General features: G+C 39.7%; 22 protein-coding genes and 2 non-coding genes across 49 annotated transcripts; 10 read left to right on the top strand and 14 right to left on the bottom strand.

Moving 5' to 3' along the window:
* Positions 1–311: 311 nt before the first annotated feature.
* Positions 312–1721, bottom strand: LOC116205544. The gene is made up of 2 exons (XM_031538172.1): positions 1262–1721; positions 312–1112 (listed from the first exon to the last, which is right to left on the bottom strand). Exons 1-2 carry the CDS (start codon positions 1407–1409, stop codon positions 346–348), a joined length of 915 nt encoding a protein of 304 aa, XP_031394032.1. The 5' UTR covers positions 1410–1721; the 3' UTR covers positions 312–345.
* Positions 1722–1885: 164 nt separating this feature from the next.
* Positions 1886–4275, bottom strand: LOC116205546 (G-box-binding factor 4-like). Its single transcript, XM_031538173.1, has 4 exons — positions 3456–4275; positions 3293–3364; positions 2914–2943; positions 1886–2285 (listed from the first exon to the last, which is right to left on the bottom strand). The coding sequence occupies exons 1-4, from the start codon at positions 4107–4109 to the stop codon at positions 2205–2207; spliced, it is 837 nt and encodes a 278-aa protein (XP_031394033.1). The 5' UTR covers positions 4110–4275; the 3' UTR covers positions 1886–2204.
* Positions 4276–8334: 4059 nt separating this feature from the next.
* Positions 8335–14874, top strand: LOC116206334 (sterol 3-beta-glucosyltransferase UGT80B1). Of its 4 annotated transcripts, none has more exons than XM_031539172.1 (15): positions 8335–8715; positions 9541–9816; positions 10041–10180; positions 10271–10513; positions 10859–10970; positions 11102–11272; positions 11469–11532; positions 11908–11962; positions 12066–12243; positions 12671–12801; positions 13025–13127; positions 13284–13360; positions 13564–13611; positions 13798–13947; positions 14326–14874. In XM_031539172.1, the coding sequence occupies exons 2-15, from the start codon at positions 9573–9575 to the stop codon at positions 14527–14529; spliced, it is 1920 nt and encodes a 639-aa protein (XP_031395032.1). In that variant the 5' UTR covers positions 8335–8715; positions 9541–9572; the 3' UTR covers positions 14530–14874. The 4 variants fall into 4 exon arrangements, with proteins under 4 accessions (XP_031395032.1, XP_031395031.1, XP_031395030.1 ...); XM_031539171.1 differs by having other exon boundaries at positions 9493–9816; XM_031539170.1 differs by lacking the exon at positions 8335–8715 and having other exon boundaries at positions 8935–9816.
* Positions 14875–15034: 160 nt separating this feature from the next.
* Positions 15035–19668, top strand: LOC116206333 (protein SET DOMAIN GROUP 41). 6 transcript variants are annotated; one of them, XM_031539168.1, is made up of 9 exons: positions 15035–15750; positions 15835–16170; positions 16270–16309; positions 16442–16542; positions 16972–17070; positions 17189–18233; positions 18412–18464; positions 18831–18916; positions 19020–19668. In XM_031539168.1, the coding sequence occupies exons 1-6, from the start codon at positions 15313–15315 to the stop codon at positions 18119–18121; spliced, it is 1947 nt and encodes a 648-aa protein (XP_031395028.1). In that variant the 5' UTR covers positions 15035–15312; the 3' UTR covers positions 18122–18233; positions 18412–18464; positions 18831–18916; positions 19020–19668. The 6 variants fall into 6 exon arrangements, with proteins under 6 accessions (XP_031395028.1, XP_031395027.1, XP_031395025.1 ...); XM_031539167.1 differs by adding an exon at positions 18541–18616 and having other exon boundaries at positions 18831–19668; XM_031539165.1 differs by having other exon boundaries at positions 18412–18616.
* Positions 19471–20355, top strand: LOC116203278 (abscisic stress-ripening protein 5-like). The gene is made up of 2 exons (XM_031534952.1): positions 19471–19773; positions 20167–20355. The coding sequence occupies exons 1-2, from the start codon at positions 19471–19473 to the stop codon at positions 20353–20355; spliced, it is 492 nt and encodes a 163-aa protein (XP_031390812.1).
* Positions 20356–20906: 551 nt separating this feature from the next.
* Positions 20907–21293, bottom strand: LOC116203276 (egg cell-secreted protein 1.1-like). The gene has a single exon (XM_031534950.1). It carries the CDS (start codon positions 21291–21293, stop codon positions 20907–20909), a length of 387 nt encoding a protein of 128 aa, XP_031390810.1.
* A 260-nt stretch (positions 21294–21553) lies between these two features.
* TRNAY-GUA lies at positions 21554–21640 on the top strand. Its single transcript is given in 2 exon segments — positions 21554–21590; positions 21605–21640. It is a non-coding gene; the product is annotated as a tRNA-Tyr (tRNA).
* A 1841-nt stretch (positions 21641–23481) lies between these two features.
* Positions 23482–28703, top strand: LOC116205057 (polypyrimidine tract-binding protein homolog 3). 3 transcript variants are annotated; one of them, XM_031537502.1, is made up of 15 exons: positions 23482–23630; positions 24105–24175; positions 24592–24663; positions 24748–24824; positions 25108–25189; positions 25457–25580; positions 25828–25892; positions 25989–26038; positions 26172–26213; positions 26293–26347; positions 26457–26514; positions 26721–26734; positions 27192–27299; positions 27378–27521; positions 27780–28703. In XM_031537502.1, the coding sequence occupies exons 2-15, from the start codon at positions 24119–24121 to the stop codon at positions 28167–28169; spliced, it is 1338 nt and encodes a 445-aa protein (XP_031393362.1). In that variant the 5' UTR covers positions 23482–23630; positions 24105–24118; the 3' UTR covers positions 28170–28703. The 3 variants fall into 3 exon arrangements, with proteins under 3 accessions (XP_031393362.1, XP_031393363.1, XP_031393361.1); XM_031537501.1 differs by lacking the exon at positions 23482–23630 and adding an exon at positions 23637–23879; XM_031537503.1 differs by lacking the exon at positions 24105–24175 and having other exon boundaries at positions 23511–23630.
* A 562-nt stretch (positions 28704–29265) lies between these two features.
* On the top strand, positions 29266–32562 carry LOC116205059 (5-formyltetrahydrofolate cyclo-ligase-like protein COG0212). 2 transcript variants are annotated; one of them, XM_031537506.1, is made up of 7 exons: positions 29266–30082; positions 30506–30596; positions 30775–31001; positions 31125–31200; positions 31522–31647; positions 31745–31936; positions 32195–32562. In XM_031537506.1, exons 1-6 carry the CDS (start codon positions 29687–29689, stop codon positions 31891–31893), a joined length of 1065 nt encoding a protein of 354 aa, XP_031393366.1. In that variant the 5' UTR covers positions 29266–29686; the 3' UTR covers positions 31894–31936; positions 32195–32562. The 2 variants fall into 2 exon arrangements, with proteins under 2 accessions (XP_031393366.1, XP_031393365.1); XM_031537505.1 differs by having other exon boundaries at positions 29269–30082; positions 32141–32562.
* A 182-nt stretch (positions 32563–32744) lies between these two features.
* Positions 32745–36610, top strand: LOC116205058 (methionyl-tRNA formyltransferase). The gene is made up of 11 exons (XM_031537504.1): positions 32745–33283; positions 33395–33457; positions 33589–33723; positions 33929–34031; positions 34213–34283; positions 34384–34488; positions 34889–34922; positions 35268–35368; positions 35539–35598; positions 35657–35860; positions 36093–36610. Exons 1-11 carry the CDS (start codon positions 33008–33010, stop codon positions 36180–36182), a joined length of 1242 nt encoding a protein of 413 aa, XP_031393364.1. The 5' UTR covers positions 32745–33007; the 3' UTR covers positions 36183–36610.
* Positions 36611–36995: 385 nt separating this feature from the next.
* Positions 36996–41619, bottom strand: LOC116205060 (protein LIKE COV 2). Of its 2 annotated transcripts, XM_031537507.1 has the most exons (8): positions 41247–41619; positions 40322–40374; positions 40132–40241; positions 39858–39944; positions 39238–39405; positions 38264–38361; positions 37962–38088; positions 36996–37804 (listed from the first exon to the last, which is right to left on the bottom strand). In XM_031537507.1, the coding sequence occupies exons 1-8, from the start codon at positions 41394–41396 to the stop codon at positions 37704–37706; spliced, it is 894 nt and encodes a 297-aa protein (XP_031393367.1). In that variant the 5' UTR covers positions 41397–41619; the 3' UTR covers positions 36996–37703. The 2 variants fall into 2 exon arrangements, with proteins under 2 accessions (XP_031393367.1, XP_031393368.1); XM_031537508.1 differs by lacking the exon at positions 39858–39944 and having other exon boundaries at positions 41247–41616.
* A 10842-nt stretch (positions 41620–52461) lies between these two features.
* Positions 52462–54602, top strand: LOC116206175 (ethylene-responsive transcription factor ABR1-like). Its single transcript, XM_031538970.1, has 2 exons — positions 52462–53197; positions 53461–54602. The coding sequence occupies exons 1-2, from the start codon at positions 52660–52662 to the stop codon at positions 54312–54314; spliced, it is 1392 nt and encodes a 463-aa protein (XP_031394830.1). The 5' UTR covers positions 52462–52659; the 3' UTR covers positions 54315–54602.
* A 4647-nt stretch (positions 54603–59249) lies between these two features.
* LOC116205912 lies at positions 59250–60279 on the bottom strand. Its single transcript, XM_031538607.1, has 2 exons — positions 60149–60279; positions 59250–59945 (listed from the first exon to the last, which is right to left on the bottom strand). Exons 1-2 carry the CDS (start codon positions 60233–60235, stop codon positions 59487–59489), a joined length of 546 nt encoding a protein of 181 aa, XP_031394467.1. The 5' UTR covers positions 60236–60279; the 3' UTR covers positions 59250–59486.
* A 12508-nt stretch (positions 60280–72787) lies between these two features.
* LOC116203115 lies at positions 72788–74699 on the bottom strand. The gene is made up of 2 exons (XM_031534780.1): positions 73518–74699; positions 72788–73314 (listed from the first exon to the last, which is right to left on the bottom strand). Exons 1-2 carry the CDS (start codon positions 73620–73622, stop codon positions 72877–72879), a joined length of 543 nt encoding a protein of 180 aa, XP_031390640.1. The 5' UTR covers positions 73623–74699; the 3' UTR covers positions 72788–72876.
* An 84-nt stretch (positions 74700–74783) lies between these two features.
* On the bottom strand, positions 74784–79090 carry LOC116203114 (protein S-acyltransferase 8-like). The gene is made up of 5 exons (XM_031534779.1): positions 78678–79090; positions 77616–77801; positions 76326–76631; positions 75987–76220; positions 74784–75446 (listed from the first exon to the last, which is right to left on the bottom strand). The coding sequence occupies exons 1-5, from the start codon at positions 78714–78716 to the stop codon at positions 74955–74957; spliced, it is 1257 nt and encodes a 418-aa protein (XP_031390639.1). The 5' UTR covers positions 78717–79090; the 3' UTR covers positions 74784–74954.
* Positions 79091–79167: 77 nt separating this feature from the next.
* On the top strand, positions 79168–83180 carry LOC116203113 (histone-lysine N-methyltransferase ASHH1). Of its 3 annotated transcripts, XM_031534778.1 has the most exons (11): positions 79253–79406; positions 79486–79651; positions 79746–79810; positions 79911–80067; positions 80228–80314; positions 80768–80852; positions 80949–81042; positions 81132–81330; positions 81426–81460; positions 81682–82171; positions 82369–83180. In XM_031534778.1, the coding sequence occupies exons 3-11, from the start codon at positions 79764–79766 to the stop codon at positions 82660–82662; spliced, it is 1488 nt and encodes a 495-aa protein (XP_031390638.1). In that variant the 5' UTR covers positions 79253–79406; positions 79486–79651; positions 79746–79763; the 3' UTR covers positions 82663–83180. The 3 variants fall into 3 exon arrangements, with proteins under 3 accessions (XP_031390637.1, XP_031390636.1, XP_031390638.1); XM_031534777.1 differs by lacking the exon at positions 79486–79651 and having other exon boundaries at positions 79168–79406; positions 79752–79810; XM_031534776.1 differs by lacking the exon at positions 79486–79651 and having other exon boundaries at positions 79168–79406.
* A 4329-nt stretch (positions 83181–87509) lies between these two features.
* On the bottom strand, positions 87510–93746 carry LOC116205154 (probable inactive purple acid phosphatase 29). The gene is made up of 5 exons (XM_031537655.1): positions 93275–93746; positions 89532–89980; positions 88769–89163; positions 88187–88637; positions 87510–87857 (listed from the first exon to the last, which is right to left on the bottom strand). Exons 2-5 carry the CDS (start codon positions 89869–89871, stop codon positions 87823–87825), a joined length of 1221 nt encoding a protein of 406 aa, XP_031393515.1. The 5' UTR covers positions 89872–89980; positions 93275–93746; the 3' UTR covers positions 87510–87822.
* LOC116203269 (pentatricopeptide repeat-containing protein At2g15980) lies at positions 91022–92742 on the bottom strand. Its single transcript, XM_031534942.1, has one exon. It carries the CDS (start codon positions 92740–92742, stop codon positions 91225–91227), a length of 1518 nt encoding a protein of 505 aa, XP_031390802.1. The 3' UTR covers positions 91022–91224.
* Positions 93747–94973: 1227 nt separating the features above from the next.
* On the bottom strand, positions 94974–97224 carry LOC116205156 (light-harvesting complex-like protein OHP2, chloroplastic). Its single transcript, XM_031537657.1, has 2 exons — positions 96627–97224; positions 94974–95307 (listed from the first exon to the last, which is right to left on the bottom strand). Exons 1-2 carry the CDS (start codon positions 97070–97072, stop codon positions 95193–95195), a joined length of 561 nt encoding a protein of 186 aa, XP_031393517.1. The 5' UTR covers positions 97073–97224; the 3' UTR covers positions 94974–95192.
* A 250-nt stretch (positions 97225–97474) lies between these two features.
* Positions 97475–99968, bottom strand: LOC116205155. Its single transcript, XM_031537656.1, has 3 exons — positions 99754–99968; positions 98425–99040; positions 97475–97910 (listed from the first exon to the last, which is right to left on the bottom strand). The coding sequence occupies exons 2-3, from the start codon at positions 98973–98975 to the stop codon at positions 97841–97843; spliced, it is 621 nt and encodes a 206-aa protein (XP_031393516.1). The 5' UTR covers positions 98976–99040; positions 99754–99968; the 3' UTR covers positions 97475–97840.
* A 1328-nt stretch (positions 99969–101296) lies between these two features.
* Positions 101297–103174, bottom strand: LOC116205658 (40S ribosomal protein S18). The gene is made up of 4 exons (XM_031538291.1): positions 103018–103174; positions 102400–102560; positions 101747–101935; positions 101297–101610 (listed from the first exon to the last, which is right to left on the bottom strand). Exons 1-4 carry the CDS (start codon positions 103018–103020, stop codon positions 101505–101507), a joined length of 459 nt encoding a protein of 152 aa, XP_031394151.1. The 5' UTR covers positions 103021–103174; the 3' UTR covers positions 101297–101504.
* A 573-nt stretch (positions 103175–103747) lies between these two features.
* Positions 103748–111832, bottom strand: LOC116205657 (protein GIGANTEA). Of its 3 annotated transcripts, none has more exons than XM_031538289.1 (16): positions 111572–111832; positions 111151–111265; positions 110915–111057; positions 109890–109961; positions 109695–109749; positions 109422–109564; positions 108960–109216; positions 108681–108736; positions 108157–108397; positions 107691–107841; positions 107132–107341; positions 105446–106978; positions 105191–105259; positions 104746–104964; positions 104488–104580; positions 103748–104351 (listed from the first exon to the last, which is right to left on the bottom strand). In XM_031538289.1, the coding sequence occupies exons 3-16, from the start codon at positions 110999–111001 to the stop codon at positions 104055–104057; spliced, it is 3483 nt and encodes a 1160-aa protein (XP_031394149.1). In that variant the 5' UTR covers positions 111002–111057; positions 111151–111265; positions 111572–111832; the 3' UTR covers positions 103748–104054. The 3 variants fall into 3 exon arrangements, with proteins under 3 accessions (XP_031394149.1, XP_031394150.1, XP_031394148.1); XM_031538290.1 differs by having other exon boundaries at positions 110915–111050; XM_031538288.1 differs by having other exon boundaries at positions 110915–111303.
* A 9369-nt stretch (positions 111833–121201) lies between these two features.
* Positions 121202–121272, top strand: TRNAG-GCC. The gene has a single exon. It is a non-coding gene; the product is annotated as a tRNA-Gly (tRNA).
* A 338-nt stretch (positions 121273–121610) lies between these two features.
* LOC116204219 (type IV inositol polyphosphate 5-phosphatase 3) lies at positions 121611–132876 on the bottom strand. 10 transcript variants are annotated; one of them, XM_031536296.1, is made up of 12 exons: positions 132658–132876; positions 125855–126124; positions 125539–125704; positions 125017–125064; positions 124670–124742; positions 124452–124556; positions 123424–124258; positions 123064–123248; positions 122833–122941; positions 122492–122634; positions 122170–122407; positions 121611–122064 (listed from the first exon to the last, which is right to left on the bottom strand). In XM_031536296.1, exons 2-12 carry the CDS (start codon positions 125882–125884, stop codon positions 122035–122037), a joined length of 1962 nt encoding a protein of 653 aa, XP_031392156.1. In that variant the 5' UTR covers positions 125885–126124; positions 132658–132876; the 3' UTR covers positions 121611–122034. The 10 variants fall into 10 exon arrangements, with proteins under 10 accessions (XP_031392156.1, XP_031392155.1, XP_031392158.1 ...); XM_031536295.1 differs by having other exon boundaries at positions 125855–126105; XM_031536298.1 differs by having other exon boundaries at positions 125855–125949.
* Positions 132877–135604: the final 2728 nt, after the last annotated feature.

Below are 135604 nucleotides of genomic sequence, written 5' to 3'. Positions count from 1 at the left end.
CATATAAACCGAGCCCCTCCAATACTAAATGATATGGACAGTTGGAGTAGGGTCCTCAAACGTGGGGCCGAATTTAATTGAACTCTGTGGACGTACATACAGATCGTGGTGTTAACCCGAATCCAGATTCCACATCGATCGCGCACACTGCAATTGAACCTCGAGGACAGGTAGATGCTACTGAGCTCTACCAACAGAGCACATTCCATCGAGCTAATTTGAAACATTTTTTTTTTTTAAAAAATTTATGACCACGAATTTTGAAACATCATCTGCAAAGAATTTATTTGAAATCATAGGAAAAAAAGTACTATGGAACATAATTTATATATAAAATCACAGTGATCATCTCCGTTTGGCCTTCGTTAAGTTTATAACAAGAACTATCAGAGACACCAGTAATGCCGATCCTGCAACAACCGGAGTACAGATCTTGAACTTCTTTCTCCGACCCTCTTGTCGGGTTCCATCATCCCCGCCGGAATTTAAAGTTCTTTTCTCCTCTTTTTCTTCAGCTCCCTCTTCCCTATCGGTTTCCTCCAGTGCTGATTCTGATTGCTGAGTGAACTTATCAGGAGCAGTTGCAGCTTCTACTGACTCTGTTAATTTTTGTTGATTAGTCTTCCTCTCCTGTACGACGTCCCTCGCTTCTGTTTTGATCTTCTCGTGAGTTTGCACGCCTTTTCCCTCGGAAGTCTCTTGATCAAGCTTCTGGCGATCCTCCACTTTACTAGTACTTGTTTCTTCCCGAGTACTCTTCTCTTCGCGTTCCCGTCCCGTCATTCCATCGACTTCATCGCGGACTCCTGAGCTTTCCCAGTCGCCACCGACTGCTTCCTTTACTTCTTCAATTCCTTCTCCAGATATCCCCTTCACTCGCTTGGGCATTGAAATGGTCAAAACCGACCCAGCATCGTTGAACTTGGCCTTAATTTTATCCAATATGACCCCTCGAGGTATTTGGAAGACCTTCGTAAATCCCTTTAGTTCGACCTCTTTCTTGTACACAATCCATCCTTGGATCACCTTCTCTTGCACCGGCTTCTTCCCACTGATAGAGATTAGAGTCCCGTCCTCGTTAATCCTGATATCAATGTGCTTCCGTCTATACCCTGATTAACGAGAAACACATAAGCGATGCATCAAGTATCCGACCAAACATCGTCTCAATAAACAAAATTCGAACCCGGTCTTGCTTTCAAGATTTGCTTCAAGACAGGTGATGCCAATAAACAATCTAAGAATAGACTGCAGAAAGAACCTCTGAGATGCCCGGTGAGGACGAACTTCTCTTCGGTTTCTCTGGAAAAGAATAAGACACCACCTGCATCCTTCGAGATCCGAAGATCAGCCATGGAGCTGAGATCATCCCTTGTTTGAGAGATCTTCAGCCCCAACTCCAACTCCATTTGCTTGATCTTTCTTTGTATTTTTTAATCTTCCTCTTTTACTTGGTTTGATTGAGCAGCCACATGGGGAAGAAGGGGAGATGGGGATTGCTTAATTGAGAGGACCGAGATTCCAGATCTTGTTTCCACGAGAGTAAAGAACATATGCTTTGCTTCCAGGAGTCACTTTAGCAATTCATCAGTCAAGAATAATTTTTTTTTGGCGAAACATCATCAGCATCATCATCATCAGTCAAGAATGTTAACAGGGGTCGGACTCCTTTTTGACAATTCCAATCCCCTAATCGAAGCAACATGGATTTTGTGAAGAATAACAGAGACTACTCGAGGCCCCGACCGGACTGTTCCTGTTTTCTCCATATGGCCCACTGGACCTAGTACTTTTTCCCAGATTCTGGAATCTCTGGTCCATGCTCGAGTTACTGCAATTCCAATCCTTTCGTCACGTTTTTGTTAGCAGGAATCAAGACCCACCAAAATAGCAACTTTCTCATTGATATACACTCATCGACTCCTGAATCTTTCATATCTATACAAATTTCTCCGATCCCCGCTGTTAAATTACAAAGGAATCAATTGGTCCTGTTGGGGGAAGTAGCGGTAGTGTTGAGAGCTACATCGATAATTCCTCTGGTAGGAATATAACAAATTTCTTCGCTGGGCAATTCCCCACGTCCTTGTGGAAAATTACTTCTCTACTCTATCAACTACATACTATCTAGCCTAACCTTGTTGTAGGGATGACGCTGAGCAGATATGCTCCACTTTCCAGGCATAAGCATCCATCTTGATGATTTACCACTGCATGGACCGAACTCTTCGTAAAGCACGAGCTGATTTTGGCTTCTCAACAATGGGGACCACTCTCTCCATGAGCTGCGAAAACGAGCATCAGAGAGACAAAGCCATCTATTAGGTGTTATCACAAAGGAATTCATTCGGAGGAAAACCTTTAGATACAGCGTTTGACAGTTTGGAACTTGAGATGTCAAAATTTTGTAAAAAAAAAATTATTCCTGGATCTATCGAAAATAATCGCCTTGTAAAGAACTGTATAGTCATTGTTTAATGAAATGTACAGCAGACTCGGGCTTTATTATCTTTAGAAAAGGAAATGCAATCTTCACCTCACGTGCTAAAAAAGAACAACAGCACAGCTCAAGACCAAATATCAGTTACAGCAGCAAAGCTCAAATTCTGCAACTATAAACATATCAACTCGACATAATAAAGACTATCGCACAGTAGGCGGGAAAAAGCCGGTCATCTAAACTAGAGCTTTGTGCAAGTTTATGAAGCCTACATGTGGAAAAATGTGCACGAGCAAGACCAACTAAATCGGCAAGTGCAATTGATATAGACTGTCCAGGGTATGTGGATGCGAAGCAATCTTGAGATACTAAATTAACTGATATACTATATTAGGTCCACTTATTATAGGACAGCCAACTCGAGCCTATATCAAAGACAATCTGCAGCGGTTAATCTACAAGCTGATAATTACCTGCTTGCGCCTTTCTCTTGTCCTCTCAGCCTGCAAAAGACAGGATGTTAGGTTAGAAGCGGAACTTAAATCCTTAACGAACTTTTTACTGTTGGTGTCACATCTTCGTACTCAGCAAAGTACATGGAGATGGTCCAACGACAATGCATAAAGAAGCTTCCCAAGTGCAGACATCCGACATCCGACGATCATGATATCGAACTAAAGAAAATTAATTTCCCATCAAAAGTTACCAAACAAGATTCACTACGGCCAAACCGAAGCTCTGCATCAACTAGTACTGAGATCCCACAATCCATTAAATTGCGCCAAACCATTAGTCTTTGCAAAATCCATGTGGATAAAACAAATCGGAATTGTTCAAATGCAAAAGAAGCACCTTCTCCTTCAACAGCAGCTCATTCTCCTCTTCGAGTTTTACAGCCAATGCTTCCAATTCTATCTGGTATGCCTGAACATCTCGAACAAGAGAAACGTTAGAGCAATCGAATTCGGAGCAATAGCACAACCACTTGAGGGTTGTTCACATGCAGAGGTTTTACCTGCTTCCTCTCCCTAGACCTGGCCGCAGATTCTCTGTTCTTGATCATCCTCCGCTGCCTCTGCTGCGCCGCCCTGTCCAACGGCTCCAGCAGAGGCGGCCCTCGCTTCCCTCTCAGCCCACTACCTCCCCCTCCAATCACCTCGGCCCCATTCCCGAACCCGATCATGGAAGGTTCCACCTTCGGCTCGATCGCGAACATGCTGCCGCTCAGCTGGTGAGCAGGAGGCTGAGGTGGCAGCGGCTGCACCACCCTAACATCCTTCACCTCCACCTCCTCGTCCTCCCCGACGGACGCCCCGGCCCTCACCAGAAAATCCTCCAGCGTCATCATCTCCTCGTCCGGCACTTCCTCCTTGCACACCCTCCTCTCGCCTGACACTATCTCCCTCCACACGTCGTCGACGGTCCTCCGGGGAGCCGCCGGGGGGTCAGCGCGGGTGACCTGCGTGCCCAGGGGAGTGGACTCCGACGGCGGAGTGGAGGTACTGGCCGTCCGGATGAGGCCGTCGACGGTCATCCTGGAGCTGCTTTCGCTCTCCCGATTGCCGCTGCTTCTCGGGAAATCGGAAGCTGTGTGGCCTTTTATAGAAGAAGGAGAGGAAGCTGGAGATCGGCGAGCTGGATCCAAGCTCCACGGCTCCGGGGAAGCCATGGCCTTTCACGGCGACGCCATTTTGAATGAGACACACTTCTCTCACTCTCTCTCGTTGTCGGCGTTTGGGGGTTTGGTCCGTTGGTATTCTCTGGCAATGGTTGGGACTTGGGGGGGAATCGGGTCGGGAGGTCGCTGACAGATAGCTCCAACAACTATTAGAATTTGGCAAATGAGCCCCATACTTCGTCTTCAAGTATGTTTCCAACTACGACTAGGCATCCTTTGACATTAGACTTAGGATGTCCGACGATAATTAGAAATTTTTTTAAAAAAAAGGGAGGGCAAATTTGGATGCATATTTCCACCTATCTCGTTTCTTGCGTGCAATCAACGGCGAGAAACTCGAGGAGAAAATAGACGAAGTTATAACAATCCGTCGCTTTCTCATTTGCTCTGTTATCATGATAGATGTAAAGCTCAACTTTATATGAATCGGTGTCCAACGTATATGCCCGTTCAAACATGGCATAATATTATGTAATTAAGTCATTTAAGTTAAAAAAAAAAAACATCATCAGAAGAAAATCTAAATTTGCATTAGGAAATAACAGCCAAATACTTGAAGCGGTAGTTGGATGGACCAATTTGTGAACACCTTATATTCTTATCAAGAGAGAGAAGATAATTTAAGTATGGGTACGTAGGAATTAAGTTTTGTTTAAAATGTTCGAGATATTTTTTTAGGTGCGAGTAAGTACTAAATAAATTGCAACAAAAGAGTAAATAAGTACGAACCGCGTAAGTAATTATTATTTTTTTAGATATGAGCAATGTGATGTCTATAATTTTTCAAAAGGCGTGAACCTGTCATCTTACATTCATATCAAGAGAGAGGGAACAATATTTGGTTTTGCCTTGGGTTAGTGGGCTCTATCCAGGCCCATAGCCCAACCTCTTATTTCGGGTTGCCCCGAATTCTCACTCATTGTTTTACAAACATTATTTTCGACAATATATACTTCGAGTTAAAAAGATCACATGCTACCAACAAAAGTGTTGGTTGAATGGTAAGCAGTTCACCCCCGTAAGGAGAAGAACATAAGTTCGAATCCCGATAAGCGCACTTATTGAGATGGAGAATAACATTTAATACTTGATCTCCCGACTGGATTAGTCAGACCATGTTGGGCTTTTGGATACCAAGGTACTCACTGGAAAAAAAAAAAGATCACACGCTACACAACCTTTGGGCCATCATGGAATTTGATAAAAGATGTCTTCTCTATCGACATATAACCCGACGAATACGATATCGGAACTTATGCTGCCATAGATGATCTAAGGTTAGGTAAAATTTTCGGGCGTGGAAATATGATTATTTTGATCATCATATATATACATATATATATATATATATATTTTTCATACTTCAATTTGCAAGTACACCTGTCATGGACATACCTACCGGTACAACAAAATAAATACACATCTGCCACATGAATGGTCAGTCAAAGGAATGGGCCTCACGTCTTGTTTTCCAATTTTCATGTTAAGGTGTCATTATTATGGAAGAGCGCGACGTCCAGCCGCTTTACGCATGATATTAGACGATATATTTCGGAATCTAGTATTCACGTGGAATTAATATCATTTTATCGTAATATCAGACAATATGATGTGAAATCGAGAATTCACATGGAATTAACATCGCTTTCATTAGTTTTCTCGCTAAACCGCCGGTACTCGCCATAACTTACTGCATTAAGCAATCCAACTCAGCAGCCAACTAAGACGCCAGCTGTCCAGCCAAGTCTTCATCTCTCTCTCTCTCTCTGCAATTAAGACGAACATCTCTTCTCTATATGTGCTTTCCTCTTTTCATGTGTTTACTTGGCAAGTTAAGCCATGTATTCAACCAGGACAAGTAATCTGAGGTACAGTTCCAAATATTGCTCCGGTGATTCGGACCGACTTAAAATCAGTCACAGTTATATAGTGCGGCTCGTAAAAATTTTATACCTCGATTTCATTCTAAAGAATATATCACGTCAATCTACTAAATCAACAATCACATATTTATATCTCGTACGAATATATGATAATAAGAGGAACGGTTGACCTTGATTTTTGCTTAACTACAAGATTTCTCACCATATTTACACGAGATCGGATTATCTATGATTTATTTTCCTTTTCTCAACACAATTGAATTTAAAATGTAAAGGTCTTCATGTTTTTTCAAATTTAAGCTTATTATAAGAACTTTTCCCTTTTCATTAGCCTTTGCTCATTGCTCCTCTCTTAAAAATCCCGTCCTTTTTGGGTTAAAAATATATTTTTAAAATTTTTAATTTTTTTATTATAAAGAAAATTAATGAGTCTAGTATGAAAAAGAAATCCCAATAATTAATAAAAACATATAAATAGTCCCACCACGATAATCGATCATTGGACTTTAATGGTTGTGGAAGACATTGTTTTCTCAATTCTGAGAGATCATCAAGTATTAAAGGTTACCATCCCTTTGGAGATCGAAAATGCGTATAGGTTTCAATTTTGTTAATCACCATTAGAAAAAGGTTAATTACACTGTGGATACAAAAAGTTTACAAAATGTAACACTTTGATATAAAAAATGAATTTTCGATTAAGATTTGGTATAAAAAGTTTGAATTGGTTGCAATTAGATTCACTTCGTCAACTGTCTCTCTAACGCCGTCAGCTTTCGCTGATGTGGCCGATGACAATTGCATCTACCGTAGCGTTGAATTTAAAATAAAAATTCAGTTTAAATTTTAATTAAAATTAAATTATACAAGAAAAATAAAAAATAAATGGTGCGTTTAGTTTAAAAGTTAAAGTGATTTTGATTTTGATTATGAAAAATAACAAATAATTATATAGTGTGTTGAGTTAAAATTAAAGTCAAAACTTGAAAAATATGTATTTTTATTGAGTTAAAGTCAAATTTAAAAATTTTGTGATTTTAATTGTGAAACCAATCGGAGCAAAAATAACTCACCTTCTCTCCCTCAGCCTCTCTGTCTCCTCTCTTCATCCGTTGTAGCAACCGCCATGGCCAAGATCTAAATCCCCATCTCCTCCGCCCTCCTCAACCCCAAAATCAAGCCCTCCCAGTACCTAGGACCGTTTGGATTCAGAATTAAAGTCACTTTGATTTTGATTTTAATTTTGATTATGGAAAATGACAAATGAGATGTGATTATAAATTTGACTTGGGAAACGTGTGTTTTTGTCGTATAGTGTGTTGACTTAAAATTAAAGTTAAAATTTTTGAATTGGAAAATATGTATTTTTATTGTGTAGTGTGTTGAGTTAAAGTTAAACTCTGAATCCAAACGGGCTGAAATTGATCTACGTCATTGGGGCCATCGCTCTGTTCCTACTGACCCCGCTGTCGGTGCTGGTGGAAGAGATCGAGAAGACAACGCTCTTGGACTTCAACCTGACGCTGCCCATCGTAATGGGGGAGTTCTTGCTCCTCATGTTCGCCCTAGACAAAATCTACTGCTCCCCTCTTCGGAAGTTCATGGACAAAATCTAGTCGCTAACCAGGAGCAATACCAACAGGGACACACAGTACGATACAGGAGAAGATACGAGGGCTTTGATTTGGTCAGCGGGGGAGTCGCGATCCACTGGCGATCGTTTGCGTTGAAAGAGGAGGACTTTCTCGGCTCGAAGCCGCTCACCTCTACTCGGCCCGAAAATTGCAATTGCCTTTGTTCTGGCAGGGAGGAAGGAGAGAGATAGAGAGAGAGAGAGAGAGAGGAGAGGAGAGGAGAGAGAGGACTTCAAAGAGAGAGATAGAGGAGAGAGAGACGTGAGAGAGAGAAAATATTTTAATCTTATTTTATTATTTATTATAATAAAAATTTAAAATCAATTTTTTATTTTAAATTTAGAGCCATGTCAAATGTGCATGTGACACGTCAAATATCATGTTAGCAAGTCGTGACGGTGTTAGACGGCACATGACGGAGTGCATTCGATTGTTACAAATTCGAATATTTTGTACAAAATTGTAACCGAAAATTATTTTTGTATCCAAATGTTAGATTTTACAAATTTTTTGTATTCATAGTGTAATTAACCCTTAAAAAAATCACTTTGTTAATCTCCTTTAAAAAAAATAAAATTAATTGGTTGTGAAACCAGGCGCATTTTTTTCCCTCGTAGAATAATAGATTTCTTGCCCAGGCTGTCTGGTCAGTCACAGACAGTGAAGTTTCGTCCGCGGAGGTACCATTGTCTCTGATCATCGTATTATCTCATTTCATCCATAATAACGAACCATACTTCTAATAAGGATCGACACAGATTCTCAGCAAAATTCCGACTTTTCTGTTGCCAGTGATTCTTATCGACTCAAAAACCAAGACTTTTCTTCTCGCCGTTCCGATTGACCTCACGAGACTTGTCCAGCCCCTACACCAGACACCCCTCTCTCCGCCGTCTTTCCAGCTGCTGGGTACTAACCTCTGCCCTTAATCGCTCTCTATCACGAGGACCCATAAACCTTTTCCTCGTCATCTTTCGATTGGCCTATGATTTCCACCGTTTCCCAGCACTCCTTTTGAGCACTCTGTCTACGTTTGATATCGACTGTGGGGAGCTTTTGGTGAATTCTGAAGTTGGAATGGTAAGTGTTCAGTGCTTACCCTCCCTGTTCTTCTTTCTTCTGCTATCGGTTGAAAACACGTTCACTGCCCCGTGGCCAAGTTTTAACAGCTGGGTTTATGGTTTAAGAACACCAAACAGTTTGAGCTCACCAAATGGTCTGCTCTAACGCCAATGATTGACTGGTTGGTTTACTGTGTCGTTGTTTGTTCAATCAGCTTAATTAAGTATTACCACACCAAACCAAAGAAGGCCCTCTTGTCCTCTAGCCTCCTTTGACTCTGACGTCCGAAGTTCTTTTCTTAGTCCCATGAGTTTCCATGAGCTTCTAGGAATCTTGGATGGAATATTGTACCCTTGAACTCTCGGGAAAGAGGGTTCGAAGTAGGGGGTTTTGATTCTTGTTCGTATTGAATTCACTCAGCTGTTGGGTTGGGTGCTGAATTTGAGGATTGACGATTCAAGGGCGTCTTTGAGTGATTAGGTTCTTGTCCTGGGGCCTGTTGAATTGTCGGTTTTCAGAGCTTATTGGGCGAATTTTGAGGAGTGGTGTCCATTGAAGCGTTTGGGTCTGTTCTTTTTTATTTTGGTGATTTTGTTGTATCTGCAAATATTTTGTTCTATCACATTTGCAGATACTTCTGGCAATTTCAATGTGGGTTCGGTTCTTTAAGACTACATTGTACTGAAGTTTGGTTGTTGCATCTGAGCTGCTCCGTTTTTAGCGAACTGTGTCTTTGACCAATTATTCTGTTCCAACGGTGGTTGTGCTCATCCCATGAGAATGCTCTTCTTATAGTTATTGATAATTGGATCTTCGAGACTGCTGAATCTTGTTGGGGTTCAGTTCTTGAAGCTGGAACGGTTTCTGTTAGCGGTATGGGGAGTAATGGGGTTGGTCATTCATATGGAGAACTAGATGACGGAAATATTCCCATCAGAAAAGAAGTGGATCCATCCTACAATGAATCAAGGACAGCCCAAAACTGTTGTCCTGACGAAGGCTTAAATATGGTGTCTTCGCGGGAATCGGAAGATCGGCAGGAGGTTATGGACAAGCAGTCCTCTGTTTTAGAGATTTCTTGGGCAGAAGAGATGGATGTTGGTTCTTCACCTGGAAGAGGTGAGTATCTAACCTCTTACTATAGCTCGAATTCGACAATTCAGGGAGTTCTGGAAGAAATCTTGACGACAACCTTTTAGTATATTCTATATTCTTTGACTTGCGGTGGTGTTACTGTGTAATTTACTGCCTAACAACCAAGTTGTGTTATCTATGCTAAATACCTATTTATCTTCTTTGGATTTTATAACAATATCTGCTGATAGAGACATTTTCTCTGGTAGATTTGGAGCATTGCATCACTGCTCCTGTTGGACATCGGAGGAATGTCCTGTTTGATGACATAGCAATCTCTAGATCAATGATGGAAAGAAGAGAAAGCCCGAGGCATGATTTATTTGACAGGCTCTCAGAACGGGAGAAGGTGCGCATGATGAAACATAATTTTTCTATCTTAGTCTGCTGAAATTATGAAAGGACAATAATTATAAGTTGTTCTCGCGTCGCCTTTCAGAAAAAGCTGATCATAGAACTAGTGAAGATTCAGAAGGATGGAACCGTCGAAGTGGACTTAACCAAAAGTGCTCCTATGGCTTCTGAATTCTTAGAGCTTAAATCTATTGAAGGATCACAAGTGAATCTTGAGGATACTTTTGTGGTTTTGAATAAATCAATTCCGAAGTTGAAAATCGCTGTACTTGTGGTGGGAACGAGAGGAGATGTGCAGCCATTTCTGGCCATGGCAAAGAGACTTCAGGCATGTTCAAACAATCCTTAAAACTTGAAAAGTCTACTGTTAGAGTAGTTTCAATTAAAAAAAAGAAAAAAAGAAAACTTTGTGCATCATTATTACGAGCTCTGCTGATGCACAATAGCCTTAAATCAACACTCACAATCTGTTCAATTCTGGAAAACTGTTTCCGGCTTTCCATTGTTCAGAATAAGGAGAAAATATGTTTTCACGAGAAATGTGCTGGTAGACTCTGGTCTTCATATTCTATTGTTTGCTGAACTAGCAGAAATTTGTGTGTTTACTCATTAAGGGCGCTGTTATATACCATTCATTTTTGCTTAAGAAAAACTTTAATATGTGTGCTTTCAGGAATTTGGTCATCACGTTAGGCTCGCCACTCATGCTAACTTCAAGAACTTCGTAAGATCAGCTGGCGTAGACTTTTATCCTTTGGGTGGTGATCCTCGAGTTTTGGCAGGATGTAAGGTCCTTTCTCTTATTCTTAATTTCTTTTGTTTGGCAACTTAAACAAAACTTATTGAATTAGAGCATTGCGGAGATTTCTATAGTAAGATGCCCCATGACTGCAAAACCTGTTTTTCCGTTCTGTAGATATGGCCAGAAACAAAGGTCTTATTCCATCAGGACCAGGAGAAATTTCCATACAGAGAAAGCAGCTGAAGGCTATCATTGACTCCCTTCTTCCAGCATGTACAGAACCGGATTTAGAAACTGGCAGTCCCTTTAGAGCTCAAGCGATTATCGCAAATCCTCCTGCTTATGGTGAGTTTCTATCGACATGCAGTATTAACTAAGTAGTTTCTTAGCCTAGCACGATTCTTGCCGTATCTCTTGTTTAAACAATTTCATGACTACTTCAGCTTGTCTAAATACCATGTACTTGGAACATATTTTAGTATACTGTCTCTGACAACCCGACAGTCGGTGTTATTGAACCCTGCTGTTTTTTGTGTTACAGGACACGCTCACGTTGCTGAAGCTCTTGGTGTACCTCTTCACATATTTTTCACCATGCCATGGACGTAAGCACTTGACAAATTTCCCAATGATTCTTTTATTAACGTACCACTGAGAATTTATTATTTGCTAATTATCATACATCATACATGTTTCTCTTTCCTGAGAAAACTTGGTGGCCTTTTCAGTCTTGATCTTCGTGATGGTTTAGAAAGTAATATCTCTGTCAATATTAATACTGTAGAATTATTATTTTTCTTTTTCTTTTAAATGAATTTATATGAAGTGGTCCTGTTCCCTCTTAAGTTGCCCGAACTTGTTCAAGCTTGACCCTAAGCAAATAGTATCTCACACTTTAAAATCTTAATGAACGAATGAACACCTTGTTCTTATCGTTCTGTCTACGATGATGCTGTCTTACGCTTGCTTTGAATAGGCAGGCCAACTTATGAATTCCCTCACCCATTGGCTCGTGTTCCTCAAGCTGGTAACTGGGTAGGTCTCATAAACTGTAACTTCTGGCTTTCACACTTTGTAGTCCAAGATAACAATGAAGTGATTCAATCAATTAAAATCGTCAATTTTGATCAAATTTCAGCTTTCATATATAGTCGTTGATATGCTAATATGGTGGGGCATCAGAAGTTATATCAATGACTTTAGAAAGCGGAAGTTGAAGCTCCCTCCTATTGCTTACTTCAGCACATACCATGGATCAATCTCTCATCTGCCAACAGGATATATGTGGAGCCCTCATCTTGTGCCAAAGCCAAGTGGTGAGAATAACCTCTATTGAGTAACCTATTGGCTGTTAATGGCTTCCCGGAAATAGTAATCTAAGACATTTTTGTTGGATTCGGTACTTCCATAGCCTTGCACTTGGAGAAGTTGGGCATACTATTATCCATTCATGCACCATTTTTATCCTTTCGATAAGTTGACAGTGACCTTTAATAGAGTCGCTGACTTGCTCATACATTTCACTATTGTGAAGGACTCTAATAGCTTTCTTATGTGAAAAAGAATTGAATCACTTTTCATTTTGCAAGTTCTCATCCTCTTTGCACTATTTTATTTTTTTCTGTATATTTATGTGTATACAAGTCATGACTGATATATATGTCAAGTGTCTATGCCAATAACGTCCTGCAAATCTCCTCATAGAGACATGTTTTATAATAATACTTTCCAACTCAAATGCAGATTGGGGCCCCTTGGTCGATGTTGTTGGTTATTGTTTCTTGGACCTTGGATCGAAGTATCAACCCCAAGAAGACTTTGTTCAGTGGCTTCAAAAGGGACCAAAACCAATATATATTGGGTTTGGGAGCATGGTATGATTATCTCATTCTTGAGAGTGGATTAATTGGTAATTTATTTCTCAGCTACTTGGTCGTGGTATTTTGGGTCGTACTAGTATTTCTCACCTGTTATATTGCAGATAAGTTCCTTGGTTTATGATTAAGGAGCATACTTGTACATTCTTGCACTTTTGTTAGTTCAAAGATTTCTTTCATGTGAGATTGGTTCTGACAATATTGCCGTTTGCTTGTTAAGCCTCTTGATGATCCCAAGAAGACCATGGATATCATACTCCAGGCATTAAAGGATACGGGACAAAGGGGAATAGTTGGTCGAGGCTGGAGCGATCTCGGGACTCGTAAGTATATTCCCCCTTTTCTTTTCTTTTTTTTAGTTTCCCCCTGGTTCCAAAAAGCCTCAAATTGTACGCAACTATTTCTGCAGACGAACCAATTTTACAGCAACTAGGAAATTTGAACATGACTCTGTATTTATTTGGGTTTTTCCCTTGCAGTTCAGGAAGTCCCGGATAATGTTTTCCTGCTTGAGGATTGCCCTCACGATTGGTTGTTCCCCCAATGTTCCGCTTTGGTGAGTCTTTATCATGTTTCGGTGATAGAAACCCCGAATTCAAAGACTTATTTTAATTTAGTTGTTAACAGGAATAACTATGGCGAAACACCTCATAATCTGATCATAATAAGAACAAACCTTCGTATTAGTCTTGCATTCGATTCTTCTTTTGACCAAATAAGGAAAAAAAGGAGATGATGAATATTGCCGCTTAATTTCAGGTTCACCATGGTGGCGCTGGAACAACAGCTACGGGGCTAAAAGCTGGGGTAAATCTCTTTATCCTCTACTCCTCCATGTTCTCAATCTCATCCTGTGTTTTTGAAAACATAGGTGGCAGTGCCTTTTTGCCAATCTTTCACGAGCCACTTTAATTGAATGATCGGGTGAAAGTCTGACGGTTCCTTTGCTTTATCTTCACGGCTTATGTAAGAGTGTTTTGATTTGTTTTACAGTGTCCGACCACGATAGTGCCGTTCTTCGGGGATCAATTCTTCTGGGGTGAGAGAGTGTATCAACGAGGCCTGGGCCCTGCACCTGTACCAATTTATCAGCTCAGCGTAGAGAGCCTCTCCAATGCGATACAATTCATGCTCCAGCCCGAGGTAAAGTTCGTCTATCTCTCATTTTATGTGCTCGGAAGTGGTGACAGTATATTATCTGATTGGTAGTCGCAATATATGCCGGTGAATTTATAGCCAGTTTTCCCGAGCACCTCGTCAACTACAACTGTTTGTCCGTCGTCCATTATTCTCCTGTGCGAGTAATCGAAAATCGGGATGGTTCAATGGGATAAGATGAATGATGAGTATCTAATTAGGCCCCATATCCTGTTATGTAAATAGAGCTCATTCGCTTGCATTCCTATAGATAAATAGCTCGTTGCACTTGCACGTGTGTTATCTTTCCGGGGAATCGTTGTGTTATGCTCGAAATGGCGAATTTGGATAAGAATCTCAGTGACAATCCGACTCTTGGAGCAGGTAAAAGCTCGTGCAGTAGAAATAGCAAAACTGATTGAGAGCGAAGACGGGGTTGCAGCCGCGGTCGATGCGTTCCACCGACACCTCCCTCCCGAGCTGCCCCTCCCAACCGGTTCCTCCGATGATGAAGACAACCTGAACCCTCTGCAGTGGCTCTTCCAGCAGGTTGAGAAGTGGTGCTGCCTCCCTTGCAGCGACAGATAAATTGGTCTCATCATACCCTGCTAGTGCTGTATAGCCATGTTCCCAATTTCATTTTTTTTTAAATAATAATTAGTTCTCTTAATTTATTTTCCTTTTTTTTAAAAAAAAAAATTGATTTTGTCAATCATTGGTCGATTCATTTCATTCTTGGGCTTCTTGCATGGGGTTTTTTGGGTATTAAAAAAAGATTGGGATACCACGTAGCATGTAGTTTCTCTCATAGGTTGTATTAATTAAGTTTGGTCACATAATCGCATTTTTCTTTTTTTGTTTGGCTTTTTTGCGTTGTACAAGATCATCGAAATTATTGGGCTGTGGTACAATAAAAATGCAGGTTGTGGTTTATTATGTCTTTTTAAGGCCAATTAATCTTGTTGTCGTAGTGATCCCTCGAAAGGACCTTTTTGATGTACCGAGTAGTCTATAAGTGGAATCCGATTTAAAATTCTGATGGGATTAATATTAAGCCGATTTCGCATTTCAAAGTATCAGTTGGTATGACAATAGGTCCCTTTTATCTTTTCTACCGACCAAATGCAAGTATGAATTATTCATGTTCACATTGCGTATCTGCAATAATTGCTGGATTATGAAGAAATGCGATAACGATGGTATCGAGATATATGATAATACTTACATTCATCGAGTTTGGGAAGTTCCAACCGGTGAGAATCGAATTTTGAATCGTTCTGAGTAGGTGTTTTTTTTTATTAATCGGTCTGAGTAGTAAATTAATCATATTTAGTAGTTTTTTTTATTAGTAGTTATATATACATACTTTGAATGGAGCCAACCCACGCAAGTCGGTTGATGCCGGAGATGGAGATGAGGGCCATAGACGACGTCATAGAAATGGGCCGCCAACTCACGCCGGCGCTCCCGCCGCTCTCCCACGCGCTCCACGACTCATTCCTCCACTCTCACTGCTCCGCCTGCTTCTCCCCTCTCCATCCTCCTCCTCCGCCCTCCCGCGTCCTCTACTGCTCCCAGGCCTGCTCCGCCTCCGACTCTCCCCTCCACACCTCCAGCGCTGAGCTCCAGCTCCTCCTCCACCGCCAATCCCCTTCTAGCGCCGCGTCTGACGATGGAGACACCTCCGACGTCCGCGCGGCCCTCCGCCTCCTCGCTGCCTTGAGGGACGCTCCGAGCTGCTGCGGAAGTCAACGGATTGCTGGCTTGTTGACCAACCGCGACACGCTGCTGGCACCTGAGACAGCAACTGTAAGCAAGCCACTTTCGTCACTGATGAGTAGTAAATGTTCTGCTCCGCGGCTAACGTCTTATGTGTTTCAATGGTGAGAGCAGAGCGGGATTTTGGCGACGATTCAGAGCGGCGCGAAGGCTATGGCAGCTGCTAGGAGCTCTCAGAAGGGCTCCTCCGATGTCTCTGAAGACATGAAAGCGACTACGTTGGAGGAGGCAGCTCTTTGTGCCGTGCTGACAAACGCGGTGGAAGTGCAGGACAGCGAGGGGCGTGGCATTGGGATCGCCATATATGGTACGGATTTCTCGTGGATCAACCACAGCTGTTCTCCCAATGCTTGCTACCGATTTCAGTTCCAATCGGCATTGGACACCGGCACTCTTCAGTCTTTGAGGGCGTCGAGGATGTGGATTTCGCCTTCTGGCTGTGATGTTAAAGTAAAAAAATCCACTGAATTTACTAATTCAAGTGTTGTTGAATATCAAAGTTTAAAATTTTGGAGTAATTTACCTCCATCTGAATGATGTATTTTGCAGATGGATAATGGTGCCATTGGATTCAGTGGGCTCCGAAAAGGTAGCAACCGATATACAATTCTCACAATGTAACATTCGTTTAGGCATTTCTGGAAATACGTTTGGCGTTTGACATGATTTGCTTTGCCCCCCATTGTATTGGTAAGACAATAATTTGCTACTTCTCTCAAAGGATACGCAGAGTACGGGCCAAGGATCATGGTACGGAGCATAAAGCCAATTAAGAAAGGAATGGAAGTGACTATTGCATACACCGACTTATTGCAGCCTAAAGTATGTGATAATCACCTAAAGTTTCAACTTTTAATGGACTTTCATTGTAACTAATTTGATTTTTTTAAGTTCAAGTTGCTATTAAGTAGATGTTTGTGCTGTGAGTAATTAAATGTTTGTTGACTTTGTAAGCTGACATTCCTCTAGATCTTAACAATGGCACCACTTACGGCCATCCCAGGTTGTGTGCTGAGTGTTTATAGGTGTACAACCCGTTGGAAATTTACTTTTCCTTGATTTCGTTTGTTTCTATAAGTTCCAAGATTGCCAGTTTTGTGCAGCATTCGGTTCTGTCTTATACTTATTCCAACTACGCTTTTGTACCAGCTTGATGCACACTTTTTTTGAACTTTTCTTGACATACTGCATCTGTTTATCTTCAAATTCATTTGAGTATATTAATGTACATATTCTCAACTTTCCTTGAAGGCAGCGAGGCAATCTGAGTTACGCTCGAAGTATGAGTTTATATGTCAATGTACAAGATGTTGTGCGGAGCCTCCAATATATGTGGATCGAATTTTACAGGCAAGGACTCTAAGTAACGAGACTTATCATTTGCTTAATTGGACAACTTGAAGTTCCACTTAGACAAAATTTTCTTACCATCTTATAATATATGATATATGTAAACTTACCTTTCTAGAATTTCCACGCTGTGAGTGGTGACTTTCCCTTGGAAAGAGATGGCATCAGCTTCAATCAAGATGAGGCAATCGAAAGGTTGACTGATGGCATAAATGATGCTGTTGCTGATTATCTTTCAGCCGGTGATGCAGAGTCTTGCTGTTTGAAGCTTGAGGAATTGCTGACAGTAAGAGTCCTAGATGAGGGGTTAAAAACAGATACTAGGAAAATTGCCCTGAGAAACCATTGTCTGCAATTGCATCCGTTGCATTATCTTTCTATAGAAGCCCACACGATTCTTGCTTCTGCGTATAAAGTCCGTGGAAGCCGGCTGGCTCCTCCATCAACAGGAGTGGATAGAGTTACATGGGAAGATTATGACCTCACTCGAATAAGTGCTGCATACTCTTTGCTGCTTGCTGGGGCTGTCCATCATTTATTTTGCTCTGAATCTTCTCTAATATGTTCTGCTGCCAATTTTTGGGCAAATGCTGGGGAGTCCTTACTGAAATTAGCAAGGAGCTTAGCCTGGGATGAGAACTATAAAACCTGCATGTGCTCCTTAGTTAATCAATCAGAAGCCTATTATCATCTCAGTCATCCATCATATGCGGATTTTGAGAGAATTTCCAACCATTTTCGCAACTGTGTCACTCATCATGTGCGAGAAGTCTGGGATTTCTTAAGACACGGTTGCCCTTACCTTCGAGGTATCAGAGATCCCATTGATTTCAGCTGGCTCGGGACCAATTTGGATTCTTGTTTAGGGATTGTGAGAAATGTTTCTCGACATGAATTACTGGGACAAACTGCTGAGGGAAGACCAATGGTTTTTCAGCTTGGAGTTCATTGTGCATTGTATGGGAATTTCTTGTTGAGTATATGCTATGGTGAGGGCTCTCGTTCGACTTCCCATATTCAAGGCATTCTTCGCAGTGAGGAGACATTATAAATCCCAAGAGATTAGCTTTGGAGATTCCTAAACATGAAAAGCGAATTATCATTGCTTCTGATGTTTTATGGTAGAATGACATATCGAGATGAATGAAAATCACTTGACTCGGGTAAGTTCTCTCAGACTATTGCAAGTTCATTGGATAAGGTTCATGAAAGTGCATTTGTTGTGAAGAAGTTTCTCTCTTTTTTTCTATTTCCTCCAATGTTTTTTCCAAGTGTTCTTGGTATGTATCATTTCCTAGATGAATGTTTTCTGAAATAACAGTTTCCTGTTGCACTTTGTAGGGAAAGCATCCTTTTTGAGGGCCAACATATAACGGAAGTTGATTTAGTAGCAGGTATTATAGTTCATTCTAACATCACCTTCGGCATTTTCCGGTATGGTATATTTTCATGGAGGTTATGCATTTGTAGTAAAAGCATAGTATGGACATTCGATCATCACAGCACTACAAACGTGATCATGCATGATGATGGGGTGGAGCTGGAGGTAAGAGTTAGAGTCTGCAATGCACACAATTATATTTCTTATAATTTTCCTTCACCTGAAATTGGTGAAGATCATTGTAAGGCTGCCCTTCAGAGACTAATAGGCATGGACATGATTATGGGATCAAGTGGGCCCATGGGTCCTTCCCATTTTCACACGTGAAAACATTAAACCTTTTTCCTTTGGAAAATAATCCTGTCTTGTGCCTCTGCAGTCCCCAGTATATCTGTGACCGTCAGATCTGGATGAGCGGCGATGGCTCCGGAGATATAAGGGATCGGCTGGGGCAGGACCACAAAGGTTTTCCCTGTTGGATAATATAGCTTTACCATATAACTTTGCGTGGCCTCATTCAAAGATCTTACGTTCCATATTTCTTGCGCCATACTCATCTTTTCAACAGACGGCATATGTTCCACGGAAAGCTCCGAGCCGTCGATTAGATGTGTGGGTCCCACTATCTGTGGCAATGTGATCTCTTAGACCCCGTTTAAACGAGAGCTCTCCTGTCCTGTAGCCTCCCGAAAGATGTTCTATTGACTGGATTGCTGGGTCTCCAAGTAATTGTGTGATCTAGGATTACTGCCATTTTTAATGCCAGAAACGAGAATGGAGGGAAAAAAGAATCATTTTAGACCACAACATATATCCCAAGTCATGCATCAGATCAGACATTTGTGGGCCCTAACTCCCAGGTGGCAGTTAAGGTAGCTAATCTCGGCAGCTATTCACTTATAAGTACAACTTCCATGGGACCTCCTCTCCACCAAACGGATTAAGCAATTCATATTTAGTTTACTCTTGAAATCTTAATTCCTCCAGTCTTTTGCATCTCTTTATACCGGACTTTTACAATGGAAGGCGAGAGGAACCACCATCACCGCCACCACCAGGCCAGTGGATACGGTTCCGCTGAAGGCAGTCCTATGGGAATGGACTCCTATGGGACTGGCCGCCCTGGGGGGATGGGATCCTATGACAACAATTCTGCGGGGATGGGATCCTATGACAACAATTCCATGGGGATGGGATCTTATGACAACAGTTCCACAGAATGGGATCTTATGACAACAATTCAATGGGAACGGGATCTTATGGGAGCAGCGGACAGGACTACAGGAGGGAGGAGAAGCAGTACAAGCACCATGAGCACATGGGTGAGCTTGGTTCCGCTGCTGCTGGAGCTTTTGCCATGGTACGTAAAAATTCCAGATCGACCTACCCGAGGTTCAGTTCGGATCTGGTTGGAGAAAACTTTCTACTCTGAACTCATTATTCTACGTAACCCAATTATCGAGTCGGATAATTATGCTCCTAAAGGAAGTTTTTATTGTCATGTCCCAAAAACTTATGTTGGGCTTGGCGCGAAAGATCTAATTTTCTATTACATTTTCATTTCCGGGCATTTCCGTTCCTCCATTCCCATATCGCACCATTAGCTGGATCTATCAAAGACACTTGAGGAGATCTTGAAAAGATTTAGTGTGGAAATTAGTTCGATTATATGTTTTTCCGCTTATGGTGACTTACATGGTGTGTGAATTTTTCAGCATGAGAGGCACGAGATAGGGAAAGACCCAGAGCATGCACGCCGACACAGGGTAGAGGAGGAGCTAGGCACCGCAGCCGCTCTTGGGGCTGGTGGGTATGCATTACATGAGCACCACGACATGAAGGAGGCCAAGAAGATGGAGGAAGAGGGCCATGGAAAGCACCACCGCCACCTATTTAGATCATAACCTCGTACTTAGAATAATAATACGGTGTATCCGTACAGGGAATACGAGATCTGTACGTATAGGATACCCGGTCCGAGTGCATACACTCGGATACATATATATACATATATATCCAATAAGTATGTCTGCCGGATCACTCATTTAGGGGATCAATATGGGCGACTGTGACTAATGTTTTTAAGGGTCTTTATGAGCGTGAGGAGCATCCTCTTCTGCTGTAAGAGGTTTGATATAATAAATTATATATTCGAATTTTCTTTACGTGCGATGCCCTGCTTTAGTTGTTACATAAACGACCTCGGTCATGCTACCGAGCTACGTTGGTAAGAATTAATGTACTATGGAGAGTCAAATGATATTATTCAGTCCCATTGACAAGCAGCATAGACATCTCATCATCAGTTGTCGCATATAACTTCCTTCAGCAAGGAGTATCTGTCTATTTAAATTATTGCTACTTAATCAACCGGACACGTTTTATTAGACGCAAAGGATATATAACCGTGTCTCTATTCCAGTGGAACGACTATATATGAATGAAGTTCCTAGCATCAGCCTTCGGGTTCTATTGCACTGTTGCAGTAGCCCTCAAGGATGTCTCCTTCCTCTTCGGTGAAGCCGAGCGTCCCAATCAGGCCGGGCCAGCAATGGTGCTCTATGGTCCTAATGGCTTGGCAGCATCCCGCGCCCAAGTGAGTCTCCCCGCTCATGAAGAACGTTATGACCTCTTCGGTGCAAGCCTGTAGCTCAAACACCGAGTCCCAGCAGCTCGGCGCTTCCGGATCATCTGACAGCTTCAGTCGTGCCATAAGGTCCGAGGCCGACGGTGATCGGGACCCCACCGGGCTTATGGGTTGGGAGGCGGCAGGGCCCGTGACGAGAGCCAAGACGATGAGAGCTAGGAAGAGAGGGCTGAAGGTAGAAGCATGTGCAGCCATTTTTCGGAATATCGAATGTGAACGTACGGTGAAGGGCTGGACCGAGGACGTACCTTATATAGGCAGCATGGGAGGCTGTTGGAGTGCGGTAACTGTAACGGCGACGAGTGCTTGGTGGGGGCGAGTGAAGGGACGTAAGCTCATAATCAATTCACGGCGCGGTTTAATTACAGAGAAACTTGATGCCTTTATGGGCCCGGGAATTAAGATTATAAACTATTAATATTATTTTATTTTCGTTTAGAAAGCAGAATCACAAACCGACCTTAGCTCAGTTGGTAGAGCGGAGGACTGTAGTGGGTATCACAGCTATCCTTAGGTCGCTGGTTCGAATCCGGCAGGTCGGATTTTTCACCCCTATTTCTAAAAAGAAAAATCAATTTTTTTTTTCTCTTAAATATTTTATTTGCTTGGAAAATTTGTTCTCACCCAATTGTTCTCCACGGTGCCAACAACATTTTCCGGCCAAACCCAACCGGAGACACCAACATAAGTCATCATTCATTCGTTGGTCCGATGTTTTCATTAGCTCATGTTTTTTTAGATTCTTTGTAACATTTTGGCAATTCTTAAATAAATACGTCGGTTGAGTAGTTCTGAGTCTAGAAAATGGAAGAAGAGAAGGGTCAGAAATCTCGTGTGGAGAGTGCCGCTCATCGCATTCTCTCAATAACCATTGATCGAAGCTGCGTTTGCACGGTAAGATCTCTCATCATTCCCCTACTTCTTCTTCCAATCATATTTGCCAATTTCCATTTATCCCAAAAATAAAAATAAAAAAATTGCCGATTTGGCCCCAAAAAAAAAGGCAAAAAATCAATATGCCCATTAGTGACGCCCAATCCAATCGAAACCAGGAGAAAGGGAGAAAGATTCAGTTATAAATCAAGAAATCGGAGAGAACAGAAGAAGAAGAAGACGGCAGGTCATGTCGGCGGTGGAGGAGACGAGCGGACCGAGCATACCAGAGCTTAAAGCTGCTTCGGTTATGAACCAATTGTGTCGCCCTAGTTTCGGCTTTTATATAGCGTGTGAGGGTGGGGGGAACTGGAGAAGGCGATACGCTGCTACGCGCTAAGGGAGCCTTCTGATGCACCCTCACCCTCGCCCAAAATTAACATCGGTTCGATTCGTCGACCATAGCTTAAGCCTCGGGTGTTTCTCGGTTGAATCTCGACTGTTAGATATTTGCGCGTAGAATTGATCGTCACGACATGTTCATCGGTTACCCCCCCCCCCCCCCGTCTTGATGCCTACGGTACTTTGATTGTATATATGTAGATAAAGATTTTGTGGTGTTACTTGTTAGGCTTGGAAAGGATATATGCCACGATAGATAGTCCAGGAATGATAAATAATGTTCATGCTACACTTGTTTGAAGAAAAATCACGTGCCATTCATTGAACCAAAAGGGTACTATTATGGGCACTGAGTTATCGAAATTCAGGTCACTCGTGTGCCATAAAATGTAAGCGCCGGGGGCCATGGAAAATTTGGACTAAGGGGAGTGAGACGTCTGAGGGGCCAATAATAAAATAAATTTTCCGAATTAAATGGACGCATATAGAAAGAGAAGTTGATTAAAATTTGAAGAATTATATATGAATTCCCTTAAAATATGAACATTTTAGAGGAGGTTATTGTCTCTCAATCTCCTCTCGGTCCATATTGGTAATTATTATCGCATGCCTTATAACCATTCTTACCATGTCCTTTCTTCATTCACGCGATTTATAAACCGATTCTATAATTGTTATTTTTGCATTGTAAGACTTTTATAGTTAAGTTTCGTGTTTATGCACTGGGGAGTTTCTAATAACACGCCTTAATTAGCAAAAGACCGGTGCTCCTAATACAAAGATTAGGAGGCATAGGCGTGGTACTCATCCGGTAGAATTTTCAACGCGGGATTCATTAGGAAAAAAGAAATTTCAATGCGAAAAGAAAGAAAGAACTACTCACTCATAGGAAATTTTAAATGATCTCGCGTCACAATATCTTATAATATAAAGAATATCAACGATAATTAGTCAAGTGATTAACACTCAATTTGTGGTTATACCGCAATCGATCACCTACGAATTAATCCACGATATTGGATTTTGTGAAAATAAATAATTAATATTTTCTATCTTAGTTGGATCAAAATCCTTTTTAGGAAAATAGACAAAGACTTTCCAATTGGTAAAAAGGCTTCGCCCTCCTCTTCCTCCTCCTCGTCTCCCCTCCTTTCTGTCTCCTCCGGGTTTGGGCCGAGAACGCACTTTTAACAATCGGCATGCGAGCCTCTCATTAATCCCTCCCCCCTCTCTCTCTCTCTGCGACTGAACTCCCAGGCAAGCTTTGTCTCCCTCTCCCTCCCTCCCTCTCTCCCTCCTCTCTCTCTCTCTCTCTCTCTCTCTCTCTCTCTCTCGGTAACGTACTTTCAGTTTCAGTCTGCATTCCACTGGAATTTACAAGCCATAGATAACAGACTTACAACCCCCAAAACCTGACCTTCGAGATCCCCAACAGTCCCTCCGAGCTCCGGAGAGCCACGCGCTAGGCTTCCTCCGCTGTCCCGTCGCACCGCTATAAGCATTGCGGTATCGGTTTTTCTTTTACTCTCTGATCTCTGGTGTGTCTCCCCCTCGGCTTAGGGTTTCAGGGGAAGCTTGTTTCTTTTTCCCCTTATGCGGTGGTCTGATCATGGTTCTGTCGATCCAGCTGCTCTGTTGTTTTGCTCCTCCGTGAGGCCTCGTGGGATTTGAATTAGGGGTTGAAGGGTTGCGAGTCTGTGAATTAAACATTGGGCGATTTGTCGTTTTCAGGTTCTTGGTTCAATATGTCAGAGGCCTCCAAAGTCATTCATGTTCGCAATGTCGGGCACGAGATTTCTGAGGTATTTCTGTGTGGCTTTAAAGTCTCATACGGATGTAATTTGCAGTGGCTTTCCGAAGAAAGTAATCGTTTCGGAATGAAAACCATGCTTATATAGTGATAATGAAAATGATTTATTTTGACATTTCAATTTGCGGCTGCTCCTGGGGTAGGCCCTACTATACTATTTTGCATTTGCTCCGGAAAAAAAAAAAGGCAGTCATTTTCCTGCGATTGTCGCACCCTTTGCATTTGTTGAGCTGAAATTGCAGTGGTGGGTCGAGCATTTTCCTCTCACGCTGTATGATCCTTGTAGACATCGGTTTTTCAATAGTTCCTTCTTGCTAAAGCCGGAAATTCTTCTCTTTCTGAGAAATTGTATAGAATGAAAATAGTGGCGCTTAAGCCTCTTCTTACTTTTTATTTGTGATTTGTTAGAACGACCTGCTTCAGCTATTTCAACCATTTGGAGTAATTACGAAGCTTGTGATGCTTCGGGCAAAGAATCAGGTTTCTATTTAACTGTTTGATTAGCTTGGTACTCACGTGGTTTTGACATGAATCTGTTATTCTAATCGTTGAGCTGTCATGCAGGCCCTTATCCAAATGCAGGATGTTGCTGCTGCCATTAGTGCTCTGCAATTTTACACTAATGTTCAGCCAAGCATTAGGTACAGAATGCTGGTTCTAGTGAATTAACTCAAGGTTGCGCACGTAACTGCCCTAGTTAGTAAATCGGCAAGGCTCTTATAATCTTAATTGGAAGAGACAATTGTCGCTGCTGTGACATTATTGTAGTTAGTCTTACATTGACGACCTACTATTAGCAGCGACAGTATTGTTAGCCCTTTATAATGGTCTATGAAGAGAAGTAATAAGTGAGGACCTTGTGCTCTTTGCTTTCCCTTCTATTGAAGTATAGAGAGTGACATCTGTATGGTCTTCAAAATCCAGGGGTCGGAATGTTTATGTCCAATTCTCATCGCATCAAGAGTTGACTACAATGGATCAAAATTCTCAGGGGAGAGGAGATGAGGTTTGCTTTCTGCAGTTAATTGTTGACATTCATGGGATAGTGCTCCATAAGAATTTCAGATTCTTGTTGTTTTCTATTTGCATATTTGATGTGCATGATTCATGCTGTATGGCATTAGGACTATGTATGGGAATTAGCATTCTACTTTTGCTCCGCCAATCCTATGTTGTGATTATTTTGTGTTATCTTCTGTAGATGTAGTTTGTTCGTTCTATTTTTTCTATTCTTTTTGCCTGTGCTGATAAGCTGCTGGGTCCTTGGTGACAGCCAAATCGAATTCTGTTGGTTACTATCCATCACATGATGTATCCCATCACAGTGGAGGTACTCCATCAAGTCTTCTCTCCATATGGATTTGTCGAGAAGATTGTCACCTTCCAAAAGTCAGCTGGTAATTTCCCTCAAATACATGCTCTCACCTACTCCTGCTTTTTTCCAACAAAATGGTGCGTTTTGACACCAATTTATACTAAAGAATCTAAGTGGGATGATTCTCCTTTGACCTAAAATGGCTGATGTTATAGTGAAAATTACTTGCTTGTGTGTGTCATCACTCTCGGAAGCATTATTGTGAGCGGATGATCTTACTCTTTACAGCTAACAATTGTTTTCTCTGGTCTTATTGGCAAATTACCTAGGCTTTCAATCCCTTATCCAATTTCAGGGACGTCAGAGTGCTATTAATGCTAGAACTTCTCTTCAGGTACTATCCGATTGTCTGTACTATCATCAGCATCGTGATGGTTTCTTTTTAATAATTTATGTGATTGAATGCCTGACTTGATATCTGATGTTGTAGGGACGTAATATTTATGATGGCTGTTGCCAATTGGACATTCAATTTTCAAAGTACGTCTATTGAAGCATTGGACCCTCACTTTTCGTTTGTATTATTACTATTAGATCTTCATTCATCAGAAAGCATATCTGTTTACTCAGTGTGATTATTGGTGAAAATTTTCTGTTTGTTTAATCTGTGCAGCCTTGATGAGCTACAAGTGAACTACAATAATGATAGATCAAGGTGAGATAAATTTCAGGATTCTGGTTGCATTTCTTGATGATGTAATATTGTAAATGCTTTAATGTGCCTGCCTTTGTAGGGATTTTACGAATCCTAATCTGCCTTCTGAACAGAAAGGCGGTAGATCATCACAGGTGCACTGCATAGAGTTACTTTTACCACTTTAAATAGTTTCACAAAAAAAAGAAAAGTGCATGCAGCTTTTTCATTCTATATTTATACGCGACTGTTTTTTTTTCTCAGCCCAGCTATGGGGATGCAGGAGGCATGTATGCCCTTCAAGCCGGTGGGGGTCGTGCAGGTAATTCTGCTCTCCTCTGTTACTTGGAAAACAATTATTATGTTCTTTGTTTTTCTCTTTTGCTTCTCTCGTGATCCCTTCATATTAGCGTTGTGCCACTTCTTTCATCTTTATGCATAGCATCTCATAAGAAGAATTCTTATCCGATATTCGCACATCATCTCTACCATTTTTCTGACCTTTTCTTTCTTTTTTTTGATGAACAGTTGCATATCCACAGGTTAGTTGGATCTGTTCATCCTGCAATTTTTGGGTAAAATCATATAAATTCAACCAGGGAAGACTCTTTTGGCTATTTTAAATGTGCTTTTGGGCTGTTCATTTGAGTTCCATTTGCTCACTTCTCTTTCTGATTCATTGTCTTGTGAAATGATATCCATGGCCTCCTCTATTCTATACTAATAGGTAATATTGTGTTGTAATAGATGGTTTATGGCTAGTACTACTTCACTGAAGTTTCTCGGTGCGTAATGGGGTTTGTTGATCAATTGGAATAAGAAAGGGATGAGCAACTTGACCAAGTAGCTGAATTTTATGACAGCATGATGTTATCTAAATAAAATTTCATCTCATGGACTTCGTTAAAAATTCTATGTTGCCCATCTGCATTTTTTTTTCAGTTCTATAATGATCTCAGGTGATAATGGTGCTTTTCTTTTTTTTCTTCTTTTCCTTAGATGGCTAATGCCGCTGCCATTGCAGCTGCCTTTGGAGGAGGTTTGCCTCCTGGAATAAGTGGAACAAATGATAGGTGTACAGTCCTTGTGTCTAACCTAAATCCCGATGTAAGTGCTCTTAAAGGCCTCTTTTTATCCTTTCTTTGTCTAATGACTTCGGTCATGACTCGATTTGTCATGTTTCAGAGAGTAGATGAGGATAAACTTTTCAACCTCTTCTCTCTATATGGAAACATTGTGAGAATTAAGCTTCTCCGAAACAAACCAGACCATGCACTTGTTCAGATGGGCGATGGGTTCCAGGCTGAGCTAGCAGTGCATTTCTTGAAGGTCGAGTTCCCTTGCCTTTAACTTGTGGCTCTACTCTTTATTGTTCAGATCTGTTAGATGTTCATCTTTGTTCTTTCCATCGCCAAAGAGGCTCTCCATTGAAATTTGAATTTGGGAAGGTGATTTTCATGAAGAAACTTATCTTTGCTTTCTGATGGAAGAACTTATGAGTAAATGGGAAATTGAAGGCACTTTAGAGGCAGGCAATTGTAACAGGAAGCATCATCATCTAATACTTATTAAATTTCTGAATATTAGGGTGCCATGCTCTTCGGGAAGAGACTGGAGGTCAACTTTTCAAAGCACCCAAATATTACTCAAGGTGCTGACACGCACGAGTACGTGAACTCGAACCTCAACCGGTTCAATCGCAATGCCGCAAAGAATTACCGATACTGCTGCTCCCCAACGAAGATGATCCACCTCTCAACCCTCCCTCAGGACATCACCGAAGAGGAGATTGCGGCCCACCTCGAAGAGCATGGGAATATTGTGAACACCAAGCTCTTTGAGATGAATGGGAAGAAGCAAGCCCTGGTGCTGTTTGATACTGAGGAGCAAGCCACAGAAGCACTCGTCTGTAAGCACGCGACCTCCCTTGCCGGGTCAATAATCCGAATCTCCTTCTCCCAGGTGCAGGCTATCTAAGAAAAACATTCTCCAGTATAAAAGAGGAAAAAAATAACCCCCAAAAAAAAAAAGGACCTGGTAAATCTCTTTGTGGCTTGCGTGATGGAAGTATTATTATTTCGGTGTCGGTAACTTCTACTCGACAAAAAGGATTGTTATGTGGGTGGCTGAGTCCGTCTTTCTTTCTTACTAAGTTGACTTGTGTTGTAGATTTAACTGCTCTCTTAGCTGGGGATGATACTCTCTTTGAAACTTCCTCCTTGTCTCTCTGTCTTATGCTTGATTGGTGCTTGTAGCAGTAAATTCTTATAGGCTCTTCTGTTTTCGGGTTTCTCATTGTTTTTGAGGTTGTGTTGGTTTGCAGCTTAGGCTTCAATTTTGAAGATAAATAGGGAGGGAGAGAGGAATAGTATTTTGCCCTTTTTTCCTTATTGAAGAGCTAATTTCAGTGCCCTTTTTTGTTTGTAATATTATTGTAATTCAGTCAGTCAGGCCAATTGTTTTTTTCCTCCTCTGTAATATCAAATAAAGACTTGCCTTGTGTCTTCTTCATCCTCCTCCTCCTCCTCCTCCTCCTCCTCAAGCTCTCTTCAACTTCTCCCACAATTCGGCCTCCTTCTCCCTTCCTCCTCCAACTTCTCTTCTTCCTCCCTCCTCCCTCCATCCTCTCCTCGTCATCCTCTTGTTCTACAGTTGATGGTCTTTGATGGGTCTGAAGGTTGAGCTTTCGATCGATTTGAGACTCGGTTTCTGGTACATGTTGCCACCGGTAGAAAGTGGTTAGAAGGAGAAATATGGGTTTCCTACTGCAGGGAATGTCACATTATGTCTCCAGATTCGAACGCGGGGCCTCATGGCTTAATAGTAACCTGGGGAACTTCTACACGGTGACTCCATGTAGAGGGCAGCAATCTATCTTGAGTTGTCCATATTGCCTTCGTGTACTAGTCCGTACCAATTGCAAGGTGGTCCCGAAACATCTCGATTTTGCAGCTATGCAATGCGGCGCTGATTAAACCTCATTATGTACTAACCTTTCTAACGCAACACTGGTTCGGAATCATAATACAAGTTAATCTTGGGATGGAGTAATTGCAACGGGATTGAATCTGGCAACGAAAGAGTCCCACCCGCAGAGCATGCAAGTTAGGTTCATGAGTTTCGAAGGATGGAACATATAAGGACAGAGAGAGGGAAGAATTTTTCGATCATTCAGCTGACCTGTTCTTTAGTGTACTTGGAGCTGATCGATCAATATAAGATCCAGTACGAAGTGTTGATCTAACCGTTCGGTTCGGAGGGGTGAGACGGCCAGAACATTTCCCATTGGATATTTGGCAAGAATCAAAACCGTTCATGTCTTCGTCCTCTCCATCTCTTGCGTTCTCAGGGCTCGACAACTTGCTCCCCAGCTGAACTGAAGCTCCCCGTCTGTCTCTGCTGAACAGCTCCACCTTAACATCACCAAATTAACAGAGCCAAAAAAAAAAAAAAAAAAAAAAAAGAGAGAAGAAGAAGCACAAATTTGCCATCGAATGGATCCGTGCACGATCCGATTGTCCTCCCAATTCCCGCTATTGCCCGCCATTTCCCTTCGCCGCGTATCAACCCACACTTCCCTTCCTTCCGTCTCCCATCTCCGACACTTCCAGAGGAAGCGGTTCAATCTGGAAGCCGGCGGCGGAGTTAGAGCCCAGAAGTTCGACGAGGCCGCCTTCGAGGCAGAGCGGCTCAGCCTCGACGCCGCTGCCCGGGAGTCCATGGCCGAGAGCTCGAAGCGGGACGAGGCCGAGGACGACCCCAAGGCGTGGAAGTGGGTGATCCGGAAGAGGATTTGGGATCTCTTGGAGGCCCGCAACTTCGCCCAGAACCCCCGTCCCGTCCACCACCGCATCCCCAACTTCGTCGGAGCTGCCGCCGCTGCTCAGAAGGTGCGATTGATTGTACTGAACGGGCTTCCCGCCTTATCCGTTTCTCATTGTTTTAGACTTCAGAGTTCACCCTCAGTGGACTCGGTCTTGACCTGGCCGGGCTTGGCGGTTGTGAAAACCGAGCCTGGCCGATGCTGCTGTCGCTGCTTGAGCTCGGTAACTGTTTCTGAAAAGCTCAAACGTGGGCTGATTGAAGAACTAAGGTTGTCGCTCTATCAGAGAAGAACATGGAAGAGAAATGTCGTATGGGTTGGCTAGCCTAGCCCACGGGAATGCTGCCCAGTCGATCGAATTTCCTGGCCCGACTCTAAGTTGGGATGATGATCGTGCCTATGCGTCTCTGCTTTTTAGTTGTAATCCTTTGCTATTATGCGGAGAACCTTTAGTCGTTATGATTATAAAGATGGGTTTCGTCTCTGGCAGTTGGCCGAGTTGGATGTTTTCCGGGCTGCACGCTGTGTGAAAGTCAATCCCGACTCGCCTCAGAAGCAAGTTAGGTTCCTCACTCTCACTGGTTAGTCAGTGTGCTTACTCTCTTGCTAACATGTTGGAATTCTAGAAATTTTGGAAGTGGCATTCTCTAAGTGGAAGATGAGATATGCTTCTTGTAATCAGTTATACTAGTTTGTATCGAACTTTTATGCCAGCAGAAAGAAACTTCGAGTCAAGTTTTTATCAATTTTTCTGAGCAGGAGGGAAGAAGCTGCTAACTCCTCAACCCCGTCTAAGGACTGGATTTTTCTCTGTACTGGATTCCTCTACGTTAACTCCCAGTACCATAAATGAGGCGTGCACATCGGTAGGTGTCGCCAAGCATGGAAGGCCAATTGGACTCGATGAGAAGATCGAGGTTGATCTGATAGTAATCGGGTCAGTCGCTGTTGATCCTACGACTGGTGCTCGCCTTGGCAAGGGTGAGGTAATTAATCATAGCCATTCATATAGTTCATCGATCGCTTCAACTCAGGTGCTTTTCAGTATTTTAAGTCTAGATAAGTTATTGGACCTTCCTTCTGCGTTTTCCAACAAAATATTGGTGTAGGGATTTGCGGAGCTTGAGTATGGAATGCTACGCTACATGGGAGCCATCAATGACTCAACGCCGGTCGTTACCTCCAGTAAGTGGGGTGCTTTTGTCCCCTTTTTGCTGTCTTATACTTCCATCAGCTCAAGTTTTTGTAGCCATTCCATTTCATTTCTATATTATCTGCTGCCATGCATGTAAGAACACGTTCTTGCTTTGAGCAACATGCAGTGGCCTCGTCTTTTCTGATTTGTCATGATATTTACGATTGTGAGACCATTCCATAACTGGCTTTTCCCCTAAATCCTCCATCATAAGTTACAAGGCTTGAAACAAGTCATCAGTTGCTTCTCTTGGGTTGCACTTCCCTTGGTTTTCGCATCTATATCCGTAGCCACTGATGTGTTCTTTGCAGTACACGACTGTCAACTTGTGGATGATATTCCGGTGGAAAAACTACTGATCCACGATGTTCCGGTGGACATTATCTGTACTCCTACCCAGGTCTTCTTTACCAACACGGCTATTCCGAAGCCTCAAGGTCAGAAAGCACAGGATGCTTGTCTCCTTACTATTTAAATATGATGTTGCGGTATAGCGTGCTTAGGTGGATGTAACAATAACTTTTCACTTTGCAGGGATATACTGGGAGAAATTGTCTCCCGAGAAGCTGGGCCAGATCCGTATACTCAGAGAGCTTAAACGCCGAATTGAGCAGGAGACTGGCCAGACGCTCCCTTGCGGTCCATCTGAGAAGCTGCCTCCCACAGCCCAAAGAAGGCGATGATGTCATGAAGAACACAAACACATGGCTTTGAAGATGAGAAAAGGTAATCTTACTAGTAGGAAGTCGTGATTTGATTATCATGGAGGTAGTTAGCTGACTTTTTCATCGCAAATGTAAGGTTTACTGAAGCATAAGTTCTTGTTGATGTGAAAGCAAACATAAAAAATAATGTCATTGAATTGCAATTTTCGAGTGTTTGTCTTCCAGATGAAGCAACGGATTTAAAGCTTTCCTCTGTTCTTGACAGGATCTCTTGCTGATATAATTTTAAGGCAAACTGTCACGAATTTCTCACTGCCAGGTCCCATTTGATTCAATCTAGCACTGCAGCAGAATGCAGATTGTACAATTCAGGCAAAACCCACCCGGACTGGCTGCCCGTAGATGTGATCTCGAGATACCTCGGTCCAGTTTTTGCACGGATGGGTGAGTCTTAAGATTTCGGGTGTGTATGGATCCAATGGATTCGGTAGGCACTGTATAGGCTAGGAAAGATTTGCCAACACTGCAGCTTTATTGGCGTTGGCATTGGTATGGTCAGTTGTGTGGTTGACATCCCATTTGCATTATCCGAGCTACTTGTAAGTCATCTGGAGTCGGCTTGGTCTGCCGGTAACAAACTAATTGAGTGACTGTCCTGTTCAATGTAAACCTCCTTGCCGAGCCTAATGGAGTGTGTGAACTTTCGGGCTAACATTAATTTGAATGGCATAACATAAGATAAACTTGACGGAAGCACACTTAAGCCTGTGAACCTCTCGAGAGTAATTGATAGGCTTGCTCTTCCCAAAAAATTGACAAAACTCTTAACTCGAACTCAAAGGAGAAACATTCGACTCGATCAGTCAGGCTAGATGTGGAGTTGATTCTGAGTAGGTCACGAGTAATAGCTATACCGAGCTGATACGTCCCAGCTGAAAACGGAGGGTGGTTCAGCGACTGCTACCCGATAAACTTTTACCTAGCACCCTCAACTTAACCACAGCAACGCCATGCACTTGCATTTTTTATGTGTACCTTGAGCTTCGGACTAATCTGTTGTATTCGGCCTACTAATAGATAAAGTTGTCGGTATTGATTTTCTCTATTCACAATATTCGAATCTCGAAATTGAATGCTTGAATCAATCTTGGTCGTTGTGTGCGCAACCCTTCTACGTCGTCGTCTTCTCCTTCCACCAGAGATATACATACAGCAGATTAGACGGGGGTGGGAGTTCGGAGTCGTTCAGGTCAGCTTAGCTCTCACCGGGCGGGAAATGAGCTCGTCGATGATGCTGCGTCGTTTCTGCTGCTTCAGCGCGCCCGCCATAGCCTCTTCCTCTGCTTCTTCATCTTCGTCGCTCTCCCCTCCCAAGAAGAAGTCGCTCGTCTTCTTAGGTTCTCCTCAGGTAACTCATCTCCTACTGCTGGTGCAATGTATGCACTTCTCGCGGCATCGTCGTCTTTATTGGCCTTCATTTCAGTGATTGCTCGCTGCTAACTGCTTCTTACGCGTCCAGGTCTCTGCAGTCGTCCTCGAGGCACTCTTCAATGCTTCGACGGCGCCGGACTCCGCGTTTGAGGTAATGTATCCCCCGATCCTTTATTTTGCGTATCAGATAGCAGCGACATCGTCTGCTGGTGGTTTTGGGAGTTGCAAGGGAAGGGGACTGCCGTGGTAATTAAGCCTGTTTGCTAATGTGAACTCATTTAGGTTGCAGCAATTGTTACTCAACCACCGGCGAGAAGAGATAGAGGGAGGAAATTGATGCCTTCCCCTGTGGCACAGCATGCATTGGATAAGGGTTTCTCTCCTGAACTTATTTTCACACCTGAACGAGCTGGAGAGGTAATTTAGTCGAAGCAATTTCATTGTCTGCATTTTCGATGTGGAGACTGCACCATATGCTACTCTCTCTGGCGCCAGCATTGGACAGTAGACTCATGCAATTGATCAATCGATGCGCTATCTTGGACGTCTCAGCTTTTGAAGTTTCTTCGGGACCTTAAATCGAGCAACTAGCTTTTCGGCATTTGATTTTATATTTTTGCAGGAAGCGTTCCTGGCCAGTTTAAAAGCATTGCAGCCTGAGATTTGCATTACAGCGGCATATGGCAATATTTTACCCAGGAAGTTTCTTAATATTCCACCATTGGGTTAGTCATTTTGTAATTTTTATCGAAATTGAGATATGCCCTGTGTGACAAATTCATGATTCATATCTGGCTTGTCTTGATTGTTTTTCCAAGGCATGATTCCTATTTGCTCTTTGACTGGTATAGAAGTAGTTTTCTGGTGTTTGAGGGCTCATAAAGCATATGGCTATTCATGAATCAGGCACCGTAAATGTACACCCAAGCCTGCTGCCGCTTTACCGTGGTGCTGCTCCAGTTCAAAGAGCATTGCAGGTCTCTGTCTCTCTTTAGTGGGATATAATGTCCGAGTCAAAACTATTGCAAAGCATCTACAGTTAATGCCAGATTCTTATTTCTGACTCCTTACTCACAGGATGGTGTGAAGGAAACTGGAGTATCATTAGTATACACTGTTCGTGCTTTGGATGCTGGACCGATAATTGCCAGAGAGAGACTCCAAGTTGATGATCAAATTAAGGTGCTTTTAAGGGCTTGTTTGGAACATTAAACTCCAGGGGTTACCTAGCAGTTTTCCCATTTGATGTGTCCAGTTTCTGCCGAGGACCTAAATGGATAGTAGCTTATAGCAAATGTGCTTGGTAATAGCATTCAAGTGCACGCGTCTGCCATTAGTGTTTGCATCTAAACCGTGATATTCATAAGCTGAATGGATTTTAGATGTCGGTCGTCGTTATTACATTACTATTATTTTCGTGTGCCTTGTTATAATTAATAATGATAGATACTTCCTGTTATAATCTGTTGTAACTTTCAGCTGCCATCATAGTTTTTGAATGGGATAATATTTGTTTTGTTATGTTATTGATTTTAGTTCTTGAATAGGTCGACTCATCCTATTCAAATTATTTTTCTTGCAGGCTCCAGAATTACTTGACCTTCTGTTCTCTAAAGGCAAGGTCCTCTCTCATTTCTTTGCTACTCACTATCCAGCCAAGTGTAATACATGGGATTGAGTTGAAACCTTCTCTCTTAGCCAAAAAAAAAAAAAAGCCTTAAACATTATAACTGGAGATTCTTGTATTGATTGATGTTTAATTATTATCATCGTTGTCTTTCTCCAGTTTCTGGAAATCTTCCATGCTGTTGCATATGTGTTTCCTCTGCATTGATACACTTCATTGGCAAATTTATGCTTAGCTTAGTTGTCCATTTATCATTTCTCTTAACAATAATCTGAACATTGAATATAATTAGAGATACATGCTTTAATTAATGAGTCAACCCTGCTAATTGCAGGATCTACACTTTTAATACGTGAGCTTCCATCCATATGTGATGGATCAGCTCAAGCGAAAGCACAACCACAAGATGATTCTAAAGCTACCTTAGCTCCCAAGGTACTACTTCCTTCATATTGAGTATAGGTATAGTCAGAAATATTAGGAAGAAAATATAATGAAATAACATTGGATCTTCACAAGAACCAAAGATCTGAGCTTGCTCTCTTTCATTTTCTTTCATAAATGAAACAAGGATCTCACTCGATGTGGTCTTGTGCTTCATGCAGATTATGCCCGAGGAGTCATGGCTATCCTTTGATCAAGAAGCTTCTGTCGTGCATAACAAGGTAAGTTCTGCTTCATCTGTTAAATTAACAATTCAATCTTGATTTAACACCATTCTAGGTTCGTGCATTTGCAGGATGGCCGGGAACTAGGGCCAAGCTCTTAGTATTTGATAAAGAAAATGGCATTCAGAACGTCCTTGAGCTCAAACTCATCACAACGAGGGTATGCAACCAGATCAAATCTGATGCCGGTGGAAGTGATGAGATCAGCATCCACAATGGTGCTTTGATCGTTCCATGTGGTGGACGCACGCAACTGGAGGTTCGCTATGGTTGCGAGTCTTACTCATCATCATCATGTCATACTTGGAAACTGCAAATTGAAGCAAGTCTTTTTATTGAAATGCATTTCTTACTATCACCTGATCAAGAAAACGGGGGACCAGAATCGTACATACATTTTAACTTCATTGCATATTTGGAGAAGAATGTGTTGGTATGTGAATGTGAATCCCAGTCATATTCTCATTTTTGGTTGCTCATGGCTTTTCTAGGTACTGGAGATTCAGCTACCGGGTAAGAAGGTTGTGAGTGCTGCTGCTTTCTGGAATGGTCTCCGGGGTCAGATGCTGAAGAAATTATGACAGTTGCTGTTTCAGAAACTGAAAGCTGTTTGTGATCATTAGAGTGAACAACGCGCATTTCAAATCCTCTGATTAGTTGGGTTCTGGTCGATCTGCTCAAATTTCAAAATGTATGGTTCCTCCTGATTCGAAGTTAGAGTCTGTTAAGCAGAATAGGATTGATCATGGGCAACTCGAGTCTTGTTGATATGGCTCTGTCCGTTAGAATCTAGCCCTTGCTAGGAGCTGGCTTAGGCTTGAACCGTAGCATCCCAGCTCAGATGGATGGGCTCCATAAGAATAAGGCCCGCAAGTGGCATTGCCCTGGGCTTTTAGGTGGGCAGCTAAAAAAGATTGGCCCTAAAAGTTTCGCCTTTGTATTTGGATTAGGTCTAATGAATTTTGCCTGGATTACCAATATAATACATCATACTCATCCATAATCCGCACAACCGTTATTTCAGAAATATTATACATAAAGTGATTTTTTCATATGTCAATGCATATTTTGCTCTGCCAACCGATCAATGATTTGTATATGCATTGATGGGGAAAAGGTCAATTTTATTCCTCGATTGTAAGCTTTTTCATTTAATTGTAGTTATAAACCTATTTCTAAGTTGATGGATAACCTTATCAGAGATCTGCTGTATTTTCTCTGCTTTTCTAATATTATCTTTAACATTTTACCCTATACTCGTTTTTATTATCAATGGACAATCATTGATCGCTGAGGAAAACAAGAAAAAAAAAAAAAAAAAAAAAAAGAGTAGATGGATAACCTCAATCTTTTCTAGTTTGTTCAGTTCATTTTTCATCTTGCTATTGCTGATGGACATTTATTTAAATAAAAATTAATTTTCAATATTAAAAGTACATAAAAAAGAAGAAAAAACTCGCAAAATGAAACTGAGAAAGGGAGGGGACTCGCCCACGGCCACCCCTCTCCCTCCAAGGTCACTGGAGGCCTGTACTTTCACTGGCGACCTTGGAGGGGAAGGGGTGGCCACCAGGTAGTTCCCCTTTTCCCCTAACTAGGTGGCTGCTGCTGGCCCATGACTGCTTCGAAGCTGACATCGAGTGTATATCTCAGCTAGACATCAATGGTGCTTACCTAGATGACGCTCCACAGAGCCTCAAACTAGCGACGTAGATAATCACACCGAACGCCATGCAATAGACCTCCAGACTTGATTGGTGCTAACGTTGACCCAAGGCACATGTCTTGTATGCGAGTGTTGACGAACAAGAAAAGTGATCTGCTGTGTAATATTCATTTCTCTTGCAACTACATTTTATAGCATGTATCCCAAATCTACAAATCAAAGCTATATGAAAGATACAACAGAAGAACAAGCACTCTTGCACATTACATTTCACTAATGAGATGATTATGTAGAAGCCAAATCAATTCCCAGCAGAGATCGAGCGAAGGAGATACTTTGCTTTGCTAATGGTTGCAAGAATATAGACGATGAAATAACCTCAAATCCTGACCGAAGAGGAAGAACACAAACCTGCTATATTGCCAATTATAGGGTTTCACATCATCCTGTTCAAAGGGATCCTGCTGTTTTGATGAGGTATCCTCTCGATTGGAGAAATCACTTGTGGCATTGTCATTCCCACTGACACGATAATTTCTGCAACACAGCACACAAAGTTCGAAAAATCATCACTAGACCCTAGCGCCTAGCAAAATCACACGTCAAAATTCGAGTCACAGCTTTGATGGAAGCATCAGCTTAAGGCCAACATTAAAGGGCAGAGTATAGAGTGAAGCACAGGGAGAGAGCTAACCTATCCCTTCACGGATGGACAAGTTGGGTCTGATGATCTCATCAGAATTGACCAGAAAAACGTCACCGATGTACAAATGGTTTGTTGGGACATAAACACTGCATAGCTCCTCATCCCCATCATCTCTCTGCAAACAAACAGCTAATTGTCACCTGCATGCATGGAAAAAATGGTCTACACTGTCTAAAGGAACTGTTCTGCACACGTATATATCTCTACTTCTTCAGTTAAGTCACCCTCTGAATGATGAATTCATTGAAACAACAGAATTAGCTGCGTCACATTTCTAGATCAAGATTTACCTGAAGGATAACAGATGATGTAATGAAGCCAAAAGCATATTCACCAAGACGAGGATGACGAATAATAGCAACCTCCTTAAATGCCGTGGTATTTTGATCTGTCCAAAAATTAGAAGGCACATTATCAATTCAAATTGGTATACATCCCCCACATTAAGTAGTAACAAAATCCTATTTCCCCTCACACTACACTGTCATAGAGGATTTTCAAAATACGAAACATATATAACTCCCCTTAAATGCAATTCTAATGCTTGTGCTTTCTTTCCATGATAAACATAATTTTGTCAAAGGGCATGGAAGAGTTTGAAGTAAAATTGGAAATAGAGAAGAAATGATCTCATCTTCAGCTGTCATTATTTGAAGAAGATTGGAGAAATTTTATCCAGATTAATGGTACGAGTACACAAGGGAGGGACTGGAACTTGTGAGCTTGAATGGGCTGTCAGAAACCCTACAGGGAAGTCTCTACAAGTGACTTGCTTGACATGCTCAAGTTTATTATGTGTGGAAGGCTCTGCATTCTCATGCCAACCCATCTATTCCGAAAGAATCTCGCCAGCATAAAAAAAATATGCTGTGAGGAGCAAATTGCATGGAGTTAAGAGGCTGCAGATGAGGGCCTTTGATCGGCAGCAAAGGAAACTGCTAGAAGGATGGGGTATGACTCAGTGATGATGTAAAAGTATCCTTATCAATTCAGCTTGCTATTGGGTTTCTACGATGCCTTTGAGCTTGGTTTGTGCCTTTGTGGGCTGACGATGCCTGTCCACTTACTTTGTGTATATCAGTTTGGTTGTAAGTTAACAAAGAGCAACCCTTACATTTTCCATTTGCAGGGTAAGTGGTAATAAAGTTTTCTATCTATGGAAGAGTGGTGCTATGCATTTTACCTAAACCTATTTACAAAGAGTAGTTACTGCTCCCAATTAAATTGGGGAAAAATGAAATTCAGCTGTTTTAAGCTGGTTTACCTGGAGATATAGCAGCACTGATTTGCTTGGAAGCTGAATATATGTGCTTCATAAAAGGCATTCTCTTAATAAACCATTCCCCCACCCAAAAGACGGTTGCACCCATCCATGATGAAGCAAATATGCCAATGAAGAATATGAAAATAAGAGAGGTGACAAATCCAAGGCCTGCATCACAAACATAGATCAAGTATCAGCCCGAGTGATAGTTAAGCTAGAGAAGGAGAACAGGTCATCAGGGAAAAGACAAGAAAACCAGAAAAAGGGCAATTCAAACATGAAAGCTCGCTAAAGAGGAATAAGTATTTATCGATATACTTCTAATTCAGAGCAGCAGAAATCAGAATGAGTAAAATGAAGAGAGACAATAACATGGAAGGAAGAAGACCATCCATTATCCCAAAAACATAAATTGTGACCTTGTATGTCTATGCCAATCTTTCAGGGCAGTTTAATCGAGAGATTCATCAAAGATATGGGAAAACAATATCAACATTTTAAACAACAAAGCTGCAAACAATAAGCCTGTAGATAACTTAGCAACCAGGCATATAATCCAAAAGGACTGGCATTTTCTAACTGTAGAGTTACAAACTCAAAGGCGCAAGAAATAACCATACTCAACATGGGCATCATGCACATAATCCCATCCAGACTGGCTGTTTTCCTCCCCTCTAGTCCATTAGTGTTTAGATAGATAGGTGGCACTCAAAGAGAACAAAAAAGCATATGGTGTCAAACTGCATTGCTAAATATATATATATATTAAAAGGAACATTGAAATTACACAAGTATACTAATCGTATAAATAATAAAAATACATGTGAGCAGAAGGATTATTTATTCGCTAAAGTTCATTTCAGAGACATATCCAAGAGATCCTCTGATACTTACCGAAAATGTCAATGCCAAGTCTTTCATATATTGGACTGAAGAAACCATCTACAAACTGTATAAACCACCACGTGACAAAAAATGTGACAGCAACTGGAAAGAGAACAACACTGCAATTTCACAAGAAGACGCTATTAAACTTAGAAACCACAAAAGAGAAGTGATACAAAAAATTTCTTCAATCATTTACCATCCTGTCATGAACTTCTTAGAAACCCAACTCTGAAGGACAGCATAGCAAGCCTGTACGGTAGCGAATAACACACACAGAAACAATGTAAGTCACCCTTTCTGAATTTTTTATCAGCATAGATGCAAATCAATGTGAAACATTCAATGAGGTGGGCACTTGGATGTGTGTATGATGCATAATTATATTCAGTACCAGAAAACTATCGAATCAAAAATCTGCAGTTCGCAACAATATGACATGCATCCACTAAAGTATCACTCTCTGATGCACGGAAGATGGTGTTTAGTTGCCCAGACTGCACCCGAGATACATGGCTTCACTTACTGCCTTCTTCATAGATCCTATAACTCCATTTCCAAACACTCTCATTTTTCCGATAAACTCAAAGCTAGATTTACACTTTTGAATTTTGGCAAGTAAACATCCCGAATCATAGCATTCTTAATCCATGGGTTAAAAGAACTCCAACACAGAGGTACACCACATTGAAGTTAAGCAAAAATATGATATCTAACCGAATCATATAAACACCGTGACACCGCAATTTCCAGGGGAAAATCCTTCGACTCTGTAAATTTGGATTGCTGCAAAAATATGTACCCCTTTGATCTCATAGAACGAAAGAGCAAATCAACTGAACAACGGGAAACGCAAGGCTAAACACTACGGTCACTGGACGAGCGATCAACTAAAATTGACTGAAAAAGCATAACCAGAGTCCAGGTTTGAATCCCTAATCAAGTCTAAGCCGAGTAAACTACACAGACAGAAGCTACTAGCCAGCCAATATTCTCCAGCAAGTTGAAGAATGAAAGGAAGCTCACAGAGCAGCCTTAATTCGCATCAAACAAGAAATTGGACACTAATCAACTTCAACAGACGGCGTTTGCTCAAGCACCAGATCATGGTGGAGACTACGCACCTTGCGAGTAGACGAGTTCGGCGAGCTCGGACGAGACTTCTGAGCATCCTCCGGATCGTGCAGAGAGGTGTCGCTAGCGCTGTTGCCGCTCTTACTGAGACCCGAGTGCTCGGTCAACGGAATCGAGGTCGACTGCTTGTCGTCCGCCATTCCTGCGAGAGAGAGGAGGGGAAGTTGAGAGCTAGAGAGATCTCTCAGAAATGGCGGTCAGCTTCAAATTTCAGCTCCTCCTCCTTCTTCGTCGTCTTCAACGTCGTCTTCTCTTCTACTCTGAAGCGGAGAAGCTCTCTCTCTCTCTCTCTCTCTCTCTCTCCCCCTCCCTCCCCTCTTCGGTTTCTTCGCGTACGAGAGCGATGAATGAATGAAGGAATGAACGGAGTAAACGCGGGGTCCGGTTTGGCTACAAAGCAGGACATTGACCTGAGCCCCGAAGTGGATATCGGCCCATCAGAGAACTATTTGGATGGGCTTCTACTGGGCCAAATCTTTATGGGCCTAAATGGGCCGTCTCCTGCTGTATTTTCCCCTTTGCTAGTACAGGTTGGAAGAAGATCGCTTTTATCATTAATTCATTATGTAGTATATTTACCCAAAAACAAAATATCATTATGTGGTCTAACAATGACTCGTTCATCTGTATTATGCTTTTTCAGTCAATCAATTAATTAAAATCGTCGGACACAGGATTTAGCTCAAGGGGAGAGAGGTCCTTGGAGGGGCAATAAGAGTATAAACTTTCCGATTTAAAGGAAGGAAGCGAATAGCAGTAATTTCATGAAAATATGAGGGATGATGTACAATTTTTTTATTTATAATATTGGAATTTTAGGGGGCGACTCCCTCTCAGTCCATTATGGTATCAATTAAATCCGACCTAGTTTAGGGAGGTGGACGTTGTTTCTGAAACTGCTGTGCAGAGGAATAGGAGGGGAGAGAATGACGTTGTACCGGGCGTCCTCGGCTTTACGGGGTGATACTAATTCCCGTTCCGCTGTTGATTTACTTAATCACGAAGTACTTTCAATACATAGAGTTCAATCTCGTCAACTACAGACAGGGTTTGTCCACTGATACTAAGCGCGGTACATTTAAGTACAAATAGCTTTCTCATGGTAAGAGTCAGACCGTCAACAATATGGCCCGCAATTTAAGTTGTGGGCACAGCACGAAAATCCATTATAGCTGAGGCGAAGAAGTCAAGTTGGGAGGAAGTTTCAACTCCATGCGTCGGAAACAATATTCTATATTATCCCTTTTGATCTAAATTTTGAACAAGTTGGATTGTGTTCTATTTGCTTCTTTCTTTCTCCACACATTTGAATATAATCCTTTTGTAAGTTGCACCTCTAGGATTGGTTTCCAAACGACCACTAATCAACTAATGTGAACTTGAAGACTGGCTCCACGGGAAGGCATAAGCCATTTAACTTAATTTTCACCTCCTACCTTGCTGTGTTCAAACTTAGTTTGGGATCATTTTGATCGTTCAAGCTTATTCGTCACTTGCTCGGCTATTAGCTTATAAGGGTACATACGACTGCACCGATGACATACAGTATAAAAGTGCTTTGAGATCATTATATTGATAATTAAGAGATAACTGGTGTGACTATTATTAAGTTTTAAATCTTAATATCGCGTGGAATTATGAAATGATACAATCACCTTAATCTTATATTACTCAGTAGATTAATAGTCATATGAGAACATGAGAGAAACCAAAAGAAAAGGAAGATTAAAAAAGAAAAAAAGGATGATTCTATGCATGGTGACTGATTTATAATGTATGGGGACACGAAGAATGGCTAAAAGCAAGTTGGGGGCTGAAGTTGCTCAAGTTGTGCACTTTCATATATGATAATATTATATATATATATATATACACACACATGCGCACATCTATATAAAGCCTCAGCAACACCTCTTCTATCGGCTTTTTAATCGTTATGAGAACATTAATCTAATAATTATATATATAAGGAATCTTCTTTTTTTTTGGCTCGGATATATATATATATATATATACAATCTAAAAGTGAATATCTTAATAAACATAATAAGCAAACAGTACCAGATATTCTATGTTCTACACCCATGTATGTGGTGGGCCCCCCGCTAGTGCAAATTGCTACTCCATTCTTAGAAAGCTATATGTACATATATATATATATATATATGAGTTAATCTTTATTTATTTTTTATCGTGAACCGTGAAAATTCATTTATAATATGTAAAAATTACACGACAACAGTATAAGGTGAAAATGCTCAAGAAACGAAGATTACAATATCAGAATTAATCAAATCCTTTCAGACATACTACACAGAAGAAACCGAGACGGAAAACAAGGATAGTAGCTATCCGAGATTCTTATCAAAACACTTTATCATCACATATTGATCCCGGATAAACCAGAGAACGGTTCTCAAGTCATATATCCATGTAGAACTCAGCCATGTGTTACTTAGATTTCATAAAGATCTCGATATCAGAGCAAGGTAAGGGATCTTGAGCTGCACTCGTGTGCCAGAAATCCTTCACAAAATGGTACCAATAAGAAGAATCAGAACCAAAGGCTGGGGGAGGTCTTGTATGAGTGAATCTTAGTAAGCAATATATATATCATTGTCATATATGTGTATAATTGTTATATTACTCAAGTGAATGCATATATAGGACAAGAAATTCTCGCACCTAACCAATTAATCTCTCGACTGCATCCAGGAAAAGGGCATGCAAGGGATCCCGAGTAAAATCAGGTCAGTGTCCATTGAACCTTTCCATGAAAAGGGATTCGGGAGCCTTTTCAGTCTTCTTAACGAACGCCGGTTATGTCAAGTCTCAAATGAAATAAATTCAAAGTCAATATATACACTTGAGGACTGACAAACATCCGTTCGTTTTGCATTTTAATTGTTCATTTTTACTGAGTTAGAACCGAGGTTTGTGAGCATAAAAGAGATAATAGAAGAGGAAATGAAAATGTGAACGAAAAGTCCACATACTAGAATCAAACATATGTAGTTTCTTGTTTGTAATAAGTTGATGTGCAATAAACCCCTTGCCTCTATGATTTGACGACCATTTTAGGTCAAGTACGCTCTTTGTCGAGTTTCATGCATGGGTCCCTCGCGGCCCCGGAGCTATCCCATATCATAAGTCTAATAAAATGATGAATTTTCATCCATATACAAAGACACATTATGGTTGAGAGCACACGTGCACCTTTTGGTAAATAAAGTCGAATTATTATTCCTCAATTGGTCTATTAATAAGTTGATTCGATCATGAGACTCCCAATATAGGAATGACGATGCTCCTCTCACAATTTGTGCGTTTGCGGATTTCGACGTCTCCTGAGACAAAAATGGCTTTTCATGGGTTCCAAATTGCCCCACAAAACAGAAGACAAAGTTAATCTTGTGCATTTGTGCAGTGTTTATCGAACTTTTTGGGGGACAAATAAAGGCCCACAAAACACCCAGCTTAATGACAAATTGAGGGTGTCACTGGTTAATTGATAAAATTATTGCTTCTGCTGCTTTGTTGGTCTAACACACAGTGAATTATTATTTTATTTTTATAAGTAACACGCAGTGAATTGGGTAAAATAAAATTCGGACATGTTTCAGGTTTAAATTATTGTGAATATAAAAAATTTATACTAGGAGAGCTTTACTTCTTAGTGAGCCGATCTAGCTAGCTAGACTGAATTAGTCGGGACCCAATTGAGTTTTCGGATATCAAGGTTTACATAAAAAAAAGGTGATTTTTTTTGCGTACCATAGTATTCAAAAGTTCAAATGACTCCGATTAATCCAATTCAAGCCGAGTCGGTTCATTAAGTGATAAAATTCTTTCAATTAAGGGTTTACTTCATTTACAAAGAACTCGAGATTTTGTTTAAGAGAAATAAGTGTCAAACCGTTCGAATAAAATGGAGGAATTTGCAAAACTGGAAAAGGTTTATCATGATTTCAGCTTCTAAATTTTCTTCTATTATCTTTATACCTTATGGGTTCTGATAAACGTGGAATTTCGTTGTTTAGAAAATAGAAGAGAGATCTACTACGTAAATTGATTTAAGTGATTCAGTTCTTATTATCCTTAAATATGATTTTTAAGTTCAAGCATTGTGAAATAAGAAAAATTAAAATCTAGAGAGATTTACCCCTTAATTAATGGGTGGACGACCGGCTTGAATCTGGATTAGGTGGCGGTCACTGTACTTCTTGGAGACAAGGTAGTGCGCGCCATGCCAATCATGAGGTAGGAAAAATATTACTTACCTAGACCCGATTTACAATGTGAACTATATATGCGCCAAGACAGACAAATTTGCCACCCTTCAATCACATGGGATGTCCACATAATTCAAGTCGTAGTTACTAACTTTATCCATTTAACCATTCAAGTTATGGATGGAGCCTATATGTCAATATACCCGAATAATTAGAGAACTTTTTAACCATCCAACACACGGCATTCTAAATTACCATACAACACTTAGCAAGTGGTACTGAGAAAAAGGGCTGCCCACTAAGGCAACCCCATGAGGTGATGAGTTGAATTTGGATCCTCGGGTTCAATATTTGAACTTCAGATTATTAAAGCTAGCTAGCGGCCTCTTTTCAACCTCTTATGTTCATATCCGGACAGGCAAATTGAGAGGTTTCTGAAGCAGTTAACAAAATTCATCAACAGTTTCTTGATTTCCGTTATAAGGAAGGCCAAATTGGCTCTTACAAGAATATGGCTCTTAAAAGAATAGAAAAATCAAAATAAAAGGATACGGAAAGTCTTGTTGCCTCGTGAATTAGACATTTGTTGTGTAAGGGAGAGATTTAGCGCTCTTGAATGATGGACTCCTCGTTGCTATATATGATATTAGAGTCAACCCTAACTCACAATTCTGCGAGATCGCGGGTAGACGTTCTAAGAACCCCGCGAGGACGTTGGGGCTAAAAATGAGAGAATTTGTCACGTTTGAATTTCACGTCGATTGTGGAAGGAAGAAATCTAAAATTTGCATGTGAGGTCTAATTTACTAACAGTTAACACTTTCAATGACTAGCCCTTATTTGTTACCCTTACTGATGGGAATCATATACAAATTCTCTTATTTCCAAATCAGCAATAATTCATGTGCCACTACAAGCCTCGGTTAACATTCATGCACCAGTTTACATCCCTTTCCTGAGGAAAAGAGAAAAGGAAAAGAACTCTTTTGACTTTTGTCGCCGTCCCCTGCATGCTTTCCTATGAACCTGACCCTCAGCATCAAATTCACGATTTTTAAATTAGCTAGGCTTTTCCCTATCGGCTGATGAGATGGATATATATATATATATATATATATACACACACATGTACATGCGGATCAGTAAAATCATCATAGTACGTTATTCGATGGGCATAAGCTTTTTGTGACGTGCCCTTTGATTTTACGATATTTCCACCATTTATCCGTTTGGCGTGGCACATATATCACACAATGATAGTGTGAATGGGGACGGGAGCAACCCAAGTTGCATTGACGTATAGTACGAGGGTGTGGGGTACAAAAGTGATAACCTTGTCAAAGGATATAAGTAACGAGAGCAGACTAGCTTATATGTTTGGAGCAACTTTTTAAGTTCACATTTTACATCATCTTCATCTCCAATCACATTTTCCAAATTGGTCAAACCAATCCCAGTTCATGGGAGCTCCTTAGGTGTTAGTCATTTGTTCCTCCTACATAGATGTTATAATCAGTTACTATCTTTTCAATAAAGTTATATGTGCTCTTATAAAAAAAATAAGGGGAAAAAAAGAGAGATGAGAAGTTAACTCTGAACTATAACATACATCTTAATTATTATTTGATACAAAGAGTGATACTCTGCCACCAAAAAAAAAAAAGAAACAAAGAAAAAGCGAGAACCATATAGAGAAAAAATAAGAAGAAGAAAAAGACCACAAAAAAATATGTAATTCCCACTTTATTCACGGGAAGAGAATACTATAAAGAAAATGTCTTTAGACTCGATATTCCCAAATATATCGAGCGTCATTTTATTTTTATCACTAAAGTAATTAATACCTAGAGCTTTTTTTTTGTTTTTTGCTCGACAATTAATACCTAGAGCTTTGAACCATCAAGATAGTGCTCATTGATTAAAATATAAAGTGAATCTAGCTATCTACGTAATTAATTAATTGCGAGGTGAGAAAGAAGGACAGTAACACGCGTTTTTGTCCAAAAATCAAAATATTTTAGGTTTAGATTATCGTCTATAGAATTATTTGTATTTCTTTTATTTGAAAATATATTTTTTTATATTAAGTTGATGGGTTTTATTTATAATTGAAAAAAAGAAAATGTTAGGTACTTCATGAATAAAAATAAAAGAATATCTAAAGAGAGGTACTAGCTAGCCAGCAAGCCATCATTTGAACATACTTTCAATAACACGTGGAATGTGAGCCCAAAATCCTCTTGAAGCAGGCCGACATGCCCAATTAATGCAAATAGAGCAATTATATATGTTGCATGTTGTGGGGGTACTTCGTTAATAATAATTAGAAAACAATCCCCTATTATATTCAAAAGATTAAGATTTACCCAATTTTTACAATAATTGCGGTGGAAAGTAAGTACAACCCGAAATACAAACCTGACCGGGAAAGTTATAGTTAATTAAACCTGACTACATATGTTATAGTTTTGTAGTATATGTCAGATTTACCGATCTTTCTTTCAAATGACACATATTAACTATAAATGTCGTGCCAAAAAAAAAAGACTAAATCTGGTCAATAGAGGCTAGCTAGACGGAACCACAAAATGTTATATATTTCACCTTACAGTATTTCAACACCTGTACATTATTTTTCTATAAAGAAAATAATTCAGATTATAAAATTATTAAACGCATATATGCTTACGGTACACACAGGCATATTTATACCTTATCATGTTCGGTAAATAAGCACGTGTCGTTTATTTGGAAATACAGACATTCCTCGATTATAGAACACAATAGAAGATATTAACCCCCCCCAAAAAAAAAACGACAGAAGAAAACTTCAAACAGAACACGGACACCCGAAAAAGAAATTTTTTTTAAAAAAAAATCTATCTGTACATAATGAGTTTCTTTCTAGAAACAGTTTAGGTAGTCGTAGACGTAGACGTATTTATACATCTGCATCCTCCGTGTATTTTCTTCATCATCTACCTACTTTTGCTACTACTTGCTTCGTAAAAGGTGGTTGACCGATTAACACTTGTTGATAGAAGGCCATAACATATATATTTAAGAAAATTGCCCAAATTCCACGCAACGTTCCGAAAATCATCTAATAATGTTTTGTAAAATTGTTCAGGTCATGTGAAATCGAATAAAATTCGATTGTCGCCCCTGATCCAGCCCTACGCAATAGTGGAGAGATTCTAATACTAATAAATTGCTTGCACGAGAGTTTGCTTTTCATGAACTTTAATTCTGATACATATGACCAAAAAAGAAAGAAAGAAATAAATAAAATCTCAAATCGTTTAGTCCTGTTGAAAAGATCCAATAATGTACACTTAGTTATGGTCATATTATTCATCAGGGCAAATACTTAGATCTCAACCAATTTTGAAATATGTCACCGTCGATGAGTTGTACTGTGAGTAGACTGGTTTACATGTAATATTACTATCTAATATCCACTATTATGTATTTCATAATCAGATAAGCCGATCCTGAATGTATTTTCAAGTAAAGAAAGGGTAGATTTTTCATTAAAGAAGTAATTTATCATCATAAGTTAATTATAGTTTTTACTTTTTTATCTATAGACGCGGTTTATGGGATCTAGTCTAGTCTAGTCTAGCTGTAAAAATAATATTGTCCTGGTTGTCCCAAACTCCTCGTCACCTAGGAAGTTGACATAATTATTATTATACGCGGCCGTGTTGTCATCCGTACAAATTAGTACGACAAGTCGCACCGAATCTCGTAAGAAAGCGAACCACTTGCAAGCCCAACTTGCTCTCATTATGTGCTTGCTTAAATCATCTCATCAGTAATCACACAATGGGAAAACAATTTAAGATAATAATAATAATTTTATATTTATGGTTATGGGCCTTTATTCTGGGCCTTCTGATCAAATCAAGATCCAAATGTTATAGATCACCCGGGGAGCTCAACCCCAAAATCATATTACAATAATCCCAGTCCCACCCATTTATATTATATATATTTTTTTGGACACATACTCTAATATTGAGAAATCTAATAGGACCTGATTAATCCAATTGGATTAAGGTCAATCAACTACGAGGTAAATTTCTCATAATAATAAATTTTCTTCGTTCACGTGACTCAAGTCCCGACCTTGCCCAAAAAGAATAAACTTTGAATTATTCGAATCAATCCATATTGGCACATGTTGTATTTATATTTCACTTATGAAAGAAATCCTTAAAGCACTTATTAAGATATATTAGCATCAATAGTTATGTATCTGAAGTCATTACCGACGGTCCACCGATCACATTTTTGCAGTGTTTTGGGATCTAGTCAAACTATTTAATTCCTGCATATGCACACTAGTCATCCCTCGGGCACAATGATACTCACGAACATCTTGTTTGGATTGTGGGTCGAAGTCCCAAGTGATTATCTCGAATTTCTAGGGACATGTCCTTATTTTCTTACATCATTGTAAATTTGTACATACAATGCCTAGATATAGTATCTAGGTTGTGCATTCTCGCGAAGGATAGATATACAATATTATACACACGGGCGCACACACCCACATAAAACATGGATGTGGAGATCAAATTCATGATAAATAATAATGAGAATATAATGTCGTGCGCAAATTTCTCTAGACAGCCCAAAAGCTTTAGGAGGGCAGTGGCATAATTGATGTCGGTAAATATTAAAACTGAGAAACCCTAAAATCATCGATGCATTTCATCTGGCCTTTCTTCGGCCTTCCTCTTTTTGCCTTTTTACCAAAACCGCACCGACATATTCTCCTCCTTTTGGTAAGGTAGGCTCTTCGGATTGCCGTTGGTTGTTTCACTAGTTATAACATTAATTAACTCATCGCAAGAAAATGTTCATCCAATTGGTTACATAATGATAGCACTGAAAAACAATCAAACTTCATTTTGTTTCGTACTATTTTGTGAATGTAAATACAAATTACTCAGAATGTCGATAAGTGGGATCACGCCATAATTAACTAGATTAATATTTTAGGATAAACAGTAATAGTCGTTTCAAAATTTCACATCATATCAATGATGATGAAGTATCCGTGTGGCCTGTGGGAGAGGATCACGTATTCACGCTAGGCCTGAGTGCTGAGACTATGGCGATTTGTTTTGGGTAAATGAGACTGGTAATTTATATTTTATATCTTTCTTGTTACATTTACATGACATATATATTTCTACCTGAACAAGAGGTAACATTAAAAAAACAAAGAAAAGAGAATCCAACAAATAAAAGACTCTTCTTTTTCAGGTAAACAACAAATAAAAAGACTTGACAAATATCCATGATGGGCGATTCCTTCTTTTTTTTTTTTTCTTTTGCTTTTAAATTTTTGGTATGAACATAATAAAGAGACATGCACACCCTTTTGACAAAAAAAATCAATGACAAGTCCCAACCTTCTTGGCACAAGTTCTGAAATTTTTTTTTTTGTGTGTACCATGGTATTCAGAGTCTAATGGGATCTGACTAATCCAGTCGGGAGATCGAACATTAAAGGTTATAGTTCTGGAACTATTTTAGCACAGAGATATCTTTCGAGCGAAGAAAATATTATGTTGTTAGGTACGAGGGGCTGCAACTTTGATCGGGTACGACTTTCGGTTCAGTATGGTGTTGCCATACGTTGAAGGAGATAAATGCGAAATTGAATTCGCGAACTAGGGCGGACCATGCATGCGGACTCCAAATGTCTAGCTACATTTCCATATATTCCCGACAAATTATACTTTATTTTGCTACGAAAGCGGACAATACCTACCTCCTTTTGAGCTTCAATTCATGGCTTCAAGCAATTGTGTGAGGGGTGGGCAACCCACCGGAGCTCTTCCTAATTCTTAAATATGATAAATATCAGCCAACAACGCAGACTGAATTGTATACATTTCGCTTTGAACAATGGCAACATCTGTACTACTGAACTAGGAGGAATTTTTTTATCATACCACAAATCCCACAATTAATCATACCTCGTTGAGTATAACTCGTGAATTTATTCGTACCACTGCTGTACGTCCTCGTGAAAAATGTCTTGAGCGATCTTATCCAGCTATAATAACATGGTAGATGCTACAATAAATAAAATTTATAATATGTTAAGCATCATATATACTTATCCATTTCATTATTTTTATCTTATATGAGCACCTTTTATTCTCTCCCTCTCCCTCTCTCGGTTTTTTTTGGTTTATGGTGTAACTTTTAATACGATCCGTATGTGAACCTTTTTCTAGCATCGAAATCGAACGTGCCAATGGAACTATGATCACACATATATAACATTCTTTTCTTTTGTTAAAGCAAATGTCACGGTATGTAGTAAATGGATGACGGAAGAGACGATAAAAGAGGCACGTAAAACTTAAATTAGTGAACCGAGCAGGGGAGCCTTCTTTCAGTGTACACTGCATATCCAAGAAATTAATAGGCGCCGATTAATTTAGTTCCAATGTCGAATTAGCTTATCGGAGACTTTGTCTAAGGCGAAGAAATGTCAAACGGCATGAATGGACAAGTCTTTCGATTATGATATATAGAAACCTCTATAAAAGTCCCAATTAAACTAATTCAAATTCGAGTTGAGTGTCCACTAATCGGTAAAGCTTTCTAGTTCTGATTTTTTTCGATTAAGAAGACTCGAATTAAAAACTTTTAAGTAAAAAAAAGAGATAACGAATCATCGGAACCAGTCGACGATTAGATGGTTTAAGCGATAAAAATGTTAAATATATATATATATATATATATTTTTTTTCATACATGATGAAAAAAATTCAAAATACGGTAATATATATATTTTTTCTCATTTTGCTTCATGTATATTTATTTTATATCCGGGAAAAGTGGGGAGATCAAATAGTTTCACTGTGTCTAATGGCGGCTGCTTGACAGAAGGTTTTGATTTCCCCCCGTCATCATCCTCCCTATATAGCTGTAGCTGACCTTCTCTTCATCATCTCCAATAATAAACTCATAAGACTCCCTCTCTCTCCCTCTCTCTCTCTCTCTCTCTGCCTTCCTCTCTCGACCGTAAAAAAGACCAGACAAGAACGTCAAATACAAGGCTGACTGGAAGACCTATCACGGCCTCACCTCTCCCAAGCTTGTCCAGTCTCGGATTTGTAGTAATAGTAATACAATATATATGTGCTGCTCCATTAAGGTGGCGGGCCAGAGAAGAACCAGCTCCTCCTCCGACGACTTCCCCTTCCCCAGTTACTTCCCTCCCCACGAATCTCCCTCCGGCTCGGGGCAGGGCCCCGACTCTGCCCTCCCCGCTGCACAGCAGCAGCCGCCGCCTCAGGAGGTGGGAGCTGCGGCTGTTGCTTTCGGCAGAGAGGCGGAGATGTCAGAGATGGTGTCGGCGCTGAGACATGTTGTGTCAGCGGGGCAGAGAGGCGGCGGCGGCACTGGATGGGACTCGGCAGCCGCCAGCGACGTTTTTGGGTCAGTATTGATAGGGACGGAGAGCAATTCCACCATGTTCTCGTTTGCTTCTTCGTCGCCATCTCCTTCCACTTCGCATCCTTTCTCCGCCTATTCGAATACTGGCGTGCTCGGACGTTCGTACTCCGTTCCCGTAGTGGGGCAGAAGAGAGTCCGGGAAGATCGCGAGACGTCAAGTTCGGTTCGTTTGATCGATTTCGGAGGTTCACGAGTGGAATCACCGTCTACTGTCTCAGGTAATCATCAATCTTCCAATTTTTTTCGACATTTCGGTCGGAACACATGGCGTACTCTGTTTTTGAAACAGAAACAGAGCCTACCCATTGAGTTAGCTTCATCTCTGCGTTCTATCTGAAAATTTCTATTTTATTAATAAAATCATACTGAAATTATTAATTTGAGAAAATACTTTTTCATCACTTATCTGTAAATGGGCCCCGGCTCTAATCTGTTCGTCGCACAACATTACGTCCCTTAACCGATAGTTTATATGCAACAGCCGCTGAGGAGGCAACCGCCACCGCTCCACCGCCAGCCTCTGCCACTCCGACCGGCGCTACAACGCCATCAACCCCGTCGGGTGAATCCACATCGTTCGAAGAATCACCGGGCGGAGGAGAGCAAAAGAGGAAATACAGGGGAGTGAGGCAGAGGCCGTGGGGCAAGTGGGCGGCCGAGATAAGAGATCCGCACAAGGCCGCCCGGGTGTGGCTTGGCACCTTTGACACCGCAGAGGCCGCCGCTCGTGCCTACGACGAGGCCGCCCTCCGGTTTCGAGGAAACAGGGCCAAGCTTAATTTCCCCGAAATCGTCCGCCAGAATGTTAATGCCGTTCCCCAAAGAGCACGCCCTGAATTGACAGCTGTATCTTCGGCCAGTGTCGTCAGTGGCCCGCTGGGCCTACAGATGGCAATGCCGCAGCCTCCGGTGCCGTCCTCCGACCAGTACGGAGACTACTGGGAGTACTCTCGGCTTCTACGAGGGCAGCCCTCAGGCCTGCTGGATCAGATGCTCGGCTCTTATAACACTCCGCAGCAGGCCTCATCCATTCAATCGCCGTCATTGTACACAAGCCCACCTTCGTGGGCTCCTCCGCCGCCCCAACGGCCTCCTATTCTTCAGGAGCCGCCACCTTCATCCATGCCATCGTCGACCTCATTTACCTCATTTACGGACTCATCACTCTCCGTATCTTTTCCCCTGTTGTATTCGGGGCAGCAGCTAGGGTATTTCCCGCAGCAACCAGCCGGGAACCAGAGTCGCGTGGGCGGCAACAGCATTATCGGCGGGTCAAATTTCCCGGAGTCCTGGTCCACCTCCGGCCAGTACCCTCCTCCATCAACCAGCAGCTGAAGTTAGATTGAATCCAATACACGTCTTTTTTTTTCTTTTTCTTTTTTGGGCTATTATTTGGAAATAATTAATTAAAACAGTTTCGTGATTAGATTTTGGTGAGCCAGTGATTATTAATCTCTATATGGTGCAGTTTGTAAATTACCCTTCATGCCGACTATGGACCTTACTCGAGGATCAAACTCATGATTCCTCGTGACCAATGTCAAGCCGACGTCTACGAGTGAGCATCTTGCAGTCTCGTAATCTCGTTGGGAAAAAAAAAAGTAGTGCTGTATTGCTTATTAATCTTCAGGTACTGTTTTGTAAAGAGCAAAAATGTTTACACTGACAAGAAAACAAAAGAGCGGAAGAAGACAAAAATGGTGTCAACGTTTAGATCATGCTCATCATCATCACATCATTCATCATCATCCTCGGCTAAAGAAGGATATAGAAGGAGCCCGCAAGTTGAAGCTGAAGTTGTCTCCTCTTTGCTTTACAGCCAAAAGATATTTTTAATCTTATTAAATGAATAATTAGATGATGAAATTTGTTTTATTCACGGTGATGATGGTTATCCTTTTTCCTTCTACAACTTTAATAGTATTATATAATCTTCTGCTCTAAAGGAGCGAAAACCATCGATTTGGTTTCAAAAACATCATCCTGATAATGTCTTTACAATTACATTAGACACATATGTCGGTTCATGTGCACGTCGATATAATAAGAGAATAATCACTGTAGAGTGTACGAAAGTCGATCGAATATTACGAAGAGATGTGTACCTCGAATTGAAAAGGATAAAGGATTGTCGTTCTTGTACAATTAATAAGCGCAGTCAATATAGTTCAGCTGTATGTAGTCAAATGTTGGACAGGTTCGTTTCGCTGCATGAAGTCAATATGTTGGGTCACGAACATGTTACGGGTCTCTTTCATATACTGATGATGATTAATAATCCACCGTTTTATGCTCCTCATATTTGTTGATAATGTCTACATACATATGCATGTATTGTATTGAAAGAGAAGTATGAGGAAATAGCGTACGTATGTATATGAAAGGCTTCCAAGATATTTGGATGTATTTGGGCTACAACTTGAATTTGTTTCCTTCTGGCTTGATGGCTGAAAGTGGATTGAGAATCAACTTGAAACATTGGTGTCCATGTGATTTTCAAACACTCACATCAAGTGACATGATTTTCAGTATTTTGTGTTGAATTATCTTTTTTCTTTTTTTTAGATAATTGTGTTGAATTATCTTATCTTTTTCTTTTTTTAGATAATCGTCTTGAATTATCAATTCATCCGGAGTAGTTACTAACAAGTAATCAAAACTAGTCCTCTGTTTCCCCAATTTCAGAATTAAATTTTCTTCCCATCCCTTAAAAAGCAAAACGACACTTATATAATAGAGTCTTCAGACAAGGATGTTTGTCACGGTGTGCATGTTGATATTCGAAAATTCAATAAATTTTGATTAATCCGATTCTGGCTCAGTTGTTCTACTAAGGAGTAAAAGTTCTCATAATCATAATTTTTCTTCATTTATAAGACTCAAATTTCAAGATCTTGACAGACACCGAACCATATAAATTAACCCACTTTGATTAAAAAAACTTAATTTTTGTGTTTTAATTGTTATACAACCTACTTTCCGACTTCGATAATGTTATACTTGCTATGCAACGTGTCTATAAAAATGACAAGTTCGAGCACACTTTGTTTGAATACGATTTTAAATATTTCTTTGTTTTTTTTTAATAAGCTCGAATATTTTCATTTCTCTCCTCCTCTTTGATGTTATAATTTTCATTGAGCTTCCAAGTGGTAATCCATAATTAACCCGAAAATTCCTCTAGACAAGTTATGCGCATGCATACTTTTTGTTTTTCCTTTCCTTTTTATGTTAATGTTCTATGGCTTTATATCCCCGTGGTCGAATTCCCATGGAAGGATCCAGGTAGTGGATCAAGATCGAAGGTCATTAATCTACAATTAACTAATTAAGAAAATATTTTTTAATTTGACGAGGCAATTTTATATTAGTGATATTATTAGCAGCTAACAGATTATAATCGTCATCAGAGAAACTACTACTACAGGACCCTCTTACCATATATATATATATATATATATATATATATATATATATTCAGTTATTAAAAAGCGCTCATGGACTTTAGAATAAAAAAATAAAAAAAGCAAATCGAAAATAAATTTATAATGCCTTGTTTATTTTTTCAAATCGAAGTTAACTTAACTTAATTTATATTTTCTCTCAATTCAACAACATAATTATTACTTTTTTTTTATCTTTTTCTTCAAATTCTCTCTCTTATATTTTCTAATCTATTAATACAATAATTTTTTAATCCTAAATTCTCTTAATTATTCAATAATTTTTCCTCAATTCAACAATATAATCATTAAATTCTCTCAATAATTCAATATTATTTTTTCAATTAAATAACACAATCATTACTTTTTCTCAGTTACTTTAATCTTTATCTCCTCAAATCAAATTAAATCAAATTTAATTTCATTATCTAACACAATATAAGACTTATAGTTCTCAAACGACTGTAAAGGCTATGGATTTGATGATATGGATCAAAGAGGGTTACTTGAGAATGTGGATCACGTCTCAGAAGCAAAAATACACATATAGATTTATTTTAGATCATGATATAATTATTAAGAATTGGCCACGAATGGGTCACTTTCTCCATGTGGAATGTCGTAAGACGGGGGATGTGAGGGAGGTGGGAAGCCAAAGCTACTACCCCCTCTCCCATCCCATGAGCTCATTACCACGCGGAGGCACGTGACCTTATTTACTTATAAGGGTTTCCTTTAACACAATCTATAAATTCTTGAAAGTCAGGCGAACACTTCAGCAAATTCAAAAGATAAATAAGTCCCACCATATAAATTATATAGATAGACCAAAAGGGAACATACTCATGTATGATTCGGGGTGATACATATCATGTTTTTAGTAAAAGAGTAGCATCTTCCAACCGTTTGGCCAATTATATCGAATTCATTCATCTTCTAAATCAAACTATCTAAGGTTCAAGATTCATGGCACAATGAGCATATTGCACTAGCATAATATTCAGAAGTTCAAAGAGCATACAATACATACTTTAACTAGCTAAACAAAGGAAATCAATGTAAATCGAAGCATTTAGAGCTTATTTGGTTCGCGAAAATGAGATGATGATTCATACAAAATTTATATAATAATTCTCTAAGCACCGCGCCTTGGTAACTCTATGTTCCTATGATCTAAGCAAAAACAAAAAAATTGTAGAAAATATTAATATCATATTTGATATGCATACTTTGGTATGTAAAAGCCATGTGAGTCATAATTAGTTCAGTTCGAACGAGATAATTCTTTTAAAGTTTAAATTGTCGGGATCTATAAAACTGAAATTCGAAATTTATTAAAAAAAAGAAAAAGAGACACTGCATCACCTGAATCAATATACACTTCTACGATCGCTCAAAGAGAACGTCGAGGTTCAAATTATCCACTCCGTTGAGGCTTAGGCCGGACGCATCCGCACGGCACGTGCGATGGGAAGCATGGGAAGCGATGGGGTATTCCACGTGCGAGCAACTGACGTGCGAAAGTCTCGGTGAATTTGAGGCCCATGTTCTCCACACGTGTCAAGGCATGTTGACTTTCCCCTCCACCCAAAGAACCAAAAAGGGCAAAGACATCATCGTGGCTCCTCTCCTTTCGCTCTTCAACTACCGTTTCGGGTACGCTGCGTTCCTGTCTATTTATTTGTTTATTTTCCTCCTCCCCATCGATACAACTAATCCGCGTTAATTGCTCGCAAAGAAATTGTTCAAACAAGAAAAGTATAATCAATCATATAATTTTCAAAATTTTACCGAATATGGGTATAGCTTTATCTCCGATAAGACCGAAGACGCGTTCGAAACAACTTGAGATCATCTATGCCAGAGCAAAATTATCCTTCATCCATTGACTATAAAGAATACGATCCCGGTCATATAGGGTTTCCTCGCTCGAGCGCCTTCTAGAATATCCGATCGGCTAGATTGAGTCCAGAAATTAGGCCAGGGAAATGTGCTGTTTAATTAGGTATCAACAAACCAATTCTCATTATAAGGATCGTTAAAAATATTTTTGAGAATACTAACTAGAGGAACACAACCATTCGACGGTATCGAATATCGTGAGCCTATGCTTATAATAATTATCTCTTAGTTTAGACGTTAGGATACTGTTGTCAAATGCTTTGATTAACTTGGACATTTTGAGATGGACCAAAACCAAACAAAAGTTGTCCATTTACAGGATACAAGGGTGTGTGTTTCTAAAGCGACATGAAAGGTTCCTAAAATCCGGTTAATGTCAGATTTTATGTGCATCCAAATCGTCCGACACGTCTTGCGTCAATGACCAGTCATTAGGGTTCGGTGCATGCCCTAGACAGCAGAAATCGACCTCATCAAGTAGTTTCATGACTTGTTCTGAAATGGATTACTTCACCTAATCAATGGCACTTCTGTGGTTCCTAAATAATTAACCGGGTACGCAGTGTTGTCTCGTGCCGAAATGGGCAATCTTCTATTTCACTCATTACCTAAGCGAGTACGTAACATATATCTACTTATTAGGCACACGCGACCGAGTCGATAAATCTTCTTTTGGTCTTCATGAGAACCCGTATCGAATCAAATATCATATGGAACACAATGGTTTGCCTTGTTTGGCAGACGAATTATTTCGTGTTCCTAATGCTTCCTTTCTTTCTCTTTGAAGATTAAATCTATAACTAGTTTGTCATCGAATATGCTCAATCATACGCAAATTAATACGAGACCTGCCTTTGTATCCGAAAGAGCTTGATTTATTGGCTTTTTTTAACAACTTGTAATAGAACTTACAATATCGATGGAGGATGTTGCTTAATTAGTTTTGTATTTTTGGCTTCGGCCCGTTTTTCACTGGAGAGAATAAATCGACGAACGGAATATGTAATTCGATTCTATTCAAATCTACTATTCTCTTCAATTCCTTTTATTGCTCCATCTTGAACTTAAGACAAAAGAGAGGATATATAGTATGGTGATGGCAGATAATTCATTGACTGGCCTTTCCCGCTTTCATTGTTACCTCTCCAATCTCCTGTGGTAGTTAATTCATGTGGAGCATAAGTTCGAGGAGAACATCTCCAATGATACTGAACAAGCGAATGTAACCGTATCGTTTAAATATTTCTGGAGGCTCGCTCAAGTTATGGTCCGCCAGTTCCAATCGGCAGCTCTCTGGCCCATCTATTGCTGCCGCCACTTCATACAATGCGACCCGCAGCTGCACTTCTGATTTAGATCTCACTTTGTGGCCCGCGCTCCGGAATGACCCAACTGTGTCCTGGTACCCGAAGACACAGTCACTGAGCACGGACTTCAGGTCCGGGTTCGTGCTGGGGTCCTCAGCCATCTGCTTCACAAACCCCACAATGTCAGTCGCATTGGCCAGTGCCAGGTCGAGGCATATGGTCACGAGAGTTGTGAGGTTGGTGGCATCATTTGTTCGGGAGTCCGATGAGAGGGCCTCCACGCACCCGGCATAATCGAAAGTCTGCTGGCAGACCTGACAGTACATGATATAATCCAGGAATGCAGAGAAATAAATCGATCATCAACTATACAGACGTTCAAGATAAATGTGAAAACGTGTCTCTATCAATTTATAATCATGCCAACGCAGTCAGTCCTTATTAAAGATCAAGCCCAACATAGCCCCCTACTTTATAATAATCAGTCTAACGAAGTGTCAATAAATTGGTTTATTACCGACTTCACAAGTTCGGTTTCGGCTGTGGCAGTCCAGTTTGTGGACGAGACGAGCAGCAAGAGAATTGCAGGTACTAATACCAACATATGAGATGTATGTTTTGGATACTCCACAGCAAATTAAAATTGATTGCTTGATTTTGAAGGGTTTGTGCAAACTTTCTTTTTTATAGATGACGGACAAGGTTGAAGGATGTGGTAAGCATGTTCATGGAGAACATATGACCATTGAACTGCATGAACTCAAGATTCACACAAAGGTTACATCTGACCCTTTCTTGGGGGTGGTTTCTCTGGAAAATTTGGGGTGGTTATTGCGGTTAATATTACATTGATAGACCATGTTCTCGGCGCAAATATTTGGAACTCGTTGTGGGGCATCCTCGTCCATAATAATTTTACAGTACTTGGCCCTTTCCACAAGGCTTGCAATATATCCGCGATGACATATCATTCCACATATTGCTCATCTCAATCGTTTCTTAATTATAGTTGTCGTGAATATATATATTCAGGTCCCCGTGTCACTACTAAAAATACCGGGATTATTGAGGGAATTACCGAGGATTGTGTCCCTCGGTAAAATAAAATAATTAAAAAAACTATTAAAAATAAATTAACAAGGGATTACCTAGAGATTTTTCCCTTGGAGAATTACAAAAAAATATTTTTTAAAAATAATTTACCAAGGAAAAAATCCCTCGGTTAAATTACCGAGGGATTTAGTGAGGGAAAAGGTAAATTTTTTTAAAAAAAATTACCAATTTTTCCTCGGCAATATTATCGAGGGATTTACAGAGGGAAAATCCCTCGGTAAAGTAAAAAGTATCAATTTTTTATTAAAAAAATAAAATATAGAATGAGAAAATTAATATTTGTTTTACGATAATAATTGTAGAGATATATATCACATATAAATTATATTTCCTGAAGAGAATATTATATTGTAACTTAAATATAAAATTAATTTAATTTAGGATTGAAAGTGTTAAATATTTATAGTAAATATGAAATTAATTAATTTGAATCTTTAAAATTTTGAGTTTTTGAAAAAATATATATAGATATAAGTATATAAAGCGTAAACATTATAATTGAGATTATGTTTACGCTCGGAGCGCAAGTCATAAACATATGCATTTTGTAGTATCTTACCATTTTAATATTGTACATGAAAAGTTAAAAAAAAAAAGAATGAACGGGATAAATAGTATTAGAAATAAAATCTCAAAATAAATAGTAGTGAAAAGCATGTTCGAACTCGTAAGGGAGAGTCTATAAAATTCTCGATTATGTTACATTAAAATCTATTTAGATCGATCAAATAAACGATGTGATTATTTTCAATTAAATATCACATGCATTATATAGATAAATAATGTTGAATTTATTATTAAATGTATATATTATCAATGCAAAATTGCTAATATTACAAGTTTTTTATTTTTTAAAAATGAAAATATTAAAGACAAGTAATGCAAATATAATTAAGTATAGAAAAATGACAAGAACAATGCCCGTAACTCAATGGTTAAGGAATTGGCTTGAGGGGTGGGTGGATGGGGGATTTTAGACTTCAAAAATGCAAGAAAAATACGAGAGAGGTGGGAAAGGATAGGAGGTAATATTACCAAGGAAATCCATCGGGATTTTTTTTTTGGGGAAATCAAAAAAAAATCAAACTAAACGGATTCATTAATTATATACATATATTTTTCATTTCCGGATAGACAGAAAACCAAACTAAACGGATCCCTTTATAGGTAATGGTGTTATCAATGACGTGAGGGGTTCCTAAAATCGGGCAAACGTTAGAGAGACTTAATAATGATAGTCTGAAATTGTCCGACACACCTTTCTCCTACAGCCTCTAGCATTAGGGTTTGGTGTCCTAATTAATTGAGGTTGCCATCAAAATTGTTTGTTGAAGGCAAGATAATCAAGTCATGCCTTTTTTGGTAAGAGACTTTCGCAAACTACTGGCACTTGTATGAATCCTATTTGATCGGGTAGGCCATTAATTAACTTTAATTTTACATACACACACATATATGTAAAGGATTAAAAGGCGGCTACCCTTCTAGACTCATTGTGTCTAAGCGAGTACGCAATGTATATATCTACTTCTAATTAGGGGGACACGACTTAGTTCAATAATCCAATTGAAAAAAGCTTTTTTTTTTTTTTTCAGTGTGGACTTTAATATCCAAAAACTCAATTATGCTCCGATTCATTCAATTGAGTTAGATCGACCCACTTAAGAGTAAGAAACTTTACTTCTATTGGATCTATCAAAACTAATTATTTACTCCTTGATGATTAATGCAAATGCCGCAGATATTTTTCACGGATCAGCTCAATCCTATCACAATAAATTGGTGCAGAAAAACCTGCCTTCCAGGGAAAGACTTTAGTTAAATGAGCATAGTCGGAAAGATATGATTTTTTTTTATTAGGATTAACTAGCAGTAATAGCTCTTGAAATTTAACTTAGATCTATTCTCAATAAATATTTAAATTTTAGTAAATTCCTAGTGGAAGGTGGATGCGGTACGTATAGAGTGGATGTATCATCTACAACAAGAACACGTGATTAAGTGTATTGAATCCGAGGATGATTATCTTTTGTCCTAAATTTATTGCTCCATCAAAAATTTAAAGGAAATATTACATGTGTAATGCTACTGGGCTTCCCCTTAATCTATATTGCCTTGATGGTATAGGATCCAATATGGTCCTAGTGATAACATCCCCAATGTTACTGTAGAGGTGAATGTAACGGTTTCTTTTCGATATCTCGGGAACGCTCAGACTGTGCTTCGATAGCTCGTCCCTGCAGCTCTGTGGCCCATCTATCGCGGTCTTTATATCGAGAATTGCAGTCGACATGTCCGATTTCAAGTCTGAGATGGCGCTCTGGAACGATTGGACTGCGAAGTCGTAGTTCTTCACACAGCTATCGAGCACTGACTTGAGGTCAGGGCTCGTGCTCGGCTCTTGATCCATCTTCTTCACGAACCCCAGGCTATTGGTTGAGTTGGCCACCGCAAGGTCGAGGCAGATGTTTGCGAGGGCGGTGAGGTTGGAGGCTGTGCTGGTTCGAGGGTCCGAGGAGAGAGCCTGCACGCAGCCGGTATTGTCGGAGGCTTTGTGGCTCACCTGATCGACGACACGATATCTAAACAACACTTAACGATCATTGAAATGGAATTCGACAGGGATTTATTGGATCATTAGAAAAAAAATTCTGATTATCAACCCAAACTGACAATCACAAGTGATGATGCTAAAAATCAGTTTTATCTAATATACATAAGTGAATGAGAAACTGTGCATTTTATGAGGTGCATCGATAAAAAAAATAAATATAATCAATTTGATTATATCATGACAAATATGATATAGAATTTTACAGATTTCTACGTTTTATACTTATAAAAGTTACTAGAATAATGAGAAGATAAAAATATGTATGATGAAAATAATAAAATCAAAATATTACTTGAAAAATATTGTTACGTTTAACATAAAAGTATTAGACGCACAACCAGTACTGCTCACGATTTTAATAAATTAGATGAATGGCCATGCTATACTCGGGATTTATTATATTATTATTAAGATTTATTCGAATATGATTTCAAAATATAATAAGCATTGCAAGAAAAAACTAATGAAATTATAGTTGTAAGCAAATTTGTAGAAGATATGTTACACAAAAAATTAATGAAATAAAAATAATTAGATTGGAAAAAGTTTTGCTACAATTGAAAAAATTAGAGTGCGCGTGTCTTGATTTTGGGTGGAACAGGAAAAGTAGAGAGCTGGGGGGGGGGGGGGGGGGGGGGGGGGGGGGGCGTTTAATAAAGTGAATTTACTATTTTGTATTCAATTAAATGGTCACTAAATAATGAAATTAACATGATAAGGATAAATATGAGAAAATAAAATGAAACCATAAGACGAGTTCTGACGTCATATCATAGTATAGATTATAATTGTAATTAAGTAAATTTGTAGAAGATATTGTTACACAAAAAATTAATGTAATGAAAATAAATATTATTGAAAATTATAATCACGTATGGAAAAGATAAAAGAACAATCATTGATTTATATGAGATTGGGTACCACTATTTATTAGTTTGAGTTTTTAAATTGATATGAGCTCAGATCCGTATAAGTCCAATAAAAATTTAATAAATATATTGAAAAAATTTGCCACAATTGAGAACATAGAGTACATGTGTTTTCAGCAATTTATTTGATGGTATTGATTATACCATAAAATTCCCAAAGAGAGAAACAGATGGGAGAGCGAGCAGTTAATAAAGTGAATCTACTATCTTGTCATCAGTCGAATGGTCATTAATTAATGAAATTAAAAGTGATATGGAAGAATAAAGTGAGATCAGTTTACTTTTAATAATATTATCATATTCGTATCCCACCGAAAAATAATAGTATAATAATATAGATATAATCCGTGATGCCATTAAAGTGGTACCATGGAAGCCAGCAAATACTTAATAATGGGCCTATATTAAGCCCAGTAGGAATGGGCCTAAGCAACGGGAATGTGAAATAAATAAATCATATTAGAAGCCCCCAACTTCTTAGAATGTTACAATGGCACCCCACATCATGATGATGTGATGTAGAGAACCAAATACAATGCAGTATCACAAATCGATCGTTTGTTGCTATTAATTACCAGCTCGATTGACATGACGATGGCCGAGCTAGCCAGAATTATGTTCTTCATACTACAATGGACATAGTAATGCTAAATGAGAGAGTTATAACATAGGTTATTACCCCCATGATGAGATCTGTCTGAGCCGTGGTCCTCCAGTCTATCGGTGAGGACGTTGCGACGAGCAGCATGAAAACTGCAATTTCTTGCAACATATTGTGTGTTTTGGGATTAAAAGTACATGTGGATGAGTCTTCCTTTTACATAGGGTTTGATATTGATTTAGATGGATTATAGCAGACAAGATGCTATAAAATTGAAACTGGAAACTTCGAAAATTTGATAATATTAAGGAAATAAAGTAAATAAAAGGTAAAATTCAAGATGTTAAAACTCTAACTATGTCCAAGAAAATAAATATTGGGATTCTAAAGTGAATAAAATATTCCAAAAAAAAGTTAATAAAGGGAAAATTTATTGATATTTGGGAAATCAACATAACTAGACACAAGACTTGCCTCGCTACGATGCGAAACGACTCATAGAATGAATAAATTAGTTGCAAATATTAACTTAATTTTATAATATTTGGTTTAATCCAAAAATATTAATTCTTTGCGAACTTTACGTAATTGTCCAAGAAATAGATCATATTCTATAGGATGATTGATCTCAACAATATATAAATAATCTGTAACTAAAATTTTGGTATCTATTGCACATAAATTGGGATGAGCAATAATACGTAAATAAAGAAAGATTCTTTGATTAAATCAAATTAGATTTCTAACTTAACCGATAGTATCATTCTTTTAAAATTTCATGTGCCTTTATTTTAAAAAATTGAGCATAGTTTTGTTATAATTGAAAATTGTAATCGTTAATATATATTATAAAATTTTGCAATCTTTATGATTGGTCAGTTTACCATTTATTTTATTTATCTTATGTCCTACTTCATATGATAGATTACGTTCATAATATTTAAGGTTCAGCCAATATATAAACTAATCATAAAATATATTTTGATATAAATGATAAATTTAAAAATTTTCGTTCGAAAGTGTGGATCTTCACCCTAGGAGTAAGTACCGTACCTAATAGAAGTATGGTCCTTCGTAATATTATGGTTTTCTTTTTAGAATGCAAACGAAAATTGAAGGTTGAATAGGTTAATTTAGATAATTATTAAGGATAAATTACATTGGTGGTCCAAAAAGTTTTACAAATGTATCAGATTGGTTCAAAAAGCTTTTTTTTTCTACTTGATAGTACAAAATGTTTCAAAACCGTAACAATGTAGCATATTCCGTCAATTTATGATTGACGCCGTTAGAAAATGTTGACGTGGAAAGAATATTATAATAAAAAATATATTTTAAAATTTTAATTAAAACTCCAAACTTTGTAAAATTTCAAAACGACCTAAATTTTTTAAAATTTTTCAATTTTGCCCCAACCCTCTCTCGCCCTCCACTGTTCATCGTCTTCCTCCTCCACTCCATTGTTCATCCCCAACAGAACAGCTTGGTTCCGAGCTCGAACTCCAGTTCCCAGCGCTTCTCCGTCAATCCGAAGTCCAAGGCCGCCCTTCTTGGACTCCCAAAGCCAATGGAAGCTTTCTCACTTCGTACCAGAGAGAGAGAGAGAGAGAGAGTCCGAGTTCGACTTCGTCTGGGCTTCCTTCAACTCCGAGCCGAAGGGTGTGTTGCTCGTCAAAGAGAGGACTCGCGACTTGACCGTGGCGTTACTGTAGAGGAGAACTTCGGAGGAATCAAATCCATTGAAGACGAAGTCGACCGAGGCCGAGACCTGGAAGAGGAGAGCCAAAAAGGGATAATTACACCAAAGGAAGCCCAGATCCAAGCTTTTGTGGTACTCGAGCTTCCTTCAATGGCATCCTCGACCACGTCCGGTTCGCCAAGTGGGGGCCATTGCATGGGAACTCGCCGGGTCTGGGATGAACAGTGGAGGGGGAAGAGGAAGACGATGAATAGTGGAGGAGAGAGAGGATTGGGGCAAAATTGAAAAAGTTCAAAAAAATTTAGGTCGTTTTGAAATTTTAAAAAGTTTGGAGTTTTAATTAAAAGTTTGTCCGACCCATTTCGACTCAATCCAGTGATTCGGATGCCACATCAGTTTATTGTTCCGGCCACGTCAGAAAAGAACTGACACGTAGCGAGCCACGTCAGCGTCGCTTGACGGCGTCGATGGTGAATTGATGGAATGTACTACATTGTTACGGTTTTGAAACATTTGTACCATCAAGTAGCAAAAAAAACTTTTTGAACCAACCTGACACATTTATAAAACTTTTTGGACTATTAGTGTAATTTACCCAATTATTAAAGATAAACATATCATTTATATCATAAAAAAAAAGGATGATGGAGGTAACTTTTGCATGTCAATATTGTGAAAGTAATTTTCTTCAGTTATTAACAAAACTAAAAAATACATTGTATTACATGTCATGGTTTATATTTAGTAGATAATATTTGAGTACAGGTTGTATTTATCTAAAATATAATCTATTTTAATTTTATATAAGTATGTAAGATATCATGCATTAAGAAAATGAAGAGTTAAAGTGAGCAAAACTGAAGGCTTTAGTATGCCCTTTCAAGCCAAAAAAAAAAAAAGAAGATAAAATTGAGTGGATGCCATAGGAATCGAACTTTGGACTTAGCAAGAATGAAGACATTGGAATGCCACTACACTAAAGTCATTAACTGCAAAACGATAACCAAAGAAAAAAATTCGATGCCGTGACATGGGGATAGAGGAAACAACAGTTTTAGTTTATTAAGATGAGATATTGCCTGATTCTACTTTCCCCGGAAACCAAAGACTGAAATAATTATATCCAACCATTACGGAAAATATAGGAAAAAATCTCGAAACAAAGTATATAATTTGTCATGTAATTCTCTAGAATTTTCACGAAATTTGGGAACCTGTTTGTGATTATATAGCTTTATTTCAGATGAACATGCATAATATTTTTCCAAGATTTTTGTTTGGTTCTGACTCAGTTACTTAACTTATTATTAGGGTTAATGACCCAAAAAAACATGAATTTTGAAACTTTTTTCAATTTTGGCACGAATTTTATTTTTTGGCAAAAAAAGGCACAAACTTTGATTTTCTTGTCAAATTAGATATTTGTGCTATTTTCCATCCATTTTGTTGACACGGAAAAAAACAGTGCCTACATGACAAATGGTGTCACCACATGTTAGCAAAAATAATAAAAATTTTAAAGAAAAATAAAAAAAGAGAGAGAAATGCTTTGATCGGAAAAAGGGTGATAGCCCTAACTAGCCGTTATAACCTCGATTAAGGTAGTCGGTGACTTCATAGGGCATCGACCAGGGAGTGGTGGCCGAGACCGAAGCCCTAACCATCGAAATCATGATAATCCCCAAAGGTGGTGGCCAGAATCGAGGCCCACCCGCCGAAATCAGGAGAATCCCCAATTTGACGTTTCTCTCGATTCCTGCGGGTATTTCCTTAATTTTGTCCACCACTCCCCTGATTAGGCTCGTTGGTGCCCTTTAGAGTCACCGGCGACTCCAATTGGGGGGCGGTGGCTCACCCTGTCTTTAATCAATGCCTTTGTCTCTCTCTTTTTTCCTTTAATTTTTTAAATTTTTACTGAAGTGGCATGACACAATTTACCACGTAGACACCGTTTTCGTCAAGTCAGCAAAATGGATGGAAAATGGCACAGTTGTAAGAGAATTAAAATTCGTGCCTTTTTTTACCACAAAAAAAGTTCGTGTCAAAATTGAAAGAGGGACCAAAATTTATAGTTTTTTGGATCATTAATCCTTAATGTTATTGTTTTCCTTCTCGGCAGCAATACTATTATTGTTTTAACGTATATTATACATATGGAAGAACAACTGCAAAACACACTTGTAGAGAACAAAAGAACCAATAAAATAGCTTCTAATTAAGAAAAACTAATATATTTATTCGAGTAATTAATACATATTCTTTTGTTTGTTGTAATCTAATTATTTTTTCGCAATATGTGATGGGACGCTTTTTGATAATCTAGCTAAAGCATATTTGTTACACTTATTAGGCGCATGATCCAATCGATAAACTCTTCTTCTAGCCTTCATGAGAATCGATAATGAATCAAAGTCATATGGAATACGATGGTTTGATTTGTTTGGCGAATGAATCCTATGATGCATTTTTAGTCAAACTAAATTGACTATTGTGGCACAGTGATCATGAAAGAGAGGAAGAGGACATGAGAGGAATGGGCCATTAAAAATGAAAATCCCAAAAAGATAAAATAAAAAAGAGTACAAAAATTCCCCTTGTGGCTTGAATTTGAGACAAATTGAACTATGTAATTTTTTTGGTATAAATAATACCATGTGATTCAATTTGTGAGACATAATGGAACTCACTGTTAATTTTTTTATCACTTTTGGTCATCAAACTTTCAAATTTTTTACAATTTGGTCCTAAAATTCGAAAAAAAAAAAACAGGGGGAGGGGGTTGGGCCTCTGATCGCCAATCCCGACCCCACCACCGAGGATGACGACACCCACAGAGGACGCCGAAAACCTCGAGGGTGGGGTCGGGGTCATCGATTGGTGGCCCTAGCCCCCACCTCTATGGGTGCTTGCAACGTCGGTGGTGGGATCGGGGTCGCCAACCGATGGCCCTGGCCCCTTCCTTTTTTTTTTTCGAATTTTATGACCAAATTGAAAAAAAAAATTGAAAATTTGAGGGTAATAATGGCAAAAAAAACAGTTTGAGAATTAAAAGTGATGAAAAAACTAACGGCGAGGTTCATTATGTTTTACGAAGTGAACCACATGGTGTTATTTATCTCAAGAAAAAATACAAGATTTAATTTGTCCCAAACTCAAATAACAATTGGTGTTTTTGTACTTTTCCCAAAAAAGAAGCCCTCATACAATCAAGAAAACAAAATGAACTAGCAGAGGATAAAACAATAACATATGCCCTGTGATCAAGAGAAGAACAAGATTTTCGGTACAAATTTTTGCCGTACACCTAAAAATACGATATTCTTCTAAACTAAGGTGTCATCATCGAAACCAGATACCTCTCGTTATAAAAGTAAGGGGGTGGTGGGGGGTGGACATTGCAGTAAATCAACCCTAGAGCACATAGCGTAATACTTATGTAAAAGTCAAAAGAGCCTCAAAAATTCATTGGTTTGATGTTTTCTTTGATTTCCGATCGACCTGCACCTAACTACGGGTTGAACAAATGGTTGCGGCAACGGCATTTCCACCCGAGTGGCTTGTAGTTGGGTTCCCGGCCGCTTTCAGGGGAAGTGTCGAGGAACTCGGTCGGGCCAACCGACGAAGGGTGGCGGCGACTGCCCGGCCTCTTTGCACGGAGGCTGATGGGCGGAGTGGGGTCCAGAACAGCCAGGCAAGGGAGGCAGCCGTTGCACTTGCTGTAGCAGCTGGGAGGGGTCGACCCCAGCCTCACCTTCTCCTGTATTGCTGGCAACACCTGCACTTGTAATAATTCTGAAACTAGTAAGAATTATTTTGCCACTGAACATATATATACATATATATATATATATATATTGAATGGATGCCTACATATACATATATATATATTGAATGGATACCCTAATATATAATTTCCCTAGTGGACAATAGAATGCGACCAAAAGAAAAGTTTTGACTTTATATCATAGTATTGACCATAATTGTAAGTAAATTTGTAGAAGATATTGTTACACAAAAATTTAATATAATGAAACAAATAGATTTAAAAATTTTGCTACAGTTGAGAAAATAGTTTTTATTTAGATTTTCAATAATTTATTCGATGGTATGATATAATCAATTTTATTGATTTCACCGTAAAATTCCTAGAGAGAGAAAAAAATGGAGAGTCGGTGGTTAATGAAGTGAATTTACTATCTTTTCCTCAATCGAATGGTCATTAAATAATGAAATTAAAAGTGATAAGCGTAGTTACGGAAGAATAAAGTGAGATCGAAAGAAAATTTTAGACTCGATATAATAGTATAATAATATGGATATATAACCAGTGCGCTATTAAAATAGTGCCGTAGATGCCAGCAGATACTTATTAAGGGGCCTATATTGCAACAGGAATGCGAATAACAAAATCATATTAGAAGCCCCCAACTTCTTAGAATGTTACAACGGACCCGCACGATACAATGACGTGATGCAGAAAATCAAATACAACATAGTATCACAAAACGATCAATTATTACTATCAATCACCAGCTCGATTTGACGTGCTGATGACCGAACTAGCCAGAATTATATTCTTTAGACTACAATGGGCATAGTTATAATGCTACACAAGGTAGTTATAACGTAGGTCACTACCTCCTTTATGAGATCCGTCCGAGCAGTGACGACCCAATACATAGGCGAGGACATCGCGACGAGCAACAGGAGGATCATAATTTCTCGCAACATGTTGTGAGTTTTGGGATTAAAAGACCGTGTGGATGAGTCTTCTTGCTAGGTAGGGTTTGATATTGATTTAGAAGGATTGTGCAAGTTTTATAGCCAGATAAGTTGCTGTAATAATTGAAACTGGAAACGAGAAAAATTTGATGGCATATTAATATTAAGAAAGTAAAATACATAAAAAGAAAAATTTGAGATGTCAAACTCTAATATATCCATGAAATAAATATGGGGAATATAAACATAACATTGCCTGATTCCACTTTTCCAAGAATCCAAAGACTGAAATAATTATATCCAACATTTACATAAAGTATATAATTTGTCGTGTAATATTGTAAAATTTTCACGAAATTTAAGGAATCTGTTTTGATCATATATTTTACTTAGGAGAACATGCACAATATTTTCACAAGATTTTCGTTTCCTTCTAACTCAATAACTTAACTTACTAGTGTTATTATTTTCCTTTTCGGCCACAATGTTATTATTTTCTTTAAAATTCAAGATTTAACGTATATTATATATGGAAAAATAAAAAATACGCTTATAAAAAACAAAAGAATCAATATTAATTACTCGAGTAATTAATACTCATATTCATGTTCGTTGCAATCTAATTGGTATTTTTCACGTCATATAATTAGGTTAAATAACCAAAGAAATTCTACAATATACCAAACGTGGCTAAAGTAGATGTTAGATTGGAATATTATTGAACATACTTGAAACCAATCGAAATGCTGTTATTATGGTCTTTAACACACCTTAATAAACTTAATTAAGCAATCTAAGGCCCCATTTAGTTTTAGAAATTTTTTTAACTCTACTCCATTAACTCTGTTTATCTTCAATTCAACAACACAATTATTACTTTTTCCCTTTTCTTCAATTTTTTAACCATTTAATTCAAAATTTAATACTAAATTATTTCAACTATTCATTACTTTTTCCACAATTTAACAACACAATCATTACTTACTCTAAATTATTCATTACTTTTTCACATTTTTTTTCCATAATTCAACAACAAAATCATTACAAACCAATTAAAATCAAAATTCAACTCAACTCAACTCTAAAACCAAATACAACCTTAAAAACCATGAATAAGATCTATCTGTGTCAAATTCCAAAATACTTCGCAACCACTTAGGTTCAGAACTCTATGGGCGAAATTCTGCACAACGTACGCAAACAAGGACAATTTGTGTGATTTCGAACCACATAGACGAACGTCCAACTGATCCATTCTTTGTTTAAAGGTAAGGCACAACGGACCATTTCTAGGGTTAGTTCCTTAATTTTAGGTCGGTATTAGTGTCACTTTTTGCCTAAATTTTTGCAGTAAAATTCCATGTGATTTTTAACCAGAAAAAAAAATACAGAAAGGAAAAAACAATCGATGTGTAATATAGACAACTGACTAATTAATAAGTAATTAAATATTCTTTCCCCATGCATTACTAATTCAGTAATACCAATATAAATTGCTTTCCTTAATATTTTCATTAATGTAGATTCGGAGATTACATTTATGAGAATTAATTAATTAGTTGCCTGTTTAGCTGAGCATGTCAAGTAATGTGGTGGTGTAACAGAGTTGGACAAAGAACTCCACGTAACTGCACCGGGTAGAAACCGCCGGAATGCTGACGTTGGCATCCTTCATCGCCCGCCGGCAGTTAGTCGGGCCTCCCATGGCCAGGATGACATCGTAATTCGCTCTCGACGCATTCGCCATGAGGTCGCCAGCTGCCGTGTGGAAGTTGCGATAGGAGCTGGACAGCAAGCCGGAGCATGAGTAGAGCACAGGCTTCAGTGCAGGCGGGGAGTTCTCGACCATGCCCCCGACATAGCCCATCGCCTCCGATGAGTTGGCCATGGCCAGGTCTAAGCTCAGGAACGTGAGCTCCCGGATCTCCTTGATGGCCTCCATCCGGAGGTCGCTATTCAGCGCCGCGACACATTCATTGTACGGCACCCGGGTCTTCCCGCACACCTGATGAATTCAGACAAGCCAAGAGAAAAGTAAGCACCCGCTTGAACCCTCGATCAAATCGTAAAAACTCAAACTCTAGTGCTGGTAATTAAACACGTCGGAACGCGGTCGTAATCAAATTCGAACATGTTAGATACCTCCCTACCAAAGATGACAATACAGAAAACCATAAACAATGACTGCCCGGTAAATCACCGGTTTACCTCCTTGACGAGTTTGGATTCCTCGGCAGTGGTGGCAGACGAGAGAACTAGTAAAGCGATTGCGGTCTTGAGGACGAACATGTTGACGAACTTCGGGGATTCCATAGGCGAACACCTGACAATCCTTTCGCTAAGGCTTTTGGTTTAGAGATAACAACCACGTTTATAATTCTGCTCAAGGGATCTGCTAATAAGCACGAGTCCATATCTAATATAATGAGATCTGGCATCCCTAATGCAATCAGAGATGGAAAGCCGCTGACCTTCCATAAACGCAAAGAAGACAAGGATTTGGGAAATTTCAAAATTTATATTTCCATAAAAGTAACCTCCAAGATCTCAAAAAATTTTACGATCTACCAATTTGGGGTTCCAAATTGCTGATCTAACATAGTTCATAAGGGCTGATCTAAATTCCCTAGAAGCGATAGGCTCCGGCTTCCTGATTCACCAAGAAAAGAAAAATCCCGAGCAGAGAAGCCTCCGAACGGTCCGACTGCCGGGAAATCTCAGGCCACTTTTTTTTTTAAAAAAAAAAACTTAAATAGGATAATTCACCGTATCCGTCGAAACAAGCGACATGAATGGTTCTTTTATTTATTTTCTTTGCTCAAACTCATGGATGGTTCTTGAGCCTTCATATCTTTCCGATTTTCATCCCATAACTTGAATTGTTTTCTAGTCAAGTCCCCCAACTTATTTAAGACACCGAGCCCAATTCATGCCCACGAGAAACGGGATCTTACGAAGGGATCTATCTTTTCTGCCGCCTAAATTGATGCGAAGAGATCTTTGGATGGAAGTCTAGCTTCAGTCACAGCTTCTCTGAACGTAAAAGGGAAGAGTCTGCTCAAAAAATTATCGATGTCAAATTTCTCAAGCCATGTAGCTATTTAGACATTTCTTCATGGATCAGTCGGATTCGAGATCCATACCAAATCTTAGAACGATAAACAGCTTGTCAACTACAAGTATCCATTCTACGGATTCATCCTGATAAAAAAAAAACAAACAAAAGCAGGACTACGTTGCAAACAAGCCAAGTTGTCGTGTCCCGAGACGTGAGGTTTGCAATGGTAAGAGAGTGGCGAATTTTAAAGCCAACAATAGATTACCAAATCAAACCTGTGATATTCACCTTTTCTACAAATATCAAGACTCGAACACGAAGCAAAGAGGGGGGGGGGGGGGGGGGGGGGGGGGGGGGGAAGAAAAAATCAAATGACAAACTATCCCTATCTAAGAAGATCTACACACACAAAAACATATTCTCAATGACTCACTGCTGCCGAATGAGAAACAATGCCAAGATTCGGTCATTCCCACACAAGAAAGGGTTAATACAGCTAACCCTAGAAGTGTTTTATACTCAGAGAGGGTTGCGTGGACTTACCCCTATCCGAAATTTTGCTCATGCCTTCACATTTCCCATTGCGCCTATTTTTGGGCATTGTTGCTTCTACTTTCAGTCACGTTGGGATTTGAAAGAACCTCTGCTGCAACGTCCCAGCTCCCACTCCTGCCCCAACTAGAATGGCGAGTCTCCGATCTAATTGTGGGGGCTCTGTGACCAGACCCGATATAGGAGTCCACTTCCGAAGTGTTATGGGGGGGGCCATTGCTTCCTCTGCTCCGTATGTCCTCTTCGAGTTCTTCAAAATTCCGACGCTGAGAGATCTTGAGGAGATCTTCACCAATGTCTAGGTCGTCTTCCACCTTTGGACGCCTATCCATGCTCAAGTCTTCAGGGTCAGCTTCTCGCATAGTAGGCAAAGTTGTCCTTTGCACCTCCTCTTGGACAAGAGCCCGGAAGTTGTTCTTCGATGGTTTCACCTCAGTGCAGAAGACTTCCAGGAAATTACTGACACAACCTCGATTATGGACATTGATCCTGTTGTCAGCTCTGTGCCTGAAATTTTCGTATGTTGTCTTGATACAAAAATATGCTAACATCAGTAAGACGGCCGAGGGAAAAGAAAAATAATGCTCATTCAGGTCATCCAAAATCCAATGAGTAAATCATGGGAAAAGCCCAAAAAACGAAACAGCAGTTGCTAGTGAGTTGATGCTCTATTAGCCAAGCATATGCATGCAGTTCCACACTCGATTATGTTAAAAGCACACAAACAAAAACAGTGAACCATTTTCTGCTGCATTTATTGTCGTATACAAGCAAGGATGGTCCCTAAAATCTGAAAATAAGAAACAGACCTCAATCTGCCTGGGTTATTGCCGGTATTAGTGGAACTATATAGGTAAACAAACATGGAGGCTTTAGAGCAAGTTCAAAGCCTCTGGTACATCATAATCTCATTACACTTTAATAACTTGTTAGCAACCCATATTAAACTTTAAAAACTAACTGTGTAGCTCAAAGAATAAAGTAAGACAAATTATAACATTGAAAGCACAGGTAACTAGGAAGGAACTAGTTATACACACGTCATCCAAATAAGGGGTGAGACCGACCTGGTTTGTGCCTATGAGGTAGAGATGGAAACCAGTGAGCCCACCAACAAACCACAGCGATATGAAGCAATAGCCCATTAATATAACAGAGGCAGGGGACTCTTTCATCGCTTTCCAGACTGTGCCATGGTGGTCATGCATCAAAAGTTTGATGTACAAAGCGCATATGGCGAAGACGTAGATGCAAAGGAGAGTCGAGGAGGCAACAAACATAAAGAAGTACCGGTAATTACGCTGCATGAACAGAGAGAGGATAGCATTTAGGCAGGTAAATGGTAACTTCCAACCAGAGGATCGCTCATAATGGTACAGTTAAACAGCAACCGTAAAAAGCATTACCAATCCGATGCACTGGCCCACCCAAGGGCAATGATGATCAAAACGCTCCACGCAGTTGTTACAGATAGAGCAATGGGAGCATCGCGGAGGGCGATAAAGCATGCATGTATCACAATACTTCACTCTCACCGGAATACCATTGACCATCATATCCTTTGTTCTGGGAAACTGTAGGCTTGGCGTCTGCCTTCCCCCAATCTCAGCAGATGCTGAAGAATCATAGCGCATCTCTTCTTCTGGTGGATGCGCATTGCGTGGAATGATGCCCGGGTCCCGGGCCGAGGTAAGGAACAGAAGCAACAGGACCTATTAAAAATCAAAGATACTATACTTAACAAAATTGTGATCCAAAATCATTATTAACATGGATAAATACAGAACTAGCTTAGAGCAAAAAAAATAAGATTGTGTTAGGTGTGGCGGGAGATTTTGGCTGTGGCTCTGTATCAAATAAGCTAAGAAGTTAGGGGGCCCATAGTTCTCATCTTCTGCTCTTGAAAGGGTATTTAAGAAAAACAAAACCAGCAACTTTTGCTAATATTGAATTACTTTAAGGATCAATTATAAAAGAGAAGTTAGAACCAACAGAATAAAAATACTTCACCTAGATATAAGAAGGAAAAAAAGTGCTCCCAAATTCAAAAATATCCAATAAAAAATTACATTTATGGATTCATGTACATTGGGAACAATTTTTGTGACAACCAGTTCTTTTTCTCTGAGAGGAGTTATAAAGTATATATAGCATTCCAGTGCAAAGACCGTTGCACAGTGGCACTCAAAGGGAGTCATATATGTCATGGACATCATTCCATCAAAGATGCAGCTTAAGCACTCGTCTATTTTCAGTCTTTGGAGAGAAATTAGTGGCCTACTGACAAAATACAAGCAGTCCAACATGCCTTTTTAACTTTTTGACTGGTAAAATAAAAAAACTGTACGAAAAGGTGGGCCATAGCAAACTCAACTTTTTGTCTAGGGTGGGGCTTACAAGTTCTGGCCCACAATTAACATCAGGCATCATTTATCAAAACGCCTGGAAATCCACATATTTATCTTGGAATTAAGCAGAAAAACATGCATGGAGTTTAGTTAAATGAAATATATATAACAATAATACTTAAAATAGTGAGAGAAAAGGGGATTAACAAGTCCTAGAATGAGAAAACAAGCATTAAAAGCATATGATTATTTGGTGATGCTTTTAAGAATTGACAAACGACTTAAAACTAAGAAAGTTCATGAACACAAAAGCTGTTCAAACACCAATTGAAGGTTGAATGGACTCACATATGCAGTAAAGACAATCGCTACCACCAGAATTGCATATCCTGCATTATCTGAAGAAAATTCATGGCGAAGATGCCTTGCGACAAATATGCAGAAGATGATGACTGGAACAATGATCAATGACAAGGTGACAAGGAGCGACCTTGCATCTGGCCCAAAAATTAATCTCCCTCCGAAGATGAACTTCTGCAAAAAATAAAAAGGAGAAACCGAAGGGCTCAATGCTACAACCAAAAAAAAAAAACATTTAGCGCCATTTCAGTGACTCACTATGCCAATACACACAAGCATTAAATATAAATGCTGATAGATGTACCTCCCTAAGAATAAGGCAGGCCGTAAAATTACTTATTCTATTCAAGAGTAAATAAGCCCTACAGTTTCCTTTATTACATGTTCAAGCTCATTGGTAAAAGTTAAATAATCTATCAGAGTCCTAGAAGCTCGCAAAATACAATAGACTAGATTAACAGAACATAAGAACAGCATGAAGAGAGATATTGGCTAACATAACATATTAATCAAACCAAAAACATTATAATGAGAAATAGTTGAGAGAATTAATAGTATAAAAAAATAGTCAAGACAAACCAAGCATATGGAATGAAAAGATACAGCATTGACAACTCGAGCCTTGCAGCTCCATTTATCTATTCTTAAAAGCATTAACAACTGGCTTTCGAGCCTTGTAATTCAGCCTAAAGATGGAAAAACTACGGCATGAACGACTAGCAATTCCATCGAATGTCAAGAAACTAGCGCTAATTTCTGCAGGCGAAATCTCAACACATACACGAGCAAAATGTTCTCTAGCTTTCCCTATTTGTATACTTCTGGCGCCACAACCCATTAAATGACAAACCCACAAATGTTTCTGCGCCCAGTAAGCTCAAAGCCGCAAAGCTAAGAGCGATTGGCTGCGAGAAGGAATGATGCTTAAGAATCTTCATATAAGCCTAAACGTCAGCAACAAGCTAAATTCAACCCAAAATTTGCATGAAAAAGATTTGAACAGAACGCCATCTCATGAGAACAAAAAGCGACGAAAACTCGGAGCTTTACATTGCTTCCTTTCCAGACTTCGTAAACCCGCTTTGCCATCAGAGGGAAATGCAACGGCGCTCCCTCCCCTCCTCCTCCTACTCCACCACTAAGCCGGCAAACTATCGAAGCCCCGGAGCTTGTTAGGGCTTTTCATCGCATCCGGGCTCCACATGAAAAACCGAACTCCGTCGGCAGGAGGATTCCCCTGTCTAGGGCTTCGGCGAGCGAACCCTCCGAAGCGCGTACGGGAGGGCCGAGGGAGAGACAGGTGACGATGGGAGGTCCCAGCTAGGGTTTGTGGTATGGTGCGGAGGGGAGACGAAATTCGAGGGAAAAAGCTTAAGAATTGAAATTGAAATTTGCAAGCTGAAGAAGAAGAAGCTCTTCCAATACGCAACCCAACCCCTTCCCCTCCCCTCCCCTGCTTCTCTCTCTCTCTCTCTCTCTCTCTCTCGTCCTTTTTGGACCAATCTGTCCAGTCATTTGATTATGGGGCGCAAATGACCAAATAACCCCTGCGTCGTTGGCGGTTTAACGACTCTGCCCTCTCTGTGGCTTTATCCGGTTCACCGGGTTCCAAGTGCCGGTTCAATCCGGTCGAGCAGGAGGAGCAGCGGCGCTGGCTCGTCTTGGTTCCTTCCTTCTGCTTCATCCTCCATGCGGGAGGAAATCCCGCAGAGCTCTGTCCCTTTGGATTCGTTCTTCCCTCTCGTCAGAGGTTTTGCCTATGTTCTGTCCTCGATCATGGTGAGTTTCAGCTGTCTTCTCTTCTTCAAGCTCGACCTATCTCTTCTGACGCATCGCTTCGGCCCTTCAAATTCGGCAGTTTGTCTGTTAATTGCCCCAAATTGATGCCCACCGAGCCTCTTGCATTCCCTAGCTAATCTTCATCGCCAATGAGAAATCTACGGCCTTTAAATTGCTTCCTGCAAGCATCATGTGGAAGTTGGAGCTGAGATGATACAAATGGATAGCTTGAAGTCGTCCATATTGTTAGTTGGCGTTGAACGCGCAAAGATTGGTTGTATTGTGTGGATGACACTTTTCACGCGTGTGACGACTCTTTCTTTCCTTTTCTTTGTGAAGGACCAGCAAATTGAAGGAATGGTGGAATACATTCACATCGACCAGAATGAGTTTGTTCACCGAAAGTAAGGCCTCGGCCTCTAATTCTATGGTGCGACTGTTGGTTTGTCATGACAGGACGTGTAACCCAGCTTATGGTTTTTGCTTTTTCGATTATTAAATTAGGCACAGGAAGCAGAAGGAGGAGGATATTGCGATATGTGACTGCAGTTACAACGCTAGTGACCCTGAGAGTGCATGTGGGGAGAGGTGCTTGAACGTGCTGACCAGCACCGAGTGTACTTCAGGGTGTTGTCCCTGTGGTGAATATTGCAGGAACCAGGTAAGGCTTTGGGTTACATTTCATCTCCTCGACATTTATTCCGTAAGGGTTTCTCTGCAATGCTTGGTTGGTCCCAAATGCTTGCTTTTGTTTTCTGCTTTATATTTAGACTGAGATCAATTAGATTGTTGATGGCTCATATCGTGATCATCTTTGTCAGAGATTTCAGCGGAATCAGTATGCAAGAACAAAGCTATTTAGGACGGAAGGTCGTGGATGGGGTCTTCTAGCTGATGAGAATATTAAGGTACTCAATATAGAATGATATTCAAAAGAGTATTGAGCTTTCTTTTATTCTCCATCCTGTCACTTTTGGCACAATACAATAGAATGGTAGTAGGTTACATGGATTTGCCATTGATGCCAAGACCGATTTATGTGATATTCCATTCTATTCATTCCTACCATGCATGGTCGTAGGATGATAGTCTGCTTGGTGAGGGTCTGTATTCATTTAACTGGTTGTGCTTGTGGGAAACTATAACAGTATTATTTTGACTGGTTGTGCTTTTGGGGGTTTCTAACATTACTTGGCATTATTGTTGATTCATGTCATCAAAATCAGCTGGTATTGTGCTTGAGGGCTCTCCAACTAAATCGTGCATCTTGGACTTCTTTCACCTGCTTAACTTTCAATTTCCCAACAGATCAGTGTATTCATACTTGGTAATCATAAGTTTGCTTATTTGGATAAATTTAGAGAGGTCAGTTCATAATCGAGTACTGTGGAGAGGTGATTTCATGGAAAGAGGCAAAGCGAAGATCCCAGGCTTATGAAAATCAAGGTCGAAAATATATAAAGGATCTAAACTTGTAGGTTGTAACTTTCTTCATACTGTGAAATTTTTTTTTACTATTTCTATTTGCGCTGCATGATGCAGGTATGAAGGATGCTTTTATAATTTCCCTTAATGCTTCCGAGTCAATTGATGCTACTAGAAAGGGAAGCCTTGGTAGGTTCATAAATCATTCATGGTGAGCCTCTTCAGATTACATTATCAGAATGATACATAAAATGACCTGATACATGTTTGTAAATTTCTGAACATTGACTTTGATTGCAGTCAACCAAATTGTGAGACCAGGAAGTGGAATGTACTTGGGGAAATAAGGGTTGGCATATTCGCAAAGCAAGACATACTGATTGGAACTGAATTATCATATGATTACAATTTCGAATGGTATGGTGGAGCGAAGGTTCGTTGCCTTTGTGGTGCGGTTACCTGTTCGGGATTCCTCGGTGCAAAATCTCGTGGATTTCAGGTATGAAGCTTTATTTACTGTATGTTATTTAAGCAGGCGGGATATGATGTATTAATGAAATTCTGATTTCTCTTGTGGATTTTGCTATTTTCCAGGAAGATACCTATCTGTGGGAAGATGATGATGACAGGTAACATCAAAATTAAAGTTCCCTTTTCTATTCCTAGATTTATGAAATGTGTAATAGTCTTACACAATTAAACATAGAATAATGAATGCCCCTATATATCGTTAGAAGACGCCGTCATAGTTTAGCTTTTTGTACCTGCCATCTGAGAAGCCTACATATCGCTCTTGCCTTCTTATATCTATTGATTCACATAACAAAGTCCGGCACATGTCCAATTACAGGTATTCAGTTGAAAATATTCCACTTTACGATTCCGCAGAGGACGAGCCTACCTCAAAGCTTCGGGAGGCTCTGGATTCAACCCATTTCGGTCATAGCACACATGGCCGAGTTGATTTTTCCATTAACCCCAACTTTGCTGATGGTTGGAGGGGCACGAACTCGATTACTGTTCGTCAGCAAATACCCATTCCCATTCAAGACCCAACCTCAAATTCTGTAAAAACTGAAACAACTGAAGAAAAGAATCTTATTCCACAAAATCCTCAGAACGTATTTCCCCAAAGGAATGCGATGATATCTCGAATTAAGAGTAATAGTGCATGCAGGAATTATCAAATTGGGCCAGGGCCAGGTGTAGTTTCGAAGAAGAGGTCAAAGAATTTCCCCAATGGGAAGCCAAAATCTCTTCCGCAGAAGCAACTTGACCCGAAACTTATTGCTCAACTCTTTGCATCCAGCGAAGCACGGGATGAACTTCTCAACTGCGAGGTAATTGTTTTCAAGCGTTATATAGAACTCTGAGGAGTCTTTCTTAAGAAATATTTAACCATTAGCTGGCTCTTCTGGTGTACCCCCTGACGTTAACGTGTCCATTATTCACCCAAAAAAAAAAAAGAGCTTTTGGATGCAAATTATTGTATACAAAACCTAATGGCCAGAAACTTCAAATTGCTGTTGTTTTTCAGGACATGAGAAAGGACGCCACTGAGCAACTCGACTCTTTGTACAATGAAATAAGACCAGCAATTGAAGAACACGAGAGGGATAGCCAAGACAGTGTAGCCACCAGTGTGGCTGAGAAGTGGATTGAAGCCTCTTGCCTGAAGCTGAAAGCTGAATTTGACCTTTACTCTTCTGTGATCAAGCATGTGGTTTTCACCCCTCGAAAGGTAGAAGCAGAACCACCTGAGGAAAGTAAGAGTGATGTCAAGTACTTGACTTCAGAGAGCACTGCCTCCGAATTTCAGAAGCAGGCGTGAAGTTAACATGGGCGTCGAGTAGAACTTCTTTGCTTTATTAAATGACTGGAAGTATCAGAACCACCACACCGTAGCGAAATAAGTATTGGGATTCGGGTGGATGTTCTGGGGAGGAAATGCTGATCCTTGGGTTACAGAATGGAGGCAAATCCCATCACGATTGCTCGTAGCTGCCTCCAACATCTTGCACTTGATCCATCTAGGTGAATGTAAACATCGACGGGAAGGTAATTTCAATGATGGGCTCACAAAAGTAATCCCTGAAGTTACTGACCTCATGTCTGAATTTAGTTAGTCCAATTTTGGTGAAAGCATTATCACATGCCGATGCTCAATCAAGAGCTTTTAACTTTCAACTCAGATATTTTGCTATCTAGCTGCTAGATAGATTTCTCTCTAGTCTCGCGTTTCTGACTAATTCTTGCTTATGGAATTAATACCTGTTGGACCAAGTAGGTTAAGCTCAACTGAAGATTTGCCCAACTGTGAGTTATATCACTCTTCACTGATTGCTCTCCTATTGCTCTGCTATCTATACCTACATTGATGATTGGCACATACATTATATGTGTGTGTGTGTGTGTGTGCGCGCGCGTGTGTGTGTGTGTATAGATGCGTATGGATGGTGAGTAGTGGAAAAATACTTAATATATTTAGGTTAGGCCACTCAATCAATGTGCTCCATTATATTAGAGTAATCTTCAAGAGAGGGGCAAAACAATAGACAATTCATTCCTTTTTTTCTATTTAAAATTTCCAACTGCTACACCAGCTTTTTTTTTAAAATTCAAATTATATATATATATATATATATATATTTGTTTTTTAGTCTTAAGGCATCATCATGGTTAATCATTTGGGTTTTTCTACCAAAGAGAGCTGGTTCTTCCCCTAGTTGACATCATTGCAGATTGGTGGGTCCAATCCCCACAAGGCTAGCGATGCTTATGTCTTTGGCATGGGAAGTGCATGGATTGGTTTGATCATGTAAAAGTTACTCTCTCTCTGCATGGGAATTGATTTTTTTTCCCCCTCTACTGTTTTTGGATGTTTTGGGGGGTTTAATTTGCATGTGGTTATAATTGGATTGACAGCGCAAAAGTTGATAAAATTATCATGTTTGCTTCGTTTACATTTTCTTCGTTAGGTTGTACCGCGTACTCTTTACTTGTCGGAACCTTATTTTCGGGTTAATTTTTTTTTTTCAAGAATTACAGGATAGCTGCGGCAAAAGAACTTATCTTTATGAAAAGATAAGAGGGGGGCTCCTTTGAAAATGAAAAGCAAAATTCTCAATCTAATAAAAGAAGAAATTAAAGGGAAAAAGAAAACCCAGGAGGCAGACAAAATGGGAACATGGAAAAGTTCGACCATATCTATGAATGAGACCAAGAGATTCTTTTTCTTTCATCCTTTGGTGCGTAACTTATGATTGACCCATTGACATGCTTTTCGCACATATCCAATGAAAAATATCGGATTTCGTGTTCATATTCGTTTCTTTTCGGTCTTGTAAGATTTGTATCCAAATCTGATAACAACCCTTATAACATTGAGACTTATATAGACCGATTAACAATGATTCAGAAATTGAGAGGTCCTGTAGTAAGGGACTCATATATGGAAAAAGAAAAAAAAAACCCTTAGGTTTTCTACTTATACGGCATTTCACAGAAATTTAAACTCGAAATTCTTACTCAATTATCAACATGATATTTGGACGATAAATTTGGTGGAGGACATATGTTTTCGAGGAATCACGAGCTTTGCTCCGATCTGGTCAGATCATGGGACCATCACCGACAATGGTATAAATTGTGCAGGCCGCAACTTATGCAGTCAATATTGTTCATGAAATGATATGTTGTCGCTGCATCGAACCCGGGCTGGAAAATCTCATCAAGGAGCCCTTCCCAAGTAGGAGTCTAGGGGACCCATAGAAGATCCTTCTAGCTTGGCCATGTATTTTCACTATATCGAGCATCTGCATGCTTGCCTCTCGAGAATTAAGTGCCTATTCTTAAATTGGAAAGAACAATTAGAAAAAGGAAAAAAAAAAAAAAAAAGGACATGAGATAAGGTAAGGCGTCCATAAGAACAGAAAGGGCTCACACAGCACTAATCATTAAACCAACCCAACAAAAACATTAGCATTCAAAGTGGAAGCTGACTCATTTAATCTGCCCTTCCTTTTCTTTTCTTTTTTTTTCTATCGAGCAAAAAAAATTGAACCTACTTTCTTTTTTTTTTCCCCAATAAAGAATGGTCATTGGCCAAGCTTGCTTTTCTATGTGTTTTGATTTGTTTTAATTAACCCAAAGGGAAAAAAAAAATCAGTCAATGTATTAAAATTTTGACTAAGTACATATTTACTATCCTTTTCCAGTTTACATATAATATATATACACTATCCTTGTTGAGGTAGAAAACCGGGCTATAGGCATCTAAGAACATCATCGAGAAGTAAAGAATCGCACGCCGGCGAAAACGCCGAAAAGCGTTGTGAATTGTTCACGAGTCAATTCATACCACATGCTGTATAGACTTATAACGGTTTATATCGGCACGATCAAGCTAGGACCTAGCTGAGACATAGGACTCTAGTCATCACGCTCTACGCTTGGGTAGGACTTATTTTCACGGTTGTGCTTCAGTTCGTTCCCACATAATCCACATATAATATGTGGAATCGAGTCTCGATAAACATGTGCACAGCTTCTGAGCAAAAAAGGAAAAATAAAAATAAAAAGAGACATGTGCACAGCTTCTCTGAACATTCTTTTGAATTAATTACTTTAGTTAAGGATTTGATCGGAGAAAAATATACTCTGGGTGGACGAAGAAAGAAAGGATATATATATATATATATATATATCAAGGTAAATTGATTCAAGCGGTTCGACATTTGTTCCGCTTAAATAAGGTCATGAGTTCTAGTCATTGTGAATACAAAAAATTCATGTTGAGATAACTTTACCTTTTAGTGGACGGATTTTACTCGACTGGATCAGTCGAGGTCTAATTGGACTTCCGGATATCAAGATTCACACCGAAATTGTATATATTTATATATGTATATATGTTTTTATGAAATGCACGTATGTATATATCCCTTGGTGACCTTTTTTTTTTTTTCGATATGAATCTTGGTGTTAAGAAGTCTCTTGGCGAGCTTTGGTTGTTGCCTTTACCAAGCCGCAGTCCTGAAAGGGGAGTGGGCCCGCAGCCGCCATGTGAAATTGGAGGGCGCCATCGAGTGGTGGTGGCGCCACCTACAGCTCACCCTCCCCACTCGCCACCGCCACCAGCGGCGGCAGTCCCTCATAATTCCTCCCCTACGCTCCAAAAAGCTAAGCCGGCCATATATATATTATATATAGACTTCCATTCCATGATTCCATGGAGGAAAGCTACACTATAAGAACACATATATATATGTATGTATGTATGTAAACATATATGTTTGTATATGTCAAAATAAACCTCACCCATGGTGATGGGGTACCTTGATTTCTGGAGAAAGAAATCATTTAAGTCGGCAATCCTTTGAAAATATCGACCAACTAGGGAAAACTAGCTCGCTAAGAAAGATAATTACTCTTCGATCTCAACTGATGGAGGATTCTTTATGGTCTTTAAACAGCTCCCGAAACCTCACAGTTCCAAGTCGAGATCGAGTACTACTGCACTGAACCCCAACAACGGAACACGCCCTCTATTTGGAGCTAACATTAGATGGCCAAGTGGGACGCCCCAACAGTGGTGAGTGTTGGATTTGTCCGGCCCGCATGCATGCAGTTGACAACCACTGATCGAGTCCCCCTGCAACTGCACTACAAGAAGCAGCTCTGTTCTGTTCCCATGACTGACGAGGACCGACAGAACACAAGCCGCCACGTGTCGACAGCTCAGTGGACGTCGCTTCCCGGGCCCCACGTCATCAGCACGCCTATGTTCTATGCATATATATCCTCCATCCCCACTATACACACACACACACACACACGCATAGCATAGAAATCAAAAGTGCCCTTTGGGGACAAAAAGAAGAAAAGGAAAGGAAAAAGTTGATACCATACATAACGCCACTAGCTCGGGCAACGCGGAGCAAGAGAGGTTGTCATCCATGGAGAAGAACAAGTCGTTCCCGGCGTACTCGTACTCGTCGGCCTCGTGCTCGGGGGAGTTTGAGTTCCAGGACCACCGCTCGAACTCCTACAGCTTCAACGGCCCCAAGAACGACAACCCCGAGCTCAAGAGGAAGAGGAGGATAGCCGCCTACAACGTCTTCACCATGGAAGGCAAGCTCAAGTCGAGCGTGCGGAACAGCGTCAAGTGGATTAAGAGCAAGTTCACCGGCGACCTTCCCTACGACGTCTGAAGCGACCGGAGGATACGACATCACCACGATCAAGTGAGTCCAGTCAATTGTATGAAGTGTTTTCCTATTTTGTAGTTTTGTGTTGGAGAATTTTGTGTGATCATCTTCAATCAGGAGAAGCAAGCCAACAGTTCCATGAGTGTTACTGTCTTATGTCTTGATTTGCTTTCCATGTTCTGTTCCTTTGCATTAGGACATGCACATGGACTGGTCATCAATTATATGCATGGGACGTTACCATATGTTTCTTCTCATCATGAAATATAACTCACAATGTGCAAATTTCTCACCATCTCATTAGAATAATTTCGCATGATCTTGTAATTTTCGAACTGATCTCATCCATCCAGCGCAGAATCACTTCCATCATCTACTTCTCTTTCACTTCCCTTGATTCTTCCATTTGATAAGGCTACGTTTCATTTTACGGCGTCGGGTTTACCGAAAGAAATTTTAATTTTGAAGCTGATCAGACAATGGATACTGCATTTCTTCTGAAAATATATCAATATCATCTGGGTAAGAACTTTATGGTTGCTAAACTTCAGCAGCAATAAGTTCGATCTACAAACCCAGACAGGGGAGATATCATGATAAACACACACATACAGCAGGATCTGTGAGATACATGAAAAACTCAAGAATGGATGCTTCATGGAAGATAATCATTCTATAGGATCTCTCTCTTTTAACTATTATTCGCGGCAGTGATAATCATTTGTCGTGCATAAAGTCGTTCAGCGATAGTTCAGCTTCAGCTTCAGCTTCACAATTTTGTATCACGAGCCACCGATCACCTTCTTCCTACGGCTTCCTGTTCGAGCAAAGAGAGAGGGACAGAGAAAGAGAAACCGATGACTACAATACAAACCAATAAATATAATAAATTGGCTCAACTGGTGTTGCTGAAAATTGCTTACATGAATTATTTTGCGGTCTGCTCAGTCCATGAGGACTGGAACAGAAATTAGAACTGAAACAAAGTGACTGGACAGTTCCAGTCGGTTTCGATGAACTAGAAAAGTTCTCCAATTTTCTATCTTGCCACTAAACACTGTTTTCCCTCATAAGTTTCTTTGTTTTTCAAAGCTGGAAAATCTTTCGTTGTCATTTGACCCCAAAGAATGCTAGAGTTCGAGTTACCTGAAGCGCTCTTACTCCAGAGGGCCTGACCATCAATACCCGTGAGGGAATGATCATCAAGTCGCTTCCATGTTTTGATCGACTTCACTGCACCCCATTCACCCTTCTCAGTCTTCTCTAGTGTTGCCACCACGACCCTAGCCCTTCTCGACCACCCTGCCTTCCCATAGGCATGGTACCCAAACCCACCCGCATAGCAGAGATTTATGCCCATGAGATTGCCACAGAAGTCGTTCAGGTGATCGTGGCCTGTAAAGACAGCCTTCACATCACCAGATTCCATCATTGTGGTGAAGAAGCCTGAGTTCACGGAAGCGGAGCTGATGCCTTCTTGTCTCACACCTGTAAAGTTCGATGAATCGAAGCTCGCAAACTCAGGCAGCGGGATATGGAAGTACACCAGGCCAGGGGCAGGACCTTTTTGGGCCGCTGGATTGTTCGTGTATGCTTTCTGCATAGGAATGAGGTCAATTAGAATTCAATGAAAAAATGGTTAATTTCAACAGTCATTTTGCTTCAACAAAGCACACGCAGGAGAGAAACAAAGGCAGTAATAAAACAGAGAAAGGCGAGGTTTGGTACCCGAAGACTCATGGAAGTGCGTTGGAACCAAAGTTGCTGGGAGGGTTTGATCCAACCATAGCCCGGGATGGAAGGAACCGTGGAGTAGTCTCCGCTATCAAGGAAGAAGAAGTTGAGGACTGATTTGTTCTCGAAGCCCGAGCCCTCAACTCCATGGACCTCTAAATTATAATTTCCAAAGCCATCTATGCCATGTACTTCAGAAGGATTCAATTTAGACATGGTGTTCCTGAGGCCCACTACGTGTTTCATGACCCCTTCTCTTGAGAGTGTAGATTCCTGATCGTGATTCCCAAGTACAGCTGCCCACGGGATACCCGAGGATATTGCAGGGGCGAATGCCTCCTCTAGAGATTTCGCAGCATCTGTAGCATCCAACCCGAAAATATTGTCCCCTGCAGCAACATTTTACATGTTCAACAGGTTAGCTTGCTATCGATGATTAAACTTGTCTTATCCTTGATTTTAAAATTTAAGTTAGGAGATAAAGCTCGAGTAAGAACACTGAAGAAAAGAGTAAAAAACTAGAAATGGGTCATGTTGCACTTCCGGCGACATTGATATTCATGGAACAAGATGTAATTCTGTGTTACACAAATAATTGAGTAAGATGCAATTTTTGCCTCGCACTAGAATTCATCTGATCATAAGCTTTATATGACAAGTCCAAATCCAATACTCCATTTTGTATAAAGTAAATATGATCATCAACAGCAATATCATTATACTGCAAAATTTTGGAGGGAAGAGAAAGAATAAATACCCGTGAAAACTATGAGATCGGGTCTCTCAGCCTCGATCATGCGATGAATGAAGGCAGAGGTGTTGAGGTCGGAGCATCCCTTAACCTGAGAAGGAAGAACGTCTTGACATGGAGTAGTCTTTCCATCGGCATAGTGCATGTCTGCGACCTGCAGTATTTTGAATTCCCCATCTTTCCCAAACCGTAATGGCTTCTGTTGTCCTAGTTCTGCGCCAACTGGAACTAGACTCAGAGAAATGGTCGTTATCGCCAACAACAGATTGCCCATACTAATCGCCGGGCAATGCCTCTTAGTCTTCCGGCTATTAAAGAAAGATGATGATGTTGCTTCTGTCAGCATCTCTGTTTACTCTCCCAACTTCAGCAGTACAGGAACGGAAGGTAAGATGAAAGGAGACTGAAGATGATCAGCTCTGATAATGATAACCGAAGCCTGTTTGTGCAGCTCCCTGGTCAGAAAAGGCCTATCATTAGCTCTCCAAAAGTTCCAAGTGCTGGATATCTCCATAAATAATTTCAGATTAAACGGCTGGTGTTTCCAAATGAGCAAGCAACACAGAGAATGCGTATCAATCAAGCATCAGCGTGGCAGCAAATCAACCAACTTAAGTGGTCATATTTGAAGGCGAAACATTATTGCACTTTAGAACTAATGCAGAACATTGCCCATTAACCATCATGATGACTCCCCGTAAATTCCACAGTTTCATTTAAAGAGCAATAGAACAGATAGAAATTTTCAAGTTTACGACACCCTTTTTGTCAGAATTCTCTAAAGAGACAACATATGGTTAAGAAATATTCAAAAAGCTACTTGCTGTTTGACAAATTTTGACAGAATTTTTACGTGAAAGAAACAAATGATGGTTATTATACATTTATATCCTGCCATGATTTACATTAAACGAGTCTAAAGACTCATAATGGTGACAGCTTTCTTGTCAAACCCTGCCATGAATTAATTACAAAGGGCCTGTCATGAATAACAAGGTTCAAAAATAAGACCTTATGAAATTAAAGTTCTCTCAAAGAAAGTTCAGTTTATAGGCAGCCCTCTTCATCAATATTAAATATGGAATTAGAGTTGCTTTAAATTTTTCTCCTTCAGGCACCAATGAGTGAGCCAATGAAAGACAGACACTCTACACATCCAAATTCAAGGCGTTACTCTACATATAACTTAAAAAACTGAAATTGAGTAATATGTCTACATAGAGCTCAAGCATCTTCATTTAAAATAATGACTATAAATATTCTTCGTCCCATGAACACATAATCTTACTAAACCTTCCTTAAATTATATTAAAGTCCTCAAGATGCTCAAAAGAAAATTAGTAGGCAGTACCAGAACCTTAATGCAATAGTCATCACATCTAGATCTTTTTAGGTTGCGACTCATAAAGTATATCAGCATGCCACCTTTGTGTGACATCAACACGAGCCAAAGTTACACGAGTTGACAGTAACAAAAAAACTTGAGGTTGACAAACCTTTGGATAGTCCTAAAAAGTCCATTCGTTGAGATATGCACAAATGCAATCCAAGCACAATCTATAGGCCAGCTGAACAGTTTGCTAATATATTAATTTCCAGCAGCAAAATGGAGACATGGGGGATCCACTTCTGTGGAAACATACCATGGACCATAAACACATTCAACTGCTACTTGAGTACGGAAGAAATGAAAACTACTTCAAGTTTCAGTGTCATTAATTTCCATGAGTGGCTTCCACCTCCTAACAGTATCACTGAAACCATCAACCTGAGCATCCTGCATTTCTTTTCTCAGCCTTTCTGCCATTTCACTGTTACCTCGTTTCATATAACCATCAACAAAAGCAGAGTAAACCTGCAAATTCGGTTGAAACCCTCTACCAACCATCTCTGCCTGAAGTTTCAATGCATCTTCCATCTTTCCCTCCTCACACAACCCCCTCAACAAAACCACGTAACTGGTCAGTTTTGGTGACAAACACAGATTGCCCTGTGCTTCCTTCATAATATCCAAAGCCTCGTGGACCCTACCCTTCTTGCAGAGCCCTTTGACTATAGCATCTATTGTCAATTCTCCTGGTATAAAATTTTTCCTATGCATATCCTTGTACAATAGCATTGCAGCATCAAGATCACCAATCTTACAGTATCCACTAATAAGGTGCTCAACAGTAGTACAAGTACACTCAACTCCACTCGATTCCATTTCTGCGAAAAATTCTTCAGCCCTCTCAACATCTCCAGCCTTACAGAAACCACCAATGATAGTATTGTAAGCCACTAAATCAGCCTCAACTCCATCAGTTCTCATTTTGTTCCACACTCTCTCAGCTTCTACCATCTCACCCTCTTCACAGTACACGGCCATCAGCATACTATAACTGTATGCATTAGGTGCACAACTGCAGTTCTGCATTTCATTCCAAAGCTCCTTCACTCGATCCAGGGCACCATCCCTGTAAAAGCATATCATCAGCGTACTGAATGTTTGGACATTCGGGCGAACTCTAACAACCCTTTTTGCATTTTCAGCTGCTTCAGCATATCCTAACCCAAAAAGCTCTCTATAAATCTCATAACCGGCCAATACACCCCTAAACCTAGAAACACACTTAATCAAGGCGTTGCAAGTACCGACTTTGGGGCTAATCCCACGGGACATCAGCAACCTCGCAATCTCAACCGCCCCATCAATCTTCTTCACCTCTAAACAACTATCAATCAACAGATCAAAAACAAAGGGAGCCGAGTCACATTGCCTGTACGTCTTAACAAGAACCTCGAAGACCCGAACAGGTTCCGACACGGGCGAGACCCGCATAGCTTCCTTGATAAGGGAGCAAGCCTGGCCCTTGAGGCGAGCCCTTGAGAGAACATGAATGATTGCGGCATACGACTCGAGGTTGTGCTCGCAGAGCGAGTGGCGACGGGTGAAATCAAAGAAGCGGAGGGCGAGGTGGGCATTGTTTCTGATGCGGATAACGATTTGGAAAAACTCGGCCGGGGAGAAGCCGTCGGGCCAGAGAGAACGGAGGTAGCTCCACCGGGATTTGGAGCGGTGGTGGGTGAGGACTGAGACAGCGGAGGAGATTTTGGTGGTGGTTGGTGGGGCATCCTGAGGTGGCGGAGATGTAGAGAACATAAAGCAGAGGTTTTGGGTTCTGCTGGGTGTATAGCTTCTCGTCAAAAGGCTGCGTTTAAGGATTTGAGTCGCCATGGAAATGAACCACTGACGTGAAGTGCCACAGTTCTGCACAGTACTCAAATTGATGAAAATGTAGGAGCTATCACACCCGTAAGCCTGTTTGAGCTCAGCTGCTCTACTTTATCAGGGGCTCGGTGTTCGACCTTAACCCGAACGACAACAACAACGTGGTCTGCATACTTGCCAGGGAGAGCTCCTTCAGAGAGTCGGCTCCATGGACTATAAGGAGGAAGGAGGAGCCCGCGGAGGCAGACGGATGATTGTCATTTACACACCCACCCACCCCCACCAAAAAATAAATAAATAAATACATCTTTGCTAACATTTGCATATGCTGGGGTGTCATTTTACCACTTGTATGAACCCATGATCGTAAGTGCACAGACCATGGCAAAGCATCAACAGGATAAGCACAACATCACGGCCGCATTGACCCGGTTCGCATAAAGCTCGTTCGAGCTCGAAAACAATGCTTAGACGGTCCACTCGATCCGGTAAATGGAAGAAGCAAAGTAAATTATGTTAAACAGAGTAGGGAGTTTACCGAAGCCGAATATCCGGATGTGTAGATCGCCGCTCGGCCTTCAAGCTCCGTACATGGAAGAAAAAAGCCTTTGATCAAGCCTAGTATATCTTTTCTGCTTGAAGATCAAGTCAGGTATATACGATGGATGATATGGGGGAGGGAGGGGGAGATGGAATATTCGGGTCGATGCTTGCAAGGGATTGGGAGTGGTGAGTTTGATAGAAACAGGATTCAATCATCAAATCAAATCCAAGAGAGAGTCACTTTCTTCCCTCTCTTCATTGATTTCCCTCGCCCGCCGAACAAACAGACCGGCAGTCGTTGGTCGTATTAAATGGGCCGAGGAGGACAAGACAGTCGCATCGTACTGTGCGTCTATGAATGGAACAGGAGGAGGAAGAAGAAGACAAAGGGGAAAAGCACTGCATAGCTCGCGTGTTTATTTCATCTTCGATCCATATTTCTTTTTCTTGTCCTTCCTTGATCTTTCTTGATCAAAGTCTATGAATACAATTCACCCCACTTTAATTCGCATCCCTATTGAACACGACATAAACCCACTCGTCTTCGTCTTGGAAAGACGCGCTTTATATCAAAATTCATCGAGGAAGTCAGCATCTCTCTCTTGATATAATGGTCTTTTTTTTTTTTATTGCTGAATAAACTACTTTATTAATAGGTGATTGTGTTTACATTGATTCCTAGGGTTACATCGAAAGTGCATAGGAAGTGTTAGTTTGACGAGAAGCCATATTGACCAAGTCGTGGGCTAGGAAGTTATCCGTCTTGGAAATCTATGAACATAACCAATCTGGAAAAAAAAATTTAGGGTTACGGAATTTTCCGAGACTATGCTTTTAATTTTCCACGGCCAGTTTTGTGGGTGCAAAATGACGTCAACGAGTAGCAGTGCATCGCAACGTAACCAAATCTTCTTCAATCCTCTTTTCTGCAGCTATGTTGAGGTCAAAGAGGGCTGCTTGGGCTTCTGCCTTAAGTGGTTTGTCGTCATTCGATACTTGAAACCATGAAAGTGTGGGTGGACTGTTCGGGTGTTGTAGAATTCCTGCCAAGCACGATCTGCTGCAATTCCATGATGTTTTTGTACTCTGTACTGATGATGGTCCAGTCAGGTCTCATGTGATGCTTGGAGTTTTAGAGTCCGCGACTGTGAGCTTTGTTCTTGTTGTGTCCACTCTCATTATGTTCCCTAGGACCTATTAATTCTTTTGATCATTTCATGGGGGTCTACTGTTTTGATATAACAGTCTTGTTTTATAAATGTGCAATTAATGGGGATGGCACCCCTTTGCATTGTGAACATCGTGAAAGCTTGAATCGAGGCGGTATTTCTTTGGAAGAAATTTCGACTTAGAACCAACCGGGCATGGGTTTTCACTCCGAAGATTGGAATGTCCGATACAGTCGACCCAAGTTTGACAAAAACAGCAATATGATAAATCTGTCTGGCTGGACATGCCCATTACCACACGTAAAAGCTACTGAACAAACCATCCCATTTTGATTCTGATAGACCCACCTTCGATATTGTTATTGTCTTATTACATGATTATACATTTCGACCATCAATCAACCACAACGTCTTCGTCGTTTAGTAGAGTTCACCTTTACTGAAAGTGAGAGAATAATCACTTCTCGACGTCGAAAACTGACTATCAACAGATGTCTTAAAGGCGGTCATATCCACGCGATGAAAGAAAGGCATGAAACGGCATGTTCAGCATGTAATTGAGCTCTCACAGTGAAAAATGTATAGTTGTAGATACAGACTATGGTGAACCGATGAAAACTACAAGGACATCGCACGCAGGTATTGAACTTTGCTATAGCAGATTACAACAGATTGGAAGGTATTGACGAGAGATGATGAAAAAGAGTACCAAGAAATTATGACAATGAAAAAGAGTACAGGAAATTATTCGAGATCGACGATCCCAAAATTGGAGAGAAGAATCTTTACTTGGTCGACAAAGTCTGAGCCGGTCGCATACTCTGTCAGCATCCCTACAGCAAATCCAAACATTGCCCATCTGCGTCACACCACAAGTTCCAGATGAAGGATGAGAAATTACGATGCGTTTGGTTTCAGAGTTAAAGTAACTTTGATTTTGATTGTGGAAAAGGACAAATGTTGTGTAGTGTGTTGAGTTAAAGTTAAAATTTTTGATTTGGAAAATGTGTATTTTTGTTGTGTAGTGGGTTGGGTTAAAGTTAAAGTTTTTGTGATTTTAACCATGAAAACAAACGGGCCTTAATGCACTCTTCTGCTGATCAGCTTTTTTCTTTATGAATGCTAATTTAAACAGGCAATGAATCACGTAAAACCGAACGTAACTGTGAAATATCGATAATTAAACCAGCAAACAGCTTTCAACGCAATGGTAGGAAACAGTTCTTTGTTGTTAACAGCAATCTGAATTCTGGAGAATCTAGCAAGCATTTACTTGTCTGCATAATCCGAGCTTACGTGACTTGCAGTCGCTAAGTGTTTCAGGTTAGTGTTACTCAAAGTAATATTTCTGAATCTTCCAATCGGTTTTCTCTGCTAAATATGATCCGAACCCACCTTAAACCAATTTCATCCTTTTTTTCAGGACTTGCAGCCCATCTCTACTCAACCCAGCTTTCTATCCTTCTCTATGTTCACTTACTTTTCCCCTGAGTTTGGCTTCGAGCTGTTGTTCAAGGCCAGTTCCCTAATCCCTCCTTAAAACTCGATAAACTTCTTCCATTATCGTGCATTGATAACAGTATCTAAGACTCCATAATTGCATGTCCCAACCCAATATGGAACAGTACACGAATACAAGGACTAGAAACCAGAGTCATTCGACATCATCATCAACCCCAGTTGTATCCCTAATCGTCTATCCTTGACCTTAAACCAGGCAAAGAACGATCAATTCATGATGTTGGAATGGAGCGGCTTACAGAAACTCTTCAAAAAGATCCACATTTTGTTCAGTAAAGTGAATTCAAACACGGGTTAGCATGAAATCTGGAAGCCACTGAGAGGACGGGGTTTTCCAGAAAATCTATATCTATATGGTAAAACTATGACAAGACATCAGACCGCCAAGGAATTCAACCCAACATCGCTCAATAACAATTCATAACAAATCAAGAATGTGACACGGGTGTTTCTACCATTGTAGCTATTGGAACTCATAAAATACTAAACTGGGGATTCGAGTCCGCCAATTTATTTTTTAGATGCGGTTCTTAAGCAGGAAATGGACATGGACAGTTCACAGTAACTATGATCTCTTTTCTCCCGTCTAATTAACCAGGAAAGAGGCAGAATTTATCGAATTCCCACATTCAAGTAAAAGGGGGATAGGGACTTTACCTTCCATTTGTAATTTCATTCTTGCCAATAAACCCGAAGAAGGGGCCCTGATTGGCCTCCTCAAGCTTCTTCTGCTTGAAGTACTCTTGGAGCTCCTTGGCCTTCTGCCTCTGGAACTCGAGGGTGATCACTTCCTTATCGTCCACCATCACCGGGGGAGGCTTCTTCTGAACCGGGGCTGGAGAGGCCGCGGTCGGGCCTGGAGAGGGGGCCACCGGCTTGGGAGCAGCGGGCGGGGTGGGCTCCCGGAGGGGAGGAGGAGAAGGGGCCACCGGTCTCCGGATGGGGCCCTCGGTCTGGGAACACTGGATAGTCAAGAAGCATGGCTTGGAAGTGGAGCAGGCAGAGGAAGAAGGCGAGGAATAGTATGAGGAAGAGGAAGGAGATGGAGAAGAAGATGAAGTTGGGAGTTTAAGACATGGGAAAGAAGCTGTTGCCACTGACATTTTCCTCTTCGTCTTCTTTCTTCTTCTCTTCTTCTTCTTCTTCTTCTTCTTCTGTCTGCTTTGTCTGTTAAGGTTGCCGTGTGTTATCAGAATCAGGGAAGGGATCAGTTGGTGGTGGTGTGGAAGTGGGAAGAGTGTATGGGGTTTGTGGATAGAATGTGGCCAAATTGCAGTAGTAGGATTGAATTGATGGACTAGTTGGTTCTTTCCTTCCAATTTGCCCCTGGAGTTTGAGGGCAGCCTCAGAGTGAACCTTAAACTTTGTAATCTGTCTCATCTTAGCCCACGCTAAAGTTTCAAAAGTTAATCTCAATTTGCCCAAAATGCTCGCAGTATTCGGAAATGTGAAGGCCGCTCGTCTCCGAGTGGCAGGCTAGGAACGGGAACTGGAACAAGCTGTCATCTAAATGAAATGATTAGAACAGAATCTGTTGAGAAAGGGCAAAGCTTACAAAAGCAGGTGTGCTTGGAGATCAGCAGAAGAGGTGAAAATTTGATCTCAAGGAAAACAGCAAGTACAAGCCACGAACAACTCCCGCAAAATTCGATATTCACAAGAAAAGGAATAAGCAAAACCTAGGGGTACATCAACTACAATACAAATAATGGGAGGAACACATCCGTCGGGATGAACCGATCGAATAGGCAGTCTGAAATTATGAGTGGGGCTCCTGAGAGAGGGCTAAACCACAAATCTTTCTCCAAATAACATTCAAGCATGAGTGGCTCGGCTGACAAGCATGTGCACCCCTCTGCAGGAGATGAAAGCTACATGATTGTGCAAGTGCATCTTCCTTCATTTTTGCTTTCTGCTTCATCATCTGATCCACCGATTTCACTGTCATAATAAGAAGTTTAAATTTCAGACATTGCATTGCAAATAGAAAGAAAATTATTGTCGGGAACGAAAAGCAGGACAGGGTAAGAAGTGAAACAAGTTTAGGCATACACCTAAGAAGAGAAGGAAAATACTGAAGATGGGAACACCAACACTATTTTCTCTGTGCAGGTGAAAACTTATTTAAAATACAGATAGGAAAAACACGGGTGTCATCTCAATAGTTAAAACACAAGCTAATACAAATCCATGGAATCACCAAAATGCAGGCAAAGATCAAGGTTATACTAATAAAAGCACTGTGTGAGCTTTGAGATAAACATGGAAAAAAATCTCTGTGAAGAATTATGGCCGGAGTCGTAACTTGCAGTATGAAGCAATCATGCAATGGTATCAAACGGCCAAAATGAAGATCAGTGCAAAAATTCCACCAACCAAAGGATAACAATGTGAACAATTAACAAAAAATTCATACGGACATATCAATTACAGCTGAAAGTATAGTTCCCATTACCTGGGCTCAAACTCTCTAATCTCAGCTAGTTCAGTCCCAAGAGCATCTGTCCACTGAACTCTTCTGCCTCCAATTTGACCAGGGATATTGCCAATATTTTCAACCAGTGAATTGCATTCATGGGCATCTAAAACAGAAACTGCAACAGAACTGGATCTCCTTCTCAAGTTACTCCGAGGAGTGTCGACTTTGGCATCGATAACATCATCAAGATCAGTTTTAGAATCCTTGCACTTATTAGAAACAAGAGGGCCAGGCCAAATTTCCTGATGATCTCCACCAACATTAGGATATGATGGTCCATCGGCTGCTCCAGAGGCACCGTGAAAGCACATGAAGGACACCCATGCCCTGGAATGCCATTTTCTTCTTGAACCCAGATGACCGCGTACATCAGGCTCCTGATTAACCAAGTGGTATTGATTCCAGGGGGAAACTCTCATGGGCTTGTCATCCTCATCCTTCTGACCCAAGAGGAGAAGGGTCAGACCTTTGCTATACCCAGAAGCCGAAGAAGAAAAGAATCCTCCTCCTTCTACTGCTAACAACATGGTTACTGCTCATCTGTGCACCATGGTATGTAATATCACCCAGAAGTCCTGTTCCTGCACCAGACCTGAGGAAGCAAGCCCTTCATATAATTAACTATCGTACCATCAGAAAGCTCAATAGAATTTCAAATGCAGCAACACTGATTATAATACAATAACCAGAGAAATGATACTTCTTACTCCATCAGCATACATATCTACTACATGCAAAGCGAAAAAAGGTAACAAACTAAGAACCGGCCGTATCAGCAGATAAATGGTCGTTAAACTATATGCATCAATATGGACTCTTAGCATAAAAAGAAAGAATGCCCTGTCCTTTTCAGGACTCGAATACCTATTACATTAAATTAAACAACCGAAACATCAAGTACAGCTTCATACTTACACCACAGACACATCCCAAGCGACGCATCAAATTGCCAAAATGAAAGCAAATATCTAAAGCGGAACTACGATGGAGCGACTGGCAATGGCCACATTTGACATCGGAACAGCTACAGAATGTACGAGCTCGTTAGAAATGTCGAAAGTTGAAAATGGCAATCTATATCACTCAGCAGCTCAACACTCAGCTCGCTGCAGCAACCGAGTTCAGTTATCATCAATCGAAGCACATGCATTCCCCATCCCCATCTTGCTACCAGATCGAGCGTAACAGAGAGCGAGCTACCGAGAAACCGAATCGAACATTGCAGCGGGATAGATAAAAGAGATCTGCGGTCGAATCAGAAGCACGAGCAGATCCAGCGAGTAAGGCAGGGAGTTAAAGTAGTACCTTGGAGGACATCAGTGGGAGGCGCAAGGCGGAGACTGCGGCGGCGGCAGATGACGCTGCATTGTCAGATCGGTCACGGCGGTGGATGGGACAGGGTGAGGAGCTTGTTCGCCAGCGGGTCGAGCTGCTGCCGGAGAGCGGACAACGGAGTGATGAGGGAATGGGAAAGAGTAATGGGGTGACTGACCGACTAACGCTGTTGGTTGTGAACTGTGAAGTGTTGAGGTGATTTGTCCAATCGAGTAGTCCAAGACAGGCTTGACTGTTTGACTTTGACCGCTCCGTAAATGGATATTCCTTTTCTTTTCATCTATATTTTTTTCTTTTTCTTTTATCAAAAAAATTATTTTTTTTTCTTTTACAACTTGTAATTGGAATCCCGCCTAATTCAGAACCGAGTTAATCGACTCACTAAAAGATAAAACTCTCCCGTTATGAATTTTTTTCACAAAATTCAAATCTAAAACCTTATTTATGTATATTTAATTAAGGAGAAAATAAAAGAAAAGGGATGGAAGGGAAAGTTATATCGCATGCCCTCCGTTTTCCTCATATCCAAAGTCTAGCGCACCATAGATTAGGTTTTTCTCCCCTCCCTTCCCCTTCTCGATATTTCTTTCAATTCAAAAGGAGGGTTAAAAGGGAGTAAGGACGAACCACTTGAAATGTTGAACTTTTTTTTAAGATTGAGTTTATTTTATTTGGAAATTAAATTAAGTCTATTTTCTTGTTGATAGTGAAAATCTTTGACCATTCTTCACAATTTTGTTTCTGCCCTCTTGTATCTACTGGCAACTAAGTCCCCTGTATTATTGAATAGCTAGACATATCTTCTTCTTCTTTTTCTGTTTAGAATTTATTCATAACATGTAAAATTTACATGCCAAAAAGCTTAAGAAATCGAAATTACAAAATTAGAATAATCGGATCCTCCTAGCATACTACATAGGAAAATATTTAGGTTAAATAAAAGACCAAACGATATAATCACAGAAACAATGTAGCAACATTCCGAAATTCCGATTGGAACCCTCTATCGTTACACATGGACTTCGCCTAAACCGTAAGAAGGTCCTCAAGCCATAGTCCATGTAGAACTCAACCGTCTAGCGCCAACATTCAAAAGGGACATCGACAATAGCGCAAAGTAGAGGGGTCTTGAGCTGCATTCGAGCGCCAAGAACCCTTCATAGAACCGTTCCGACGAAGAGAACTGGAGCCTAGGCCAAGTAGTGTTGTCAATCAATCCAACAAACCGGGAAAGACACTAGACTGTCGATGGGGCTAGGGAAGGCTCTCAATCCAACAAAGTCAAACCAAGTACCACTAAGCAACCTCAGTCGATTCAAAACAGCGACTAAATTGGGGGCCCTAAATGTCCCAATCCCAAACTAGTCAAACCAAGTGAAACTTAGCAATCTCAATCGTTTCAATCCAGTGACTGAGCCGGAAAGACGCTGGGCTGCTGACTAAGCAAGCCCCTGTCACGCCACTCTGAGAACAAGACAGACAAAAAAACTACCGAGAAAGGCTCGAGTCGCCGTTAGAAAACAAATGTGGTCATGTCATTGAAGTGGGGAAGTGGGGAAGTGGGGGTCTTGTAGACAAGAACCACTTGTACATATAAATGGAGAACCTTAACATCAATCCACAGGGTAAACTCGCTACAAGAAATTCTCAGAAATCCAAACATTCTTGTAAACAAAACTCTGCCTTTCCATTCTAAATGAGAAGAAGAAATCGAGCTGAGCTTAACGCTTCTTGGAGACACCAACAGTCTTCCCTCTGCGGCCGGTGGTCTTGGTGTGCTGACCACGTACACGAAGGCCCCAGTAGTGCCTCAGACCTCGGTGGTTCCTGCATGATTTGAAGTCCAACTTTAGCAACTCACATAATGTTTTCACAGACAAAAACTGGTTTCAGTAATTCACTTCGACCCAATGGAACATAGCAAAACAGATGGAATAAGGAGACATCAGAATGCAAGGAGTACCTGATCTTCTTCAACCGCTCCAAGTCATCTCTGAGCTTCATATCTAGGGCATTGGAGACTACCTGGGAGTACTTCCCATCCTTGTAATCCTTCTTCCTGTTCAAAAACCAATCTGGAATTTTGAACTGGCGGGGATTGGCAACGATAACCATGAGGTTATCCAGCTCAGCAGCACTCAATTCACCGGCCCTGTATTCAAGAACAACGAACATATCCAACACAGGCTATCACCAAAATATTGAGCAAAGCTAGGGTGCCAAGCACAAATCAAGTAGCATGAGCATCATCAGCACCACATGCCCAAGCCAATGAGCACCAGCTCATTTCATGTCGATATAAACAAATGATTCGAGCTATTTCTCAGCTTCTAAATTACTCTATCCTTGTTAACCACATAAGGTCCATGTCATCACCTCAACTCGAGCAACACTTTACGACTAAAACCTATACTCAAAAAAGACATCACCCTTAGCAAATAATATTACTTATATGGATATCAACTCAAGAAAAGTATGCACGTTGATTAACTCAGCCCGTAGACAAAAGCAGAGATTCTAGAGTCCAAAAGACCAGCTAATTAACTGAAAGAAACAATTTCTATCATCCTACATTTTGTCGTGTTTCAAGACACAGAGAGAGAGAGAGAGAGAGACCTCTTGTTCATGTCCACATCGGCCTTCTTGCAGACAATGTTTGCGAATCGGCGACCGATACCTTTAATGGAGGTGAGAGCAAACATGATCTTCTGCTTGCCATCGACATTAGTGTTCAGCACACGCAAAATGTGCTGGAATTCCTCGTTCGCGACCAGAGACTACCCATGCATACAAACCAAAATCCAACACAACAGTCAATCCCTGGAGCATCTATAACATATATAAGATTTAACAAAAGAACCTAGGGAGACCAGACCAACTTCCTATCCGACAAAACAGTTCAAACCCTTCACCTAAGGTTTTGTAACCACATAAATGCCTGCCAAACTAATTCCACAATATGTGGTTGGTCACCCCGAATCAAATCATCGACTAAGATGCACAATATCCAAGTCTTCACGATTAGATCACGCCAACCTACTCATCCTAAGCTACTATAACATGCTCGAAATCGCAGTATCATCAGAAAATAAAGCTAAAACAACGGCCACAAGCTCATCTATCCAGCCACAAAAACATGAGCCTCCAGCAGCTTCGAGTCACGATGACTAATCTAAACCACACTTCACCATTGAATAAGAGAAAATTCGAACGATAAATTGGAAGAAGAATCACCATTGTTGATGCAGAGAGAGCTCAGAGGAAATGGAATCGCTCTGCTAGTCTCGTTCTCGGAGGCGGTTCGGAGGCAACAAAGAGCTCTACGCCGTCTTTCCGGTTCTCTCTTATATATGCTTCAGTGTCTTTAGGGTTTACGGGAGATGATAAGCGATTTGTCTATTTTGTCCTCCGGCTAGGGTAATATATTACCGGTTACGCCATAGAACCAAGCTTCGGTTTCGGCCCAGCAGCGGAAGGCCCAGGCCCAAAGTCTACAATATGAAACTTGTAATTGCATATAGAGTCAGAACATTTGTGCATTTCTATTTTACTCCTCGAACGTTGAAAGCATATTGGGCCACTCGGCATCGAGCTTCCAGCGCTAATGGCCGTACAATCAAGAGCTTTCGGATCATCGGCCTTCCTCATATCGAATCGAGACCTCGATCCAAACCTTCCTCATATCGAATCGAGACCTCGATCCAAAATTTCGTTCGATTAAAGGATTCTCGTTTGAGACCAACAGTTCAGCTGAATGAAACGTACTGCTAGGAACTCGACCTATGATTACCCTCCAGCACCCGACAATGAGCAAGGCCAGCCCAACCTCAAACAGATTTTCTGACAATCGACTTCCTATATTGCGAGGTTGGACTCAACAGACACATTTCATCGGTTTAAACTTCCTGGTTTTACGTAGAATCTGCCGATTTGAGCAGGGGATGAAATGTTTTCGATCTATATAGTTCACAAATGTTAAAGATTCATAGTTCACACTCTTATTGCTATGTTCTGGCAAACATTGCAGAAAAGGTTAGCTGCTAGAACTAAAGAATTCTCAAATTACAACCTATTTCACCATATACGGATCCGGGCATCATCAAACAATACATAGGTCTCACTAAATCAAGACGTTATCGGGAAACAAAAAATCGGAAATCACAAAGGCAAACCATATCGAGCCCATCGACCGTCTTACTGTACACTATCTCCATACTGTGAGGGATTCTAATTGATATATTCTGAGCACCGATGGGAAACTAAGGTCGATGTCATACCAGGACCGTACAACCTAATTCATCTGCAGCTGTGGTGAGGAATTGGAGAGACATTCCGCTAGAGAGCCTGCTGTGGGCCTCCCACGTCAGGCATTTCTCCATGTCCACCTTCCAGTCGACTGCATCTACATTGAATAACTGGTAAGGACCGTGGTTTCCGTTCCTTTGCCTCGGCTTGTGCTTGGAGTTGATGGTACTTGTGTGGAGTATATCCCGGAGGACGGACGTGCTTAGGGCGCGGACATGTGCGCTCGGATGAGACAGGCACCTTACGGTGGCGGGCATCCGGCACTGCACGGATTTGTATGGAACAATTTGGATGAGAAGATACGGAGCAACATAAAGAGAAAACCTACTTTCTATTAGCACATTTGGTCTGAAAACTGCATTAACTTCTATGTCCTAACTTTTGTTATGTTTTCGTTACCTTTAGGAGATTTGAAAGACCATCAGCGACTGCTAACCCCGATTCACCCCAGGCCAGCACGGGTTGAACTGCTCTAGCTGTTACCTCAAGCAGCTGTTCATTGTTTCAAGAAGATTAGAATGACAGTGACAGATGAGTTAGTGAGCACCAAAAAGCAGGAAACTGAAAAACTTTTCGCTTTTTTGTTTTTTATCATCACGATACATCCAAAATTTCAGTTTTATGGTATCCCCAAATGTACATATGGGAGGGGTTTACCTCAAGTTGGGGTAGAGTGCAAGCTTCTCCATCGACGAGCAACCCATCGGTGGCACGGAGAAGGAGATCTGAAGCACTTGCAAGGATCAGCAGTGACTCAGGCCTCTCATGATTCCTCATGAGCTCCACGATCAGTCTGATGATCCTTTGGTTGATCCTCCACATCTTTTGGCCCTGATCGTCGTCTTTTGCAATCCAAGGTTGCAGTTCCCTCTCCGCCTGACAAGCAAACAGGGCAACGAAGTGACCAAACAGATAAAATCTCCCGAGGAAAGAATAGAACCTAAGGGAACAATAGTTGGGTTGTGATTCGAATAACTTCGAAATCCATAAAGATGTAGTATTGATGAAGAAAAGATATCCATGCAGCATATCAGATGGAAAACGGTAGATAACGAGAATGCAAAACTTTGAGAGGAAATTGGCAATTTGAATAAAAATTGACCTGAAGGACGACTGCTGCCGCTGCTTTTGTTGGTGAAGCCGATACAACATTACATAGAGCATCAACCACCTAAATAAATCCAAACCATACAGCAAATTGAGGTTTTTCATATCCAAAGGAAACAGCACACAACATTAAATTCAAATAGAGCATTTTCATTTTTGTTTTTGCTGCACCCGAATCAAGAGTACAGAAATGAACAATATTGCGAAGAAAAACATACAACAATCAGAAAACTTGCGTACTGAAATTCACCTGTCTCCATCCTTGCTGGGCAGATGTACTTTCTGCACAAGGTTGAATTTCGGGTGATGCAATTAACTTTCGCCACAACAAAGAAACCACAGAGAAGCATAGTTCTTGCTTCTCCACGAGCACTGACCTCAGAAGAACCTTAGCACTGCAGTTAAACCCGATATGCCGGTCCATTGTCAAGAAATTTGCAAGATCTGAAGCATCCAGTGGAAAGCTCGCAATTCCTTTCCCAAAGGAACAGCTAGTATGATTTTGATGTAATGATTTCTCCTCACAGCTCACCATATCATCAGTGCTAACTGATTTATCCCGAGGAAGGGAGGACTGTCCCACTTCGAAGCAACCACTACTGCTCGAACAATTCTGTTGGTTTTGGTCGAAACAGAGGAACGAGTCCCTCCACACAGGTGCCTGCAACAGATGTGCCTCGAGGGGTTCCGCCTTGTTCACAATCGAGGCAACAGCTTTGCTATGTATGTCGATGAGATTGTATAATGAGGAAGCCCGAGTGTAAATTTCGTTATCCCACTTGCACCGCATTAGGACTGAGAGAGCATGCATACAGGCCTTGGACCGTCGGAACAGCTCAGAAATATGTGCCGCCACCATAGCAGCAGCCACGATTTCGTTTGAGCTGTAGCTCCATGTGGTCCCTACTGAGGATGGTTTTAATGAGAAAAGAGCCTCCAGGATTGCAAGGATTCGGTGGGTGTGGTGCGTGGCCGCATTGAAGCTACTCTGCAGCCCATCAGATGAGCCATTTTTCTTCGCAGGCTTCAGTAGATTCTCCAGATTTTGCTTACAGTTTGAGCGATTGCTTCCTCCTCTCGAGATCAAAGGAAACAACTGCAGCTCACAGGCAAGAGCACAGACTGCGGCAAGAACATAAGAATCAAATGCTGCCACAGGACCCTGTTTCTTGACCTTTCGTGATTTTGCCACTCTCCGATTCTCACGATCTTCAGACACTATTGATGGGTCCTCATAACCCTCTGCTGCCACAACAGTGTCTTCTCCTCTGGGCCTCTTGCTTCCATTGAACTGCGCCTCGTGGCTCACACAGACAGTTAAGACTACGAACAGCAAGCGAGAGGCCAGCTCAAGCGAAGCGCAGGATTCCAAGAAGAGCGAGTGGACCATCGTGCGGAGCTCTGCCACTGCAAGATTCTTCGATGTTGGCCCAACCCCAGAATGGTAAGGAGCGTTTGGCGGGAATGTTCTCTGGAGAATTGCCTCCACAGTTGCAACGAAGATCTTCATCAGGCAAGCCTCTGAGGGACTGCCACGAGGCAGATACTCAAGGACTTTAAGGAGCGGGATGTAGAGGTTCCATGAAAGCACCGGTGGTTGAAGCGGGGTCGCCACAATGATCTCAGGAAGATCAACTGCTGAGGAACTCAGAGGGATGAGGCCGTAGGCGGCCTCCCATATGGTACAGATTCTCCACTCCACTTCAGGTCCGTGGGCGCATAGCATCGAAGCGATCCCTTGGGCTGTGGCTTCTATAGTAGCCTCAGCTGCTGGAACTTCTATCTATTTTTGAAGAGATGAGTTAAAATCACAACACGAAGTAGCAATATGAACGAGAAGGATTCTTTAAGACCTTGTTTGGCATGAAAAAATGGGAAAAGGAATGAAAAAGAAAAGGTAAAGCAAGAGAGATGTTCGATTTTGACAATGATTTACCTGCTTTCTGTAGCATGAAATATAACCCCCCGTTGGTTCGTGCTGAACTTCAACTCCTTCGACTTGCCGCAGGGGGGGAAAAAGCAGTGCAGGCTGTGATAGTATACGGAACAGTAAAGCGGCGGCAGCATCAGCAGCCACCCCCGCTCTCATAGACATCGCTGTCCCAATTGCTCGCAAGAAATGCAAATGCATCCAGTTCCGAGGCAGCTGCACCAAGGAAAAAAAGGCAATAAGTATTTGCCTTTGACTGATGACAGTTGGATCTTAAGTCTTATCTGTAACGGGTATACCACAAGGCCATGTCACAAGCCAATAGGGTTCCCTAATTTCTTTTGGTTTTTAGTAATACCACAAATATATATATATATATATATATATATTTATATATTGTTGACAAAAATAGATTTTTTTTTTAATGTTTCCGGTCACACAATGCCACAGAGTATATCCATTACGCACAATACTTTCTCATTGGAGACACGTCTTTTGGACTGCTAATAAAGATTTTTCTTTTTTTTTTTGGCTCTCTGGATCAAGAAAACAATGAGCGACTTACTCTCATCCCAGATGCATATTCTTCAGCAGCCCGCAGAAGCTCCACGAGTTGAACAGCAGCATCGAGTGCATCAGGAGCCCATGATGGGGGGGCCTCTAGCAGTCCTAAAAGAAGTCTCTGGGTGGCACTTGGAGTAGCAATAGCATAATACCTGAAAACAATAGTATATATACATTTCATGAATACATCAAATATTTGATAATAAGGATGCTAAGCTCCAATTTGAACTGCGCTGGTTAACACAGCATCAAAGCCCAAGTTCCAGTTCCCTCATATTCAATTAGCTATGTTTACCCAATCATGCCTCCATCATATTGAGGAACTCCTGATGGGCAATTTTGTAAATAGGAAATGGAATCAAATAATACATACGATACTGATCACTCCTAGTATACAAACTTGTATGTGATAACAACAATACCACCGCTGCATGTACCAGCCTCTTAACTGAGGATTACGAGCCTACCTGTGAAACAACCGTGCGTATGGCTCAAGAGCAGGCAACCCAGCAACCAGATGCTCGTCCAAAGCTGTCGTAGGAGGTGGGAGCAATAATGCTGGAACAGCAGCAGCTGTTAAAGTTGCAGTCTCGTAGCGAGCGACTTCCTCATCACAAACACTCAAAATTACGCCAGCACCATTTGCAACTGCCCATCTAGGAGTTGATGGCATGAGCTGAGGATGCTTTCCTGATCCTCGGGACGAAACTTTAAGAAAGACAAAGAAAGTTAGCTGACTGTGGTTTGGTCCTTTCGAGCTGTAAATAGTACTTGATAAAGGCTGCACGTTCCTATTTTTGCTTTCTAGACCATATGATCACAAGGATTTAGACCCCTAAAGCTCTGAGAAAGTTAGATTCTCTACCCTCTTTCACCAGTCTCCCAATTTTAAGCAAAATAAGTCACATGCTGAGCATATATGGAGGTAAAATACTTGGGTAATTCCCGACACCAGAAATCTGTGAAATGAACATTTAAGCAAATCACTCACCTGTTGTAGGTGGCTTAAGTTCTCCTGCTGCATATTTTCCCGTCACACCACCACACCTATTATTAGCACGTAACAAATTCGCATCATCACGATCGATAAAGTACGAATCACATGCTTTTTATGCATTTCCTAACAACTAATGTGAGTATCAATCTACTGTACTGTTGGGGAAAAAACAAAGAAAAAAGAAATTCTCCGACATCTAAGTTCCAATTTTATTGGCAGATTCCATCAAATTAAAGTGAGATAACATCAACATACTATAAGAAACCCACTCACCATCGGAAATAATCACTTCTTATACCCAGAGGTGCTGCTAGCAATATATCAGTAATCCACGGAGATAAAGGTCTAGTAGGTTTCCTCTCTGGCTGCGCAGTCGGGTCACAGACAGATTTACTCCTTGAAGCACTGCTGCTGCTGCTTCCCCCCAGTTCACTACTCAACTTCTCAGTCTTGTATATAGGACGGTTATAAAGAGTTAAGATTCTCAGAATCTCTCCACATGCTAGAGCCCACTGCTCAGAATACTCACTCTGTTGGATAGAAGGGTTAACATGCAGTATAAGTAACCTTGTGCAAATAAAAGTGATTCGATAATTAAATGGAATATTAAGATTTTATAGGAGATTTGGAGAAGTAGGAGCAGGCTATCCCTTTGAGTACCACCCGTATCATTGGAGGTGAGAAGAATAATTATACATGAGAAAAAGCAAAAGCTGAACAGTTAAGATTCCAAACCTCACTATTCGGACAGACCAAGGCAATGAATGAAGCAAATGGAGGATTGCTCCTATCATACACCAGCGTGCCATCAATGATACATGAAATTATCGGAAGAAGAACAGCATGACCATGCTCTGGATGATGAAGCACAAACTTTGCTGGAAGGATCAAAATAAAACAAATAAAAACATATATCAATAATTACGGAGAGAGAAGTGCCATCACACAATTACAGTTTGTTCTCTGTAGTACTCTGACTGCAAAAACAACATCAGGTAACATTGATACCTAAAACATCATCCAGCAGGCGCTCCTCCTTGGAGGGGTAGCGGCTCCGAATCAACTGCCAATAAGAAAGTACAACCAATGAGCCAAATTTCAATTTCAGAAAGATTTCATCCACAATTTTAAATTCATGAATTATGTTGATAATGCCACTTGTTAGCAAGTTCTGAAAGGACAGGAAAAGGAACAGCTACATACCTCAGCAATATCATCGGGAAACTGTTCTGACGTGAATTGACCAAAGTACTCAACGTAGGCTGTGGTTTGAGCCTATAATCAGCAGCTTGTTAGTAAATCATAGGATTACCCTTTGGAGGAGATGAAAAATAAAACAAAAATGAAAAAGGTCCATATTATCCATGAAGAGGAGTTCTCTAGAAGTGGCACTGCAGTGAAGTCAACCAATCTATATAAAGCCACTAAGACACAAAAAAAACTTAAACTGACCTACCCCAAATCACCGACTTCCCTATCAATATGAAAACAAAGAGAGAATGCTAGAGCAATGGTTTCTTATTCTATCAACCTCTAGAGAGAGAAAAAGAGAGAGAAGGCTGGTTCGGCGTTCAAGCAAGAAACAGAAAGGCAAAGTAGCCTGGGAATTGAAAGACTAATCCCTCTGTTTTTCAACTGTTTTTATCCTAGATAACAGATAAAAGATATCCAGGAAAAGAATTGTAAAGGACCATTCCTTCTCATTTCCCTGCATTCTGCTTTATCCAGAAAAGCCAAGCCAATAGACAGATCCATTGGGCCCAACCTTATTTCTACAGTAATTGGTGAACAAGACCACGTAACAGCCACAATACTTGTCTATATCTAGACAGTACCTCACATGAATCATCGAAGTGATATTATTATTATCAAATCATAAGAAAGTGGAACCATAGGCCAAACAGGCTAAAACTATCTGGTTTTCAATTATTCTCATATCCATCTTTTCCTACAATTGTGTGGATATTTGAAAGGTTGGCCTCTTAAACATTTCACAAAGCGAAAGCAAGTCCCAGATAAAAATTGCTGATTAATTATCTTTCATCAAACAACTGTCATGCTTAGTGGTTGTTTGGATTGAGGATTATGGAGGGGAGGGAATTTGTATACAGACTCTCATAACCCTCCATAAGCACAGCATAGGCATCTAATCCAGTCAAGTTCCATAGGCCAAAGGACACGAGAATCACGGCCGTAAGAACATGCCAATACAAAAGAAATTTTCACACCTTTCGTTGCTGAGGGTCTCGTGGAGGAGGCCAGAAGAGTGAAGAATATTGCAACCCATCAATCCACCTCTCACTCGAACTAGCCATGGAAGCCTACAAGCTTCCCCCAAATATGAAAACCAAGAGGGCTTCAACTCTGCAGGCTACCAATCAAGAATCAAGATATCGTAATTCAACATCCCACCAGCCAGCCGGACCGATCACTCCTCCATGAAGGACCAATGGCTAATACCAACCTATATGTCAGAAACAAAGGAAGAGCACCAGCACCTCCTTCGAAGAATTCGAATCCACCTTAGGTCAGTCTTAGTATGAATATCCCTGTCTGTCTGTCTGTCTGTCTGTCAGTTACTGCAACAAAATACACAAATCAACAATATGTCCCGCTCCTGCGAGAATGAAATTACCAACAGCTTCAGCACAGATTTCATCTAAAATCTCACCCAAAAAAGTGAAAAAATGAAAAAGAAGAAGGAAAAAAAAAAACTCCAACCCAAGAGCTAGCTCGCACAGATATATCTCCACAGCATGCCAAATTTTACATTTTTAGTTCACAGGCACATCAGACAAGAAGGAGCAGAAAATACCCAGAAGGGATCAGCTCAGAATCCAAAGGAAAAAAATTGCAGATAAGAATGGAAGAAATGGAAAGAATACCCGACAAAGATTATTAGGCACGAACGGAAAAGGAAAATCTGGGTGTTCCTCGTCCAGGGGAGTAGCTGCTCCTGTCCAAGGGAGGTTTCAAGTGAAGATTTTATTTACTCTGACAGGTGAAATTTCCTATATCTAAGCTGAGCTGTGACTGGCAAGATTTTAAGATTCCTTCTTCTTCATTTGGTGGTGAGCAGAGAGACACAGAGCTAGAGAGAGAGAGAGAGGAGAGAGAGGAGGGGAAGATCTTTTACAACGCTGAGGGCAGCTCCGAAGGCGAAGATTGATTTGCATACGTGGCAATGATATTTTCCTCTCGCCTTAGAGGCCGAGGGCGTCACGTCCTGCCATCCCATCCCATAGATGTATCCATACACACATACATACATGCACATGCATGATGGCTCTGGTCCCATGGGAAATTCGAAATTTCTGAGGTTGAAAAATTGGGGACTTTTCCAATTTTTGACTCTTTATGTGTGGTATGTATGAAAAATGATGATTTACAATTCGAAAATTTTACTGCGGACATTTTTTATCATTTTCAGTTGGAATATTCTGAAGGCCATACATAAAATTTATCAAAATTACATTTTATGACAGTCGTGTCACGTACAAATGTGGAAGTAGTATATAGTTTTGTTTAGGCTGTGTTTGGTTTTAGAGTTTAGTTGAGTTGAATTTTAATTTTAATTTGTTTGTAATGATTGTGTTGTTGAATTATGAGAAAAAGTGTGAAAGAGTAATTAATAGTTTAGAGAATTTAACATTAAAAATTAAATTGAATGGTTAAAAAATTGAAGAAAAAAGGAAAAGTAATAATTGTGTTGTTGAATTGAACATAATTGAAGTTAAAATGGAGTAAAGTTAAAAAAAATTATTAACCAAACGGGCTTAAGTTTTTAAATTAAAATTTTACTCTATCCAACTCATTACTATTTTTATTTTTTTCCATTTAATAATAATTTTCTACTCGTACTTTTTTTCTAATCATTTTTATAATTAATTTTTGGGTTAATTACACCGGTAGTCTAAAAAGTTTTAATAATGTATCAGGTTGGTCCAAAATTTTTTTTTGCTATTTGATGGTACAAAATGTTTCAAAGTTATAACATGATAGTACAAACCATCATCTCGCAATTAACGCCGTCAAGCCGTCCTTTACAAGACTGTAAATTTTACATCATCTTACGTAAAACATTTTGAACTATTAAGTTGTAATTTGAAAACATTTTATACCATCATGTAACGTCCCACAAAAATCGAGTTTACACCATCAGCGTCGGCTTGACGCCGTCAATGATGAGATGACGGTTTGTACTATCGTATTACAATTTTGAAACATTTTGTACCATCAAATAGCAAAAAAAAAATTTGGACCAACCTGATATATTATTAAAACTGTTTTGACCACCAGTGTAATTTACCCTTAATTTTTTAAGGGTAAATTTCGACGATACCCCTTATAATTTGTAAAATGATCAGCGACACCCCATTCTTTCAAAATTAGCCACACATTTCACCGATTTCTATTGTTTTTCTTAAATCGGATCATATTTGGTTCAGATAAATAAATCAGATAACATATCTGTTTGTATAGTTCCGTGACATGGAATTTACGTGACAAAGTGAATGTTCTCTTGGTGCCACGTCAAGAAAAATGTGGGTGGATAATTTTTCAAATGATAGGTATCGCTAGTCACTTAACAAATTATACGAGGTGTCGTCAAATTTTATCAATTTTTAATAATAAATTTCTCATTTACTTTTACATCTATATTCACATACATATATATATTCTCACTTATCAATATATTTGTTAACGTTCGTAATCATTACGTAAAATCAGGTTAAATTAGATCATGCTCTAACTTGAAAACCAAACGAAAGCTAAGAGATATGATATCCAGTAAGGATACAAAAATTTGCATTAGCAAAACTTTTTTCATAGGATTTGAGCTTTTTTTTTCTTTCAGTTAAACACGACGCTAAACTCTAGAGATCGAAATTATGAAATTTTGTCTTTTGGTAAAAAGCATTTATTAAACCGAATGAGTAATATGGTAAAGAAAGGCTTGTTCATCACGAGTCATGACTGACTCAGTAAAAAAAGTTTTACGAGTACAGTCAAAACACTAAAATATAGAGATTCAGTGTATGGTTCTTCAATATTTGAAGCCTTATAATTAAACTTATATGCATGGAAATATCATTGCTTGTTTGTTTTGTAAGTAAGATTTTAAAATTTTACTTTAATTTAACTCTATTCATAACAAAATAAAATAACTCATATAACGTCAAATTGTGGTCCCATACATAAACATTTATGTCACTCTATTATAATACAACTTCATAATTAATAAATTCTCTACACCAACCATTCAAAATCTGATTTTAAAATATTACTTACAAATCAAACGCATTGTCATTGTCCTCCTCTAAGATCAATTCCAGTCGTTCTTTTTTTCAATCCGTAAGCTTTACTCTTCTTATTAAACTTAAGATTGAAAAAGAGAGTTGTAAAAGTCTCACTTGGACCTACATGAACTTGAGCTCATTTGCAACCCAAAAACTTAAGTTGATAGGTTGCTGAACCCGAGTCTGATATAAACTTGTTGTTTCTTTTTCAATTTTTTCATGTGGAATAACGTATCTCAACACTCACCATCACGTGGCAACATGTGGTACAATACGTGCCACGTACCTTCAAACATCAGCCCTTAACAACTGACCACGAGCCGGACATTCTCTTCCGTGCTCGGGCAATGGGGGACAAATACTAAATTAGTCTCGAGTTCCATATTCGGGCCTAACTAGAGGTGCACCTTTAGCTACCTCGGAACTGGATCGGGCTATTCTTTGCCTCGATTAACATGAGACGCACTCTTGACTGCCTCGAAATTGAATAAAGCGTGGTGTAAGCCCACGTGAGCACGCGGAAGCATAACCCGTTTTGATACCATGTAAAATACCTACTTGACCTATACAGACTCGCACTCATCTGTAACCCAAAAGCTTTATGGTTGCAAATTGGCCCAAATTCATGTAGGCCAAATGAGACTTTTACATGGTATCAAACACAGATAAAAAAAAAAAAAACAAAGACTTTTATAGAGCCTCAATAACATCCATGTCAAATAAAAATATCCCACTGTAGTACCCCTCAATTTGTAAGCAATTCTTCGTGCTGCGCTAAAATGGCCTTCTTTTCAAGATCGTTAATTATAACGAATAGTGCCTTTAATTTGAGCAAGGGCTCGAGCAATGGTAGGAGCCAAATCAGAGAAAATGCAATCATTTCTAGCCTTCCAAACCAAGTAAAGGTGAGCATGCTACAATAATCTGGTAACTGTAGCTTTTCAGGGTCCTGCCTCTCAGCTGTCGAATGGCCAAGACAACCTCAAAGTTCTAATCACTACATTCTCTACACTTATCTATAAGTAATAGAATAGAATTACATACTTCCTTGAAAAAGAACAGCTGAAGAACATATGATTTCTGCTATCTTTTGCTTCATTGCATAACACACATGTGGTGTTAATGTCGGTCTTCCAACTCTTAATCCCATCCAACGTGGATGTCTGGAGCCCATTACCTATTTTGGATTCGATCAGCTGATAACGTTGACTCCTCGACTTCAAGATCTTTCTCCAGGCATATGAGCATAGACTAGGTACAGAGAGGGTCCAAAAGTCCTTGCCCTTTATAAGATAGGTATTGAGCCATGCTATCCATAATGAACCAGCCCCGCCAATTATAAGCCAAATGAAACGCATAATGCATGCAATATTCCATACTGAAAGTTGCTTTATACCTAGGCCACCTTCGCATTTTGGTAAGCAAATGGTGTCCCAATCGACTTTTGCTTTCCCAGCTGCACTACTATCCATACCCTTCCATAAGAAGGATCTGCACTTTGCTTTCCACGACTTGGATTACCTTTTTTTGGAGAATAAATGATCTGCACGAGAAATTCAGTAAAGAGTGTATAACTGACCGAATTAGTTGTAAGACCCGTGTAAGATAGAGAATCTTGCTCCAGCAATACAGACTTCTATCGGTCCGAGATTCCAATCGTTCTTATCGGTCCAATTAACTTTTTTATGTTATCATGCATTAATCCCATCAAATTAACCATCAATTACAACCTATTTATGTGTAAGATCCCACCTTGGAGAGCTGTGCACCACTTGAGAATTTTCCCTTCTTTCTTCATTTGGTGGAAGAATTTTCCTTCAAATCCCAAGTGGGCAAGAACAAGTCAAAATGTTCTGTAGCTGGACGAGAGAGTAAAGAGACAGGGCACTAGAATTTTAAATTGTCTGTGTATTTTTTTCAAAAATTGTTTTTGGTTTTTGATTTAGTATTTTTCTCTGTCTATATATATATATATATATATATATATAAGTTATTTTTCTCTCGCTGATATTTTATTTATTTCCCGTAGTTGCTTGTGGTGGGGTCGGGTGCTAGATATTTTCTTCCGAGTTTTGTGAAGCTGTGTCTCACGGGTACTCCGCCCGCCTTGTCGAGCTGGCAATCTTAACGGCCCAAATTAACAGATCGCAAACCAACGGCTGGAAACTATTCCTTTACAATTTCCTAGCTCTATCACAAAATCTTTAGGGCAAATTCTATTGATCCTCCTAAATATTCCTCAGAACAATGTGAAAAGGATGCCTTCATTTGCAGTATAAATCGCGCTTCACTTTCACTTCATTTTTGCTCCACCGTTAAATTCCATTAAATAACTAAAAATTAATTAAAACAATGATAAAATTTATATCCAAATTCACATTTCAAATTATCGGAAATAAAATATCAACAATGTAGTCATGAAGATCTTTATTAGTGGCTTCAGAATTACAAGAAGGCATGCTCGAAGGATAAGGAAGCAAGTTGCTACGCCACTTTCACCAATCACCATCAAGTTAGAAGGTGCATTGTTGTACTTTTTTATCGAGCTGCTCTGCTCTTACGACTTCCACATTCAAAGAGGTCTAAGAGCAACTCATTCAATATTTTGGATGGACTCATTTTTCATGATAATTATCTGTATTTTAATTTCTAGATTTTTTTTCTCCCTTTTAAATATGCAAAGATAATCAAGTTAAAACTAAACATATCCTAGAAAAATGAGGTTGAATTTCCCGAACAATCTTGCTTCCACAAAGGACAAGGTAAATATCGATCATATGATGTGAAGTTGCTCGTAAAGATTTTTCAGTCCAATGAGACCTACATTTAATTAAATTAAAGGCTAGAAAAAGCATTTTATGCATTACGTAGTAAGTACTTGTACTTGAGCGCATTTCAATCTCGACTTCAACTTTGGCTTGTTCATAGATATTCAATAATATGTCCTCTGGTGTAAATTTTTGCCTCCCAAGGTTTTTTTTAATTATTGTTCCAATTTGATTTTCATTTGGTAATCATAACTCGAATCCAATATATATTCTAAAGAGTGCTCCCTATGCATGCCCTGGGAATTTTTTTGTAAAGTACATCTTCCTTGATATTTCATTCTGAACCGTTATCAAATATTCAATAGGTAATTTACACAAGTTTTCGATATTTCTCAACAATGTTAATAATGAATAATCCATTGAAAATTTGAAAAAGAAAAAAAAAAGCAAAAGAGGAGTAATTTATTTTTGGAATAGGTCGAATTAAATTGTGCATTTAGAATTTTCTTTAAGTTTTATACTTATTTTAAAAAAATGGTAAATGGTAAATGGTAGAATAGATGAAATATGTGAAGTTAAAAATAGGCAACTGAAGAGAGAGAAACCAGGGCGGAATGAAGCCCGCCAGGTAGATGCGCCTCGGCCTGGGAAAGCATCTGCCCATTAACTATCCGCCACGTGGAGGGTTCGGTGGCCGGAAAATCCATGGGCAGACTCAGCTGGCAGGACATAAATATCTTGTGGTGGATACGCCGCAGTGGAAGAATATCCCTCAGATATTTTCCCTTCGGAACATCGAGTCCCGTTCGGCCAATCAGAGAACAGCTCTTGATATAAACCAGGGGACTATCTTAAACCGGTGGGACACGTGGCGCGCTGCCGTGCGAGAAATTACATCTCTTCCTTCCGATTTGCGATCTCGATCTTCCTCTTCGCTTCCTTGGCTCTCTCTCTCCCCCACTTGCCCGTTTTGTGCGTGTGGGGGCCCACCACTCCTTGGGGGCATGCATGCATGGCCCATACATGTCATGCGAGATGTTAGCGCATGACCATCTTATAATAATACTTAATACATACACAGATAAACTGCTCCCCTTTCTTGTTTTGGATTAATTTTCTACTTATATATGAATTTCTAGGAGTTTACTCTTCGCAGGCTTATCCGGTTCGATTAACCTGTGCCCAATACACGTTCATCGACGATCTCATCACTTAACATTCATTAATGATGTGCCTCAATGTGTTTGATATAACAAGAGTATATAGGTATGTTGCATATTAAATATCAAACGTTTATGGTGCTAATATTAACCATATATAGCATATATGACTTTACAAGATCATCTAACTCATTAAATGTTTAGTTTTTTACTACTGACGTGGTCACTGGTTTATATCAATTGAGGTTTCCTTAGCGATTTTGGTTTGATCCCGCCGGCTTGGTCAACTGCCTTCCTTGGCTCGCCGGATTGGTCGGCAGCTCGGTGTCTTCACTAGCTTGTTGGATTGGTCGACAACCCTCCCTAACATTTGGCTCTGATTCTACTTGTTGGTACCATTTCGTGAAGGGCTCCTAGCGCACTAGTATAGCTCAAGACCAACCGCTTTGCTCCGATATTGAGATCTCTACATAACCTCGGTAACAAATAGTTGAGTTCTACATGGATATACGGCTCGAGGATCCTTTCTTTATTTAACTGGAATCCATGTGTGACGGCAGAGGGTTTTAATCAGAATCTCAGATAGCTACTACCATTGCTTTAAATCTTTGTTTATTCTGTGTAATATGTATGGGAGGGTCTGATTAATTCTAATATTGTGATTGTCATTTCTTGGGCATTTTTACTTTGTATTATTGTCATGTAACTTTTACATGTTATGAATAAATTCTCAAGATTCACGAGGAAAAAAAAAAGTTTTTTTATTATTAATTATATATCTGGATGAATATATAATCAAGGTATTTTATGGAGAAGATATTTATATTATGTTACATATAACATTTAATGTTTCATAGAAAAATTAAAATAGTGTAATAAATAGTAATATTCGGAATAAACAAACATCTTACTTATCATTATAGCAAACCGCATGATTCATGTATATATCTCGGACAACAAATAATTCCTGGATGCCGTCGAACTTCGCAACCGAATTTTCGAGGATTGAGTATATATGGATAATTGTTAGGATTAAGGTGCTTAAATTGTTCTAAGACGACATGATTTCATATGATTGAGCATTACATTTACGCATGTAATACATGGGAAGTGCTTCTCATATGGAGACCCCTTTTAGAAGTCAATCCCTCCCTAGTGCGTTTATCTATCGCAGACCGCTTTTAAAAGTCAAACCCTATGCTAATGCGTTTTCTTTTTTAAGTCAAATGTTAACGCGTTTTTTTAAAAAAAAAAAAATTATCACAGAGAAGATTTATAAGTATAATATAACAAAATAAAAATATTAATGGCCAATAAAATGATACAAACAGTTTCACCACGAATATTGAACCATGAATCTTTTGATCGCCTGACGAAAGTGTGCACCACTGTGCTTCACCATCTTTAATAATAATATTATTAATCTCCTCGCTAATGCGTTTCTTACACGATAATTAATAAAAAAAATTCAACCTCCGCCTAAATTTCAAGTTAGTGCCTATTTAATAATGGATTATTAATAGAATAAAGTGGACCTCTACTCCCCTGACGAAAGCTTCCACATGGAACAATCTAGAACGGAAAGGAACACCAACATAGGTGGCGGTGGACGGCCGGCTAAGCAAACATAAATTGACAAAGGACCCGAGTCGGTGTGTCCATCCTAGTAAGTCGATCGTCACGGAGGAGATTATTATGCGGTTTTATTTCAATTAAATATGCTGTTTGAAACTTCTAACATATTATCGGATGTTCGTATTCACCATCACGATCGTAAAAATTCATTTATGCGATGCGATGCGATTGATCGATCATATATTTATATATGTATATATAAGTACGTCAGATCGAACAATACTTTCAATTTGTTTATGTTCTAGATCATTGAAGACGTTGAAAACAACCGTACACGTGTCAGCACGATGGCCCACCACTTTGTCCCCTGATGGGATGCTCGGACCAATCACATGGCTTGGAGAGGGTTTGGGCGGTTGGGACGGTAACTAAAGTAAGAGCATGATAATGCATGAGCCGACTTGAGATATTTAACTTTGATTAATTAAATTAATCACCCCCATTGGCATAAAAACAAAGATTGTCCGTCCCCATCGAAGCTTTGAAACAAAGGTGCCAACCTCCGGGTTTGGTACTCAATCAGAAGAACGTGTTTCATGACGTGTCTTTTCTCTCAGCGTCGGGACATACTCTTATGGGCCGAGCCTTCCCCATGTGATATAATTAGTGGTCTTCTTATATAACCGGATTCTATATATGATCGAATCGACAGTCTCATTTTGCAGCTGACATATATTAATCCAAACAGATTTGTCAATTTATCTCGAGAAAAACAACGAGCCATTAAATCACTCCTTCAACTAAATTATGACCCATTCGTAACTCGAACTGGTCGAAGAATCGACATAGTGACTGGATCACGATCCTTTCTATTCAAACCACGCGTCTTCCCAATCAATGCATTAGTGTCAATTGTCCTCCTAAATAATTTTCTGAAAATTGGACACTCGAAACCTTAGCTCAATATACGTTAGTGTTTTTAATTTATGTCCCATTAATTATGTTTAACGGTCGGTTATTTTTTTTAACGTTGCGTTGATGCTCTCCCATCATACAGATAAAATATTCCACACATTTAAGACGAAATTTAAGTTGAAGAAAGGAAAGCTATAAGGAACTAAAGGGGGGGAAAGGGAGAAAATCCAAACGAAGATTATTAAGGGCAGGCATGGAGAAACATCAAATGCCATTGCCACGTATTCTGGTCGTGTTAACTATATTCGGAGCACTCCTCATCGAAGGCCGGTCGAATTACCCATGGGAGGGCGAACAGCTAGCCCTAGAACCGAGAAAGGGATGGAATGCATTCATCAAGAAATGCGCTAGCACGTTGACCAATGGGTGCGACCGACAGCTCTATGATTACATATTTTACCGGCGACAGGATCTGGAGATAAACTGTTGCTACAAGCTCGCGAGAATGGGCGAGACCTGCCACAAGGCAATATCGTACTCGATCTCGAGGGTCAAAAGGTTCACGTCGTGGAAAGGACACATCTATAATAGGAGCATTGAGGGTTATGAGGATTGTGTGAGGAGGACTTAAAAACGTCAACTACGAGTGCTATACTCAGGGAACAAGCCAGTGATCAAGAGATGATTTTTTTTTGCTGCAATTTCAATTAAGGTTTTATTTTTTTGCATTTTACTTGAAGAGATTGACTTCCGATGATCCAACTTAGTAAAGTTTTTCAGGTGGAAAAATTCAACAAGCACCAGTGGTCTAGTGGTAGAATAGTACCCTGCCACGGTACAGACCCGGGTTCGATTCCCGGCTGGTGCAATTGAATTTTTTCTCTATTCATTATTTTTCTCGTTTTTGTCATCTCCTTAACCTACAAAATCTGTATCATATAATTTGGAATACGAATATGGTATTATAATACGGGATAAAATCCCTTGGTTTACAAACCTCAATACAAAAAGTTGGTAAAACAATTTAGGGTACTATTTTCGACCGGTGCAATTTAACTTTTTGTATTTTTCATTGTTCTCTCGCTTTCTTCATCTCCTTATCCAAATACAAATATCTTGATTCCATATTATCTCGAAATTGTACTACATTAACAAGTGCCAATGTGCACTGACCTCGACGAGAAAAGCTTGGTAGATACACTTCAGTAGCTTCAAGCATCATTCATTGATTGGATTTAATAGAAACAATCAACTGATTAAGACTGCATAATACATGGAGAAATGTAGCCATCATGCAATTTCTCCAAAATATGGAAATAAAATTACATACAAGGGGATTATTTTCGCACTGAAACCTCTTATCCAGCTATGCCATGCATTGCTCGACAATACCATGCAACAAACTTGCTAAGAGCTTATCACAAAAACCTATAAAAACCCGGAACTTATCACAGATACCTATAAAACCCGGTCGATTTACACCCTCAAACAGCAATATGCACATAGGTGGAAATATGATGAAGAACAGAATGAATGCCGGTTACGGAATCAAATGAATGAAGAAGTCCGGAAGGTTGTGGGGAGCTCATATATATTTACAGCCTCTCTGCCTCATGAACTAAATTTTGCATTAGCTTCTGACGACTGAATCGGAAATGCCCTGCAGGGTATAGCAAAAGGACATGTTAATCTTGTGCACAGAGTATGCACTGGAAGAATATTTCATCTATGAATGACACGAATATTTGCAATGATATACTCTTACCTCTCCGTCCACTCCGAAGCCACAAATTCCAGAGTTTATCCCGATAGCTGTCATAATGTCCTCGTTCTCGATCTCTGCATTAGTGAAGGTGAGGGCGCGTTGGAGCTTCTTCGGGTTGAATACCTCAACCTCGGCCATGTAAGTGGCACTCACGGGTCGATGATCAGATAGCTTCAGCTCAGCTCTCCTGTAGCTCAGTTGCCTCATTCCCTTTCCGCGTGAAAGAATCCGATCGCACCTAAAAGAAAATCAATTTACGTATTTTGTCAAGTGAACATGACCCTGCAGAGGCCAAAACAGTAATAGGAGGTGGATAGCGCACCATGCTGGAGTGCGTCGCCCGATCTTCGGATCCTCCCCATAGTACTTTTCCGAGTTGAATTCGTACTTGTATGTAGGTGGAAAATTCAAAAGGCCCTCAGACCATCCATCAAAAGTACGGCCTTTCCTCAGCTCTCTCGAGAGCTGTAACAATAGCATCATATTAGAAAGTCGAGCCTAAATGCAATTCACTTTCATTGCATAACCTTGTGCAATCAAACAAAGCCATCCATGTAACTTCCACGACTTTAATCTATATATTCACTTAAACCTGAAAACAATGAAAAGAGGACTTAAAACCATCTACAGAAACTATCTCGAAATGGTTACTTTTCCAGCTACCTGTTCTCTCTCAGTCAACTTTGACCACTCCTTTTTGGAGATAAGCTCCCGCGCTTTCTCGTAAGACAAATTGATCCGGTAGTTCAGATCACCCAACCAAATAATCTTGCTGCAGGTCAACACTATTTTAAAGTAAAACTCGACTTGCAGATGAGATAACTATGAGGCAGTCTAAGGGAGCTGTGACAGAGGAAAAAATTAAGCATATTTAAATCTTCAATCACTACATACTCGTGGCCGAGAATGGTTATAGGAAGCTTGACGCCTGAAATTGATCGGAATAGAGTCCTTCGATGTATCTCGTGCACATCAGCATTCCTTTTGAGCTCATCCCCGTCCTTCTCTCCCGATGTCAGGTGGGTGCAAATAAAGCAGAAAGGCGTCTGATCTATGGACATGCTAACAGATATTGATCCCTGAAAAAACCAATTCATTCACTTATGAATACAATGCACTTACGAGAATGTCCTCTGTAGAACTTAGAAACAGAGGCTGTAAATATGTCCAGTGAAGCACGAGCCAATTGATGGATCTAGAAGCTTATGCTTTGTAGGTGGGGTAATATATATTTATATTTTGATTACGACTAACCTTGTTACCGATATAGCCCATTACTCCGACACCAACAGTCGAGACTCTGACATTCTGAATACGCCTTCTCAGGCTGCTTCGGACCCATATAGTGAGGAATATCCCCACCATTTGCTTACTAATTATCCTTACATAATGCGGCCTTCTCCTCCGTCTCAACAGGGATCCAAGGTCGATCTCAGCAAGCAAAGATAAATCCGGTGGCACTTCATTGGCTGATGATTTAAAGGAGTTAAATGTCCTGAAAGATCTTGATGCTTTGACTGATTTGACAGACTTAAAGGAACTTGTTCGATCAAGGGGACACTGAGATATGAGGTTCAATGGAGGTTCAGGCCAGCTTAGACCCACCCGCTCGGACACACTAAGCAGTCTTGTTAATTTTCCATTGCATGGGCCAACTGGAACTGCTATGTTCTCAGCATTGTCTTCAGTCCTAAGACAATTTAATCGGTCTAATTTCTTTGGTGACAAGAATTGTCTCTGCAAGTCCGGTTCCCCAAACTTATTCTCTGAACTATGAAGACTTCCATTGTCACTTTCGATTATGACTGTTTGATCTTCATCTAAACTGTCAGGCTCTTCGTCAGCGGGATGAATCTCCTCATCACAGTCACTGTCAGCCTCGAGCAAGGTCTCCTCTACTATGTTTGGGATGTCCTCTGAAGGCTGAAACCTCGATGGAGAAGGAGGATCACTATAGCTTTTGACTTTTGCCTTGGGGGGCTGGACTCGGTTCAGGGTCTCGCGAATAATGTTCTCCCATTTCGGGACAGGGCGGTTGTCTTCAGCCCCAAAAATGTTCCCGGCATTTAATGGCACTATCTCCTGAAAACTGTAATTGAAAGATTCCATTGTGACCTCAGAAGCTAAATTCTTGAATTAGATGCAAACTAAAGCATCAAATCCTCTAACTCCAGCAAGTAATGACAAGTGTCATGAGGAAAGCTCGACTGCAGCACTTGAGAAGGATTAAAGAAAAAATCAAGTGAAATTCGCAAAAGGGAAGAGAGATGACAAAATTATACCCAAGCACATATATGTCAGCGGGCTCGGCGATCCCAAGCCAGTCATCAATAACTAGATCATCTGGGGGAAGCTTTCCTCCAACATTCCATGTCCCAACACATATTCTGGATACAGAAGAAAACCACACCATTTAGCACAACTAATTGCATTAAGTTAAATAAAGAAGAAAGATAATCGATAAAGCTAATTGCCAGATACATGAGAGGGAAAAGCATACTTGAGCTCTTTTGTGTTTATGTACTGTGCTCTGAAGGTCTCTGACTTTCTTCTTCTTAACATTGGAATAGTGGCTGGTTCAATGATAATGAAAGATCAGAACTCCAAGAACCAACAATTGAGAAAGTATACTCAAAAGTCCAAATTCTGTTTATACAAGTATAACACCGTTTGGCCACATTTGCCTACGAGGAATGGAAACGGAATCACCCAATGAAACGATCCAACCTTTCAAAGCAACTTCAATCTATGCTGTTCCGTTATTCGTACCAATTATAACCTTTGATTGAATCAAACCAATAAAAAGCAACAGAGACAATGTTAAGATCCTCAAAACGCGAATCTTACCATTAGGATCATTCTTGAACCGTGATTCTCTTCCATTTTGCTCACATTCTACAAGTGTAAATTCAAAAATCAGAAACTTTATGGGAACTACCCAATGTCCAAGACAATGACCAGTTTAACCCGTTCTAAAACCATAGAGTCATGTTATAGAAGGAAGAAACTTGCGTGCTATACAAGTCGGCTATGTAAGCAGGACAGAACTAGGACTTTGACTTGGGCTGGTGAAAATAAATAATTTCCCCAGACTATGAACGAGCTGGCATCACATAAAGCGAGTTACATAATGCGATGGATAATTCCGGTTAGTTACAGGGGATAGCGCATGTTATAGCCAAATTTCAAACCAAATACGGCTAACTCACACCGTCAAGAGATCCACAAAGACCAGTAATTCTTCTGCTTGGTGTGACCACAACACTTTCAAAACATCCAATCCCAGAAAGGGTACGATATATGTTACCTTCCCAATGTCATTGCGGGCTAACACGAATTGCCCGTTAAGAAAGATCACAGAGGCCTCACCTTCAGTATCGGATTCGGATTCGGAGTCCGTCACGTCATCCTCGTCAGTGTCAGCGCTGTAATCGGAGTCTTTGGCGCTAATATTGAGCCATTTCCGCATGACTACCCGAGCCCAGAACAGCTGCAGGCAGGAGCAACCGAAACAACATATTTCAGCCCAACTCCTCTGCAAATTCTTAACAGTCAAACAACAATATTAATCTCCAAAGATCCCTCTTCCCCTCCACCCCAAAAAAATTCGAGATCATGCCAGAACTCCCCAGCAAGAATCACAACTTTCCAAATGATTTCTTCGTCAGGGAGTTAGAGAAAGTACCTCAGACTGCCGCCTTGACCTCTGCCTCATGGTGAAAGTCCAGAGGAGAAGGGCTCCCGCTGACGAGGAAGAAGAAATGAATGACCAGCCACCAACTAACGGAGTGGAAAAGTGGACTTTTATCAGTGCTCTCGATTCCTCAACGATGAAGGAATTGTTTATTGATCGTCCATAAAATGAAAATAATTATTAATTGGGGCGCGGGAACTGAACGGAAGTCGAGCGGGGGCATGCCGGAGCGTCCGCGGGACCTTCACACAAATACATCAACTAAAAGCCATTTAATAAGAGAGGAAGTAACAAGTGGCTGCTGTGACTTCATAGATTTACAAAGACAAGACCAAAAATGGAAGAATATGATACGATGAGAACCGGTTGGTCCCTTGCTGGTGGCGTCACGGTCGTTTCGCTAAATCATGTCCCAGCGTCCCAGCCATATCTTATTCTTATTGATATTACAGTTTGGCAGGTAAAAGAGGGCTTGGGGTATATTATCGAGTCTCGATCGATCCTCACTGCCGAAAATGACGTGAGGAAGAGGACATATACATAATGGTTTATGAAAAGTACGAGTTTTTGGTTCATTTAGAAGCGACTAGAACTTGTACATTTAAAAAAAAAAAAAGATGATCAAGAAACGATCCTCCGAAGACATGGTCCTTACAACTTATCATCGATGGTGTGTTGTACCAATCACAGTTATAGATGGGTTACAAATATTGTTCGAAATCGACTCAACGATCAATGAAGATAATGTGGAAGGTAAAAGAATTTATGCACAAACTATACATGGTAAATCATTTGAATGAAATATTTATGGGTAAAGGAAGGTCAGCTATGACTTCTCATTGAGAAATAATCATGCATGGAGTACAATACAAATGCATTCCTCACATGCACAATGGCTAACTATAAACCAAGAACCTTAACCTTCGAAGGGATATCCCATTTCACGAATACTCTTACCCTCTAAACGTTTTTCTTGCACTTTACATCAAAGCTCTCGATATATATATATATATATCCAGATTTTCTCTCAACGTAATATTCCCTATAATAACAATGCAATATTCTCAAGATATTACCTAACTAAAAAATAGATATTCGATTCGACAAAATATGAAACAAAATGAGGTCAAAATTCAAGACATAATTATCAACAAATACTGTATTTATTTCGGGCGCTTATTTGTGCAGGACGCTCTTATTTGTTAGTAAAAATATTGGACTATCATATGGTTTCGAGAAGACGGTGCTCTTAAGCGCTCGTGTACCCCACCGACTCATGTTAGTTTACCGATGGATCAGGAGGAGCTAAAAAAGGTAGTTATTATGCTAAAAATTTGACGTTCTAAAAAAATTTACATGCAGTCCTTTAATTTTTTTGCGATAAATTACTACTATTAACTTGCTAATTCGAAAAGTTTACATTCTTATAGGAAGTGCAGACGTAAATGACTCTCCCTTAGTTCAAATCCTGCTTGCGTCTCTGATTGTAGTATGTAAGAGATCCTCAATGCAGTGGAATGATATGCTTAATACAAATTTCTAAGCAACTCAAGTTAGTTGAGGGAAGATTCAGAAATTATCAATAATAATGTATTCCGTCCACAAAAAAAAAACTCATGAAATTCTTCTCCGAATCGAATCTATAGCAAACTAAACGCTAAACCATATCGACCACGATAACCGATCATTGTCATTCGATCGATGATCGACATGAAGTCAGTCAGCCGTTGTGGTTTGAGAGGACCACAATTTGAGAGGACCTTTCCTAAACAGCATCTTAAATTTCGAATTTCTTCTCGTATGTCCAAATTGGAGAAAAGTCCAACGGCGCCAAAGACGACCCGACCACGCATATAATTGGGTACTCCTAGGCTGGGTACGATCCCCGTGGGCCCTACCTTCATATTTTTTATTTTTTGTACCCATCTTCTATTTTATATACATATATATATACCACTATAGATATATAGTAATAATCTTGTAATTTTATATTTTCCGAGTCAAAACTACAGGAGTATGACTCATTACTATTCATACATTGATGTATCCTAACCAAGAAATACTTTCAATTAATTTCGACTCTCACATTGTGTGTTCAGTTGCGTGGAACGTAGCTTGTTAACTGCACCCACTCGTAACGCGTAAATCGTATAATAGGAGAACACGGATGGGGTGGGTGGGTCCAAGAATTAGCGCGTGGGGCTCACTATAAGCCCGAAGGGCTCACAGCCACTAATCCGGCCGACAAGGAAAGTTGACCCCACGCGCGCCTTGGGGTATCGTCTCTGCGTTAGCGACATTCCCGTAAAGTATTTTATGGGCTGTCGTATCTAAATAAACTCATCGGCAGACCGGTTGGTCAACGCGCCAGTTAAATACCCTTTATAGTTTAGTTTAGTTGGATCGCGATACAAGTTACCAAAATCTATAAATAAAATACTTTATCATAAGTTAGATTTCTCATGAGTTGTATTGAATAAATAGATTTAATATAACAAATGTTGCGTACATCAGCAAGAAAAAAATGAATCTAATTCGACCAGTAAACTCTCAGAAAGTGAGTGCTTATTTGTAAAATTTCAGCTGGTTAAAAAATTAAAGCGCAGTATTATTGTGTTTTTAGTTCACAAGCGAAAATCGTACGTATAATTAAAGCAGAGTATTATGTCAAGAAAAAAGAGTTCAGAATGGATTAAAACGAAAACATATGATTAAAATATTTAATCAGCAAGTAAAAAAAAATTTTGATTCGTTGAGTACACTCTAAAAAAGAAACCGCTTATTTATCAATTCTCATCTGACTAATAAATTTAGCACTGAGTATTCATTTCATTTGATTGAAACATTATCATTTTGTTTTTAGTTCATCAGCGACAACCGTACGTATAATTAAAGCATTCTATCAAGAAAAAAAAGTTCAGAATGTTAAAATGATAACATATGATTAAAAAATTTAATCAGCAAATTTAGCATGCATCAGCAAGTAAAAAAAATATTTAATTTGGTGAGTACGTTCTCAGAGGGAAACCGCTTATTTATAAATTCTCATCTGATTAAAAACTTTAGCATTGAGTATTCATTTCGTCTGGCATTGTGTTTTTAGTTCACCAACGACAATTGTATGTATAATTAAAGCAGAGTATTCTATAAAAAGAGAGAGTTCAAAATGAATTAAAACGATAACATATGAGGGTAAAGATCAGACACGAAAATAGTATTTGAGGGTTTTTTTTTGGGTGCTCTCTGGAATCGAACGAGAAAATTATAAAAGGATAACATGGAATGTCAGAAATTTCTTTGATCTATTATTTCGGTCGACATTCCAAATGCATGTGAGAAAATATTCGGTTTGTAATACATAGCGAAGTGACTTTTTAAAACTTAACACTCGAATGACAAGTGTCTCATTGGACAACTTTTTCTTTTTCTTACTTTACACGTGTTATTTAGATATGAAGTTTTATACAGTTACCTGACTGTGTATTTCTCACCCATATTTTATCAATGCATGATGTCTGGTGCAAGTGCAAACAGCATAGACGAGGATACCATGGACACAACATGGGAAGTGATGAATGAACGGTGATCTCCACCAAATCACATACGGTTTGGACCGGACCGGCGGTAGCCCACCGCAATGATCGACTGTCGGGGTTACATGATCCGGCCGCGACCGTCGCCACTTTAGATTCTCGTAATGCATGTGCATGTGCACGTGCATTGTGCATGGGGACTCCGTGGATAGACACCCTTTTTGACACATCATGAGTTAAGATACGGAGTATTCCTGATGACAATATATATATATATATATTTGGGTAGACGAAAATATATTATTTTAGGAGCTTTATTTCTTTTTTTTTTTGTTACAAGGGAGGTTTATGGACTTATTTTAGTGTATTGAAATAGAAATCCTAAATATTTAATAAATGGACACGGGTAGTCCCACTGGATATCGAACCTGAGACCTCTTAGTCACCAGGCGAAATGTGCACCACTGATTATTTTAGGAGCTTTATTTCATTAAGTACAAATAAATGCCTAAATATAAACAAAATAAAGAAAGCTAAATTTTTTCAATCTCAATTCTATATTCTTGCTTCTTAGTAATTATGGTGTATAATAGACATTGGTTTATGGAAATCGAAATGGAATATTAGCAAGTGATCTAATTCTCTTCCTACTCTCTTAAATATATATATATATATATATATTTACGTTTCCCCCCCAAAAAAAAAATCTGCAGGATGGAAAAAAAAAACTCTTTGCACTACTTGTACATCCTCCACGGCCAATCAAATATTCTAAGTTTCTATAACCAAAACAAAGAAATATTCTAAGTTTCCATATTTCTATTCGATAACAAAGTGGCTGTGAAGTGTACAACTCACCCCTCAAGTTAAGCTATGATGATCATATAAAATTGTGCATGTATACCGCAAGACAAATATAGAAGAATGAATGCTGATTTATCAAATCAAATTTTATTGGATTATATATAGGTGATGAAGAGCCAAGGCACAGACGAGGGCATGTATGTATTAACGCAACTGCAGTACAACTCACTATCACGGGTGATGATCTAGTGGTTCCAAACTGACTCCCATGCGGTTTAGAAACCTCCACATCTCAAGTTCCAATCCCTCTGGAAACGTATGCTAGAGTGGACTCTTTGGCTTGGGCTTGAGGTCATTTTCGATTTTTGTGAACTATACTAAATCTCCGGTGGTGCTACATGGAGCCTGACCATTACGTAGCAAGGAGCGGCAATGTTGCAATCATTGTTGTCCATCATTTTATCCAATAAAAAAAAATGCACTACAACTCTTTCTGCATGTTCATAGAATGGACACTGAATCGAGTTGGAGGATATACTCGTGCATGCGATGCACGAGTTTGAAATTTTTTAGAAGTTTAACTCGCACATTTCGTTTGTTGTTATCAATATGCACGTAAGGTGCCACATAGTGTCTAGGTAATACAAATTATTATAAGAAACATCCACATAAGACATGTTTTAATTAAAATATAATAAATATGGTAATTAAAAATAAAAAGCACTCAAATCAGTTGTTGTGGATGCTGGTGGTGACATTAGGTTGGAGTGGCTCTGAACTTATCTTTGGGATCGCAATTTTTATTAATTAGCACCCATCGATTACTTTAGAAGCATTGCTCTATAGAATATCATTACGACTTTATATATATATATATATATATATATATATTTGTTATAATAGGTTGAGTACCAATTTTTATTGGTATATACTCTAGTATTCGTAATTCAATTAATCTACTTCAAACTGGATCGGTTTACTAAAAAGTAAAACTCTCTTATAATAGATTTTTTTATTTATAATACTCAAATTTAAGATATTATTTAAAAAAATAAATATTAAATTACTTAAACAAAATAACACAGATGTGTTTAGGCCACTAAAAGAAAAAGAAAAAAAAACGATATTTTCTAATTTATATTATTTTTAAAAAAGCAAAGCTGGGCTGTTTCAGAAAAGAGGAAAATAGACATGCCTTTCATATGCAAAAGCAGTAAATTTGGGGACCCACCTAAGAATTATTGAGTGCTTTGCAGAGATAAGTGTTCCACTTTTATTTATTTATTTATTAGAAGTAGCTAGCATCATCCATCCAATTTTCACTTGTAATTTAAAGTATGCCATTTTATTTTTTCACTTGACATTATCTTTTAAAAAGTTTATTTGGATAAGATTGAAAGGTATTTCAACTTATTGGATCAGAACAAATCCTCCGTCGAAGTTGATATATTTAACTCTAATCATACTTTAAATAAATTTTGAACACATGTAAAATTCACCTATATAAAAGCGAAGTCTGCAATTGCATCGTAACACGTGGTTTTAAATAAACCACTTTCAGTAATTATTTGACATGATGAGTGTCGAACAATCTGGGCCGAATATATATTTGATTGATTGAATTAATAGAAAGGAACAAACTTATCCCAAAAGAAAATTATTTCACATTACTTATTTATTTATTTATTTTTATTTGTAATGAGTTTTATGGGATTAGGAGGGAATAGGTAAGTTAGAGAGATAGAAGGATATGAAGGAGTTTCATCAGTGAAGACAAAACCACGGCCTTTAATTGGTCATAGGCTGAGGACGATGCCACTAAATCATACCCCTTCTAATCTAATGGTAAATTGATCTTCTGTAAATTCTTTTTTCGGTGGATTAACGGGCCAAAGCCTGTGCTTTTTCATAAATTCTTTATTAATAACTAGTCTTTTACTAGTTTCTATAAATGGACTTCTTTCTTCCCAGTGAGTAAGAGAAACTCTCGTTTCCTAGCTTGTAAAAAAAAAAATGTATAGGGAAAACCGAGATTCATTCGATCTGTTCTTCTTATGGAGACCAAAAGATGAAAGGAATCATCTGCAATGTGGCTCTGCATGGCTGAGAAAATCACATAATATGCATACACACACATATATATATTCCCTGAATATCAGTAAGTGCTTGTGATCGACACAACAATCAATTGTACCATCACTGATTCACCAATCCAACAGCTATCAGCTGTTTTCCAAGAAATGCTCGAGATCTCCCTCTCAAGATATTAGATTCGTCATGCTATATATATATATATATATATATATTATATTAATTAAAGATAGAAAAGAGAAATCAACAAAAAGCTCAGAGCAAAAAAAAGAAGATTGAAAGAAATTATGCAAGTGCTGCATGCATATATACATATATATGTGTGTGTGTGTGTGTGTGTGTGTGTGTGTGTGTACCAGAACATACCTGCAAGTGTAGCTGCTCGATCTTGGTGTCCAAGGTGTGGAGGTCTAGTCCTAGAGATGAGATGAGGAGCTCCTCTCTTCGCCTAGTAATTCTGAATATTCTAATTTGTTTTCTCTTTTTGCCCTTTTCCCACACAAACTCTTTACATATATATATATAGAGTTGCCCTAAAGAAGGATATCAAGAGAGAAACCCTCCTAATTTGGAACCAATTGCCTTCTTTCTCTCTTTGCTTTGGGGGAATTGATCGAATATTTATGGTCCCCCGGCCCTTAGCTTATTATTATTTTCGGGTGCACCGCGATATCCAAAAATACAACAGAATTTCGACTAATTCAGTTCGAACCAAATTAACCTATTAAGGAATAAAAATTTTCCAATCATGAATTTTTTCTATTCACACAAATCAAATTCGAGACGTTATTTAAGAAGAGCATGTATTGAATAATTTGAACTAATTATTATTATTGGTTTGGCTTATTGTTATTGCTTTTTTCTTGACTTCGACATTGACACATATATTTTAATTTTCATATTAATTAATATATATTTACATATATATACATTCATATATAGACAGTTCCCATAAGTCTCTTCTCTTCCACTCACTTCAGCTATCGCACCAGCTTTCTGCCACGTGGCCTTGGTTTCGTCAATCAAAATGTTTATATACCATAAAACTATCGTACGGTCTCAGTTGATCCGCCTACATTGGATTAGATCACACATTTTCTTAATATATATAAAATAATAACATGAAAACAGAGAGCGCACGATATATTGCAGCTTGTGTAGTAGTGTATATACATGAAAAGGAATAAAACAATAATCATAATTGTTGTCATTCTATTGTATCTCTTGTTATTATGTCATACCGCAACATACGGGTTGCTAATAAATATTTGCGAATAAATGAGGACACGGAACTTTCGAGGACAAGACCGGATAGAGTTTGAGCAGATCCTTAGAGCAGATTAACGTGTGCGTATGCACGGGTTGTCTTTCGTATCCATATCTATTTAGAGAGGTCTATTGCACGATCGATATTGTGATTGTGAAAATATTTTGTGCTATTGTAGAGCCAATTGGATTCTGGATTCCAATATGTACTGCAATTAATCAATGGAGCTACACAAGCTATTTTTACAAATAACGGGCGATTAATCATTAATTTATTAGTAGCGATTGATCGTCGGATACATACTTTTGTGTGCGTGTGCGTGTGTATATATATTTCATTTGAGATCGCAATATGTAAGGGAATGATTTCAATTTAGTTGGAAGATGTAAGCAAAATTGCGCCATGCGATGACCAACGTTGACCCCATGCTAAACACGAGGATCGGTATTAGAAAAGACAGTGAGGGGCCCTGATTTAAGTACTTATTTGTTTTATTTGAATGAAAATGCTATCGTTAATTCATTCTAAATTCTAAATTTACAGCCGGTGCAATGTATTTGCAAATCATTTTTTTAATTTATATCTAATATGGATTATGACGCAAGCAAACTAGCTAGTCGTCTTTCTGCCATTGAAATTATCGATTTGTTTAAATGATTTGATACCCTTTCGGATGAAAGGTTTCGAATTTGATTATTGTAAATGAAAAAATTTCACGTTAAAAGAATTTTATCCTTATTACTAGACTAACCTGATCCGATCATGGATTAATTAAGGTTTATATTGAGTTATCGAATATTAGGTGGTGTAAAAAAAATCTATATGGTATTCTAATAATCAATAGCTCTTCCGTGAAATTATATATGAACAAACCCACGTATACATGAGTTTCTGTCATGTTTGGCATGCTTAAATTTTAGGGACCACGCTCCTTTTTTTTTTCTTTTCTTTTTCCCCCCTTTTTCTGTTGTAAATATAATTGAACCACGCATTTTAATCACCTAGCTTTTCATTTTCTTTTCATGCTTTTCATATGTTTTTACCTCGATCAAATTGCGTGCTATATCGGTTCAGTTCGATACATAGATTTTCTTTCTTTGTCAGGAAATACCCTCCATAAAAGATATAATTCTTGGCACATACTTAATCGTGTATCTAGAATTAAGATTTGTATCGAGAACTTTCTCAATTCACACATGTAAAAGAAAAAAAATCATGATACCTTAAGTGTGCATTAAAGCGAAACAAACACATGGCACAATAATTAGTTATGGACCACGTACGTTACAAAAATAATCCATGTTGAATTATCATGCAACTCATGCTTTGATGTCGCATTGATCATTGTTTACACATGTTCATTAGATTCTCCTCCCTGCATTATTATGCGACAAATGAACAACATTATGCATTGGACATCATAGGACCAATTAATTATGTATCACGGGATATATGAGTGTGTTTGTTTTTCAAAATTTTTTTAACTCAACTCAACCCAATTCCACTTATCTTCAATTCAACAACATAATCATTACTTTTTTTAATTTTTTAACTTTTTTAATCTTTCGATTCAATTTTTAATATTAAAATTTTTCAACTATTCATTACTTTTTCATAATTCAACAACACAATTATTACTTAATCATTACTTTCTATCAACTATTCATTACTTTTTCACAATTTTTCTCATAATTTAACAATACAATCATTACAAACTAATTAAAATCAAAACTCAACTCAACTCAACTTTAAATCCAAACGCACTCTGTATGTCCTGTTCTAGTCAAGTTATCATTTGAGCTTATTTACTTCTATATATATATATATATATATATATATATATATCAATACACAAATACATACCCCAAGTCAACAATAATAAATAAATCCAACTTTTCGGTTTCTAGTCTGTTCCACATCAATTCATTGGGCTATTTCATTTTCCATACGACCACTTATTTATTTATTTTCATCATTTTCAATGGATGAGCTAAGAAATGAATTAATAAATAGAGAGGGGGAAAATGAGTAGATCATTAATTTTAA

Source organism: Punica granatum, chromosome 4 (assembly GCF_007655135.1).
Source record: "Punica granatum isolate Tunisia-2019 chromosome 4, ASM765513v2, whole genome shotgun sequence".
In the NCBI taxonomy this organism is placed as follows: domain Eukaryota; kingdom Viridiplantae; phylum Streptophyta; class Magnoliopsida; order Myrtales; family Lythraceae; genus Punica; species Punica granatum.
Note: the sequence above shows the minus strand (reverse complement) of the source record. Positions and strands in the feature narration are given on the sequence as shown.

Bases quoted from the DNA above. Each gene is read 5' to 3' on its own strand.
- LOC116205059 (XM_031537506.1), top strand. From the start codon at position 29,687: ATGGATCCGTGCACGATCCGATTGTCCTCCCAATTCCCGCTATTGCCC. The intron at 31,002-31,124 runs GTAATTAATCAT...ATATTGGTGTAG, and splicing joins CTCGCCTTGGCAAGGGTGAG to GGATTTGCGGAGCTTGAGTA. The intron at 31,201-31,521 runs GTAAGTGGGGTG...TGTTCTTTGCAG, and splicing joins AACGCCGGTCGTTACCTCCA to TACACGACTGTCAACTTGTG.
- LOC116203113 (XM_031534776.1), top strand. From the start codon at position 79,317: ATGCGGGAGGAAATCCCGCAGAGCTCTGTCCCTTTGGATTCGTTCTTC. The intron at 80,068-80,227 runs GTAAGGCTTTGG...CATCTTTGTCAG, and splicing joins GTGAATATTGCAGGAACCAG to AGATTTCAGCGGAATCAGTA. The intron at 81,461-81,681 runs GTAACATCAAAA...GTCCAATTACAG, and splicing joins TGGGAAGATGATGATGACAG to GTATTCAGTTGAAAATATTC.
- LOC116205060 (XM_031537507.1), bottom strand. From the start codon at position 41,396: ATGGCGGACGACAAGCAGTCGACCTCGATTCCGTTGACCGAGCACTCG. The intron at 40,375-41,246 runs GTGCGTAGTCTC...GCTACCGTACAG, and splicing joins CGAACTCGTCTACTCGCAAG to GCTTGCTATGCTGTCCTTCA. The intron at 38,089-38,263 runs GTAAATCTTGAT...GTTTGTTTGCAG, and splicing joins CATCATCTGTTATCCTTCAG to AGAGATGATGGGGATGAGGA.
- LOC116205156 (XM_031537657.1), bottom strand. From the start codon at position 97,072: ATGTCAGTGGCAACAGCTTCTTTCCCATGTCTTAAACTCCCAACTTCA. The intron at 95,308-96,626 runs GTAAAGTCCCTA...GGTGTGACGCAG, and splicing joins AATGAAATTACAAATGGAAG to ATGGGCAATGTTTGGATTTG.
- LOC116205544 (XM_031538172.1), bottom strand. From the start codon at position 1,409: ATGGAGTTGGAGTTGGGGCTGAAGATCTCTCAAACAAGGGATGATCTC. The intron at 1,113-1,261 runs GTTCTTTCTGCA...CTCGTTAATCAG, and splicing joins CCTCACCGGGCATCTCAGAG to GGTATAGACGGAAGCACATT.
- LOC116203269 (XM_031534942.1), bottom strand. From the start codon at position 92,742: ATGGCGACTCAAATCCTTAAACGCAGCCTTTTGACGAGAAGCTATACA.
- LOC116205658 (XM_031538291.1), bottom strand. The intron at 101,936-102,399 runs GTCTCTCTCTCT...TCTTGAATACAG, and splicing joins GATGTGGACATGAACAAGAG to GGCCGGTGAATTGAGTGCTG. The intron at 101,611-101,746 runs GTACTCCTTGCA...CAAATCATGCAG, and splicing joins GAGCGGTTGAAGAAGATCAG to GAACCACCGAGGTCTGAGGC.
- LOC116204219 (XM_031536296.1), bottom strand. From the start codon at position 125,884: ATGAGGCAGAGGTCAAGGCGGCAGTCTGAG. The intron at 124,557-124,669 runs GTATGCTTTTCC...TTCTGTATCCAG, and splicing joins ATAAACACAAAAGAGCTCAA to AATATGTGTTGGGACATGGA. The intron at 122,942-123,063 runs GTATGTAGTGAT...GTTGACCTGCAG, and splicing joins ATAACCATTCTCGGCCACGA to CAAGATTATTTGGTTGGGTG.
- LOC116203115 (XM_031534780.1), bottom strand. From the start codon at position 73,622: ATGGAATCCCCGAAGTTCGTCAACATGTTCGTCCTCAAGACCGCAATC. The intron at 73,315-73,517 runs GTAAACCGGTGA...TGAATTCATCAG, and splicing joins AATCCAAACTCGTCAAGGAG to GTGTGCGGGAAGACCCGGGT.
- LOC116206175 (XM_031538970.1), top strand. From the start codon at position 52,660: ATGTGCTGCTCCATTAAGGTGGCGGGCCAGAGAAGAACCAGCTCCTCC. The intron at 53,198-53,460 runs GTAATCATCAAT...TATATGCAACAG, and splicing joins ATCACCGTCTACTGTCTCAG to CCGCTGAGGAGGCAACCGCC.
- LOC116205154 (XM_031537655.1), bottom strand. From the start codon at position 89,871: ATGCTGACAGAAGCAACATCATCATCTTTCTTTAATAGCCGGAAGACT. The intron at 88,638-88,768 runs GTACCAAACCTC...ATTCCTATGCAG, and splicing joins GCACTTCCATGAGTCTTCGG to AAAGCATACACGAACAATCC. The intron at 87,858-88,186 runs GTAACTCGAACT...TTGCTCGAACAG, and splicing joins CTGGAGTAAGAGCGCTTCAG to GAAGCCGTAGGAAGAAGGTG.
- LOC116203278 (XM_031534952.1), top strand. From the start codon at position 19,471: ATGGAAGGCGAGAGGAACCACCATCACCGCCACCACCAGGCCAGTGGA. The intron at 19,774-20,166 runs GTGAGCTTGGTT...TGAATTTTTCAG, and splicing joins CAAGCACCATGAGCACATGG to CATGAGAGGCACGAGATAGG.
- LOC116205912 (XM_031538607.1), bottom strand. From the start codon at position 60,235: ATGTTGGTATTAGTACCTGCAATTCTCTTGCTGCTCGTCTCGTCCACA. The intron at 59,946-60,148 runs GTAATAAACCAA...ATGTACTGTCAG, and splicing joins AAACCGAACTTGTGAAGTCG to GTCTGCCAGCAGACTTTCGA.
- LOC116206333 (XM_031539168.1), top strand. From the start codon at position 15,313: ATGGAGCCAACCCACGCAAGTCGGTTGATGCCGGAGATGGAGATGAGG. The intron at 15,751-15,834 runs GTAAGCAAGCCA...TGGTGAGAGCAG, and splicing joins TGGCACCTGAGACAGCAACT to AGCGGGATTTTGGCGACGAT. The intron at 17,071-17,188 runs GCAAGGACTCTA...TTACCTTTCTAG, and splicing joins ATGTGGATCGAATTTTACAG to AATTTCCACGCTGTGAGTGG.
- LOC116206334 (XM_031539172.1), top strand. From the start codon at position 9,573: ATGGGGAGTAATGGGGTTGGTCATTCATATGGAGAACTAGATGACGGA. The intron at 10,181-10,270 runs GTGCGCATGATG...GTCGCCTTTCAG, and splicing joins GGCTCTCAGAACGGGAGAAG to AAAAAGCTGATCATAGAACT. The intron at 10,971-11,101 runs GTAAGGTCCTTT...TCCGTTCTGTAG, and splicing joins TCCTCGAGTTTTGGCAGGAT to ATATGGCCAGAAACAAAGGT.
- LOC116205657 (XM_031538288.1), bottom strand. From the start codon at position 111,001: ATGGCTAGTTCGAGTGAGAGGTGGATTGATGGGTTGCAATATTCTTCA. The intron at 109,565-109,694 runs GTATCAATGTTA...TGATCCTTCCAG, and splicing joins CCTGCTGGATGATGTTTTAG to CAAAGTTTGTGCTTCATCAT. The intron at 106,979-107,131 runs GTAAATCATTGT...CTTCAAAAATAG, and splicing joins TTTCATGCTACAGAAAGCAG to ATAGAAGTTCCAGCAGCTGA.
- LOC116203114 (XM_031534779.1), bottom strand. From the start codon at position 78,716: ATGGCAAAGCGGGTTTACGAAGTCTGGAAAGGAAGCAAT. The intron at 76,632-77,615 runs GTGAGTCCATTC...GATTTTTAATAG, and splicing joins CGATTGTCTTTACTGCATAT to GTCCTGTTGCTTCTGTTCCT. The intron at 75,447-75,986 runs GTCGGTCTCACC...TTTTGTATCAAG, and splicing joins ACCTCATAGGCACAAACCAG to ACAACATACGAAAATTTCAG.
- LOC116205058 (XM_031537504.1), top strand. From the start codon at position 33,008: ATGCTTGAATCAATCTTGGTCGTTGTGTGCGCAACCCTTCTACGTCGT. The intron at 34,284-34,383 runs GTCTCTGTCTCT...CCTTACTCACAG, and splicing joins CAGTTCAAAGAGCATTGCAG to GATGGTGTGAAGGAAACTGG. The intron at 34,489-34,888 runs GTGCTTTTAAGG...TTTTTCTTGCAG, and splicing joins AAGTTGATGATCAAATTAAG to GCTCCAGAATTACTTGACCT.
- LOC116203276 (XM_031534950.1), bottom strand. From the start codon at position 21,293: ATGGCTGCACATGCTTCTACCTTCAGCCCTCTCTTCCTAGCTCTCATC.
- LOC116205155 (XM_031537656.1), bottom strand. From the start codon at position 98,975: ATGTTGTTAGCAGTAGAAGGAGGAGGATTCTTTTCTTCTTCGGCTTCT. The intron at 97,911-98,424 runs GTAATGGGAACT...TTATTATGACAG, and splicing joins ATTAGAGAGTTTGAGCCCAG to TGAAATCGGTGGATCAGATG.
- LOC116205057 (XM_031537502.1), top strand. From the start codon at position 24,119: ATGTCAGAGGCCTCCAAAGTCATTCATGTTCGCAATGTCGGGCACGAG. The intron at 24,825-25,107 runs GTACAGAATGCT...TTCAAAATCCAG, and splicing joins AATGTTCAGCCAAGCATTAG to GGGTCGGAATGTTTATGTCC. The intron at 26,039-26,171 runs GTACGTCTATTG...TAATCTGTGCAG, and splicing joins TTGGACATTCAATTTTCAAA to CCTTGATGAGCTACAAGTGA.
- LOC116205546 (XM_031538173.1), bottom strand. From the start codon at position 4,109: ATGGCTTCCCCGGAGCCGTGGAGCTTGGATCCAGCTCGCCGATCTCCA. The intron at 2,944-3,292 runs GTGCTTCTTTTG...TGTCTTTTGCAG, and splicing joins AGCTGCTGTTGAAGGAGAAG to GCTGAGAGGACAAGAGAAAG. The intron at 2,286-2,913 runs GTAATTATCAGC...TCGTTTTCGCAG, and splicing joins CAAGAGAAAGGCGCAAGCAG to CTCATGGAGAGAGTGGTCCC.